This window comes from Corvus hawaiiensis, chromosome 3, assembly GCF_020740725.1.
Source record: "Corvus hawaiiensis isolate bCorHaw1 chromosome 3, bCorHaw1.pri.cur, whole genome shotgun sequence".
NCBI classification, from domain to species: Eukaryota; Metazoa; Chordata; class Aves; order Passeriformes; family Corvidae; genus Corvus; species Corvus hawaiiensis.
The window spans coordinates 52,438,517-52,582,695 of record NC_063215.1 but is presented as its reverse complement, the minus strand read 5'-3'; the positions used below and the strand labels follow the sequence as shown (position 1 = coordinate 52,582,695).

At 36.9% G+C, this 144,179-nt stretch overlaps 2 protein-coding genes across 7 annotated transcripts in view; one reads left to right on the top strand and one right to left on the bottom strand.

Moving 5' to 3' along the window:
• GJA1 (gap junction protein alpha 1) overlaps window positions 1-3,086 on the bottom strand; it is a 9,328-nt gene extending 6,242 nt beyond the window's left edge. For both annotated transcript variants that reach the window (XM_048298264.1, XM_048298265.1), the window contains exon 1: window positions 2,842-3,086. The gene's annotated coding sequence lies outside the window, so the exon portion shown is untranslated. The remainder of the gene's footprint in view (window positions 1-2,841) is intronic.
• A 43,773-nt stretch (window positions 3,087-46,859) lies between these two features.
• Window positions 46,860-118,041, top strand: TBC1D32 (TBC1 domain family member 32). Of its 5 annotated transcripts, none has more exons than XM_048298405.1 (34): window positions 46,860-46,925; window positions 49,112-49,266; window positions 52,519-52,680; window positions 53,829-54,006; window positions 54,648-54,719; window positions 55,864-55,989; window positions 56,895-56,973; window positions 57,115-57,215; window positions 57,296-57,357; window positions 57,858-58,002; window positions 58,745-58,804; window positions 60,658-60,748; window positions 61,019-61,156; window positions 62,548-62,640; window positions 62,897-63,039; window positions 63,736-63,860; window positions 64,984-65,182; window positions 67,013-67,095; window positions 68,727-68,865; window positions 69,363-69,450; window positions 70,904-71,022; window positions 71,608-71,724; window positions 75,091-75,179; window positions 85,394-85,516; window positions 86,550-86,658; window positions 87,502-87,595; window positions 95,782-95,907; window positions 102,722-102,805; window positions 109,411-109,480; window positions 110,291-110,406; window positions 111,409-111,563; window positions 113,001-113,141; window positions 114,917-115,105; window positions 117,340-118,041. In XM_048298405.1, exons 2-34 carry the CDS (start codon window positions 49,112-49,114, stop codon window positions 117,457-117,459), a joined length of 3,891 nt encoding a protein of 1,296 aa, XP_048154362.1. In that variant the 5' UTR covers window positions 46,860-46,925; the 3' UTR covers window positions 117,460-118,041. The 5 variants fall into 5 exon arrangements, with proteins under 5 accessions (XP_048154362.1, XP_048154367.1, XP_048154364.1 ...); XM_048298407.1 differs by lacking the exon at window positions 46,860-46,925 and adding an exon at window positions 47,015-47,278; XM_048298408.1 differs by lacking the exon at window positions 46,860-46,925 and adding an exon at window positions 47,286-47,628.
• The last annotated feature ends 26,138 nt before the right edge of the window (window positions 118,042-144,179 follow it).

The following is a 144,179-nucleotide window of genomic DNA, read 5'->3' as shown; positions in this document are numbered from 1 at the left end:
CTTTCAGGTCCTACTGTGTATGGGTAAAGACAGGAAAAAAATCCATAGACCAGCAGGAGATCTAACAGCATTCATCTGCATGGGTTTAGGATGACCACATATATAAGACATTTGATTTGTAAGCCACAATTAAGAAATTCTAGAACTATTTTTTATGGACGGCATTCATCATGTCATCTGGTTCATATTTTCCAAGAAGGATAATGCAAACTCAGTGCTGTGGTAATGTCCCAGGTCTGACTACAGTGTTAGAAGGTCAGATGCTAGTGGATGGAAGAGCAGTAAGGGTTAGAGTGGGTTCTAAAATGGGATGATGCAGCTGAAGTAATTGGGAAACCAGCCAAAGCTTTGGTTTTCCAACCTTTTCTATCTTTTTATTTGTGCTCACACACACATAGACTACAAAAGAGAAGGCTCTGGACCCTGAACATAAATCAGCTTGAGAATTTCCCAAAAGTAACATGCATCACAGAAAAAGCAGTTGATGTACAACTCATTGGGTTTGGACCTGTTGGAATAGGGAAAGCTAGTTTTTCGAAATCTTACAAAAATAAGTGAATGCCTTGCAGACATTCCCTTGAGAAGGTGTAGTTCATATATAGGTCTGCAGATGAGCTTCAGTTCATTTCATCCACTGGACAAAGGTTACGCACAAAATGGTCGCAGAAACTAGAATTTAAAGTGTCACAAGTGTGGTTTTTCCTTTGTCTGCCAGTACTGCTGATGGTCAGTCACTACCAGATCTACCCCATAACCTCTGGCTCTCCCATGCTGTACCCTCCCCACCTCATTTAACTATAAACAATATTTGCAAAAGCAATTGTAATCATTTTCTTAGACATTCTCTAGTTGTACAAGCCAGGTTTACCCTCTGTGTTAATGCCCAGATTCATCCTTCTCCTGACTCACTTTGGAATTAAGGGAAGGAATGCTGAATTCCCTGAGGGGGCCTCAGGCCCTCTAATGTTCCTGCTTGAGGATCTTGAAATCTGGATGTCTAAACACATAAATGGCACAAACAACAGCCCAGGTGCCTCTACATGAGGCAAATTCAGTGAGTAACATGGGAAGGAGATACCAGAGACTGGGGGAAAGAGAGCAACCTTTCTAGTGAAACAGATGCATTGCTCAATGTCCTCTAACCTTCCCCATACCCACAGGAATCCTTGGCCTTGGTTCATCGCAGAGACAAATAAAAGTAATCTCTTGGGCTTGCATAACATGAGAGCTGAGATAACTTTAGAGGGTTGAATCTGTCTGTGCTCCTGTGTGTATAAGCATTCAGCTTCATGTCGCAAATGAAATTCCTTGTGTCCATCCCTCTCTTCCCTGTCCTGAACCCAGCCTGCTGCTCGCCTTTCTCCCGTTCAAATGCTTGTTAGGTATTGTGGGTCAGCACCAGTGTTTGGCTTTGAAGTTTCTGAAGGAAACACTTCAGTAAACATCCCAGAGACTAGAGGCTTAAATTCTGCCGCGCAGTGTGCTGTCCAGATGTTAAAAATGGCAGGATGAAAGCTTTATGCAAGTCCTCTAACTCGCTCCCTATGCGCACACACACACGGGCGTGCACACGGCCGTCAGGCAAAAGGTGTCCATATCCCATTTTTGTCCTCATTATCAGGGTTTTTTGTCATAAGCATCATGTACAAAAATGAAAAAGAAATCCTCAGAGGAAATATGCTGCTTCATGAGGCTTGCTGGTTATCTCAAGGCAAAATATGAGGACACTTATAAGCACACAATATTGTTGTTCGTGTGTTACTCGATAAGATAGATTCTGTGCTTCGTCTGTCTTTCAGCTGAAGGCTCTTTTTTCTCCTTCCTCGCGCTGCTTTTTAACTACTGGCGAGCAGCAGGCAACAACTGTTACAAGGAATCACTCCAAGTCTCGCAACATAAAAAAGGTTTTTAGTTCTCCAAGAGATGCTGCTCAAGTATTTTTTTCTCTGCATTTTGGCAATTAGGTCTTCCAGGTAACATACAGGGAATGTGTCATATAGGGATTATGTACAGTCCTTCCTAGACAACTTTCGTTTATATCTACCCAAGGCTTTCACAGACATTGCCAACGTGGTAAGGCATATCATGATATCCCACATTCCTTCGCTAAAATCCCTCACTGAGGTTGCTAAAACAGAGTAACTATATACAAACCAGGTTAAAAATCCATAACCCATGTCTGGATTTTATCACATCTATTTTAAAAGAAAAGGAGAAAAAAACCTATCAGGAAGACCACGTGAAAGTCACCACTTCAGAAGCTGCAGCATTTAATAAAGCATCTAATTAAGAACCTTGCTCTGCTCAAGCTATCAGGCATCAATCAGGATTTCCATATGAAAGCAAAACGTGTGGGGAAGGAATGGGACGCATTCAGGGCAAGATCTCCCTGTTACCAACTTCTGATGCAATTTTGGTACAACAGAGGAGAGCGAAGCGCACCTCGGCTTTCTCTTTAAAGGAGCTGTGTTAGTCCGAGAGCAGCGGAGGGGAGCGATCGCTTGCTGCAGCAACAAGTCGGCAGCTCAGTCCGGCACTAACAACTTCGGCGCAGTTCCTCCTTCGGCGGAACAAGGTTACAAGTTGCAAAAGTGTAGCACTTCTGGAAATGTATAGAAATATGACAAAAGGAAGCAAAGAATTCCTCCAAGCTGGAACTTAGCACTTTAAGAGAATGTACGCTGTTCAGTGATGTGTGTTTTTAAACGAGTTCAACCCTCAACGCAATAACACAGAATTCTTAGGGTGGGGGGGGCGGGGGGGGGGGGGCGGGAAAGAAAAAAGAAAAGAAAAGAAAAAGGGATACACAAAATGATAAAAAAAGGAAAACTTTCAACTTACCCTTGCTGATCAGCAGTGAAAATGGATCAGTGTACTTCTTTGGAGGGTTAAACTAAAATGGAAGAGCACGCTCAGGCACTCAGACCTGTCTATTTAAACTTTAAAAGTCTACTGCTGTTTTGTATTTTTCATCCTTCCTTCCCCACTAATGAAAGAAAAGTGCTGATACCTCGTAAAAGTTTTTTCTAACTTGGAACACTGGGAGAGCTTATAACAAGTTTTCAAGCCTGTGACTGTGCGAGAGGAGGGGAGAGGGAGGGGAGGCAGCCCGGGAGGAGGGGCTCTGCGGGCGGAGAGCACGAAGCTGAGGGAGGAGGAGGGGGCGGACTGGAGGAAAGACATGAAAGAGAGCGTGGAAATCCACTCTTGCTGATGTAACAAAAAAAAATGCATGGACAGTAAGCAGCCAGCACCTGGCTGGCACGGTGACCGGATCTGGGCTCGCCTGAGACAGATGAGGCAAGCTGGCTCTCTGGTGTGCACCAGGAGTTTCACTGCAGGGAAAGGGATCAGTGGGTAACCAGTGTGGACCTTCTGGATGCTGGGGCTGCTGTCTCCTAGCCACCACTCAGGAGAGGAAGCCCTCCCAAGCCCTCTCTACTCTTTTTGTTGTGAACACAGCCTTGTTTACTGAGGTCAATTTCCTTTACGTGCACACATGAAAGTACACACCAGGAGCAGCGTGTTTGTTTCCACAGTAGATACACATCACATATTTTTTTACTATTATTTGTGTGTGCATGTGTGCTTGTGTCCATCCCATGGGAGAAATGAAGGAATTATCTCACATTCCAGGAAACTCTTTCCAGGAAACTTCAGAAAATAAAGCATAGTACAGTGAATCAGGCTTCAATAGTGGGAAGAAATGTTCTTGATAATTTTTGAACATATTCTACAGAATAAAAGCATGCTTCAAAACTGATCTATACAATTGAAACAAAACTTGTTTGGCTTTGCTCCTGCCTAGACCCTGGTTAAATTCTCCTTGAAAAATGCCTTGTCTGTAGAACAGAGATTAATTTATTTCTCTGTGTTAAGCTCCTCACATATAGAATTCAAACGCCATCAGGAATTGGTCTTGTCCTTGTTCATGTCCTGGGGTATTAGCTGCTCTGTGGGACTTCTTAAGAGCTTCTCTAGACGTGTTCCTGGTCAGATAGTTCTCCATGAAGTTTCACATTTGGGGTGGTACCAGGCTCATTGGGGTTTCAACTCATGTTATTCTCAAGAGCTATTTCTGGGCTCAATAGCCCAGAATAAGTATTTTTTGCTCTTTGAAGGAGAGAAGTCCAGTAATGGTCATGGAGAGATTCCTAGATAAGGGTCCTCTTTACAGTTTCTTTTTGAAATACTGAAAGTTACATTCCGCAACACAACCTAGATATTACTGCTTATTTTTCACAGCTCTTCCCTACTGCTTTTCACCCAGAACTCTCCAGAGAAGGAAGACAGGATCTTTGTAGAAATATACTCAGCAGGGAGCTTTGAAGCTAGGAACAAAACACACCCATCCTGGTTCTTGCTCGGGAGCAGTTAATAGCAGGCCACACTGCCTCCTGTGTGACAAACAGAGCTAGTACACTACAATGCACACCTTCCATTCCCCTTCTTCCACTTGCAGACAGAGACAATTGCTTTGCTTAGTTTCCTCTCTTTTCTTTGGTAGTGGCTGTTAGTTTTGACTTTTTTTTTTCTGTTGTTTTTACATTTGTCCAAGCCATATGGCAGAAAGAAACTTTGTTTTCTGAAGGTAGTTTTTAGGTTGCCTTTTCTCATCACATTAAGGGAGAAATGGGGCCTTGTGCCTCACAGGCTGTGGGCCTTTCTTCTTGAGAATGGATAAATTGTAATATACAAACGACAGTGCTTCACTGTCTTCATGACTGTGGTATAGACAGTGAGCAGAGTACACACAGGGCTTCTGCTACTGTCTGTAAAACACTGGTTATTTGGAGAAAAGTATAAAACCCTGTCAACGTAACTACGTGTGTCAATGCTGAGACATTGAGGACATTTGGGATGTTGTATATGTTGGTGCTGAAAAAATTGCCCCTTAGAAAGCAGAATTATGCCAGGAATAAACCCTTGAATTATAACATGCAAGAATACAAAGCTATCATTCCCTGTCAAAGCTGGCAAGATCACAGGGTCCAGCTTGCCTGATGTTGCAGTTTCCCATTATCTTCCAGTATAGGCTTTGTGATTTTGCAAACATTATGGTTTTGAAGGAAGGATAAAGTATTTCTCCACTTAAATTAAAAAAAAAACAAAACAACCAAACAAAAAACAGTATTTGTGAGAAACCCAGCAATCTTAAAATCCAGTTTGGGAAACTAAAATGTGTACGTTAGTAACAAGGGAAGAATAGTTTTGCAGCCAGATTAAGCGGAGGACTTAGTTTTGCTATGGCATTATCTACATGAAAAAGGGAAAGTTTTACAAGTCTCCACCACGACACTGTGCAGAATTAGGAAGGATTATTATTTGTCCCAATAAGAATTATTCGGAAAGGTCTCTTAGAGTTTGGAAATGTCTCCATGATCATATTTTGCAGCCTATTACCAGAATATATTCAGCTTCAGGTGATGCAATGATCTACCATTTCACAAGGTTACAAGAAAACCTCACATTCATTTGCCTTGCAATGGAAACCATTGTTTCAGATGGAGCAAATGTCCTCACACACAACCCCTCTTCAGCTGAAACTGTGTTCCACGGGAAAGCATGGGGGTGTCAGATCTGAGGTATTTGCAAATCTGTTCATAATTATGGACTAAGAGATGGGTAAGAAGATCACAGTTAGGTTTGAAGCCTTGCATTGTAGAAGACAGATTCTTTTCACATAAAAGAAATGAACATTTTGGGGCCTTGAACTCTCTGAGAACTCTCTTGCCATCCACTGAAATTTTGCATTTTGGAGCAAACAGCACTGTCTTGGCAGTGCAAGGACTCCAGAACACATTTGCCTTTGTTTTGGCAGGCTGCAGCATAATCTGTAAAGACACAGTTGCACCACAACCCGGGTGCAATGCTGGAGCCCAGACTCTGTCAAGTGTATCTCCGGGGCTGAACCTCAGGATGACTTCCACAGTGCTTCTGTCTACTCTCTGCTGAATCTTCAGCTAAATCAGTGAAATTGTTCAGAGCCCACAGTACTGCTGCTGCTTTTCTATACAGACTTACCAAAGGGAACAAAAATTTGGATTATTTAGTATTTCCATCTTTTGGCACATATTTGTGGTTAATACAGAACTCAGTCCACTGTTTTCTTTGTATTTATTACCTGAACACAAGTGCAGCATTTTATAAAAAACCTTTTTTCCTCATATTTCCTCCAAATAATCTCTCAATAATATTTGAGCAACCAGATTCACTAGAAAAGCTGTAGTGAATGTTTCATTTGGAAGGCTATCCAGTCCTTTGACCATTACCAAATCTTCCATGGATACCAGTGGGGTTCATGGTCTACTTCCAATTAAGCATGTCTGTAGTTTGTGGAGCTCTTAAAACGAATCACATGCTTTCACTTGTTTTCAATTTGCTTGAAAAATTCACTTCCCGGTACTCCCATGCACAACACTGTCCTCATCCTGTGCAATTTGGGAGAAGAATCCACAGACTGAGTAAAATGAGCTGTACATACGGTGAATGGAGATTAACATACACAGGCAGTGCAGATTTTCTTGGGTGCTTTCAAGGCAGCTGTGCAGTCACCCACATCCCTGGATGGCACATAAGCTTCAGCAGGTTTTCACTGATGTCCCTTCTCACACATTTGGCTTTAAAGACAGATTTGTGAATAATGCGTGGCCCTGTTTCATGCCCTATGGAGATAAAGCTTTTCAGAACATCCAAGGAACAATAATGTGGTATTTCATGATTACCTAAGCACATAAATGTGCAGACTAATGCTTTCTTTTAGCACCCAGTGGGTTTTTTTTTTGCTTGTTTAAGGAATTTACATCACATAGAAATACAACTCAGCTTTGAAGTAGCTGACCACAGTGCTTGCACATCCTTTCAGCTGGGGTGACTCTGTTGGAGCCCACTGATGCACCCAGCGCACCCTTGAGTCTGTGAAACACAGCCGTACCCACCCCCTGCCCTGAGTTTCAAAGGGTCATTGCTTGTTCAAAACAGACAATTAAAGGCAATTGTCATCCTTCAGGGCGGTATCTGGTCCCACTTGGGTGGCACAGTGCGCAGCCTATAAGAATATTTTCTGATCATTTTAAGGATTAAAATAATAAAAAGAGGATAATCACAAGACTGTCACTTAGTGAGTTCACTTGCCATTCCTTGTTGAAACTGGTCTCTCAGATTCATTTAATTCACAGCTAGAATTTTCCCCCAGGGGAAAAGGATGCTTAGTCAGCATAAGATAGATTCTACTCTTACTGCCTGAAAAAGAAAATAATTGCTGTTTTAAAAGACACCCTGCTGGAATAAAACATCAAGACTGAAGCACTTAAAATGAAAATGGGAAGTTCTGTATGACAGACGCCATTGCGTCAGAGCCCACCCTAGAGAATGGTCACCATTCTCCAGAAATATATTGCACTGTTGTACGGTCATCTGTCTACAATCTCAGAGTGTTTTATAAATATTATCATAGAAGAAGTTACGTTATAGTAACTTCTTTTACGGACTTGGAAAGTTTGTCATGGAGAATATCAGCAGCTCTTCTGAGTCACAGACAGATAATGGCTCAACCAGAATTAGAAGCAAAATTTCTTGATGTCAGGGTCCATCCTTTAAGACCCAAATTATTCTGATTTTTTCTCTAGTTGCATTTTGGAATATCGGCTAGCAGTGCAAACAACTAAGTGGGAATTTCCTTTTAAAATTTATAAGGATCACAGAGAAGGAAAGTAAAGTGTTCAAAGCTTGGGGTGATTGTTTCCTTTCTGTTCTTTGTGCTGGTCAGTGCTTGCCACTTCGTACCACTAAGGTCTCACCACAACTTCATGGAGATACTCAGGTTGCTCCCTTTCACATGCTACCTTTAGAAATACGAATCCACTCCTGTATCACTGATGGAGAAAGAGAGAAGGATAATACATGAAGGCTCAGATGCTCTTCAGCTGTGCCAAGAAACTTCTAAACCTCATTACAGACAGCTTAACACCAGAAAAGTTGGTCTTAAAATGATTTATCCCAACATTGTAACTGATTCCAATCAATATGTCCTCTGAACAAGTTGCCCCTCAAGAAAGACTCTAGAAAAGTATTCAAAGAAAGATTGAAGTATGAGTTCCCAGATCCTTATGAATTTGGCTCCACCTTCTGTACACAGTGAAAATAAACATGAATTATATTGGATCTTGAATGCCAGGTAATCTTTTTGTTTATTTTTCATTTCATATTCAAAAATCCAACACTGAGATGGTCTTACAGTATTTTGTGAGCTTTTGTTTCTCTATATTGATGGTGGTGGGGCTTCCAAGTCCTTTGGTCCCAAAGGATGGGAGATTTTTAAAACAGGTATGGCCATTTCATGTTTTCAAACCATAGAGTAACATAGAGTGAAAGTAATATTGTCTTTCACAAAACTGTCTTTAATTTCTTCAGGAGGTCTGGAAATGAATGAATATATTAACAGTGGAAGAAAAGAAAATTTCCGAATATGTATTGACATTGTCTGGTACTTAGTCTTATGGGTAATCTCACAGAAGGCAATAAATCTTCACACATGAAGTATTATCCAGCAATACAAATAAAGGCTGTACAACCAAACTACAAAACAGCAATCTCTACAAATGAAAGAAAACCAGAGTAAGTAACTCCCCAAAATTACTACCCAGCTGAAAATACTTTTGTACTTTTATTGATTAAAAAAAATAATTCTTTATTACCAAACAAAAAAAAAAATCAGCTGTGCAATAATCATTGTCCTTTGGGTATTTACAATAAGTGAGCTGTTTTGACATAATTCTAATATTTTTATCCAGGAGTTACAAGCAGCAACTGCCTTTCTGTGGAAGTCTTAGAAATCTTGTAGAGATTGATGAGTTTTCCACATGTGGCTGAACTGAGGGACAGAAAGTTTGGCTACTTTCAGAAGAGCAAAGAGGAAATGGGTGAGTTCTCTTCTCCTCAAGAAACTGTTCCTTTTTAATCCTGTTGTCAGAATTTACTCAAGTTTTGTTTAATTTTGATTTTTGATCTTATTTAAATAATTCCATATTCACTCACCATTTGAGTAAATTTACTAATGTGAGGCACTATGTTTTACTAACAGAACAATATTTTTGCATTTGGCTAGGCAATATCATTGGTTACAGTCAATTAAACTGAGGTGATTCAATATTTAAATAAGCATTGAAGTCTAACTAAAAAGGACTTTTTATCTAGAACATCAAAATGAACATTTTTTTATTGTCAGTCTACACATTGATATTTAGAAAAAAAGTCCCTGTTTTAGATCAATTCCTACATAGAAAGAAACTAGAATAAATTATTTATAAGCTCTCTTATTATGTCATGCATTTGAATAAAATGTGTTTAATCACGTTATAAATGTAACTGTTCGGGGATTTTTTATTCTTCACAAGATTAGAGAATGCTTTTTGGGCAGCCTTTTCCTGTAGATACAATTATTTTTAGATTGACGTGTGGGTTCATTCACATTTCACTGTGTGACTGCTCACTCACCTGCAGACAGCCTATGCTGGTCAGTTTAGTCTTCTCTCCACACGACTACCAAAGAAACCAAGGTTTATCTTTCCTCTCACTTTAAGAGGGGCTTTACCTGCAGAAAAGAGAAATTTAATGTCATCTAAGAGAATGGGCCTGCAGTACACTATTTCAAAAAATTTCTGAAAAACAGAGGCAGAGTCGAGTGAGATGTTCCTGGCTGAAAGGCAGAGGTGCACTCACTGGGGTTCTTGATAGCACCACAGGGGTGTTTGAGGACATGAACATTTCAAGGCTTCCCACTCATTCCCCCTACACCACTCTGTTGCCATTTGCTGTACAGCTGCATATATGTTGGTCAGAATCACTTGACTAGCATAACTGCCTCTTTCTTTTGGCAGCCTGCAGGATTAACAGTGTTGTAGACATGAAAGGGTCTGCAAAGAACTAAACGTCAAGGAATTCTACATAAAAGCAAGTAAAAATTATTAATAGGGTTTACTGCTGGTAAAAACACAAAATGATTTAAAATATACTACTAATTAAGGGGTTCCCATAAGAAAAGCTTTGGGAAAACAACTGGAAAATTAATCTACTGAAATTAGCAGTTTCTGTTATAAGATTTTCCCAGAAGGGGATCTTCTAGTATAATCCATGAGTCATTTTCTTAGGCAGTAAAAAACATCAAGTCCAGAAATCTGCTTTGAATTTAAATGTGTGTACATTCATTTATTTAATTTCCCATAAATTTTTAGATTAACTGAACTGAAAAAAAGAAATGTAGTCAGGTTACACAGTGTATCAGTAATTTAATGACACATACAAATGATGCATAAAGAACATAAGAATCCCTGACTCTACAATTTAGGCTGGGAACTGCTCATTAGTTATTGCCAGCACTGTTCAGCAAACATGAACATAGGTGCATAAGGGAAAACATCACATAATAGATAGCAATAGCTTTCAGCTATAAAATTTTAATACAAAGTACATCGTATCAAAAGCATGCTAAAAGCATGTTCAATAATGTGAGAAAAATGAGTTGTAATGTACTGAGCATTAAACTAAGGGTGATCTTTTACATGTCAAATTTGAATTGTAAAACCCAGCAGCTTTACAACTTTCTGAGGCTGCATTCAAAATAAACAACTCTCAAATACCTGCCCTAAAAACTAACACTGGTGTATAATTCAAAAGCATAGTTCTTGCACACTTGATCACAATAAAACCCCAAATGGGTACTAATAATCTCAGACCTTTCCATATGTACAGGATATTTTTAGAAGATGGAATGTAAGAATTAAATAAGTATTTTCGCAACCAAGGTTATATCTGGCAAATTATTATGTCTAAAATCTAAGTGAAAGTTGGCAGACAATGCCTGTAAGGTGTTATTTCCTATGAAAAAAAATTGTCGTTATATAAATCCATTTTAAGGGTGACTTAGTGTTAGCAGTGAGGATGAGAATGAATACAGAATTTAGATCCTAGTACAGACATGGAGAACTGAGGCACACAATTGCTGGTCCAGCTGCCTTTCTTCAGTGATTACCAAACTCTGGAAAAGCACAGATTCCTGCAGAGCTCAGGAAGCACCTGTGGTGCTCAATACGCTCCACAGCCACCCCACACTGTGCTGCCCAGAGCCCATTCCCATCCTTGCTCTGGCCAGAAACCCCAAAATACTGGAGGTGGTCCCACTGCCCTCCCCAGAGAGGCCCCATTTCACCCCATATTATCTGAAGCAGCCCAGGATGAGCTGCCATGTGGAGTTCCTCACATCATCCTGTTTTCCTGGATGAGGCTACTTGTGATTCTGCTTCTGCTGCTGCTGAGATTTTTGATAATTATTTAGTGATCAGAACACTTGGTCCCAAAGTGGTAAACTTGCTTGCAAGCCTTGCTGAGACTGTAAAGTTCAAAACAATTATCTTTAGCTTTCAAAGGCACTGCTCTAACTATAAAAACTGAGAACAACTGAAGAAAAACCGATGCATCCTTTATTCCTGTTTAGAAAGCTGCATTATTTTGCAAAAATATGGCACCTAGGGCTATGGTTTAGCAGTGGACTTGCCAGTGCTGGATTTATGGTTGGACTCAATAAAGGTCTCTTCCAACCTTAATAATTCTATGGGGTTGGAACTAGATGATTTTTATGGTCCCTCCCAACCCAAACCATTCTATGATTATATGAAAAAGAATTGAAAAGTTCAACAACCTGAGAAATAATTGAGAAAAAATACTTTTTTTTCTTAACATCTTTTTCAAAAATAACCCTAAAGATGGGATAAGTATCCATAACATAGTGTTAAAGAAAGTATATTTATTTCTGTCAATTTCAGACGATCACAGCACAAGTAGATAAAATGTACATGAGTCTGGGAACCCCTTTGGCCACCCACTGCACACTATTCTATGGAAATTGTGAGTGGCTATTACATTTTGGATTAACTTCTTTATTTGGATGAACTTCTTTATTCACTGTTTATACTCCTCTGAGTAAATTATTTTTCTTAAACCTGGAAAGCAGTCATGAGTACGAAGCCAGTTAAGCTGATATCTGTAGAAGATACTGCTGAAAATGTTTACTGATAAAGGAAGATCCTGCTGATCAGCCAACTAAGCCAGAAAATGAGGGCTAATCTTTGGTACAGGACAGGGACACACATACTATAAACTACAAGTTAAAAGCTAAAACAGAAGTAAAATCTCTTTGGATTACTTCATGAATGACTATATAAAACACAGATCCTTTTATGAATTCATGTAGAGTCAAGTGATACTGAAGCACTTGCACATTTTTTTTTTTGCTTTTCCATGGGACATAAGTAGCTCTTCGTTACTTATTCAACTTTTGTTCCCTGCCCTCAATATCATTTGATTTCAAGAAGGAATTCTACATCAAGAACAAATAGGGTCTCTACCAGCCTTTGAAATGGAAATGTAGAAGTCTCAGTGTGAAAAAGTCCTTGATATGCAATCTGCTTGACCCACAGACTGCATCTGAGAAGTGCATGTGTCAGGACCCCTGGTGCTATATATACCGCCACAAAACAGCTCAGTTCTACCACTGGTCTCTGCTGTAACAACACATCGTGAGTTTTAAAATAAGTGTTTTGCTCTGCTGGTGTAGATATGTGCAGATTTATTATAAGACAGGCAACTGAGAATTGAGTATGTATTGCATGCAATTATTCTGAATACTCATGAAATCTAGGGAAACATATTAAGGCAATAATACACACTTAAAAATGTGTGAAATGTCTTTTGGCTCCTTTGTAAACTCCTGAGAGCTGGGAAAAGAATATAGCTTCTTTTGTCCTATAAATTGTCACAAGGAAGGTTTATTCCCATAAAACTATGATTGATTGTATTCAACTCAGGGATGAAAACAAAAGCAACAAAAGTATGAACAAAAATGATAGCATCATTGACTTTTTTTTCCGCTTGAAGAGACTAAAGATATTCAGGAAAGAAGCATAGCGAGGATCTTTGCGGATCAAATCCATAAAAGGGATCCTTACACCACAGGACTGATCAGTGTGGCCACACGGATGATCACCACAAACACAACCTATTCAAATTCCTGTTTCAGCTTAGAAAGATGTTTTCCTTACACAGACTGAGGCACCAAGCAGCTTCATGCCCTCAAGACAAGCATGCCCCTCAGCAGTCACAGCAGGAAGCAATTAATGACTTCTCAGAAAATGAGGTGCCTCCAGACATGGCAGTTGCTGACTTGGAGCTTCCAGGCTATTACAGCGGGACAGAAAGACCTAAAACATAATTCAGCACCAGAAACATTGTGTGTCTTTAAACAAAAAATCTTTGACTTAATTCCAAATGTTATGCTGAGGCATAACCTTTCTTTCTGTCCCTGTTAATTACTGGCTTTACGACAAGCTCATATTTTTAAGCAGCTCTGCAGACCAAGGTTGCAGAGAGATATTAGACACAATTTTCACATTGTGCCAAGAAGAATAACTGCTGCTGGGCAAAAAGCCCGAAGGACTGTTTTGACATCCCAATCCTAACCAGGGTTTGAAGTTTTGGTGTCTAGAAAGAAGTATAATCTGCCAACACAGCACATTAACCTCGAAGACATTGAAGGACATAACATATGAATTTTTGTATTGTCCCTATTCAGATTTGCCCTACATCTAAATACAAAAGAAGCTCTATACTTAGGAAAAAAATACATGAAACCACAATGAAACGATCAAAATAAAGATTTTTTTGAATATTAAAAAGTTTTACTGATGTCTATATTATGATACTAAATAATTTAAAGATGGAAATTTTTATTTTATGCGAAACTAAGATTTCGAACAAGAAGTAGGCAGAAGTTTGGCCGGGGGACCCGGGGCCAGGCAGGAAACGTCCGCGTTTCCCGCTGGTCCCGCCAGGGGGCGGTGCGAGACAGGGGAGACCTCCGGCCCGTCCGCGCCGCTGGAGCGGGGCTGGATCGGGGACAGGGGGCAATGGGGGGGCTGGATCAAGGATGGGCGGGAGCGAGGCAGGTTAGAGGCCAAAGGAAGGCTGTAGACCGGTGGCAACAGTGATTCCCCTCCATGGGATGCCGCTTCCTTATCAGAAAGGCACTCCACAGCCTTTCTGTTCATTGATTCCTGATACCTTCAGCACACTATACGTATCCTGATGTATACACTTTAAAAAATATATATTAAAGAATACACTTTTTTTTCTGTTTGTTCAGTTCAGGAATGCACGGATTGAGTAAATGTTAAAAAAAGTTTCACTCAGATATCAGGAGTCTGTTCACTATAGCCATTCTTCTCTTAGTTCAGGAATAAATATCTGAGAATTAGAAACTACTGAGTTCTGAAGGGTTTCCATCTGAAAGTAATGATTCTTGAAATACATTTCAAAGTCTTTTATATCATGGTCTGTAATATAAACTTGTAACATTTTCAGACTTTGACAAACTGATCAACAATATTTTCTTTCATTCTGTTTTTCCAGTAAAAGAAAAGTTGATGGAATGCTTGCTTCGCTATCTATCAGCTTGGATCATCTACAAAATCAACCAGCTTTCAACAAATATAGTGCATCTCACAAAGTTAGTCCTTGTTTTTAACTCGTGTACCAGGACTTCTGCATGTCACAAATCACAAAATAAGATGAGTTGGAAAGGACCCTCAAGGATCATCAAGTCCAACTCCCAACCCTGAACAGCACCAATCCCAAGAGTCACACCATGTGCCAGAGAGCATTGTCCAAACACTTCTTGAGCTCTGTGATGCTTGGTGTTGTGACCACTTCCCTGGGGAGCCTGTTCCAGTGCCCAACCACCCTCTGGGTGAAGAACCTTTTCCTGATATCCAACCTAAACCTCCCCTGACACAACTCAAATCCATTCTTTTCGGTCCTGCCACTGGTTACCACAGAGAAGAGATCAGTGCCTGCCCTTCCTCTTCCCCTCACAAGGAAGTTGTAACTGCAATGAGGTCTCCCCTCAGTCTCCTCTTCTCCAGGCTGAACAGACCAAGTGACCTCAGCCACTCTTCATATGGCTTCCCCTCAAGGATGCTCTCTAATGGTTTAATCTCTTTTTTGTATTGTGGCACCCAAAACTGCCCCCAGCACTTGAGGTGAGGCCATCCCAGTGCAGAGCAGAGTGGGAGAACCCCTCCCTTGCCTAGCTGGTGTTGCTGTGCCTGATGCACCCCAGGACACATTTACAATTTACATGGTGTAGTGATTTGAGTAGTACCCCAGGGTTTTCAAGGTCTATTAGTACAACTAATTAATTGTCATTAATTGTCTTCTTTGTTCTTTTCTGACATTCATATTACTCTATTAAAATGTTCTGGTTCTTCTGGGAACAATATGTTGCATGCTTTTGTCAATAAACCTACAACACAGACAGTTTTCATTAAAAGTGTCAGTGAGCTGCACATGAAGTGAGTGATTACTTGTAATTTGGTCAATTCCTTCTGGAAAATACGTTAGAGCAATTGTTTTAACAACAATTTCAATTTCAGAGACTGTATGTCAATCCTTAGTGCTTTTCTCTGGAGATTATGTTTACCTGCAGAAACAAAAAGAGTACCTAGATCGCTTGAGATCTAATTATCTCTAGAAGCATTGAAATTCCTTTACAGTAAGTTAATAGAAAAAAGTGTCAACTAGTAATGATACTTGAGGACATGTTCCCATCTGATGCTGATGTTGTTGTTATCACTCACTTCTAGAAAGTCACTGTATGTGCTTGGGAGAAAAAACCAAAACAAGCTCTGCAAGGTAAATAACCTTGGGTAATATGTGGAGTCACTGGTGAATGTAAGCAGCAGGAGTTCAAATGCTTTCTTACTGCTCTTTATAGGATAATCAAAGCACAGGAAGCCCTCCACTTGTACTGTAGATACAAGTTAATGTTGGGGTAAATAAATTAACAAAAAGTCAAGAATTCCACCAAAAAATTAAGACTTCCATTAATCTTAAGTTGTTGTAGAAGTCATGCAATAGTAAATTATAACCATAGTAAACAGAATATCTAATTAATTTAGACATTTGCCATATTTACATGGTATTTCCAGGCACAGTTTGATAATTACAAAAGTATCCATTGCTCAAAACTATCCATTTAAATATTTACGTTAATGTATTTTAGGAATGTCTCAGGAATGCTCCTGTAACACGTAATTCTAACTCTTATTTCCAACATGAGTTATTTGTACACTACAATTGTGGTTGCTATATTGATTGACTTCTTAAACCCACAAAGGACCTTCCAGAACATGTGTACTCCGCTTGTTCACCCCTAAAAAAAAGACATGTACATACCCATATTAATTTGTTTCTAATATTTGACTTTCAGCAAAAATCACTGATAATAAGACTTATCCTGTATGACTGTCCTGAAGGAAATGTAAACTACAGCAGGAGATAGTAGACAGAACAGTGCAATCTAAACTCCAAGCCAGTAATACAAATAGAAATGAAGGATAATGGTAAAGTCTGTGATTCTCTTGTTTGCCTGATTATTTGGTTTGGTGCAGGGAAGGTGAGAAAATACAAAAAATGAAAATAAAAGGAAGAAAGATGCTCTTGAATGAAGGAAAATATTTTCCAACTGCCAGGGAATGGAAACTTCCTTTCGTTCTCAGTCTTTGTATGGCCTGAGTTGTTTATAACTAACTGGGACACAAACCCTCAAAAGACAACAGTTCTGACACAGCAAAACCATAAATGATAGGACATAATGAAAGCTATTTCCAGCTCTAAATCTTCTGATTTTGCATTTCAACAACTGGGGTCTTCTCCGTCATTGTATTGGGGAGAGCTGACGTATAGGAAAATCAAAGATGTCCACTTCTTGTGTCCTCTTTGAAGGCTGTGAAGATCAATCTCAATGAAGTGAACAGTACAAAGAGATATCGCCACAGGCGTGGGTGATTTTTAAACCTCAAATCAAAGAAGATGAAACAATCTGAAAAAGAAACATATCACATAGAAATGAAAACTCCTTATTGAAAGCCATGCGCTGCGTGATGGGTATGCACAAACTTATTCAATCTTGCTACAGACATTTCTAGTAAACTCTCTTTAGAAGATATATTTGATAATTTGCAGTAGCTGGAAGGAACTCTCAACATGGAGTTGCTCTTAACAGTGGTGCATCCTTCACAAGTGTAAGGGTTTTTTACGGAAGAAAAATGCACATGGGTCTGTACAAAATATTAATGGTACAAAAGAGATAGTGATATGATTAATGCTTCAATATGGGTTATGCTTTATATATGTAATCTGATTTGTTCTTGAAACAACCTCATTGTGACATTTGTTTTACCGTGATCATTACACTGACATAGATTTTCAATTTGCCTTTTCAGTTTGGGTGTTTGTCTTTTTACCTTGTTTTATATTTGCTTTCATAATAAGCAGTGTGCCCTGCTCAGTTTTAAGAACTTTTCTGCATTAACAAAGTTCTCAAAATCAGATTTAGTACTGAAATAACTTAGACTTTAAATCACGGCGCAGGGTGGAGCAAACAATGGATAAATGTAGGAAATGGGAATTATCTCAGTTGTAAGGGCTTACTTTGAAAGATAATTTCTAAAAGTCTCATTTATGTGAGATTTAATGTTTGGATATACTCAGTAAGAAGTGTACCTCCATTATGGATTTTGTACAAAGTTGTGGAGTGCACATATGCAATGCTGCACCATTAAAGTTTTGCTAGATCTTATTCTAGCTCATTTGGTTGCCTTTTTTCGAAACTATTCTCTTTTTGTAAACCAGGGTTATATTTGACACATACCACCCCTGGCAATGTATCGAAGAAAGACATGGCTATGAAAGAGGTTGTATTAAAAGACAGATTCAGCTTTTTTAAATGTAAAATTTCTGTGGTACACATGGTATCTACTGTATCTGGGATGGATAGCCTGCCTTAAAAATCCCAGTTAGAAAAACAATTGACATCTTGTAAGAAGGTGCAAACTTTTATTTCAAGGTGAAAGGAGAATAAGATAACCACATAACTAAATATGGAATGATATTCCAGTCTGCAGGTCTCAATGCTTTCTCCCAAAGCTGAAGGTCCTCAAGTCTTCCAGTTATCCCTGATCTAATTTCTTCTGTAGGTTAGCCCTTCCTGTGCTCCATATTGTTAAGCAGTAATTGCTTCCAAGGCTGAGCTTTTGCACAGGTGAGTGCACTAGCGTGATTTGCCAAAACAATCAAGAGGTTCATATCTTATTCCCATATCTTAGTACCACGAGTTCAAAAAAATTTTTTTTTTCACTTTCAGAGATCAAAACCCCCATTAGTGTGGAGACAGGGTTTTTCCTAGCAGTTATTCTCTATGTGATTCTAGGATCTGGTTGCCTTACCCCCAACTTTTCCTCCAGTTGTCAACATAAACACCTCTCAGGTGGTTCTCAAAATAGCTTGGCTATTGAAGGACTAGCATTCAATATCTGTTAGATATTGTTCTTCCATCCAAAGCATAATTTGCCAAAAGACTTGAATTTTCTTTCTATCTTGAATTGGGGCATGAGCAAATAACTGGTTTATGCATGTGCTTCATTTTGGAGTTTAATTACTAAAATTATCAAGATTTAAATTTGCTGAATTATTAAATAATGCTGCAGGGTAATTTAGTTTATCATGGTCTGTCCATTTAAAAATATGATGGCAATTTTATCAACATTTTAAATATGTATTCATATTGAGACCCAAATAGCTACCTATTATTGTGAACAATTCTGTCATACTGAAGCAAGGATGTTGATGGCTATGTATTTATCAGAATGCAGAACAAAATAATATGAAGCCATTTTTATACAAGGCACTTTCCCCTTCAGCAGGATTTTAGTTGAAGTTTTTTTCTATTATTTATTTGAATAATTTAATAATCTGTTGCAGTGCAATTAAAAAGACAGATTGGACTGAACCCATATTTGTAAGAACAGGATATATTACTTTCTCTTGCTGTAAAAATTCTGTTTAATTAGCACTGAAATTTGCAGCATGTACGTTTCTAGCTAAATTCTGGTCGTCAACTAAAATGCAATGTTTTCATATCTGTAAAATGTTCAATATAATCAGGAAGAAGCAAGTTGTGCTTTAGCTCTGGGTTTTCAGACTCTCATATGTATGCAGCTGAATGCACTCACAAATAAGATCTTTGCCAGTATCAAAGTAGTAGATCACGGAACTGGCAGTAGTTTCAGATTTGTTAGAAGACAACACAGCTATTCAATAATTAAGAGTTGAATCCATTACTTTCTTGTTCTGAAAACAAATCTGCTATTTTAAAATTCAGTGTGCTCAGTAGAGGCAGGCTGTGGTCTGTGTGTGTTTATGTAAGAGAAAGCAAGAGGAAGACTCACTAAGCACAGAAACATTAAGGCCCATATGTTCTCAACAGCTGCACAAGCTGGAAAATTGTCAGAAGCTGGGCAATATCAGTCTAGCAATGTCACCTGCCTGAGAGCCCAGGGTGCACAGTTTTAATGTCACAGTCAAATTGCCACATATACTGCTGTCTCGATTGTTGGGAGATGCAGACTGCTCCACAAGCACCCCTCATCTTCTAAATTATTTTAGTGAAATGAATAACATCTTTCTGCCCAGGAACTCCTATAGAGTTTCAGTGGGATGACTTCAAGACAAGAGACTGCTTTGCTGAGAAAGGCTGGCAATCTTTGTTACGGAGAATGAATTAGGAGCAAAAAGGTGAGAAAAACTGAGGGATAAGATAATATTTCTTTACAAATAGTTTCTTTGTCTATATGGTAATTTTCTATCATCAAGAGTATAAATTTCTATCTGGACACCAGGAATTTTAGTAAGGGGGAGCTGCACTGAAGGGGTGTGCCACCAAAGCACTATGATTTCATATCAGAGATATCCATCTGCTCGTCTGACCCTTCCAGCCACCACTAACTCTTCCTGCTAATCCTACCTCTTCTGGCAGCTGCAGGGCATGGATTCATTCTTGTGGAATACCTCTTGTGGACCATCCTTGACACAGCTCAGGGATCTTGACCAAAGCAGTATGGTGCCCAATTATCAAGCACGAGTGGCTCACTGGTCCATAGTAACAATCAAATTTACCTCAGTAAAACACAGAATGAAATCAGTTCTTAATTTTTCACTACAATATTATAAAATTGTTCCTATTGACAAATTCTAAAGCTCTTACTCCATTTGTCTTTGAGAGTCTTGGAACTAAGTTCTGTGTTCCCGCTATGAAACTCATACCCTTTTGATGGGCACTGAACTGGAGCTCCTCCTGGGGCTGGGTAAAGAATTCTTCAAGGTGACTTGAACTGTGCAGCTTTGAAATATGCTTTTGTAGTAGGAACCTGACAAGTATCACATTTCTACCTTGTGCATTTATATTTTAAAATATTACTGCAGTCAGATGCTAATATGCCAAACATCCACACTTCTTTTTCCTGTCACTTATGAAGAAGTATTTTCCTAATATAGGAAACTAGCTTTTTTTTTTTTTTTTTATTCCTGGAAAACAAAAACTATGGGTTCTAATTTGAGTTTACCTGGGAAAATTCAAAATTGATAAGAATAGCAGATTCTAACAGAGATGTAACTTGAAGGAAAAAGCTTGTATGACAGCAGGGGTTTTATTCGTTAAAATAAGACACTGCCAAGGCTAAATTGATCCTCCCATCAGAAATCATAAACCACTGTATTTTATTTAAAAAATAAAGAGTAGAAATTGATTGTCTTTCATTTTCATTTGTTTAATTTCTGTGTTCACCACTCTGATCCCACACCGTAATTAAATACCACGTTAAGTGCCTCAGAGTTAAGAGGGGTGAGTGTATTGGTGAAAAGCAAATAGACTGAACTAACACGGTAGACTTCAGTGACAGGTATGGTTTCATGCACAGGATGTAGGAGCCTAAACAGAAATTAAGTAGATGTTAAGGATAAAATTTAATTGCATGAATTGCACATGGTGAGACTGCCTATACTTACAGGTGACTAGGGCCATTTGGTGCACTTAGGATATTAATGAGACTATGAGAAAGATAGAATAGAAATATAGGAGGTACTCAGCCCTTTGACAAGACTTTCCTTTCAGTTCAACTGAAGTTAGTTCCTAAGTTAGTTGGCTTAAATCCAGCTTCAGTTTGAGCTCACCTGAAAGTAACACAACAGGATTGATGCAGCAGACTAAAACAGACACCTACTGCCATTTGGGATGCCTTAGGGCATTTCAGGCACTCACATGTGTCTGGCAGATGTGACACAGGACAAACACGATGCCTACACTGTTCTGGAACATCTGGATATGACACAGTGTGCCCAAGAATATCTCAGACTAAATGCCATTTATAGATAACTGAATTTGATGCTTATTGTCCCACAAAAGCTTTCAAAACAATTACCCACAATAATGTATTGTAATATAGCAAAAGAAGGCCACACTTAACCCAGGAATTTTCCTGAGAATTGCTCTACGATAAGAATTGGATTTTGTTAACAGATGGATCATTTTCCCATTGTTATTTTTACATTGGTCCAGCTCATGTTCCCTACATCTGCAGGGTACATTACAGTCCTCATTGCCAATGAAAACTCACAAACACCAAGTACGATGGTTTTGCACTGCCCAGTTCTGCACAGCAGGGTGTTTCACATGCCAACAGATCAACATCTGCCCACACACCACTGCTGAGGGCCCAGACAGGGATGGAAGCAACTTTATGAGATTCCTTTGAGTTCACTAAATGGAATGTTTTAATCAATTGTCAATTGTACTTTCATTCTCAACACTGATGATGTGGAAATTAATGACCCATATGTAGACAGAGCTGAAGCAAACGCTGGCAGTTGCTGCAAGAGGCCCTGAACAGTGGAGCACTTCTGTCACTTGCAGTCTGTCAGGGAAAAGAGGTAAGCAGATACATTCCAAAGGAGGCCTGGCAGAAGAGAACTTTAACATGGAGTCTATGACTCCATTTCTTAACATGGTCCTCACCCTAGGCAATTCAGTTTGTGTTTCCTCTGGGCTCCCGTTTAAGTGATTGGTACTTACAAAGATTTTGAATGTCATTTTAGCCAGATTCACCGATCATTTAGAATATTATAAATGGAGCATGAATTTTGATGGACTAACTCAGTGGTGTAAAATAAGCAAAAACAGGGAGAGAAATCAAAAAATTTTGGATTGCCTACATGCCTTCTATCCATTTACCACCATGCTACTAAATCCTTTCTGATTTTGTTTTGTTTATTCTTTTAGCTAGCAGCCACTCAGTTAAAGAATTAGTTTTTGCCTTGTTTGTTATTATTAGGCCCTTGGAATAATCTAAAAGAACTGACTTCACTATTGTATAAACTAGACGGTTTATAATCCAGTTCCACTGAAAAATTTTTGTTAATGCAAATACTGTAAATGAATTGTTTTGCCTTTATCAGGTTTGCGATTTACAGTTCTAAATGACTTCAGATTTACCCAGTAGGATACTTAATAAAAATAAAAGAAGAATGCAAATCAGTGAGTTTTCGGAGTTAAAATAGGTAAATTAAAGAACTTTGAAGGTTGAGAAAGTCATGGGAAAATATTAAATTGAAAAAACCAATACTAACAGTGTGACACTTTTGAAGAGAGGCGCTACGTGTATGCAAAAATTTATAGGGTAAAATGTCTACTATGGAGAAAGCTGATTTATACCAGTCCCAAGCTGAAAAGCACCGGAAAAAGTTTGTGAGAGTATGGAGACAAAGCATTCCTCACTGAAGGAATCTAGTAATGGTGAAAGAAAAAAAATTAGAAAGTATTTTAACCTCACTTTTTTCAGGAAATACAGCAAAACCTTAAACAGAAAAGATTCCTTGTTTCATCTAAGAACCACACTGCTTTGTACTAATAAATATTAATCCATGCCACCCCCAACCTGTATTGCAGGAATCTGAAGAAAAAAAATCAGTAAACCAAATCAAAAGAATCTCAAAAGTTAAAAATCACACAGAAAAGAAAAATGCCAAAGAAAAGAGAATGCCAAGGATTCTGAATTCCTGCAGGAACTTCTTTGCTGTTGTTTTTTAGCTGAAAGATGACCAAATACTGTGATAATGAATTGGAGTATAAAACTATATTGAGAGTTATTTTCAAAATAGCAGCAGTGAGTCTGGCTAAACAAAATGCAAATCTGATTATATGAACTCTCACAAAGGTTGCTGTTTCTGCCATATCAAAAAGAGAACAAGACAAGGCAAGCATGCACTACAAAACTCTCCTGGAATATTTTGTAGGGGAAAATTCCTTGACAGACTTTAGGAGAGAGGGTATGACCTTAAGGGCCAACTTTCAAAGGGCTTTCAGCTTTGACTGTAAATTGAGTATGTTGCCTGCAGGCACAATTAGGATCTATGCTTGCAGATAAGATTTTTCAGTGTTCTCAGAGCACTGCTGTGTCAGTTGCTCACTTGCGTGCAGTAGATCTGCAGCAGACCATCAAGGACTCTTGTAAAGTTGCTGTGATGAGTTGTTTCCTTCTCTAGTTCAAGCATTTCTGCAACAGACCATGCTAATCTATGAAGAGCTTATAGCATTAACATGTTCAGGAATGTTCCACCCTCTACATCCAGCAAGACACTGTTTCCATCAGCAAGAGCAGATGGCATTAAGCACTGAGTTTATTCCATCAGCAGGCTCACAGCTTTGCACTACTGGGAAAATAATGTCATTATATATTTCTAATGCCAACTTTAATTTCATTGTGACTCTGTCTTCAGCTTACCTCTTTCACTGTAGTTTCCCCAACCCTTTTTCTCTTTTTCTCCTGGTCTTTCATGTTGGTCCTTCTCTCTCTTTCTGCCAAAAATCCTAGCTCTTACTCCAGCCAAAGTATCTGCTCTGAGTCTGCAAGAGGCTGCAGGTTTTACTGTGCTTTCTGGCATCCTTATACTGAGAGTTTATTTTCAAAAGTAGTTGAACTGGAAGAATGCGAACTCTTTATTCAGCTTTCTTAAATAGGAATTTCAAATTTCAATTTCCTGGGTTTATTTTCAAAAGTAGTTGAACTGGAAGAATGCAAACTCTTTATTCAGCTTTCTTAAATAGGAATTTCAAATTTCAATTTCCTGCTGTTATGGACAAGCACTACAGGATAAACTGGCACACACAGAACAGATGCATTAGCTGGAGAGGAAGGGTACACAAACAGAAGTTGGAATATTTTATTCACAGAGGATTCTTGTGATGCCAAAGTGGCTCTCTTAATTAGTTTTGGGAGGCTTCTCTCATCATCTAGAACTGATGCAAGAAGGTAGCCTGAGATTTTCAGCAGGGTCTGGCAGTCGAGTGATGTGTGCAAAGGAGACACAAAGGAGCTGCGTGGGGCATGAATACACAGCGTTTCCTAAAAAGCATGTCCCACCAAAGTTTTCTGAAAAATACTTAAGACACCCCAAAAATCAACTATCTTTTCTGAAAACCTACATCTCCACCTTTTAACATTCTCACAGTGTGTCACTCTGAATAACCACTCGGAGGGAGCTCTGAATGGCCCTTCTCTTTCTCCTCCTAGTGGAACTTTCTTCCATATGCTACCTCACTGAAGTTAGTCAAGTCACTTACACAGTGATCAAAATTTACACAAAAAACACAGTGTGTTTTGTTGCATTAAAGGAGCTGCCACTATCACTTTAAATAACCAAATTCAGGTGGTGTTTTGTTTCAAGCCTCCAGCAACCACTGCAAAATCCATGTGGCAGAAATAACCTCTCAATTCAAGCACATATCTAGCCTCCCTGCCTTTCCTTTATCCTTGATGCAACCGCTTCTTTCCTGCCACTCAAGCCATAGATTCTGTTTTCTTTGTATCCAGTCTTGTATTAAAATGCATTGAGAAATCACTGTGTAGCTATAATTCATTTTTTGTTCTCTCTGCCCTCCAAAGACATGCTCAGGGTTCAGCAAGGGCTGAGTGTTCCTCAAGTGTTACAGTAGCACTAAACAATGCCAAAACCTCAGAATTTAAAGGAAATCTTAGCTAGAAGCACAATGCAAAAATGAGGGAAGTGTACAAAAGACCATCAAGGATCTGTGTTGGAGCAGACCAAACCGTAACTACAGTATCTGTACAGTTTTTTTTTAATTAGAAAAGAAAAAGAGTTTTTTCACATCACATTTTATTAAACATAGCATATCTGAATATGCCAGGTTTTTAAAGCAAACACACAGCCCCATCAATTTTTCATGCTTCTAATTTTTTTTTGTATCATTACAATGGAAGTTGTAACATGGGACAGAAATGTATCATCAGTAGACAAAGGAGAAAGAGAGGATGCTGTGACTTTTCATTTAATTACCTATACAGACACAGCACACATAGCAAAGTGTACAGCCAGTGTTTAACAAGTATGCAGCACTGGCCAAACACTGTCCTCGTTGGTGGAAAAGTGGGAACTTTATGGCTCAAATGTTCGGTCTATCTGAGCTGTCAGAGGTTCATATGGCTCACTGGGCCCTGTACAGCTGCCTGCTTGCTTTCTTCAGTGGGCTGTGGGTTTCTGTTCTTTGTAGGAGTCAGACACAAGCTGAATGTTCAGTGGGGCTCAGAATATGAGGCACTATGGTGCTGGGCTGAAGCAAAAGCCTAAAGTAATGGAAACACCTATTTCTTCTTAAGTATTTCTGCCACCATCACATCATTATATTACTAGATAGAACTGCTGTTGCTCTTGCTGGTAATCTCCTACTTGGTACATGAATAATTAGTGTGGGTCCAATGACTTCTATTTGTAGCCAGATCAGTGGCCACAGGCATTGGCATGCAGACTGTATGATGTTCGCTGTACTGTGCACTTTGTTAGGCAGAGCTCGATACCAAAGGACAAACATTCCAGCCCCTGCTGGGTAGGCAGGGATCCTGTTCTGGTTTCTTGGGACCAGCTTCCTATTGCAGAAACCTTGCATCTACAGAGCAGAGAGGATTTAGATTGTGAATGGCTTCATTTATCCTTTGAGTAAATAATGAAGTTCCACAGTTTAAAACTCACATTGCTGACCCTGGGCTTTTCCCCACTGAAAAAGTAGCAAGGAAAGGAATTCACTGTTGATTGTACTGAAATGGCTTACACTGCAGCACCATCTCCTCAGGTCCATTACACTTGTTAAGTGCTATCTGTAAGTCTGCTCAGGAGCACTACTAAGAGAAGCTTTTACAACTATCTGGTCCCACTGTAAATACCAGAAAAATCTTTTGCAGCCTAGGAAAAAAAAAAGGCAGGAATGTGAATGAAATTAACTCCAGCTTGTCTAGTAGTAATTTAGTAATTCTACAGAATAAGAATTTCTCTCAAAATTATTCTCCACTGTCCCCCCAAAACCTGAATCAAACATTCATTAGATAAATAACTGTTTTAGATTTAGTATTTTGTCCTGAAGATCTAAGCAAATTTAGACTTTGTGGTTTTTTGGCCTTTCCAAATTTATACAGCCTAATTCAGTTCAATAATCTTCCAAATGTTTTAAATAACTTTTAATTGATCACACAGAAAGTTATATTTTCATGTTAAGTTAGTTTCATTTTCCTTACTGTTAATAAAACCATTTAAAGCAACCTTCAGTAATGTAACGAAAACAGGTCTATTGATTGACTTCGTGTAACACAAGTTATCAATTGTCACACATGCGGAGAGGGAAAAACAGTACAGTAAAGCAAAATGCCTGATCAGGAGGAACATATCTATGATTCAACAAGCAGAGTATCACGTTTACAAAGCACATCCATCCATAATTCTTCAAATGACTGTAAAGAATTAATAAACTTTTTAAAAATGCAGTTTCAGCTTTTTAAGAAGGAGTTACAGTCAGTGAGGCACCTTGCCACTATGCTGCAGCCCTCTTGCTGCTTGGTGCCTGCAGACACATTTTCCGGTCCGATTTCATGCTTTTCCCTTCTCCCTCACTTCAGCAGACCACCAGACCACAACCACAGGCACAATGGGGAAATGTTCCTATGATGTGGTTTCTGAAATTTGTCTCAGTTTTTCTTTGCTTGGCAAAGGCTTATTCACTTCCATGTTCTGAGCCAATCCTGTTCCAGTAAATGATAGCTGTGTGAATACATCTGAGTGCTGAATTTGGCTTTTTGTGTTCAGCTGGCTTCACAATGATTTTTTCTGATTCAGAGCTCATTCTGGCAAATAAGTTCAAATCCTAGGAAGTAGGGTTGCCACTTAGTAAGTCTCTTTTATTAGTAAATAGATCTATTCCTACTACTTTGATTTTGTTTTCTTTTTCTCTGACCTTTAAAATCAAATCCTCATTTTTAAGAACTCTTTAGATTCTACACCAGATTAAATGTTTAGGTGTAAGTAACATATTGTTCAGCCTCAAGAGAGCTCAGTCATGCCTGGTGCCTACTGTAAGACTGTAAGCAATTTAAAAATTTACTTACATTATTAGAACAGTCTTTTAAAAGGAAAAAAAGTATAATTTCTAAACATATCCTTTACAGAATGCAGACACTGACATTTACACAATGGCTATATGATAATAATGCTCGGGAGGTCCTTGCTGCAGCCCTGCTACAGAAGGCTCAGTGCTGAGGTCAGGCTGGGGTGCTCCTGTGATGTCAAACAACAGGTCCCAGGTCAGAGACACTGGTGGCCTTCCACTGCCACCAGGTAAACACAATCCTCTAATTACTCTCTGTCCTTTGAGCCCAACCATCCAACTGCTTTTTAACCAACTATCTGTCCACCCATTCACAGCGTAATGACTCAACTTAGTTCCAAGAATTTTGTAGGAGACTCTGTTGGAAGCCTTGCTAAAGTCAAGGTAAACAGCATTCACTGCTGTCAGCTTGGTAAGGTATGATTTATCACTACCTGGAAAATCCATGCTGTCTCTTGCCAATCACTTCCTTCTTCACCTGCCCCAAAATGTCCTTCAAGAGGACTTGCTCCATGGTTTTCCCTGGGATCAGCGTTCTGGAGACTACTCTGGTAGAAATCATTCCAAATTCCATGTAAAATAGATGGTTTTGCATTTCCTTCTCTACTTCTAGATGGATTTGAAATCTTCAGAGTGGATACATTTAGTGAACTTCATTTAAAGTTGATATCTTCAAGAGTCCAATTCATTAAATTCTACTTCTTTCCTAAGATCTTTTGTCCATTGCTTAACAGCAGAATTTAAGGCTTGGTTTTTAAAATCCCATCAAAGCTGAAATCTATGAACATAGGTGAGGGAAGTTTTTTTATCCAGAAGACAAATTTATGTCTCGGTTTTGGAGACAAAACTTCAGGAGGAAACACTCCGGAGTGAGTGTCTCCTCTGAAGGGAAAAGGGCCTCCCCTTTTCCTCCGTCAATGTGACAAGTGGGTCACAGCAAGTGAAAGTGGAAAAAACCAAGCTATTTATTAACACCAAACAAAACAGGGTGAACAAAAAAAACCCCTCAAAATACAATAAATTCCCGGAGAGGGAACAGACATGTGGGCTCGGACCAGCCAGGGCTACCCTGTGGGCCCACTGGGGCCATCCCATGGACCAGTGAGGAGGGAAGGGAGGCAGTGAGGCAAGGGCAAGGAAAGGGAAAAGAAGAGCAAGAAAAAACCAACAGAACCTTTTCCCAGCTAGCTGGAACACAAAGGAAACCCACAAAGCAGCACAGCACTCCCGGTACACTCCCTCCCGAGCCCTGCCGAGCCCCCCAGAGCCCCCTTGGGCTGAGCCGTTCAGCCGCCCCCTCGGGTCCCGTGGCCCCGGTCCTGCCCCTGGGTCCATCCTAAAGAAACAGCGTCCTTGGGCATTGAGGGGATGGTTAAGGAATAAAGCGGCTTCATAACATCACCCCAGGACACAAGTGATGACCATAATTAATTCATTTGAATTCAGTATAAAACAATGCCTTTATTTTCATTTATTATTAGAATGATACGTTTATTTGCATACTTTTAACTTTCTGTTGTTAAAGAAACATGAGTTATGGTTTGAAAAGGTTAGAAAATACATTACTATGTGTATTAAAACCTGTGTTTGGGGTATATGCCCAATCCCAGTATATAAGCGCCTACTAAGATGTCTGAAAGCTGGTATTGAAAGAAAAGTTCATTTGACATTTCCAAATTCTGACTCAGAAAATACATATTTTTTTAGCATATTGCTTCTTGCGTTCTCCTATTATTTTTATTCTGTGATTGTAAACTGACAGGGACTGCCCTTTCTGTGTTTAGACAGCACCTGGGCACTGCAGCCCTAGTGAATGACTGAGGCTCCTGGCAATAGTGAAAGGGAAGGATCTGTAACATATATCTAGTTGCTAAGTTCTGAGATACTTCTAGGTTGTGTCACTGCCCAAAATAGTTTTGCCATAACTTTATTTCCTTCTTTCCCTTCTCCATAGCCATGTAGTTTAACATGATGAAATGGGGATTGCAATTGCCTGGTCTGTCTGGGAGACAATTAACAAGAACTCAGATTTTCTTCTCCCCCCCCTTGCTCTCTATATCATACTTCAGGGAAGCACACAAATTTTGGGGGTACTGCAGCAGATTTGGAAATAGAGCTAATTCCAGTCTTAACTGTGTATTTTGGCATTGCATATTGATTCCATTAGAAAGAATAACAGTCTTCTGCATTGGCTTCTGAATCAGCCCAGCCAAAGTTTCATGGTCTGTGAATATTTCAGCTTGCTATTACAGTCTTCCCTTGTGGTCCATGTGTTAAAGAAGGAAAATGGCAGTATCAGGGCATTTACATCTCAGCAGAGGCTTACCAGAATTTAACAGGACAAAGAAGAAATATTTCATAAACTGTAAGTACTCCTCCTTCTCAAAATCCTCCTGCAAACCATATATATATATATATATATATATGTGTGTGTGTGTGTGTGTGTGTAAAGAGTCTTGTAGAAAAAGTTGCAAAAGTACTATTAATGCAAAGTATATAAAAGCCAAGATATAGCTGAGTTTCAAGATAGTAAAAGGAGTGTAACTCTTAATTACATCTCTGAAGGTTATCTGCAGTGGTATTAGCCAACAAACATGAGGATGTGCTTCAAAAACTGTGTCCAGTTTTCAACTCCTTGATTCAAAAAAAGACGTTCAAAGACTAGAGAGAGTCCAAAGGAGAGCCACAAAGATGATTCAATTGCTGAAGAACCTGACTTACAAGGAAAACTGAAGGAATTCGGCCTTTTCTGTCATGAGAAGACTCAACGGTGACCTCATCACAATTTTCTAGTATTTAAAGGGCAGTTACAAAGCAGACAGAAGGTCACTTTGCAAGTGACCACACCCACATGGAGAGGATGAGGGACAATGGGCTCAAGCTCCATAAGGACAGGTTTCATCTTCATATAAGAAATTATTTTTTCACAGTGAATTGGAACAATCTCCCAGTTATTTGATAGTCTCCGTCATTGTAGGTGGACAGGGTGCTAGATAATGTCACTAGGGCTCCCTTTCACACAAAAGTTTTATGCAGATGACCTTCCTATCTTTTCCAACTTAGGCTAGTCTATTATTCTATGACCCAATCTACTACTTTTTGCTAGTATTTGCACGTGCATTTTTAATCAGTCTACTTTTGCTGGGGTTTTTTTGTTTGGTTGTTTTTTGTTTTGTTGAGGGGGGGGGGGCTTGTTGGGGTTTTTGGGTTTTTTCTTTTAATTCAGGAATTCCATCCAAGCCTGAAATTTAGAAGCAGATGGGACAATTTACCATTTGCTTGCCTGAACAAGATAACATCAGAGATCTCTCCAAAATGTTTTATTATCTCCTTTGTCTCATCCTCTTTACAATTCTCTTGGATTCTAAATTAGATATGATAAATTATTTGAGGATTTGGTTTCGACATGAGCAATTGTCTTCTGTTGTCTATGGCTCCAATTCATAGACAACGCTGAACAAATGGTTTATCTGCCTCATACTACCATTCTTTGACTGTCTAAAATAGCAAAATTATCAATGTTGCAGTGATCTCTTTTTCTCCATGATGAAGGATCATGCTGATTTTTTAAAAATAAACTAAATTACTTTGAACATCTAAGTTGGCAGGGATAAGAAATTAGAAAAAGAATTCTGCAGCTGAGAAATCACAGTAAAATGAAAGGAAAGGATTATAAATATCAACCAACAAAACATAATTTGTGGATCAACTTGTGCAGATTTCCTATCTTCATTCCTATCTTCATTTCCTATCATCCTATCTTCATTGACATAACGTTAAAGCACAGATCCAGCATATAAACCCCAAGGATTTAAAAACACACAAAATTCTAATTATCAGAAAAGAATAAAGGACTCCAGAGGATATTCTGATTTTGTCTTAAAGGCTGGAAAAATTGCATCTTGAGGTCAGAAGTAATTGTCAAAAAAAAAAAAATTACAAAGGAAAAATCTTGTGTAACTTAAGCCAAGAACTCATGAATACTCAGGTGTGCATATTATGGCACATGTATTATGTGCCAAGAAGAAAATTAGGAGTTCCAAGATAAGTGAAGTAATTTCTTCAATAGCTCATTAAAAAAATATTAATACATCATGCCCACCTTGTTACACAAATTTACCAGTCAAATATTGAACTTTGAATAGGACTATTTGGCTAATAGGTCGAGAATTTTTAAACTACTTTCAAGGAGTAGAAAAACATTGAATTTAATAAATTTAATAAATTTAAATAAAAAATTAAGAAGTTCAGTGAAGAGTTACAGAAATGGTCGGAATGTTGGGACTAATTATTAGATATAATTAAAATTGTTGAATACCTCAAACTTAGCACGGGGTTGACTGAAGGGCAATGTAACCAGACACAGATACTTCTTTAAAAATGTTAACCTCCATATGATATGGAGAAAGTAAAACTGGAAACAATTGGGTAAGTATCAGTAAAAATTAAGAATAAGCATTTTCTGGTTTTCTTTATTAAAAACTAAGGAAATTGCATACCACAGGAAGATTTGGTACATGAGGCATCATTGTAAAAGTGCAGATGGATTGTATGAATCAGTTGGCCACTTTTTAATTTAAAAAAAGGGGATTTTTGTGGAAAGGGAGCAAAAATTCATAATATGGCAATCATTGAAAAAGTAATACTTCCAATAGCTCAAGAAACAGGTCAAGAAAGAGTTTCTCACTGCTGCTATAGTTACCACTGACTATAACAGTGAGCAAGTGTTTTGGAGAATGAGGGTGAGCCATGGCATTCCCCTGGATTCCTGGATAAGGCTGCTACAGAAAGAAATTCTGACCGAAACAGCCATGGTCTCATGGCCAGTACCGAAACCTCCCTGAAATTATTGGAGTCTTTCCACTGACTTAAATAGACTCTGACATTCTTCCACAGTAAAATGAACTTATGGCTAGCATCCAAATTTCAAGAAAGCCCAGAGGACAAGGTCCTGACCTTTCTATGCCTAACAAGTGGAAAGAAAAAAATAACAACAGTAAGGGAGGAGGACAGGCAGGAGAATGGTGGAGGCATAAAGGAGAATAGCAACTCTGGGCTATGTACCTCATGGAGAAACTGATAGGGAAAGGAAGAGAGATGACCAAAGGAAGCTGGGTCAAGGAAGAGGGAGGAAGAAGAACCTGGGACAGCAGAGAGAAGTGAATAACACTGTTGGCAGCCCCTTCATGGAGCTCTGATTAGAGCTGCAAGGATTCACAAGTACCTCTCCCACTTTCCTATTCCTAGTGCAAATTCAAGCAAAACTGAAAGCAAAAAAGCAAAGGAGACAAAGAGGAAAGCTTTTGCTTTGGTGGCAAGAAGCGGTAAGTACACCAGTTATGAGAAAAAGAAAGAATGTAAATCACAGACCTATAAAATACAGTTTCTTTCATTCATAAGTTAACACTGAAGAGAAGGTTTTAGCTCAGAAAAACACTTTGTGGTTAAAGTGAAAGACACATAATCCAAAAAGATGAAGAGCTATTGGCAAGGTAACAATGGTCCTCTATTACTCAGGATATTCCACGAGCATGCATGAAGAAGAATGGGTGGCCTTAGAACAAGATTATGAGAAGAGATGAGGAGAAACCAGAACACCCACATCAGAAAAACTGATGAAATCCATAATCTTTCATTAAAAATATTTTAACATAAGACTGCACTAAGAGAACCTTAAAATTTTTCTTCCTGGGAGATGGTGAGCAGACCAGCTTTAGCTATTGCTGAAGACACAGTTCCTCACCCAGGCATGTGTCATGGTCCAGAAGGCAGATGCTTCTCAGAACTTTCACCAGTAGTGACTTCAGTGGAAGAGTTTTGCCTCTCTCCCCCTGCCAGCCAGTCCAAGCACTAATATTTATTCAAATGGGATAAACAGTAGAAACAATTTTTGGAAGAAATAGAAATTCAGTTTATTAGGACTATGGAAACTCAATGCCAGATATTTAAGAGTATAATCAAGCCACTTAAGTCCAGCCATAACATTTAGATTCTATTTAATCCTAATGCATTTTTGTAATTGATTTTTGATGAATCGGCCTTTTAAAAATTTTTATGTAAACTGTTCTTTGGATTTATATGCAAATACTATCCTTTGTAAACTGCAATGTTGGCATATATTCCTACCACCATTTACAAGTAGCCTAACTATTTACCCTTCAGATTATTCCTAGATTTTTTGACGGTAAATAGCATCCAAAGAAAGGAAAGTGCTACCTTTTGGTATACCACTACAATAAAGAGCCTTAGACATCACAAAAATTCCCTCTGTTAACATTCTTGCAAGAAGGCTAATCTGAACCTGATGGGTTACCTCAATTTTGTTCCGATTGTTTGCTTAGCATATGCATTAAGAACAGTTTGGGAAATTACCTACATTATACACGATCTACTTCAAAGACTGCTAGAGTTTGTCAAAAGTCATGTCATCTTGTGATGTTCCCAGTTGACCAAAATGGTACTCTTAGCTCCAACTAAAGTGAGACAACTGAACAGCACAAAATTCAGAACAGGCAACAAAACAATCTCTTAAAGACTTGCTGATCTCCTGTACCAGGTCAGGTTCATTCAGGATGAGATAAGACTAGGAAGAGGTCTGTGGGCATCCTTCTGCTTATGAAAGAAGGACTTCCCATTCTCTTCTGTTCTAGAAAAAGGGAAAGAACTTTTCATATTCCTATCTGCCATGTGTGCTACAGCAATGTGTGCTTCTTAAAATTCTTAAGACATTTGCTTCTACCTACTCCTATAGAAGCTTCCACGCTTACATGTTTTCCCTTGTGCTACAGATATTTTCATCCCAGTCCAGTAAACTGGAGTGGTCAAAAAAGTCAGGCAGACTACAGAAAGCAAAAGTCACAGTCTAAGTTAACAGGATAAGCAGTGAGACAATGATTTGGCATAGCTAGACTTAAATAGAGAGAAGGGTCCAAAAATGGCCTGTTAGAGCAAAATGTCTCTAACCTCACCTTTTAAGAGGAGCAGAGATTCAAACTTTATCTTGCATCACCTCAGATTTCTAAGAGATCTTCCCACACTCTACATTGTGGGTGACAGTAAAGCTGTAATTTCACTGAAACGTTGACGATATTCATTCTGTATTTTGGTGCAGTCTACATTTACAAACTCCCACAGAGGCTTTCAGGTCTATTTAACTTCATTTATGTATTTCTCATAGTAAAGAATCACAAAACACTCACTCTGAGTAAAACATCCTGCTTAACATACAGAAATACATAAAACCCCTCCAATAACACATTGCTACAATAGGAACCACACTGCAGGTCTAACATCATGTCACACAATTTTTAGCTAGTACATTCTATATAAACACCCTCAAATATCACATTTGAAATGCAAACATATGGGATAAGGAATAATGAAATAATATACTATATATCTATCTAGCATAATATAACATAAAGACAAAGCAATATTTTATTTTTCTCATCAGCAATTAAATCTTGCTCAAACAGGCACTACAGTTAGGACTTAAGGAGTGAGACATTTTAAAGAGTTCAAACAAAGCTCTATACAATACTAAAATTTAGATAACAAATGCAACAAGGTTTACCTGGGGACACTTTCAGCTCATTGCCATGTACGTTCTTTAAATGTACTTTGTCCCTTGGTGGTGCAGAAGCAAATTAACAACATGGGAAATCTACTAAGGAAAACAGAAGGTGTACATTAATTTCACACCTAATTATTAACTAATTTGCTTAGGCTCTGCCAGAATAATCATCACTTGAACAGCTTCACTTGTTCCCAACGAGGCTCTGGAGTGTCTCTGTTTAAAATTCCAGGGGGGCACAGTTGCAGCAGGATGAATAGAAATGATTGCAGGGAGCCTGAGCCTGGCTTGGGCACTCTTTTCATGGGGCCTGCACTACATTCTTTTATAGTACCAAGAATGACTAGGACACTAATACTAAGGTAGATAGATGTGATTTCTTTCTGATAGCTGTGCTACACTAGCATAAAACTGAAGAGGAGGATGATGCAGGTGAAGTAGCTCCACTGGTCTTGTACTGCTGTAAAATCGTAACAGTGTTAAGACAAAGTCTACGTTATTCATACTGGAAAAATTATTCAGGACAAATGAATCTGTATAACATATTATAAAGCAAGGCTTTGGTGCTCTGATACAAACAATATGTAGTTTTGGGAGTTGACAGGTTCAACTAACATTAAATAAAACACAAATCATCTTAGACAGATGATGTGAAAGGCTGACAGAAATTTTTCTACAGGCTGCCTCTTTCAGATAAAACTTCTAAACATACACCAAATGTAATCAGTTCCTTATATATTTGATCCTGATTGCCTTTCACTTCCTTCTGTACCACATGCAGGTTTTAATTTGCTGTAACATCTGTCTGATAAAAAGTCTTAAATTTATACAAAATAAGTGAAAATTTGTAAAAGAGCATTATGCTTATTTAAAGATACAAACATCTTCTATATTCTATCCTTATAATGTTACCCTGTATAACAGAAATTGATTTAAGAATAGTCATTGACCTAGAAAAAGAGGCATACGTGAAAAATTGAAAACCTTCAGGATCAGATTCAGAATCTGAAACTGAAAATTAGGGTGCAGCCTCCTGTTTGGCTCTGAAGACCCCAAATGCCTGCACAGCTCTTCACACTTCAGTCCTACAGTGCCCACTGACACTATTTAGCTCAGCTCTAGAAACTGTGAATTCAAAACAAACCTGGTCCTAGGAAACTTTTTTAGTGGCTGAGAAGTAGGCTGAGCAGGGCTTTCCTCTTCTGCTGAAGATTTGTGAAGGAGGTCGGGATTCGCCAAAGAGGAAGGGAAAGCCAACAAGTGTGAGCTTGGCTCTGCAGAGAGACGTGGGTAGGAGTGAGGTGTGGGACTGTCTATACTATCAGGACTGATCATCCATTTTATATTAAACAGTAACTGGACTTAATAAAAGCACCAACACTCCTGCACCAGTATTTAACCACAATGCTACAGTCAAGCTTCATCTTTGTGTAAGGTTTTTAAGGAATTTGCAATTCCTTTGGGAAAGGAATGCCTTCCTTCTCTTCCCTTCTCTGTGGAGTTCACAATATGAACAGCTGAGAGAGGAAGGTTAGCTTAAAAAATGCAATTTCAGTTGTTCCTTTTGGCTCTCAGGTCCCATTCTGGAATTAAGTCAACAAAATGAGCCATGCAGTATATTTCTGCAGAGGACAGCTCATGTCACTAAGATTAGGATCATATCAGAATGATAGAAAATTTATTTAGTCTCTTAATTTACTCTCTTAGCTAAGTATTTAGTCTTTGATGGACAGGAATTGGGGTGTCACGGTTAACAAAAAAAAAAAATCTGCGTAAGTGTAAATAACAGAAAGAATAAATGGTTCTGTTCTGCAAAGTGAGATTCTTGGCATCCATTACCTTCAGAAACAATTAAGAATGTGCAATAACACTCAGGAGTGATCTTCAAGTAACCTCTGAGGCAAAGCATTACAAATATAAACTAATTTTAAAAGACAAGTGTAAAACCCATAAAATTCTAGCAGAGCTTATTTACTGTTTTATACCAAGATCTATGCTTCTATAAAATTTTGTGGAATTGCACCTAATTTACCATGGGTTATTTCTTGAATAAAAACTAGGAAGAAAGGGAATAATAATTTCCCTATAATTTTATATTATTTTCATCACAGTAGGTAACCTACCTATAATAAAAATCCAGCAATTCTGTTTTGTAATACTATGTTTATTGTATTGAGTTATATGCAATATAATACACATCAATACCATATGGTGCATAAGCAATAAAGTAAAGAGTATGAAACACAACGGCATTACAATTATTTAGTGCTATAAACACTATAAAGCATCAGAGTAGCTAGCAAAATTATTCTAAAAACTAAGCAGGAATGTATTTTTAAAGTTTTTTGAGAGCTTTGCCGAGAACTACTCATCTGTGATTATATCCTCCTTCCACCTTAAAACTGGGGTTGACTCCTCCACTGGTGTAATTTAAGATAGATCCATCAGCATAAATCAAGTTAATCAACCTACCACAACCTAGAGTCTACATCCACATGGATTCTTCCCTCCTGCATTATTCTTCAGTGCAAGCACAGGAACGTGAGTTAAGCAAAAAAGAGTGCACCAAAAGGGAAACAGACTTTAAAATAATAATTATCACATTATTAGCATACTTTGCATACTACAGGAATGCTCCAGGAATTCGAAGCAGAATAATCAGTCTCCAATCAATCACAACATGTTCACAAAACCCATCTGACAGATGAGGATTACCCTCAGCCTTATCAAAACAGAAAATGTTCTGATTTGCTTTGACTGTAAAGCCAGGTTATGAAGTTCCAACCCCCATCAAGAGTTCCTTTTACTTCAGAATCACAGCTCTTTCTCTCTCAGCAGCACTGACTTGCATACTGCAGGTCTGGTGTAGTAGACAAGACCATTCACAAGTCTGTAAAAAAAGATACCTTCTGAATCAAGAAACCTGAGTCGCATCTTGTGGATTCAAATAAACTTCTAACTCAGGAGAACAGGGACTCTGTGTGTGTTTGTTCTGGCAGTTGCCCCAGACAGGTGCGTAAGTACAATTGCCTGGATGGAGAAGGTGGTTCACCCCCCAAAGAAAAAGGAATTGAAAAGATGAATTTTCTGAACTGAAGAAGAGAGGAGGGATCTGGACAAGCTGGATTGAGGGACCAAGGCCAGTTGTCTGAGGTTCAACAAAGCAGTGTGCCAGGTTGTGCCCTTGGGTCACAACAACTACAGGCTGTATCATAAAATATGCATTACAAAATTTGTAACAGTGAGCTGGTGTATCAAGATACCGAAGTATTTGTCTTATTCCTCAGTGAAAGGACTTTGACTGACAAAGTCATGTCTCTGTTGGAATTTTACTCACATCATGAGGGCACTAAAAAATACCAGTGAAAATATTAAATATTCTTCTTGTTACTTAGAGATTATTTTTCATGTCAGAGAAATGTATTTGCAGATTTACTGAATCAAAATCATCTTTAACACTAAAATTCGCTGGAATTATATTGAGATGAGGTTAGCATATTGACTTCAATAATGCAAAACTGTAACTTTTTTAAAATTTTTTTGAAGAAATTAGATTCATTATCTTAAGGAATATGTGCTACTAATAAGATTCCCTTGCACCACAGATTCTGTTACACAACAACCTTAAAGTAAGTTTTTATTAAAAGACCATATTTTGTGTATGAAGACATTCAGGACTGGTGTTTTTCTTCATGCATCTTTCTTTATTTCAGACACAGGATTTGCTCAGAGAAGCTCCAAATCCTTTTCTTGGATATAAAATTCTCTTAGGATCACAGACATTTATCTAAGTGAAATAAAAGAAAAAGTAAAAACAAGTGTTTTCTGTAATTTAAATAAACAGTGTTGTTACCAAGCAATGCTTTTACTATTTCTTTAAAACATCAGTTTTAGGAGGAGGTCACAGTTTGCTAGGTGTAGCGGGTTGAGTTTGAAACCGGGCGGAAACACCAATTAAATGTAGTGGTTTTGATTCAAAATATTCATTATTTACTTATTTTCCTTCTGTGAGATAAGAATTAGGAGAAAAGCAAAGCAGGCACAAACCTTAAACAGTTGCAGTACAATGAAAGAGCTTTATTACTAACAGAATTAAAAGTAAAGAGAAAACAACAAAACAAAATTAAAGTAAATTCCCCCCCCCTCCCTCTTTCCAGCACTTCTCTCCTTTTATCCAGCTCACACAAGGGATAACAGAACATGGGATGTTAGTCAGTGTTGCAGTTCTTGAAAAGTCTCTCTCTTATGCTTAAGGAAAAAAGGGTTTTCCTTCAGTTGCACGTGGTTCCCAAACTGCCACCAATAGCAGACCCGCCCGGAAACAAACAGTCTGCTGTGTGTAGAACATCTCTCCCATGAAGAATTTCACAGTTCTTTCACACTACAGAACATGGGCCATCACATGGGGTGATTCATCTTTTTAAGGATAAGTTATTTTGGCCTGCACACAGAGGCTTTTCTTCGCCACAAGTCTCTAACAGCCTCTTACTACTTCTATATAGCCTGGCATAGGCACTCTTCACAAACTTCATAGGCACACGTTGATTCTCCACCCCCCCCCCCCCCATGTTCTTCAAATGGATTAAAGAGACAAACAGTTTGTGGTATTACAGTTTCTTACCACGGCATGCAAGAAGGTTTCTTTTAAGCTGCGCGCCAGAATCGCGGCACCGCCCTCTTTTCTCCTGTCGCCATGCTCAGCTCCGTCCCACGGGACTCACTTCTCTTTCTCTCTGACTCTGAAGCCGCCATGTTGAAGGGTGTTCTTGTTCAGGCTTTACGGTGGGGAAAGCCTCGCTCCCTCTGTGCTGCTGGCTGCGTGGTGTCCTCTTCAGTTCAGCACGGAGTGTGCTGGCTGCAGACAGGAGGCTCTGCCGGCTCCCGCTGGCTCCGCCGGCTCCGCATGGAGAGGAGAGGGACCCGCCTGTCCCCAGAAGCCGCGCTGGATGGGTTTAGCTGTGAGCAGTCCATGGCTGGTTTTAGCTGCCTGCGGCTCTGGGACAGTCCCCCTCAGTGACCCAGGGTCCGTGCCGCAGCGATGGGAAAGGGGGAAAGGGGCAGTGGCCCCGGCCCGGCCCAGCGGGGCCGGGAGGCTCGGAGCCCCCCCACCTTCCAGCAGGCGAGCTCCGACCCAAAGGGGAAGTCCCGCCTTTCCGTGCGGTTTAAATATGTAAATTGTGAGAAGCGTAATTGGTCTTAAAGACTGTCCATCAACTCAGGGTCAACCCAACACACTAGGACACAAAATATTTGAAAAACAAAGCACACAGTTCATGTTGCTGAAAGTACACAAAGGAATAAAGCATGGCAAAGGATGGGCCAAATTCTCTCTTCCTGAGCCTGTCTTACAAAGACTACAGCTTCAAACGAGCAGCAAAGAGCACGACTTGCTTACTTTTCAAGCATTTTACAACATTCCAAAAATGAACAGAACAAAGTTATCTGTGCGTCACATCTGGCTAGATTAATCTGTACTTGTAGAAGAGACTGTTACAAGAAGACCATAACTTATACTAACAAGAGAATATAAGCCAACAGCTTACATAACAAATGTCTCTAGTATTTGACTCCTGCAAATATTAAGATTACAGACAGCACTTGGTTGATGATGCAGGAAGGAAACCGTATTGTGTTTGAGGCCGGGATTCAGAACTATAGCAGGATAAGCCATTGGGTAAGGAGAGCAGTAGTTTATCTGGATGGGTACAATTTTCAGAAGACAAATGGGAAACAGGAAAGAGAAGGTGTAGTGGCTCAACACTTAAATCACAAGTGATAAAATCACTTATGCAGGCTTTGTAGTAATAATGGTGTAATAAAGGAAGTGATAGCAATGACACATTTTAGGGAAATCTAAGACGGAGCAGAAATGCAAAAAGGAATAACAGTCAATGTCTGCAAAAGTATACCACATCAGCAGCTCAGACGAGCTGATAAATTAATTCTGAAATGTCAACATGGTAAGTGCAGAAATTAATGCTGATCTTGAGAGGAAATGTGAAGGAAGTTACTTTAGCAATACTTTACTAAGGATGAACATAAATTGAGCAATTATAAAAATATTCAATTTCAGGATATCAAAGTACTGGTTTGAGAGGTAGCACAAACAGTCATTGGTAAGGACAAGAAGAAAGATGGAAAATTTCAAGGCACAGGAATATTCACATACACCTGCTAAAAAGGCCACCAGGTTTGCTGAGCAAACTCCTTCAGAAGCACAGAGTAATAAATTCTGCCAGTGTAATTTAAAATTGTAGCATTTGTGTTCCATGCATATTTAGGACAGGAGATTACCTTTGTAATAATACCTGCGATTTTTTCCTTACTTTTCTCTCAGGATGAAACATTCAAGTCTGAAGGCATGAAAGGATTTAGGGAGTCCATTTGCACCAGTGAAGACTCACAAGGAAGCCTCTGTCTATGTTTTGCACTTCCTTTGGCAGCACAGCCATTGGCAGCTATGCATTTGCCAGAATCGCAGAACAGGTAAGGATAGAAGGGACCACGGGAAGTCATCTGCTCCAAGCTTCCTGCTCAAGTCAGGTCATCCTAGAGCACCTGGCACAGGACTGTGGCCAGATGTTCTTGAACATCTCTGGTGGGGGAGACTCCACAACCTCTCTGGGCAACCTATCCCAGTGCATGGCCACGTGCACAGTAAAGTTCTTCCTCATATTCAGGTGGAACTTCCTGTGTATCCGTTTCTTCTCATTGCCTCTTGTCCTACTGCTTGGCACCACTGAGCAGAGCCTGGAAATATTGTCTTGACACCCCCTTCAGGTACTAAGAGACATTGATGAAGTCCCCTCTCAGCTGTCTCTTCTCGAGGATGAACAGGCCCAGCTCCCTCAGCTTCTCCTCACAAGAGAGATGCTCCAGTCCCCTCATCATCTTCATAGCCCTCTGCTGGACCCACTACAGGAGCTCCACAACTCTCTTGTACTGAGGAGCTCTGCATCAAAGTGGCATTTCTGGGATAGCAGTTCCAGAACTTGGGCCCTTGTCCTGGATGCATTGTGAGAGCAGCCCTGGAGCTGACAGAAGACTTGCAGGCAGGAGAATCACCTGGCAAAATGCAGTTCTATTAGCAAAAGAGATAGGGGAGGAGAGCCCTGTTGCAGAGATGTCTTTGTGGGCTTCCATGATCCTCCATTTAGAGGATCAGTTGCAGTGGGATCTGCAACTCCCTGACCAGGCAACTGCTAGCAAAATGAAAGGAGAGAAAAGTTCTCTAATTATTTCCTATTTCTAATGTCGATGCAATAGCCTTGCCTCAGTAGCAAAAGCATTTCACAATAATGCAGTGTACCACATCCAGGGCAAAAGGAGAAGATCTAAAGTTTCTTTTTTCATAAAACCCTCAAATGCTGTGAGATAGTTGGCCTGAGTGGCTCTAGAAGTGATTTTAAACGATTAAGATCAAATGGAGGAATGGAACTGAAAGGAACCCTATAGAGAGGCTCTAACCTTCCTTCAGTGATCTCACACAACATTTGTAGTGTTTTGAACTGCTAATGTAGTGCCCAAAAATGAGCTTACAGATTACTTCAGAAAATGCATACGATACAGGCTTCACTGAAGACAATGAAATGGGTAACTTTAACTGTAAGCAACAGAACATTGTTAAAAATATTTAATACTTTAGGAATACTCCTTTAGCTTCCAAATTTTTATCATATGAAAGAATAAGCAATTCTAATGCTCCAGGCCAACATAGTTTATTCCTATGTTCTAGTGATATTGTACATCCTGTGTCTACAACAGAAATATCTATGTAATCAAATTTTGATTTTAGCATATGATTAATATCCATAAATACAAATACATTTACATTGAAAGAAATGCTGTATTACAGGTCAATAGGTTCAAAAGTCAGACATTCACACAACTCCTGAATATTGCTGCCACCTTCAGGAAACACAGGATAAAAAAAGACCAAAATATTAATTAGATAAAAAATGGAAAATAAAGTCAAGATTTATGATGTCACTTGGTTGTTATGTTGTAGTTCTGTGAGATTAATTTTCACAGTGGCATATAATTTTATTATTCTCAATTTCTAATGAAGACCTAAGTCTGATGCTAAGAGAGCTGCCTAAGGCCAGTCAGAGCTAGTGACACATGTCCTTGGCTCCTTGAAGTTTCACCAAAAGAAAGTTGTGGATCGAAAAATTATTTTATTGGCATTTGGATATTTGTATTGTCATTGAAGCTTATTTTGTCTTTGACTCTTTGAGGTAGTTACTTAGCATTGCAGTATGGATTTTATCACTTCAGTTCCAGTAGTTACTTTTACAACCTCAAGCAGAGCATCTATTGAAAAATGCGTCATAAAATACAGACGGAAAAATCAGTACGTATATATTCACTAAGTTACATTTTTAATCAATAACATTCCTGATTGCTATTGGACAGGCTGGTTCCAAGTTGGTGCTTTACAATGTTATGCAAGAGTCCTATTGATTTCCTGCCAGTTTCTCACTTTTCAGAAAAAAGAGATCAGGAACAGCAAAGTAAGATCTTCAGTCTATTTGAAATGTCAGCATAACTGAAGTTTAATTACCAAATAAGCAAACTGACCCAATTATTTTTTTGATTCCTGTAATCGCTTACATGCATCTCATACCAGCTTAGCTCTCAACAGGAATGTACAAAGTCATCTGATGTAACTTTAGACCTGTCAGGACACTTTACATCTTACCTGTTATGGAACTGATATAAATTCTGTTTGCATGTGTTTTAACACAAGACTTCCAAGTGCAGCTGACAGCATAAGTGCTCCAGCCTGCAACCCTCGGGACCATTTACCCACCAGTTCCTTAGTGTTTGTTTTAACGGAAACATCTAGCCATGGGTTAGTATTTCCCTAGAGTGTACAGGGAGGAAAGGACAGATGGTCTCCAAAATAGAAAATTTCCTTTGGAAATTATTTAAAAAGACTTTCCCATCAACAGTAATATTTTAAGCAGTTTCCTTTTTGATATTTATGATTAGATTATGATCTAATGATGTCTCAAAACATGCTCATTGTTCCTCCAAATTTGGGAAACTGCCATAAATGTGATATGAGAGGGCAACAAATGCCACAGCGTTCATACAAGGCTTGATGAAGTGTCTTCATCTTTTATTTGGAGGCTCAAGAACTGGTAAAGAGATGTCAGAGTGTGCAGAAAGGTGGTACAGACTTCTTGCGCTACCACCAGAACCAGAACTCACACTTATTTCTGCTTTCCTAACTTATTTCTTCCTTTTCCTATCTTAGTCCCAGTTTGGGAAACTCTAAAGTGAGTTACAGAAGCCAACACCTTGGCTCCTTCTGGTCTTGATTTAGCTCTGAAATGGGAGTATAGAAAGTTGCTTTTGGTTTGGTTGAGTTTGTTTTGGTCAAGTGGACTTTGCCTTCCCTTTTAGTTCTTTGGTATATACTCCTTTGAAAACTGTATCAGTCAAGGAAAGGCTGATAAACTGGAATTTCAATAAATACTGGCTATGTTAAATTTTTCAATCAGACAGTAAATGCCAATTCCTTTAGTAGGTCCTATATACAGAGCTGGTGAAAGTCTTAGCTAAACAGTCTTGGAGAAACTAACAGCTGTACATCACCTACATAAAATCAAAATCTCTCCAGACCTTTGTGAGTCATCCAGAAAAAGAGTTGTCTTCTGGGAAGTTACAATGAAGGAAAAGAGAAAAGTCAGAAAGAGCAGAAAGAGGGGAGAGAAATTATGTCCCTGGTGTAATGACATGAGCACCAAGACAAGCTATTTCCACTGCTACCATCAGTTGTAAAGAAGATTCCTTTGTTTTCCACAGTTTCCTTCTTTCTGGTCTGCCACACTGAAGACACTGCAGAAACATAAATTTACAGAAATTTGGCATAAACTGGTAATTCAAATTTTGGGATGTGTTCAAGGTATGGGGAGACAACTGTATCAATTAAATTAAACTTCTCTATAATACTTAAATTATTCACATTCCTATGTTTCAGAGTTTGAAACTCTGCTTACCTTATATGCTACACACTCTAAGAATTTGTGTATTTGTCGTTTCCTTTAAGTTTCTAAAATTATAGAAGCCAGCACTGTGACTTTCTAACAATGATGGGATCTTATGAAGGGTTATTTGTATTTCATGCCTTCCTGAACTGGGGTTAGGAGCCAGGCTTTCCTGTTTGTGCAACCAAGAGAGAACATCTGGAATATTTTTACCAAGGAGAAGGAATTCCTAGTATAAGAGAGAGTGGAATTTCACCACTGTGAAATCCACATGAACAATTCCACAGTGATTGCAACCTCTCTCATGTGACAGACATCCATCCATGTAAATTCACTGTATTTCAGAACAGTGTTGTTCACTCTGGAGTATCACCCTCAGAGGGTGTCTGCCTGGAGGCATCCTAATAATCACGGCCAATGGCATCTGAGCTCTGCCACCTTTGCTCATGAGAAAGGGCTCCAGGTTCCAATGGCTGCAAAATGTGGCTAAAGAAGCTGGATGAAATACAGAAGGTGGGAGAGGGTAGAAAGGAATGGAAGGATTTCAGAAACACCACAGGCATCATGAGGACATCTTTCTGTGATGTCACTACAAGTGCAACTTTTCTTATAAGGTGTTTTATAAGATAGGGAAGGCTTGTTAAAGTGGGGACTCTTTCAGTAAGGAAATGCTGAACACTATGTACATTGAGTTTTTTCTACTCCTTATCAGCTATTAAATTGAGATGCTGTCACTTGAATCAGTGCTTGTGAAGTGATAAAGGAATTAGAAGTATTGCACCACAGCACCTCTCAGTTGGTATGGGGAAAGAAAAGAAGCAAACCACTTGGTTACCTGTGAAGGAAGAGCCTGGCATGGATGAGGAATAAACTGCTGTCACTTGTAGCCTATTCCAAAAGGTGCACTTAGACGATGGGGAGAGTGCATGGCCAAGTTAACAGGACTCTGGTTAATTTACTGGAGACCCTTTGCAAGTAGCAGTTAGCAGACAATTTTCCCATCAAGGAAAGGGGCAAGGACGGGCCCCTTCAAAGGACTGAGGAGCTCAGTGCTAAAGATTTCACAGAAATTCTGTTGCAACTGATCAAAATCTGGTTTCTGAGAACTGGCAGTAAGATAGGTTTATGTTTCAATTCCTGAATTAACCCTTTTCGATAGAAATACTGCAGTTTACATTCCTAGTTCTACTGTGCAAATAGATACCCACGCTTAGGTAGAGCTCTATTAACTGAAGGGGCTACAAGTCCAGTTAAAGGAACAAGTCCTTACGGAAGATTAGCGTTACATGGAAGATTAGCATTAAAGGACACGTCATCATGGAAGATTAGCTTCCCCCACCATCAGAATCACTAGAAAAATGTAGGAGGGAAGGATAATAATGAACTATGTAACACCCTGCATGCAAGCACTGACAAACATTGTTATGAGTACTTACGGTAACTAGATTCTGGTTTATTATAGCTAAACTAATAGAAATTATTTCAAATCAAACTGCTTCTGCTGGTTTTTTGTGTTATGCATTTATTTGTTGGAGAGAAAAAAATACTACTTGATGTTTTTGTAATGTTTCCTTCATCACAGGAGGGAATGGAGAGTTAAAAATAGGACTGAAAAATTCCTTGCCGTTCACTATTTTACTTATTGAGACAATCTGCTCCCCTGCTGATGTAAATTGGGCATAGCGGCATGACTGTATTCCTCTGATTTCAGTGGGAAAGCTGGGGGCCACCACCCCGGGCTGAGCAGAGAGGAGCCTGAAGTGAGAGCGGAGTGTCCGCTGAGCGCGGCTCCGCGACCCGCACCGCACGCGCGCCCCCGCCGCCGCCCGGCGCGCTCACAGCGCCGCCGCCGCAGCGCCACCCCGCGCGGGCGGGGCGGGGGCGGCCGCTGCGGCCTCTCGCGACGTTTCCAGGGCCCGGCGAGACTCGGCGGCGGCGCCGCGGTTGCCAAGGGCCGCGGCCGCCCAAGGTGAATGGCGGCGGGCCGGGCAGCGGCGCGGGGGCCGGCCGGGGCTGCCCTAGGGCTGGGCTGAGCGGGACTGGGAATGCGGGGCTCTCGGGGCGCGCGGAGTGTGGTGGAGCTGAGTGGGTGCGTGGGGAGAGCGCATCTGAGGTGCTCGGGGCGAGCGCATCCGAGGTGCCCGGGCTGAGCCCGCCCGCGCTGTCAGCGATAGCTGAGGGAAGCACCTGGGCAGGTTTAGCCTCTCCCAACGCTTGGGAAGAGACCGACTGCTCTCCTCGTGCGTGGGTTGTCCCAGGAATCCCGGGTGCCGCCCAGCACTGGTGCGCGGCCGAAGGACAGGCGGTACAGCGCGAGAAGCGGTAGGAATTCTCGCCCTGCTCGCATTCTGGCAGCTGCTCTCCTTGGTTTGTTGCTAAAACTGCCTGCCTGCTCAGGCGAAGGCTTGTGTAAAGATAAATGCTGGCAACAACAGGCCGCTTCTGAATCCTCCCCTGGATTGTGGGGCAGGATTTGCATTCTAGGACAGTGCCGGGACCTTGAAAGGACTGCCCTAACTGGGCTTTGGGTAAAGGTGTATTTTAGGGAGAAAACGACCATTTAAATGTTGCTTGGAAGCTGAGTGGGGGATAAGCCTGCTGGGAAATAACCCCCAAACCAACAACTACCAAAAAACCAAGCACAACAAACCACAAACCTTTACGAATGAAATGTAAGATATGTATCTTTGTTAGTGGTTACATAAGTCAGGTATGACTTTCCAAGGAAAACTGGAGATGAAGCTGCAATGTTCTCATGACTTCTCTCTGAATAATTTGAGCAGAGCTTTGTACTGCCAGCCAGTATCTGGATACCTTGGGCTTTTGAAAATCCCTAGTTATACCAAAACGCTAGGTGATTTTTTTTTTTTTTTTTTTGGTGATTAGGGTATTATCTGATGTTTATATAGACCTAAAAATGCATTGACTTTAATTAAGTATCTTGAGATTCTGTAAGAAAGAAGGCTGCAAATTTAAGATTATTACAAGGAATTTGGGGTGTTTTGTTTGTTTGCTCTGAATTTACTTTAATCAAATTTCTGGTAAGATGACTGAATTAGTATTGAATTATGTTGGATCAAAATAAAATGTTCGGTAACTCTGCTATTTACAACAGAGAAGTGCTAACTTGATGAACTGTTACCTTTCAAAAAAGATACCTCCAGCTAGTGCTGTATGGCTTTTCATTTTTTTAATTTTTTTTTTTGCTTGTTGATGCTGTTTGATTCTTAAACAATAATTTACTATATTGTCTCTTCCAAGTGTGTGTGTATTTATTCACAGGTGCTTAAAGAGTCCTTAATTTTTTTGACAAAAACGTCAAATATCTCTGAGTAATTTTTCCTTAAATAGGCTATAAATATATAAGCTAGAACTGCCACTGAGGTTTGAAAGTATTCCATGGCATATAAAGATTTTTAAGCCATTAATTAATTAAGATCAGAATTGAGCTTTTGTCTTGTTTCACAGCCCTTGAAAATTTAATTGATAGTCTGTCCTCTGGACTTGACAGATGTTTCCAGTTTCTCACTGCTTCTGCTCCTCCCAGTTTTTCCCAGCAGTTTCAGTTTAATTTGACAGGACTCTGTCTAGTCACTGCAGTTGATTAGCACAGGGAAATTAAGCAGTTCTGATAATTCCACCTGGTGCTTCCAAAAGCTCACAGCACTTTCAGTCATGGGTACAGCAGTAGCACTGAGTAGAGGGATCCTAAAGTCAGAACTGGGTAGTAACAGTGGATGAGAAGCAGGTGAGAGACTTATAAAATTTTCTTATCAAGATACAGTCATTATATCTGTAAAACGGTTCCTCCTTTTTATTTTTTTAGCTTACAGTGTGGTCTTGTGCCTATATGATGGGCAAGTTCTCAAGCAAGTACAAATAGGAGTATTCAGGCTTTTCTTAATGTAATATCTCCTTTAAGAATATTATGCTACAGTATCAGGAGTTTTATTGAAACTGATTTGATTGTTTTGTTTCCGGTTTATCTGAAGATAAGCTGTATCAAATATTTCCTGTCTGTGATTGTGTCTTTTGATAGAAAATCCTATTCATAACAGTAAAAAAGTGGCAATGTAAGGGATTTGTGCTTTTCTTAGCATCTTGAGGAAAAACAAAACTATGAGAGTTTCTTATTCTTCTGTTTGTTTTCTACAGATGTCTCACTTTACAAGTAAAGATGAAGCTCTGCTACAGTCTATGCTTAGACAGTTGCTGCAGAGTGTGAAGGAAAAAATCACTGGAGCCCCATCAGTAGAATGTGCAGAAGAAATTCTCTTGCATTTGGAGGAAACGGATGAGAATTTTCACAAGTAAAAATATTTTTGCTATTTTTAGTCTTTTAAAGAAATTGGTATGTGTTAAACTGTATTAACAGTTGGGAAAAGTCTACACTTTATATTGCTTTGTAAATATGTGTGTATTTATACATATATAGATATTCCTGTCACTAATCAACTCTCAGGTGATGCTAATTTAAAGAATAAAATTAATGTTGCCATTTTCTTGGTCTGTTTTTTTTTTTCCCTCCACTCTTCCTAATATATTTTTACTGTAGTAGTAATTCATGAGCTGTTTGTGAGAGAGGAATTTACAAAGCTCTGATGCATGTGCACATGCAATGTACTAAATGCACACATGAAAAGGAGCTAGAAGAAGTAGTCACTGAAGGCTCTCAGTATAGTTGACACCTGCTAGACAAGATAATCTTGTTTTTCAAAATGGAGTACTTTTTCAGAGTGCTATTTGGCTTCCATATTTGATTGTTCTCTCTGGCCTGTATTACTGAACATGTCTATCTTATCAGGTAGTCATTCTTTTAATTTATGTTTAAGTAAACCAGAAATGTATCCCAGTCACACTTCTGTAAAATCAGACTTGACAATGTGACCTCACTTACATGCAGTCTAGATTTCCAAATCCCATGCTTCTCTTTCCTTTCCATGATGTTATAACTTGATTATATTTTTACTACATGGGAGATTTTTAGTACACATTTTATGACAAGCCAAGAGAATATCAAGCTGAAATGACCTGAAGACATTTTAATAAGGAACGGAGCTCTGTGACCTGACTTCTTCTGAGAAAGCTGGTTCCCTGTCAGTTTTTTCAGAAGTCTCTTAGTCTCTTAAATTTACCTAGGTATTGGCATTGCTTTGTCAGTGGTATGAGTTAGGTGAAAGTAAATAAGTGAAATAAAACTTAAGGTTTATCTAAAATTTCACTGTAATTTTAAAACTTTGAAACTTCCATGTGTTCTGAAGATTCTTTAAAAGGTATTTTAGCTCAGTTTTAGTTTTTGTTACGAATTATATTGGATTACACTGTTGCTTGTACTCTTGTGAATTTTGAGTAGTAGGCTGCTGAGTGACAAGCATGAGGGTAAAAGAATTTGGTTGTAAACATATGAAAGTTGAAAGATACATGTAATTCTGAAAGAAAAAAAATAGAGAAGATTTATACAATAAAGCTCAAAAAAAAATTGAAAATATTTCTGTCATTTTTTCTGAGAACTTAATAGAATACCCAGGGTGAGGGAGTAAAGTCTGTAAGGAGTTGAAGCAATGCCTATGTAGCTTTTCCTTTTACAACAGTGAAACCTTGTCATCCATTACTCTTGTATGTTAGAAAATTGGTGATCCTAAAGATACTTTCTTTTCATGAGAACAGTTTTAATTTACATTTAATGGGAAATCAAGTGATCTTTAAATGCAGAACATGAGGATTACTCTCTGGTGCTGTAATATTTCTGGAGGTATTCTTGTCTTGTTTGTGACCCATGGCAGTACAGACTGGTTTTCGTGGGAAGTCAGAGAGGTCATATGGTCATTTATAAGTGAATCCATTTAAGAAAGTTTCTTCTTAACCCATCCATCCAGATTGCAGGCTCCGTTATTAGTAGTGTATGCTTTTGGACTGTCCAATGCTCTAGTTCAGCTCAGCATTTTGAGCAGTACTGTTTCTGTAATTTTACCAGATTTTGAGACCTTACTTTATCCTTTGTTCCCACTTCGATGTAGAAAAGACAAATGCAGGTTCCTCAGAAAGCTAATGAAAAGGAAAATTGAATCAAGTACAAAACTTCTGTGCAGTAGTAGACATCAGAATTTTAAACTACATAAGTAGGATGTTTCTGTTACATTAGAGGTGTTTTTAACACCACCCCAAGCATGAATCCTTTGTAAGCCCTGCCAGATCAGTCTGAATTGATTCAGCTTGTGAAGTAGTACTGTCATTGCTGAAACACATAATTGTTACAAAACATTTCTAAGGTGGAGGAATAATGCAGAAGATAAAGACTAGAACATTAGACATAAAAGTAGTGGTCTGAATAGCGATGTGGCTGCTGTATATTTCAGAGTGAAGGAGTCACTGCAAAAATATATATATGCTGGAAATGTTGCCCTTTTAAAACAAAGGGGAAAAAGTTTCATTAAAGCTTTCATGCAGTGGAGAGTTGTGTGCAATTTCACAAATGAAAACAGAAATAAACATGTTTTGCATCTTTCTTGAGGTGTATTTCTGTTACTTTCACTGAGAACAAGAATGGAAAGGTAGGAGAAAAGAAAAATACTGACACACCTGATGGAATCCAGTGAGGAAGTAACTATCATGATACAATTTTGTGTGCTTTGTTGTTTGGTTTTTGGGGTTTTTTACCCAAGTTAACGTGAAGTAGTTGCACATTTGATACAATGAAAATAAAATGATACATCTATTGAATATATGATTACTTTTTTTTTGTATGTTTCTGTTTGCCTTGCCCTTTATACAAATCAGAAAACTAGCCAAAAAGAAAAGTTGATTTATTCTGAGCAGTACTCTTCAGCAATTTCTATAGCTAATACAAAGTTGGAGGACCCAGGGAGAGTCTTTAGCTTGAAATCTCCCTCTGATTATTCTATTCTTTTAGCAAGGATCTGTGGGTATCTGATCATTAGACTGCAAAGTGCTAAATCCTTGACTTTAATGTGTTTGTGTAATCACAGACAGCTGTTTTGTCACTTTGACTGATATCTGTGTACTGTCATGACACATAGAATTTTATAAGCCATAGGTATTCTCACATGCTCTAATTTATAAACTGTATTTTCTGTGTACCTTCTCATTTTGTATGTATGCATAAATAATAATACCAGACAGTTTATACTCTACGACAGTGCTATATTCAGAGTGCTACAAGGAACGTTTCTTTCGGAATTTGAAATTTCTTGATACTCTTTGGTTTCTACATAGAAAACCTTAACCTTTTTTCTGAGTGGATTTTTACTTCTAGAAGAAGCACAAAGTGAAATTGTGCTATTTGGTAAACTAGCTATTGGTTTTGTTTCTTCTACTTGGTATTGTTTCCTCCTACAATATGCTGATAATGACCATATTGAAGAAAATCAAACTGTAACATGTTATTTCACACTCCTAAAGTTTATTCTATGCAAGTCATAAACTCTTACCTCAGGTAGCAGGTCTCCTGGGAGAGAAGGTAGTGGTTGTTGATACATCATGTTGAAAATGTTTCATGGTGAATCAATGAGATGTTACATTTTAATTTTGCTTGTTTCTCGCAGCTATGAGTTTGTGAAATACCTTAGACAATATGTAAAAAATACTGTGGGACCTGTGATTGAGGAAGAAACAGAAAAATGTACCTCTGCTCAAAATCAGGGTGAAATATCTGGCTATGACACACTTGTCCAACATCTTACTAAGAAGACCTGTGAATCGAAAGAGTGAGTATATACATGCAATTCACATCTGTTTCTTCTTTGTCTAAATCTTCTTTTCTCTTTTCCATAATGCGTTTTGAAAAAGTAAGATCCGAACCAATAACAATTCTGAACCTGTAACCAAAGACAGTGCTAAGCAGTTCAGACAATGCCAGCCGACACTGCAATTTGTCATGCTTTCTCTCACCTTGGAATTAAGGTTGTGAGCTATTACATAAAATGATTGGTAGCAAATATGTGACATTTTTGAGGTATTTAGGATTTTAGCATCAGTGGTCATTTTTATATGCTGCAAAATAAGAAAACAGGAAAACAGATGTTAGGATGACCATTTTTCAGATTATGCTTGTATAATTTTGTTTCAAGGATCAGGACCTTAGGGTTCTTGTGCTCATTAAAATTGGTAGAAGAAACTTCAATGAACTAAATATGTGTCTTATATTTTTAATTTGACATGTAGGAGGATATAAAAGCACAATATGATAATTTGTATCTTTGATGACTGTAAAATAAATAATTGTATCACTGAGGTAAAAAATAATTTGAAATAAAACATCAACATTTTACAACAGAATGCTTTTCTGAAGCATTTTTTAATCTTGAATTGCTTCCCCGTGGATATTATTTTTCTATTAATGGAAAATAGAAAAACCCTGGTTTTGTTGAAAGAAAATTATTTTGTGTGCTTGACCTGTACTCAAGATCTTGAATTGGGATAATGTGTTCACTTCTACTGGTTCTGCTTGAGTTTTATAACAGAAGAAAAATTGGATGTTGAGCTACAAGAAACAAACAGTAATAAGGATGAGAACTGGCTTGTTTTCTCAGGGACAGATCCTCCTTTTTGGTGGACTCATGTTGTTCTTTCTTAAGAAAATCCCAAAACAGAATTATGCTAGTGGTAATTGAATGGTTCTGGAAGGAAAAAAAAGGAGTTTTATTGTAATTTAAAATATCGTTAACTGAAACATGTAAGGTTTCATTGCTCAATTTGGATTTGGATTTCATATGCATTCATTTCTGTAAGTTCAGTGAGTTCAATTTCAATTAGCATTATGTCATATTCAGTTATTCATGATGTAGCGATTTTTTCATTTTTCTACATAGTGATTTATATGTTCTTTAATATTAAAATCATATTAACTTTGAAGATACAGAGAAATGATGCATGCCTTGAAGAATGTCATGATGATTGTGGTAGAATCTTTGATTAACAAGTTTGAAGAAGATCGGATGCATGATAAGGAGCTGGATAGTAAAGCAAAGAAAGAACGTCAGAGTGGCTATTACACAGACAACTGTTCTGACAGTGACTCCTCCTTCAACCAAGTACGATGGGTTTTCTCTCTGTGTTATGAAATAAGCATGATACTGCAAAATTGTTAAGTTTCTGTCAGTGGAGACTGAGAATGGCCCTAGAGAATGATTAATTTTTCCCTTCTTTTTTTGTATCCTAAACACAAATTATTTACTTTTCTTTCGGTTTTAAGTACTAAGCTTATACTAGCTACTTTAGGCATCATATGCTGGATGAGATTAGTATGATGCCCATATGCTTCAAAGTACCTATCCAAGTGTGATATAGAAAAAGATAAGATAATGATAAAAGCAGAGCATCATCTAACTTTTGTAATTTTACTGTAGAAGCCAAATAACGTGCAGTTCATTTCCAGACCACTGTAATTTGCTAGATTGCTTGTTGAATAAATTATTTTAAAGATTTTTTGAAGGTATGGAAGACTTTGAAGTAAAGCAAACAAAATATGTCGTGGTAATTTCATTATCTTAAGTTTAACTTCGGGCAAACAGCAGAAAACATTTGGAATGTTGACTTTATCGTTAAATTAGTATAAATGTTGGAGTCCTAATTATTAAAAATAAATTAGGTATCAGAAAGACTGATGATTTTAATGTTCTGCTGTTCAGTTTAATAAAATATACTAATGATCATTTTATAATGTGTATTACAGAGTTATGCATTCATGAGTCAAGAACAATTGCAGCTGCTCACAGAAAGGCTTGACCCTATTCAGCCCAAGGAAGTAAGTTTAAAAGCAGAAATGAAATGTTAATACAAATGAATGTTTATGGCATATTGGAGAGCAGCCTGTATGTTCTTAAGAGTTCCTATGTACCTAAGTGGAAACTTGTCTTTGTTGGTTCATATATGTTGGCTTCAGTGCAGAAATTCCTCTGCAGTGCAATATTTCATTGTTTGTAACCAATCTGGTTCAAAAACTAGTGTTGCAGCAACTATCTATTTTTTTTAGAAGTCTATGTGCTATAGATCATCATTCTTAGTTTAAAAAAAGTTGGTTTATGATAAATAAAGTAACTGAACATTATTTGCCCTGCATACATGTCCCTTGTCCTGTTTGATAGCTTCTGTATCGCCCTTCGAGTTTTCCCTGTCGGGAGAGATAGATGTGTGCTGATTTGCCAACAACCTCCTGCCAAATGGAAAATACAAAGTCCAAGTTAGGTTTGCTGTCATATCAGTGGCAGTACTAATTTGTGCCTCTAACCAGCAATCAGCACCAGCTGCTGATATTTTTGAGGCTTGGAGAAATACCAGTTTCAGTGTGCTGTTTTGATAAGACTTGTTGGGGGTTGTCTGGCAGTTGAAAAAGCCATGGTAGGTAGGAACTGGTACAAACATTGTGATGGACTTTTATTAGAAAACCAGATAAAAAGTCTGATGCTATTAAATGTTATTAAAATGTCCTACAGTTTCTTTCAGTAAGATGAAATAAATTGCTAGAGATTGCAGTTGTCTATGAATAGAAAAAAAAATTGCTTGAAATTATTTAGAATGCTGATGAAAATTTCAGCAGTATAACACAATATCTAATATCTGTGTCTACTTTTCCTAGCTGAGAGCTTTAGAGAGCTATATTCCCCAATAACAAAATATTTGATTACAGGCAGAAAGTAGAACATAAACCTTGCATCCAGTATTGAAAACCTATTTAAAATGGTTTTATTGCTTCTTTGAATGCACACATTTTCCCCACTCAGTGATGTAGTGTTTTCTTATCTGTTTCTTATCTGTTCTGCAGCCAGGTTCTGTTCCTTCCTTCCTGCCTCCCTCTTGCCTACCCTCCCTCACTCCCTCTGACTTGTAAATTATGGATTTCAGAGGTTGCTATGAATGGATTTTTGATGTTTATTTTTTGACTGCTTCAGATTCGCCAAGAAGCTTTGCAGACGCTGTGCTTGGTCCCTGCCTCTGATATCCTGAGCTCTGAGAGTTGGCCAAGTCTGCGTAAGCATCTGACGATCTCTCTGGCAGATCCTGATGCAACCTTCAGTGTAAGGGAATGTTTTGTATCTAATTATCAGATGTGTATCCAAAGAAAGGAGTACTGAAGAGATGTAAGAAGTTACGTACATATTATAAGTAGTCCAGCAAGGTTCCAAGACATTTTATTATTTGCGTATGAATCACATAAACAATTTTTTGAAGTAAAAAAAATACAGGATTCCAGTAAATTTTGGTTTAAAGGACTGCAACAGGCTTTCAATAGGATTGTTAGATACCAAAGTACTCATTTGCATTTCTTTTAATGGCAGTGAAGATGTCTGAATTTCTTTTAGCAAAAGCACACGTAAAAAAATGGACATAACTGTTCTGTAAAATAGGTCCTGTTAATATTTCCTACTCAAGTCAGGTTTATGCTCCATGATGATGAGAAAGTGATACATAGTAATATCATACAGGCAGTGATGAGGAAAAAAAAAAGACAGCTGCTTAAATGGCTTTTAGATTATTTATTATGTCAATTAAACTTCTTTTCTTCTTCTTCAAATTTTAAAGTGATTACCAAATAAATAGGAAAGTTGCTTCAGCTGCTGTCATATATTTCTCTTTCACCTGAGTTCTACAATTTCTTTTAAAACAGTGATAATTGCAATTATAATATATTATATATAATATATATATATTACAATACGTAATGGAAAAGTAATGGTCTGCTTCGTAACTCAGTGAGGCTTTGCATTGGTGCTGTAGTTCAAGTATTTGAATAAAATTTCCTTTGAACTGTAGATTTCTGTAATCAGAAACGATATTTTTATAAAACATGCTTAACATCTGCACAGATCTCTAGATGAATAATATGTAATATTGAGAATAATGCCTCTACATATTGATTATTTTGCAATTATAATACACAGTTAATGACTATTTAATACATTGCTTGCTTTTTCACCCTTAGGAGAAAATCCTTAGATTCTATGCAAAAACCTTTTCTTCTTCTCCATTTAATATGACAAAAGAAGTCTATACAAGTTTAGGTATGTGCATTTAATTACATTTCAGACTTCATGAGTCACGTACTTTTTGAAAAGTTTTATAATGAAGACTGTATAAGAGTCTGTTTTGTCGTTGTCATGGAGGTGAATTGTATTTTGTTGTTGGGTTTCTTTTTTTTTTAGCAAGACACTTGGAGTTGTACTTTCTTTCTGGAGGATATTCTCTTCATATTTCAGCTGGTCTGGATGTAACTAACTCAGATATAAATCGTTTACTTAAAAAGGTATGAATGAACTTTCTGTACCTTTTCTATCATTACTGAAACATCATGCATTAATTATTTTTTAATAATTATGTTTTCAGGTTCGCCTTTTAAATGAGTATCAAAAGGAAGCACCATCTTCCTGGATTCGACATCCAGAAAAGTATGTAATCTTCAAAACCCTGTAACTGTTTCTTAATTTAATAGTTATTGACATAAAATAGGATGCATGTAATTTTAGCAAAGGCTTGATTATAGGACGCACAGTGGCTCGTCAGTGACAACAGGGGAAATAAAAGTAGAGGGTGAGAAAAGTCAAATATGGAAGTTGCATAGGAGTAGTCATATTAAGCTGCTAACAGCTTTTGGAGTGTTCTAAGTACTTTTGAACAAAATAATAGTTTGGATTCAAGTGTAGCAAGTGTAATATTTAGCACTTAACAAAAGATGTAATAACTTAGGAGAATATAGATGCATATTAGTTTTATTTGTGGTATTACAAAGAATTAATACCTATACTAGATCAAAATAAAGATAATGCTGTTGATATTTATGATCTATCTGAACAAGGTTTTATGAGAAGTTTGTTCCTGAATATTACTGGTGGAAAGACTTCAGTGATATTTTTGTCTTCTGTCCATTTTTTCCTATTTGTGTCATAAGGTACATGGAAGAAGTAGTGGAGAGTACCTTGTCACTTTTGTCAGTAAAACACAAGCCTAATCATGCTGCCTCTCCAGATTTCTTGAGTCCAATGCACTTCTTGGCTCTGGTAGATACCAAAGCAGTGTGGTTTAAGAAGTGGACGGTAAGCAAAAACCTGCAACCCAACAACGCATAATTTATTCATGTCCGACATGTATTTTGGAAAGTTTGGGTTGTGACATCACAGACTTATTGTGTCCTATAACAACCTATACTGAGAATTGTAATTAAGGAAGTGCAAGGTCGTTTTAGACTTTTATGTCCACTGCTTTTCAATACTACTCTCCACTTCAATTTCTGTTCAATTACTAGTTTTCATGAAATTTCTGAGTATTTTCTGTGCTTTGTGACTTCAGTCCCTTTCATAGAATTGACTGACAGCCATCAAAAGATGCAAGTAATTTTTTTGGAAGAAGTGATGAGCATGAAAGAACAGTTATTATTGCACATCATTATATTATATTATATTACATGTTACACACAACTTGCTAACTTCCAGTGGACATTAGAGCTTCTTCCAGCCTACCATTTATAAACTTATGATGTAGAATTTACATAGCAATGTCAAAACACTACATTTAGTATTTCAGTGTACTTACTGGTTTTCTGTTTTTACTGCATGTTCTACTACACTTTTTTCTAATGATGTAGGGTTTTTTTGTCATAAATGTACAAAAGTCTCAGCTGAGTGTTATACTGGTTTACTTGAGCTGGAGTTCAGTACATTGAATATGTACAGTACACAGGATGCCTAATAGAACAGAATCAGGGATAATTTCTACTTTTTTAGTTAAAAAACAGAACATATCTTTGCAGCTGATATTACATCTTCTTTGTCATTTAAGCATGCATATTACAGCAGAAGAGTGGTATTTAGGCTTCTGGAAAGGAAATATAAATCCTTGGTAAGTACTTCTATTAACATGTTTTATTGATTATATATTCAACAGTAGTCTGTAAATAAAATTTATTGAGAGAACGAGGGCTAATGCCTTCAAACTGAACGAGGGTAGATTTAGATTAGATATTAGGAGGAACTTCTTTGCTATGGGAGTGGTGGAACATTGGAAAAGGTTGCCCAGAAAAGTTGTGGATACCTCATCCACAGAAGCGTTCAAGGCCAGGTTGGATGGGGCCCTGAGGAACCTGGTCTAGTGCAAGGTGTCCTTGCCCATGGCAACTAGATGATCATTAAGGTCCCTTCCAGACAAGGCCATTCTGTGAATTACCAAGACAAGTTTACTTGCAACTTTTTTTTGCACATTGTGATTTGGACTATTTTTTTCCTCTTTTTTTCTTGTTGGAGCTATTCCATGTTGTTCAGCTGGATAAGCCTTTTGGATTTAACTTTTTTTTTTTAATTTTTCTTTGCTTAAATGGATCATTGATAAATGCAAAGAAGTGTATGGCCAGCTGTGAGTAAGGGGAATTTGGATATTTTATTGCAGGTGTTTACTTGGGATTATAATTTATTGGTTATGTTGCATTCATATTTAGAATTATTTCCACAAATGCATAGAAATGGAAAATGGTGCATGAAGAAATATCATAAATACTCTGTGCTATATTTTGATTTTTGACAAAAAGAGGCTAAAAAACTGCCATTGTATTCTTTGAAGCATTAAGGGTTCAGAGTCAGCAAGATAAATCAAACTGGGAAAATATAATTATAGAAAATAGTTATAGAAAATAGTTATAGAAAATAGTTATAGAAAATAGTTATATAAAATATAGCTGTTAATCCTATCATATATTTTGTACGGGCAGATCTCTTTACTGGGGTGGAGGTTTCATTGTTTTCAATAAGACCAATGTAGATGTGGGATCTATTCATATAAACAGAACTTGGCTATGTTTTATAAAATCTTGAAATACAAATGATATCAAATGTAAAATATATGGGACTGATAAAACCTTAAGATGGAGAAAAGGACACAGACAACTATAAGAGACCTTTATCTTTTTTTATCTGTGTGCACAGAACAGAGCATAGAATAAAGCATGATCCATGCAACAAAGAGTTTATAGTAGAAAGTCCATGAGCAGGGTAGTCTAATCTAATTTATAAGCACAGGGTAAACATCCGATTAAGGCTGGGGTTTTTTTATTGTATATGTCTGTATATTTACACTTGCGAATAAATCTTGGCAGCTCCAAGCTCTAATAAATCTAGCTATTCTTCTCAGATCATAAGAAAATAGAAAAAATTAACTCTATCCCAGCTGAAACCAGGACAATGTGCTTTGTGTTTCCTTGCTACAACCATGCTTATAATTTTTAAACTTTTATAAATCTTAATTAGATTATGATGCTATGACAGTGATACACCACCAAGAAATGTAATAGCACTGACAGCACCTGGCAACCAAACTTATAGTTTAGTAAGTGTATTCAAGACAAAGTTTTTCACATGTGTAAACTTAAAAATCCTCCACACTAATGATGATGGGGCATTCGCAGATTGCTGCTGACTTCTCAAAACACTTGCATGTTATGTTCTCTCTACTCTTCTTCATAGATTATCTTTATGTGTATAGAGCTGGCTGTGTGATAATGTAATAATAATGGTGATATATTTTAGTAGCCCTGTTAAATTTTGCCTTCTGTTGGTTTATTCATCCAAAGCACTGAAAAATTAAGTCATGGAAGTGAAGTGGGTATTTAAGTTCTTGTGTTAAAGGACAATACTTGAATACAAGAGAGAATGAGTTTATTGTGAAATATCAGGTACTTTCTTATTTTGTGCTTTATTCCACAGATTAATGCAGCTGTCCAGCAATGTCTTGATTATTTTGAATTTTGCAAAGCAGCAGTTAATAAAAATTCCAACTTTTCCCAGCAGCACTGTTGTGAGTATCTTTGCATGTCTTGCATTATATGCATATACATCCACATTCTTTAGGTTTTTGAGCATGCTACCTCAAGAGGAAGACATTCTATCTATTCTATTTCTTCCCCAAATGTTGTATGACTGTCTTTCAAGAGAAAAAGAATAGTGGTGGTTAATTACTTAAGCTGTCTTTATATACAAAATGATCCGCTTGTGTTGCAGGTAGTAGCTAGGTACTGCAAAGTAAACTACAAGAGAAAAGTTCTAATTTCTTGCTTTATTGTTACAGGTGATATGCAGAGTTTTTCTTACACTGGGCCAGAATTGCAGTACATCTATTTTGTTCATTCACTGTGCCTCTTAGGAAGATTGTTGATCTATAAGCAAGGCCAGAGTCTCTTTCCAGTACAGCTGAAAAATAAAAAAGGTAAGGGAAGAGTTGAGGAAAATGGAACCTGTTGAGAAACACTGTATCCATACTTGGTATATATTTATATATTTGCACTGCAATATTGTGGATGTTGAAGAACAACACTTTGTTCACCAATTCTGGGCCTGGAAACTTTCATAAAGGTGGTGTGTGTATATACCTATATATATCTATATATGAGCATCTACACAGTTTTTTATTCTTTGATGGATGTGGTTAAATGGATCGCTTATGAATTTTACTTTTAGTATAATTATTTCATGTTGAAGGACAGTTGGATCAGTCCTTCAAGTGATTCAGTTTTTCTAGGTGTGAGTAATAGCTTCTGTCAAACCAACTGATGTAATTGGTTGGAAGAGAGACATGTCCAGGGACCAAAACTGGTTTTCAGGTGTGAAAGAAAAATCAGTATTTCAAGCTAATTGCAAATTGAAAACAAGTGCTGTGAGTTTAACTTATTAATTACGATAAAATAAAAGTAGAAGAGAAGTTCTGTACCTGTGGAACAGAGGTGTTAATAGGGATACAAGATCTAAGATGGAAAAGCTCTTGGACATCCAAAGAAATCTACATTGTGCAGGGTTGGCAGATGGAAGTGTGTGAGGGCAATTGTAGCATTCCATTGCTTTAGTGTCTCTATTAATTCAATGTAGAATTCAAAGCATTACTGGATACTAGTTCTGTGACTTGTCTTTTATCCCTATGGTTAGAGGATCAAGATTTGATAGATCCAGTGTAGGGCAGTTGTGAGTTAGAAACATCTACTAACAAAGTGCTTTTGTCGTTTATGCATTACCTGTGTAACACCATTCCAGCAGAGATCCAGGAGTGGTGGTTGCTTTGTTCTTTTCCTTACAAATGTAACAATCTTGCCATTTCTCTTCTTAATAGTGTCCTTCTCAGCTTCATAGATGGCAACTTTTTTCTCACAAATTGTCTGATTTATTAAGATAATTACATTAAACTTGGAGCAATTGTTCCCATCTTGCTGCATTTCTTGGTTTTGTTTCAGACCTGAGAAAGAGTTGTCTGACAGCCTCTCCCTTTTCCAGTAGTCTCACTTAATCTAATAGTAAGGCGATGCTTTTTTTCTATAGCCATGTATATTCAGTATTTTCAAATGTTAGCTGCCATTTGTTACAGTGAAAGACATTGTACAATTTCAATTGGCTAAATGTATAGCAAGATCAAGTCTTAGAAGTTGATCCTGAAATACCTTAATAGAGTCCCAAGGACATGCATGTCCTTTGCTTTATCATTTGTATGTGATTGGTCTCCTCTATTCAGCAAAGCATTCTTTACATATATTTACAAAATCCATTTTTTATTTAGAAAATTAAAGTTGTACTTTAATTTGAAAAGTACTTTCCTTTTTTTTTTTTTAATAGATAACATATCCATAACTGATGTGTTGGTATTATTTACTCAGCTTATTTATTACTCTCCAAGTTACCCAAAGACACCTTTGGCAGCACATTCAGGTAAATGCTCTTTTTTTTCCTTATATGCTAATATATTTAGCTATAATGAGGCATATGATAACTTCTTTTACAATCTTTAATTTGTGTCTGTTATTTGTGCAGTTTTTCTCTTCCCTTCCGCCCTTACCCTTTCTTCCTCCCTCCGTGTTAAATCAGCACTTAACAAAATTAATAATAATTTAGAAGCAACTACATAAATTATATAGATATATTTGTGTAAGTTAAAATATAAATACACATTTCTTGTGTTCACCAGACAATTATTCTCCAGAAAGTCTTGTTATGGAGATCCTGCAAGTTTTTTGTGATCAAACAGGATGTGCTACTGAATGTTTGTATACAGATGCAGTGATAGATGCCCTACTTCATCCTGTTCAAAGTTTGCTGAGTGGCACAGAGGTTTGTAATAATCTTCCAAATGATTTTTACATGTATAGAATATTGTAATTTTTATGTATTTTCTATGTAGAAGGTTTATTTACTTACATAATGTGGTAGCTTCTGTGGTATTTTATACATTAGCTATCATATTGTGCATTGAGTAGTTTAGTCTGTTACTATGATTGGTCTGACATTGAAGTCTTGTGAATAGTAGCAAAAATTGTGTTGTAGTGAGATTGTTTCCTTAGGGAAAAAACACACCACTTAATTTTTTTGATTGGTTTTGCCTTTTTTCTGATGTCATTGGGATATTTCTTGGATGAATATTTGCTCTACCTTTTATTTGAAAGGCAACCTACTTTTATTTTTAAATTCAGTTGGCAACTTGGAAACTAGGTCTTCTCAATAACGAGTATAATAAAATACATAATTCTCCATAGGAAGCTACTATTTTCTGAATTGATAAAAGAAAAAGGGCTGGTGGCTTTTTAAAATTTTATTTTTATATTTTAAACATTTCTATAAAGATTATGAAAATATTGGGAATTAGTGCCCTCTGTGATGAAGATTTCTGTGTGATGACATTTGAACATAGGCTATTAAGCTATTTAAGAAATTATCAGAAAGGTGAGCTTCAGGTTCTGCATACCTAAGCCAGACTTGAAAAAACAGCTTTCACAAAAGCAATGGTTTTTTTTTTCCTCTTCCAAATAGGTGTATATAAACTGTCTTGAAACTGCTTTACTTGATGTAGCTGATATTTTGGCAAGGATTGCTGCTTCAGAAGATGGTCTTTCTCTTCTTCTGTATGGAGAAAATGAAAAAAATGCCAAAGGCAGGTAATAGTGCATTAATGAATGGCATTAGTGAGCACTTCAATGAATTACATTGTTCTTACAAGACTCATTTTCTCTTCTTTCATTTATCTATAATGTGATACATTTTGGTTTTGTTTGGAGTAAAATATCTGATTATAAATTAAAATAGTAAGTGTTTTAGAGAATGTATTAGGGAGATATTTATGTGTAGAATGAGGTGAAATGACAGTGGAAAGAAATAATTAGGGAGGTTTTTGTGTTTTATTTCTTTTTCTAATTCGTGTGAGAGCTTTCCTTTCTCTGAAGGTAGTTCCATTATATTCGTAGTGTTACTGTTCAGACCAAAGGCCTCTCTTCTTCATTTTTCTTTGTTTTTAGAATAAATAGTAAAATCAACCAAATTTATTGAAAGAATAGATTTAATGTAGTATTCACATTTCAATACATCTAGTAGAAACAGATCTTGTACAAGAAGCTGTCATGTGTAACACTGTACCTAATTTAGAATCTGTGTGTTCCTATGGGTAGAATGTAGTTAGCTGATGCTAACACTTGAAACAGCAGTAAAACTGAGATGAGCCTTTGAAAACAGCTAAGCTGCAGGTCATGAAAATGTTTGGAATGTATGTCTTCTAAGTGGATAAATCTCAGAATTGCCTATGTTTTTAAGGGGGGTGGAAGTAAAAGTTACTTTTTTGGAGAAAGAGTTGTCCTTGTCATTACGAATCTGCAATATTTCAGAAGGATATCTTGGATAGGGAAAAGAACAAGGACAAATTTTACCTTATACTGATATCCTTAACAGTGATAAAGCAGAAGCGAAAATGATTGTCTGGTTACTCTTCCCAACTGGACTCCTATTAAATATAGAGTCTGTGTAGTTCATGGTCACGTGGGCTGCGTGGAAAGCAACGGATATACTTTTGCATTGCATAGATATATTTGCCAAAGTAAAATCACTTGTACATTTCTTTTCTTCTGACTGTTATTACAATATAGTTTGTCCCTCCATAGTGGGTCATAGTCTCTTTCTGTAGTTTCTTTTCCCCTAAAAAAAAAATTAAGTAAGTTTAGTCAGAGGATCTGCTTTAAGGTTTACTGTTTACTACAGAACAACATTTAAAAAGTGTTATTTTATTTCTAGTCTTACAGCCGCTCGTGTAATTGTTCAGTTCACAAAGAAACTTCTTCATGACGACATTTCTCTCTTATCTGGATCTGATCTTATGTCAGTTAAAGGAGCTTTCATTTTTGTATGCCGTCAAATGTACAGAACTTGTGAAGGCCTACAGATGCTAATTCCTTATGCCTTGCATGAATGTATTGCAGAGGCCTGGAGAAAGGTAAATCTTGCTTTTGGATGGGGAAAAACCTTACTGTGAGACGTTCAGCTTGTGTAATAGTTGTTCTTACAGGTTGATCATATTTACATAGTGAAGTAGCGCTTGAAAATGTTGTAAAGGTGAAGTCCTGCTTGAAAATTTTACTTCTGAATGTGAACCTTGCAGAAGTTTAATTTGAGTCTTCCATGCCAAAGATTAAAACAGGAACTCTTGATGCATTGGTAGACCTATCATTCATTGTCCTTGATGATAGAAGCCACTTCATGTCATGTTAACTGCTATCCACCACAGATCTTTCCTTCACTCTTGGTTTGGGATATTTTGAAAGAAAAGACTTCTGAGATGTCCTTTAGTAATTTTTAGTTAAACTGGTTTTCTCAGTGGAAGATACAGAGGGAAAAAAAAAGAAGATGCCAAACATTTGTTAAATAATGAGGTGACATTGAAATATTCTCGGGAGACCATAATGAGAAGTGCCAGGCAGGAGTTTTTATCACAGGCAGACTGTTTAAAGCTTTTGATCGGCATTTCCAGTTACTTCCTCTAAAACACCACAGCATTTACACATATACAAAAGACTTCTTTTCACATTAAAATCTCTTATTATGGTATAAAACATAATTTAGACAAATTGTCTTAACATGTACAAGATATGTAGACTGAATGTGTTGAATAAAAGCAAAGTTTAACTAACAAGAAGTTTCTTCACATCACTTTAGTAGTGAGATGTAAACTGAAGTAGAATCAATATATTCTTGACTTCAAGAATCAACAAGTTACTACAGGAAAGTCAACTCCATCATCTTATTACTTTTTAAATTTTTTTTCTGTCATTGTTCAGTTTTAAGACACCTGAAGTTTATAAAATAATCTACCATTAATAGTGTAGCAAAAATGGTGGAGTATGGTGGACTCTTTGCAAGCCGTAGTGTCAATTTTTTAGTGGATGGACTGATTATTTGTATCCATTTCTTTTACATGTCTCCTGGAGTTTTAAGACCAATGGAGAAAGAAGTTCTTTCTTTTTCTTGGCAGGTTCTGATGAAATTCTGAGACAGAATTTATAGACATGATAATAAAAGGGGAACACCAGATCCAATACAACTGACTAATTTAATAGAAGATTCTTTTGTTGATTTAGTACATCACATGTATAAGGCAGTAAAGTAATAACTGCTTACTTTTATTTCAATGGGGTAATTTGCTTTTTATCCCATAAACATAAAAAAACCCTTAAATGATTAATTTTAAATATGCAGTCTTTCATACCAGTTATTTTCAAATATAATTTAAATTATAAACTAAATCAGATATGAGAACATGTATATATATTTGTTTGTAGCTCTAATCACATCCATACCAATACAGAGAAATTTATATAATTTATAAATAAATAAAATAAAAAGTGGCAGAATTAATAAACAGTATTGTGTTGTTTACTCCAGAGGCTGTTATTTCCATTGCCTGTGACAGAAATTGAGTTCAGAACTGTGTTACAATTTTTCCTTTTTTTTCCTTTTTTTCTTTTAAATGCCAGTTTTTGATTTGGGAGTCTCCAGTTGGAAAACAAAGAGGTTTATTTAAGAATTCTAATTAAAAAAATTAAATGTAATAGCTTTAAAATTATTTATACCCAAACAAGTAAAAAATAAGTTTTTCTGAAATAAAAAAAAATGTAGTGGAATAGTGCATTCTGTGCTAAAGACTAGACTACAGCCTGATCACTGTGGTTTTTTCTTTTGTATATAACAAGAGAATGAACAAAATCTGAAGTTTTAAAATGGTGTATATAAACAGTAGGGAGCTTTTTATTTATTTTTCATTTTACAGACAAGTTGGCTTTCAGAAAGAGTACCTACTCCTGTAACTGATGCAGACTCCATTTCATCAATAAGTCAAGAATCAAAAAACAGGTAACTTGGTACTTAATTTATGCATGTGTATAAGTGTGAACACTGCTACTTCAACCACAATTGAGACATCTTGTAACCCTATGACTTTGTTGTAGTTTGGTTCCAGCTGGCAAGTAAATACCACACAGTCCCTTGCATCCCAATGGGGTGGGGAGAAGAATCAGGAAAATTATGGGTTGAGATATGAACAGTCTAATAATTGAAACAAAGTAAAATATAGTAATACTAATAACAGTAATACTACTAATGGTAATAATAACATTAGCTGTAATGAAAAGGAGAGAGAGAAGTAACACACAAGAGAAACTAGTAAGACACAACTCAATTGCTCATCACCCTCTGACCGATGCCCAGCTCATCCCTCAACAGTGATTGGCCCTTTCTGGCCAACTCCCTGCAGTTTATATACTGAGTATGACTTCCCATAGTATGGAATATCCCTTTAGCTGGTTTGTTTCAGCTGTCCTGGCTGTGCTCTCTCATGGCTTCTTGTGCACCTGCTCACTTGCAGAGCGTGGGAAACTGGAAAGTTCTTGACTTGGATAAGCACTACTTGGCAACAGCTAAAGCATCAGTGTGTTACCAACATTATTCTCATCCTAAACCCAAAACATAGCACACTATACCAGCTACTTAGAGGAAAACGCACTCTATCCCAGCCAAACCCAGGACTTTTTGCCAAAAGGATAGTGGTAGGTAGAGAAGCCATCCTAGCAAAGGTCTCAGTAGAGCTACAAAATTCTTCCTCACCTTTGAGAACTTTCATGGCTTAGAGAGTGGTGTCTAATCTATGTAAAATTGACTTATAGTTTATTCTCTCTGACTAAAGAATTGGGTTTGAGGAAAATGTGAATTGGAAAGCACAGAACAAAATAGCTGTCTGTTTATCTTAGGCCTTTGATGTGGTGCTAATTTAAAATGCTGTTCTGCTGAATCATATTTACACCTTCAAAATATTGTGTAGCAAGATTGGCAGCATTTTGACTGAAAGCCTAATACATACCAAGTGAAAGGTGTCCTTCCTTTTGTACTGAAACTTAAGGTCCTGTTATAGAAGTTTGTATGCATTAAGATGAGAAATACACAATTATTTGTGAGTCTGAAAATTCAGGGCAATGTTGATTTTCCATTTACTTCTCTTAGTATATGAAGCTATTGTGTAAATATAGCACCTTTCTTCATAATTCTGTACTAATTTTTTGCAGGAACCTTTAGCTCCTCAAATATGAGTTCCTCATAGTGTTTTTACATTGTGGAGAAATTCGGTGCCTGTTTTGCCAACATGTAAATGCCATGTTAATATCTTAAGACTGTATAGAGTCAGATTGTAAGTCATACGTATGTTAAAGGATAGCAAAGGTCTTTTGGGTTGCCCATTACATCATCTTTCTCTTCTGTGTTCCTACCTAACCTTAGTTTTGCCATGCTGAGTTTGAATGTTCACACAAAATACGGTCTAGTATGTTATCTTTTTCCCTAATCCTTTTTTCAAGCTGACATAAACTTATAAATTCAGCATAGAGTCCAGTGAGTAAAGTACTGTTGTTTTTCAAAGTTAGAAATTGTACTTTTTCTTTTTTCCCATGCTTTTTTACATATTATTTTTAATTACTATTTTGTTATTCTTGCAGTTTGTTATGGGAAGAGACTTTGTTAGATGCCTTGCTAATTTTTTCTACTACACCCAAAGGACTATTTCTGCTTCATAGTACAGGTGCCATGAATGACTCTGTGAACTTTATGGTAAACAGTTTATCAAAAAAAATCCAGGTAAGCATTGCAGTCTGTACAGTTTACTTTTTACTGTAAGGTTTGAAAAGTTAAGAAAAATACTGTTTTTCTTTTCTTCTAAGTGCAATTTTTTTTAGACAATGGTGGTAGGTCATGTTGAAATCTAAAAGTGCTTGAAATATAACCAAAAAATCAGATAATATGCGTTTTTAGGACAAGAAAAGTAATGCCACAGGCATCCTACTGAATGTGTACAAAAACATTATAACACTAATGGTTTTATTTGCTCATATAGCATGTCTCAACCACAGTATTTTGTGTTTAAATTTTTATAAGATACTTGATAAAGATGTTTGGTTTGGAATCTGACCCTGGTAAGTCTTTAGAGGGTAATATCTATGAACTGTTCAAGTCTAAACATAAAGTGGATTAAATTCTGTAAACAAGTGTAAGAAAGATCAATATTTAAGAGATCATTTGAGAGTTTCATGCCTTCTGAATAACTAACACTGCACTTTTATACTTCTTATCAACAGACAAATGAATATGAAGACTTTGGTAATAGAATCATTGTTACACAAATGGCAACAACACCAATGGCTGCAGTAGCTCTGCAGAATTCAGGTAAATTGAAGAATAATGTTTTTATGAATAATAACATGCTGTAGTCTTGTATTTTAGAAAAAGAGAGAAAGATGTTAAAAAAAGATCAACTGTGTAAAATAATTACGCAGTATTAACAAAGACTCTTAAGTGTCTGTTAATTTCTTCTTGATGGAAATTAATTCTCTCCAGCTTTCAAGTCATTCGTTAATCTTGATGCAGAATTTTAGGGTTTGTTTTATTTTTTCTTCTGATATTATGCAAAATCTTTACTTCACTGGTTTGGATTTCCAGAAATTTCTTGTATGTGTATGAAGACATTTGTACTGTTTAAAAATAAGTTTTCGGGTGTTTCTTATTGATCTGAAGCTCAGAATTAATAACTGTTGATGTCTGTAATTTGTCTGTACATTTCCATGGTTACTGAGTACTCAAAGGGTGAGGAACTGCAAAGGCCCCAGTGTCATTGGTGCAGTTATACATTAGTGAGATGTAGATGAGATTGCGCTACAAGAATTGTCAATTCAGACAAAGTCCCTGCAGAGTCAATCTCAGATAACGCAACTGTTACCATATTATCAACAATCTGGGTACTCATTAATATCTTAAGTTGCCAAGGAAGTCCATGAGGTGCAAAAGTTGCAAATCATCTCTCTGAGTATCTAGAGGTGGCTGGCGTTGACTGAAAGACTGTCAAAAAGGCAGGCAAATTCTGCCAGTCAAGGAAACTGATTGTTAGTTACTATTTATGCCTCCGGGATTTTTTCAGAAAGCAGGGAACAGATCTACTGAGGAGTTACCCATCTGTCCTATTGTAAGGTTTTCAGCCAAATTGCGTCTTATGGCCCTTTTATGCCCTGTGGCATCAGAGATAAATGATATATCAAAAATAATCAGCATTGATTTTCAACCCTCACAGCTTGTGTAATGTATGTAAAGTTTCTATTAAGCCTGTAACTTACATTTGAAGATTCAGAGTTAGATGGCTTTTTCCTCTTCTATTTAAATATTTAACATTTTAAATTTTAACAATTTAAATTCAGCTAGTAGTGCTTCTCTTAAAGGTTTTTTTTTAGTCCTTTTCATCGTGGTATGTTTTAATTTATTAATGAGTTATAGTGAATCTGTATTTTTAGAACCACAGAGACAATACTGGCTAAGCCTTGATCTGTTACAATTAACTTTTTAAAGAAGGTCAGAAGCTCGTTTACTTAGAAGAGATCTAAATATAATCCTACTCTAGTGTAATAGTCTTTGGAAACCATTGCTGCAGACTGTAGATGGAACATAACTAGACTGCTCTAGAAAGGTAATTTTTACTAAAGGGTTGAGAATAACAGGGATAGTAACCCTCAGGCAATCTGCGATGTGAAATTTCAGCCTTCAATATAGAGAATTTTGAGAATCTTGGTTAGAATTCTGGTGTGACATATTTTAACATGAAACTCATGATTAGAACAAACATTTGTTTTAGGCTTTATAAAGGCACTTGTAACTGAATTATGGGCTCTTTTGGAGTGTGGAAAAGATGATTTGAGAATAACCCAACCCAAATCTACTCCAGTTGACCCTATTGACCAAAGTTGTCAGAAGGTGAGAAATTATTTAATCTTATGTTTTTGCCTGGAAATAAACAGTGCCGTGGTTCAGACAGGATGATTTTTATTGCAACTATACTTGCTTCTTGGCACATGTGTCAAAATTTGTATAATACACTAGTTAAATTATGTCTGATAAAGGATTCTTGTGTTGCATGGCAGTTCACAATGCAAAGGATTAACTATGAAATAATGAGTAACAATCATGATAAAACTAAGTCTTAAATGCTGGCCATCAGTTTATGTCCAGATTACTGTAATAAGACCAGGAAGAAGGATGTATTTTAGAGTATTCTGTGTCTATAAATTTTAGAATTATGTGGTAATGAATACTGTAATTTTCAAAATTGCTTGTACAGTTTGATAGATAATAGATATTTCAGACACTGCTGCCCTTTTAGATTATATAGATGCTTACCAGGATATGCAGTTTTATTTTGGGCCGGTCTATTTATGTCAAGTTCAGCCTGTAAAGGATAAGAACAAAGTTACTGTAAATGGCAAATAATTTCTAAAACTTACTTGGTTGCACTTAAGTGATTAATGTTCCCTGTTGTCCCTCTTTTTTTTCTTTCTCTAGTCTTTTTTGTTTCTGGTAAACTTGCTCACTTATCCAGCAGTTTTTGAGCTCCTGAGTAAACGAGATATACCAAATAAACCCATGTATTCATTCCGTGAAGTACCCACAGATATAATTGTAAGTATTTTGAAAGGAAAATACTTCTGTTAAGATGTTTCTTCCTGAGAAAATGTTATTGCTATAAAAGACGTTTTTTTCTTATTGAAAGATTTTGAATTTTTCTGCATTTTGTATTATATACAGCATGAGGGCAGTATATGCACATATGACTTCATATTAACCTAAATTTTCATTTTGAAATCTTAAAGATAATATAAAATTTGATGCCTAATCTAAAGATCGTCTTTCCTGACTTGTGTTAGAATCGTGTTTTTTCATGGAAAAAAGTAACATACAGAAACACATTTGTATGTGCATGCAGTTACATACTGGAAAATGTTAGTAAGTACATATACTTGTGTTTTATACAGCATTGCTCTATCACACTATCTGTGGATTTAAACAGAATAAAAGAAAAAAAAAAACAAACCAACAAAATGAAAACACAAAATCCCCATACCTCAGGCAATTTTTTTAATAGGACACATGATTCACACAAAAGAAAAAATCAGTAATGGGAAAGCTACTGATTAAGACATACTTCAGAAAAATAGCTTCACCATTTCTGTATTTAGTATTATTTTGTATTCAATCATCCAACTTAGTCAATTACGGCTTTTTTCTCATCTACAAAGCACAGACAAGTAATTTGTGACCTTGTGTGGCAGTTAAAATCAAATTTTTTTTCTAATGAGTTAGCACTTTAATTGCTGTTATGTTGAAGTGTTTGTTTAGCACAGGCTCTGGATTGGTAATAGTTTAAGTTGTTTAGACAGAGTTTATCATAATAGTGTATGTTATGTTTGGAAGGGATTTTTGAGTTCTTTTTTGCAATACTGTTTTGATGATTTCAGGAGGAAATGACATGATAAATTTCATTTTTCCAATCTACTCAATGTTAGTGTGTTCACTGATGGATAGCTTTGTTCAGTTACCAAGTTTTTTAAGGCATTGGGAGCAAGGAAGATAGATGTATGCTGAAGATGATAAATATTTGAGAGCATTCAAATTGTGGTAGATTTCAAGAATGATTTTTGTAACTTTTGAAAGCCAGTGTTGTTTTAGTTTTTGAGGCACTTCAGTATTTTTATGAAATTCTCTAGTTTCTAGAAATGCCAATACTGGTACAATTGTGCAAAGTTCCCTGAGGAGATAAAGAGGTTTTGGATGAGGCTTGTCTCACTTAACTACTGTGCAGCCGTGGGTTTTGTAAGCCTAGACATCCAAGATTGGATAGAGATATGTCTAGCTATATAAGACAGGCATCCAAGGTTATGTAGTTAACAGAAAGGAAATAGTCAGATCCTCTAATGTTAATTTAACATATAATGGCTGAGTCTAAGTACTCAGAAAACTTCTGAAGTTAAGCAGAGATACAGATTTGTTATAACCACGTCTTTGGGCAGTGATTGCAGAAAGCAAAAGATAAAAGATTTTGGCCAGATGTAACTATAGAAAGCAAAGTAAAAGCAATTTCAATGCCACTAGAAGATTTGATTGTGTTCCTTATTTTTTCTCTGTTTCTGAATTGTGTCACATTGCCACAGAATCTGACTTGTTTATGCTAGACTATATTTGCTAATGCACAGAACTTACTCATTTTTGTATATTTATTTCTTGACTACCCAGGATTTAACCATTTTTACCTCCTTTGTATTTTTGTCTGACTAGCTGCATCATTGACTGAACAGATTGTCAGCTGAGCTTTTACTACTTCAAACTGTAGACTAATCAGGTTTTTATTTTGTGCCCTTTGGAAAGTTTTCCTTAATACATTCAAGATTTCTTTTTCCTGTGTTTGGCATGTAAAGTTACTTTAGAAAATGGAACATATAAATGAGGGTTCTTCTCCCTGCCTTCACTCTTTGAGGGTTTCTGCAGTACATATATTCAGGGGAATCTAGTTTGGATAGTACCCTCTAGATCTGTAGCTTTGCAAGACGTTAAAACAGGTAATTTTCTTCAGTGATTCTGGAGAGTCTTAGATGGTTTGTCTTAGGTATTCAAAGTAGATGGCATCTGACCATAATATTTAAGCTGTGCTCTGTAGCTGAGCAGTGCAGATCTATCTGCACATTTTTTGGATGTAATCTTGTGTTAAACCTCGTTAATTGTCTTCCTTCCTAAAATCCCAAATCCGAGCTTGGTCTCCTTTCTCAGTAGTCCTCTCACTGTGCCTGCTCTTTGTATACTTTTGCAGCTCCAAGCTTTGATTTATAAATGAGAGGAGGTTGTTACCAGAGAAATATCCCTTAGCATTTGAATGTACAAATATACCAAAAAAATCTTAAATCCCATACAAATCAATTGCTTGCATTATCAATTTTATGAACAGCTTTGAGGTACAAGTTGAGTTTTTTAATTGAGAATTTGATTGTGAATGTACTATGTGGAAAAAGCTGTCTCCCCCACAGCCCCAAAAATCTAGTAGGAAAAATATGCTTTCATTTTAAATAAGAATGCATTTTATGAAGACAGTTTACTTTGAAAAGTTATAGACTTTTTTTTGCTACTGTGAGTTTTACTCAGGAATTTTACTTTTCTCTGTTAAAAAACAGATCTTTTGTTGATTTCATGAAAGTATGGGTCTTAACTTTCCCCTCAAATCTTATCGAAATGACTCATTGATCTAATTAGGTGAATAATAACTCCCTCTGCTGTCTCTGAAACTGTACTTCTTAAATGTGAAAATAAAACTATTGTATTTAATAGAGATTAAATAAAGCTGATAACGATTTTGTAATGTTTCCTCTGACCATAGCACAGCAATCTGTCTCTGAGATGATAACATCACTGAATGTTTTTGTTCTTTCCTATTTTTTAAATGAAATTATTCCTTCAGAAGCAGTTTGCATATGCAGTGAACCAGGGGAAGATAATTAGATTAGATATGTGGAAGAAGTGTAACAGGTCATTGTCTGTTACATGAGATGCTCTAAGATAAAAGGTGTAAGCCTCAACATCTGAGCCAAGCCTTGCTAAACTGGGAATAAATGGCTGTGACTTGAAGCATGTACTACTAACCAGTGTGAAAAAGGGTTATTATACTAAAGGATTTGCTCTTCTCTTCATTGAAATAGACATGTACACATTCAAACATACAAAAAAGAGTTTAACTTTTTTTTTGTGGTTTAATACTGAAGAAGAACTAAGATAGTTGATATGCAAGGATCTTTTTGTATGTTTATATTTTTTAACAGGTTTTTTTTTCCTAACCTTCTACATGGTTTCTTTTTGCCATTGACTTTTGTGTGGAAAACACCTCTTGTTACAGAAATAATTTTGGTGTGTGTTTTAATAATAGCTTTCATTCAATAGTAAATATCCATATGAAACTATGATGTGCATAAATTACAAAAGCATACATTTCTCTTCCTTTGGCAGGATATCATTGACAGGCTTATAATTTTGAACTCAGAAGCTAAAATTCATTCCTTATTCAATTACGAACAATCCCATATATTTGGTCTGAGGTAAGATGCATGTTTTTTATTCTCTGGTCACGTTAACTAAATAGGATATAACATGCTTGGATGTGTTACTTCTGACAAGATAACATTGTTTGGGTTTTATGATGTATGAAGGTGAAATTTCCCCCCTTTTTAGCATAAGGAGATTAAATGAAAAATGGCCTACAAAATGAGAACAGTTTGAATCTAATCTTATTATCTGTAAATGGATATATTGTAATATGAGAAGCAATGATAGAAATTGCATGTGATTTTGCCTATTTGACTGTAAAAAACAAGTTGTACATCCACTGTACACCAAAATACTGAAATAAATTATTTTTACTATGTTTATGTCAGTTTGGCTTATGTAGTCTCCCTGTACTTAAAATTGTTCTCTTAAGTATTTGTTTAATTATCACCAATTTCACAAAAACTTAGTTTGAGAAGAGTAGCATTTGATTCCAAATATTTCTAGAACCTGAAGGTAAACTTAAAAGATGCTCACACGGTTATGCTCATGTTTTGTAATATTCAGTGCCTTATAATTTTAACGTAGACATTAGTTTCTGCATTTTTATTCTGTTTTCCAAGGCTGAATATATAAATCCTTGAATTCACATTTTTGTTATGAACTTATTTTATGCAGTTGAAATAAAAGATCTATTGTATTGTACTTCATAATATGGAAAACTTTGATAACCTTGTTTGAGCACAATATAGCCCAACTGATTAAGTTTTGAAACACTAGCTTTTTGCAGCCATATTTGTACTTTGATATCACTGTAAAATTATTTCATACTATGTATGAATAACCGTAAGATATCAATTTGTTGATAAGGATGAGCATGGAGGAGATGAACAACGGCAGAGATTGGAATTGGGAGATACATGATTTTGACATAGAAGTTATAAATGCTGCTTTGGAGAAAATCACTAGTTTATATAGGAATGAGAAGTCTTAAGATGAAATTTGAAAAATAAATTATTTTCTTCATTTACGATTAGGTAGACTCCACAGAAAACTTGACAGACCTTCCATTGATTTAATTAGGATCAAGAGAAAATGAGATGGTTTACAGCTTAAAATAAAGGGTGGTTGGGCACTGGAACAGGCTCCCTGGAAGGTGGTCACAGCACCAAGCCTGACAGAGTTCAAGAAAGCATTTGGACAATGCTCTCAGCCTGTGGTGCAATTCTTGGGGTGTCCTGTGCAGGAATAGGAGTTGGACTTGATCCTGATGGGGCCCTTCTAAATCAGGATTTACAGTGTTAAGACTTATTTAGATTATTAAGACTTGCAAGAAACTGTAGCCTATATTATCTGAACGTGGGAGGCATACAGTTAAAGTTCCGTGATTTTTCCTGTAAATGCTACTGACTGCAGACATCCATGTTCTGTAAAATGAACCTTGCCTTGTGTAGTTGGTTTGCTCCGTGACCAAATTCCATCAAGAGTTCTAAGTTCAGCAGCAGTTAGATCAAATAATATTAGATGCTTAACAGATCTGAAAATATGGAAATTGGAGCAAAAGATCTACATTTCTCTTTGCTGTTATGTAGAAATAAAATATTTAGGTGTTTGTGGTAATTGCAGCATTGAAAAGCAGTATGATTTTGTGAAGATTTTGTCTAGAAACATTTTTGCTAGACTCAATACCAGCAGTACAGCCAAACCCACTTTATTTTAATTGTTCACAGATCTATACGGCCATACACTTTATATTTGTACATGTGGCTCACCCAGAGCTGAGTGCTGAACTTCAGATCTGTTTAACTTACAGGTTATACTGTAAGGTCCTGTTTTTATTGTTCAAAACAGTTACACATTTACTTACTTGAATGTTAAACAACTTCTGCAATTTAGAACTAAATTTTCCTTCAGGTGTATACTGAGCTTCAGTGTCTTAAATTATTTTGGTTATTAGCTGTATCATTGCATATAAAAACTTTTAATACATTGGTATTTCCACTGTCTGTTTAATCTAAAATGCACAGATGTATATATTTATGTTTGTAATGTTATTATTGCATTCTCTGGTGGATAGTTTTCTTCATTTTGAATAAGTATGAATTCTGAATTATAATTTTGAAGGACAGACTGGTAGAGGCTCTTCTGTCAACTTTCCTTTTCAAGCTTAAGCACTCTGTAAAGTGGTGTGCATGCAGTAGAAATCAAAGGGAAAACACAGGGAAGCTAGATATGGTGTGCATAGCCAATATCTATTAAAGAATACTCCCTATGGTGCATTCCTATAGATGAGGACCTGTGTGGTCAAGGGTGAAATAGTTCCACAGTAAGCTGTAGCTAAGTTCAAATCTGTGCTATCTTTGATTTTCTTCTTTTGTTTTTTTCTTTCTTTTTTTTTTTAATTTGCTTGTTTGTTTTTAGTTTTGTTTGTTTGTTTTTTGTTTTTAGGTTATTGGGAGTGTCTTGGCCTAGGATGGTTCTTCAGTAATTTCACAGGCAGTGAACTGGTATTCCATTAATTGCACTATTGTGTGTTTCTGTGATGAGATTTATTCATTTGAAGGTCCTTTTAAGCTAATTGGGGAAAAAAAAAGGTATTATTATCATTATTACTTATTTATTAAAGGAAAACCTTAGGCAAGAAGTGGGAGATAGGAATAGATATGTGCAAGTATATAGACAGTTCCTAATTTGTGTATAGAAAGATTTTCAAACTGTCAGTTCAGCTTTCAGCTTCAAAGCAGATTTACACTTATTTAGAATCGAGAAGTCTCCCAGTTGGCCAATATCAGTTGATAAAAGAACACTGAAGGCTGTCTCAGACACTCTTTTCTACAGGCTGAAAATCTGGATGCACAGGAGCTAATGCAGGAATTTTCAGTGGTCTTTCTGTTTTAGAAGGTTCTGAACTTGCCATCAGAGCACAAATCCTAGAGAAGGGAAATTCAAAACAGTAATTAAAGCAATATTTTTTTAACATACTAAACACAGAGTATTTTCTTAATTTATCAGCTTTATTTCTCTGATACAAGTGTACCCATCGATCTGGTTTGAAAAGGTACTGCATATGAGAAATAGCAGTTTTCCTAAAATGTAGCACTAGAAGTTTTCACCAGCTTCCTTTTAAGGCCAAGCTCTTTGAATCTCTGTAACTTATATTAATAAAGGAATCTTTCAGATTGATGGCTTTATACATTATCAAGGCAACTTGTCTAGTATTTCAGTATAGTAAATACATTCATGACTTTTGAGTTTTTACAGCCTGCCAAGAAAATATATGCATAATATATATATTTTCAAAGTCTTTGCCTAGAGCATTGTTCAGGCATTTACATATTGCTGTACCCTCTATTCAGAAAATTAGTTTTCTGTGAATGTTAGTGATACCATTTTGTTAGCTGGATTAGAGTGTGGCAGAGTCAAAATTTGTACCTTTGATAATCAGGTTCCTGTCTCTAAACAGTATCAATACCCCAAAATAAATTCAAAGATACTCCATTAGTGTTGGCTTGAGTAAAAAAACAGGAGAAACAACATTACTGGAATATGCATAGACTGTGGGCAGTGGGAGGGTATAAGAGTTGGTTTACAGGCAGCTTTGCAAAAACTCCCTTTACTTAATAGAGTACTTCTATAACACTGTTCCTGGAATCTTTTTTTTTTTGTGGATATATGGTAATATGATAGTAGGGGCATTTGAATACTTTAAAGAGGAAAACGAGACCCTTTCTTTCTTTGGCTATCTTATTTTTTCCCCAGTGGCTTATTTCGACCATAGATCAATAGAACTCCTAAATACTGTGAAGTCAAAAGATCTTTTGTATGTACATTCTGAATCAGAAGAACCTTTGTTAGCTCCACACTTGTTCACTGAGATGCCTCCTGCTAGTGGGCATCAGGCGACAAGGAAAGCAGCCTGTTCAAGAGTTTGGCTTTCTGCAGAGAAATACCTGGAAAATTCTGAGGGTACATCCTTTTCCTTCAGACATGCTAATTGTGACTGCTTAATTGTAAAGACACAATGTGCTTTAACTAGCATTAGAGATATATGAAGATAACCTATTTTGTAGAAGTATAATTTGAACTGCAATGAAAAATAGATTTAGTTTAGGTTTAGACAAGGCAAGGCTGAAAACACAGTATTTATTACAATGCTCAGTGTGAATAAATGCATTTCTGTTTCTGTGGAATTATAGAAAATTGTAAATATTAGTCTAAGTCATATGCTCATCTGTATCAGCTTCAGGATTGTAAAGCTACTGTCTGCTGCAAGTAGGAAAAGAATATTGGCTTGTTATTTTCAGGTTTGTGTAATAAATATTTTGACATTGTTAGGTCACATTTTCTTTGTCATATAAAATATCATGGCAAATATGTTTTTTTATTTATTATCCTAGTTTTGTTGCTTACCAAATGGGTGCAGAAAATTATAAAAATGCATTGTATCTATTTTTGTTGCCCCAAAAACTAGCAGAGAAAATTTAAATGGCTCATACTATACTAACATCAAAATCAATCAGCATCTTGAAATTTGCCTTAAAGCAGTACGTAGTAGTCAAAATTTCATCTAAAGCACTCCAGTGAAATCCAGATGAATGAATTAAATGAAAAAAAAAGTGATAGGCAAAAGATAACTTTGTGAGTTTAGGAAATACACATAACAAACACCCCTGCATTCTTCTCCATTACTTTTGTCAACTGCATTGTTAAAAAGCCCCCTTATATAATTGCATTTTAATAGTGAGGTAGCCTCAGCATATAAAGTAGATTGTTCCTTAGTTGTTCTTGCATTATGTGTATTGTTAATTAAGAGAATGTGTGATTTTAATGATTGCAACATAATGCTATTTATATTTAGTGGCTCTTTTTCTTTCTCTTTATTAAAAAACATTATGATTAGCAGAACCCAAAGGTGAAAGGGGACAGGGTCTGGGTTAGCAGTGACTACTAGTGATGAGGATTTGCAACAGGATTATGTGAGAATGCGTCTACATTATCTGTGGTCATGTAGTTACACAATTTATTCAATTTTTTGCTAATTTATATATTAATAAAAGTTTTTTTAGGTTTATTAATTTAAAACAAATCATTATTAATAAAATAGGAACAGTAGATTCTGTGATCAGATGTCACTTGTTTGTTGACTTTTTTTCTTTACTTAGCTGAGAGAAGATTAAAGCACTTCACTTCTCAGTCCTCTAGGCTGGCAAGTGATGCTCATGGAAAGCATTTTTGTTTAGCTAGGGAAACTTTTTACCATTAGCAATCAGATTACATGTCATTTGTAGGTACATTGGGTAGCTGAAGTGGCGTAGGTGCTCTTTTGAAAATCTCTTCATGTGGCAAACATTGTAAGGAATACATTAGTCACTGAGTTTTCTGGGAGAAACATGACTGCCCTAAGGTAGTAGCTTCCAGTGCCCCAGGCACCAAAGGTGTAACTTCTGTATCCAGAAACTCATATTTTTTTTCAAAACCATGCATTGCCCTCAGTGGAACAACTAGAAGCCTCAATCCTTTAGCTAGACCAAGTGCAGAGGCATCCTCTATCTGCTCATTGCTAATGCCTTTTGTTCAGTGTGCAAAGGCAGTGTGCAAAGCTTTGCTTGGCTGAAGCTTCCAAATGCCCTTTGTGTTCCAACACTGACTGAGTGGCTTTTGACTTCTTTGGGGGTTTTTTGTTAGCCATAGCCTTTGTCTACTGGTCTGGCACTTGATAGTCATTGCCACTCACTGTTTGGATCCACGTTCTCATTGAAGTTTGGGCTCTTATTCAAAGCATAATAAAGAATAAATCAAATTGTTAATGTAAGCTCTGATGTTAAATGTTTTGAGGCTGCCCCTGATGATGATGACACTGAAATTGTTTAATGAAAGTTTTGCTTTGGATTTCACTGTTGTTGTACATACTCATTTAGTGACAAGGAGGTCCTGCTACTGCAAAGAAGTTCCAGTCCTTGTTTTATTGCTCTTCAGTTTTTAATATTTATTCCTGAGAGATAAAAGCACCTTACCTTGTCGCAACTGAGCTCTCTACAAATACCATGCTGTGTATTTTGCACTGACCTGATTCAGCCGTGCTTATAGCTGTAGAAGGCAGTAACTGCAAGCCAAAAGAAAACCTTTTACTAGAGACCAGTTTAGTCCTCTATTTCATCCTCATGTCACTGTCTATAGCATAGATATAAGCATTTTGTGTTTAGTTAGCCATTTTATGCTGCATGCACACATCTATTACTGAGATTGTAGTATAGTTTATTTTGAGCTGCTTTCTTTTTTCTAGATGGTGGAAATTTCATGCTGCTTATAGCAAGGAATTTTATCTTGTTTCACTGGACTGTGTATGGACTGGGGTTAAATTTTTTATAGAACCCCACATGGATGCTGTGTTTTGAATTTGTGAGTAAAAGAGTATTGATAACAAAGCATGTTCCCACTGAAATTGTGCAAGCAACTGCTCAGCTACAGGGCTTTCTTTTTTATCCCCACTCCCCAGAAAGTAGGCTAGGAATGTGCAAGAGGCTGGGAATGAGCACAGCTGGGACAACTGACTGGAACTGACCAGAGGAATGTTTTATACCGTGTAACATCCCACTCAGTAATAAAAACTGAGGGGCTTGGAGGTTGGTCTTGCAGGTCTCATTGTCTGTAGACTGGCCAGGCACTGTGGCAAGGGAGTGAGCAGCAGGGTGGGTGCTTAGTTGCTGACTGGTGTCAACCCACCACCGACTGTTACAGCTGCTGTGTTCAAGAACAGTATCTTGCATCTTTCACCACCAGCTGAGCATTAGCAGATATCCCTGAAGTGAGGACAGAACATCAGAGTGGCTTTGGAAAGAACATATATTACGACAGTAAGGAAGAACAGTATATGGTAGGGTAGTGGGAACTGCAGGAAAATAGAATTGGATTTACCATAATAAAGGTCCTGTTGAGAGAAACATAGTTTGACGTTGGGAAAAAGAACAAAGGATATATTGCTTTGTGTTCTTAAAAGGAACTCATTCATAGAAAAAATATTGAGAAGTATGTTAATAAGCTATCCTCATCATATGCGTTTTTAGCAACTCAGAGTAAATCATGGGCAGTTTAATTATATTATTTTCAGGCAAAAAAATTTAGAGAGGCAACATAAAAATTAGCAAGGTTTATTTACTAGCTGATTTATATCCCAAGAAGGACCTTTTTTTCTGTCATAATTAAAGAAGTCATTATGATTCCACATACCAAAAGCAGGGGAGATAGTTTGTGGAACAAAATACTAGTTAGAATGCCTTTTTTTTAGATTAGGGATTTCTGCAGTGAAGTATTAGTTGTGAAATTGTAGTTGAAGGGATAGAATCCAGGGACCACCTTCCAAGAAAGATAGGGCAGGAAGTGCAGAATTCAGAACAAAATTACTTATTCCTGGCATACTTTCACAGCTATGATATGTATTTTGATATTTCTGAATATCTTTAAAATTATTCTTCTATAAAGGACTGCCTTCAGATAATCTTGTATTTTATATGCATTGCAGTTTGTTCCTGGGTGTATGGTATATCTTATTAGTAGTGATCACAGAATTATATAATCAGAATTGAAAGGGAGGTGGAAGATTGTGTAGTACGACTGCTCTGCTCAAAGTGGGTTCAACTACAGAGCATTACTCAAGGCTGTGTCCAGTCTGGTTTAGAATATTGTCATGGCTGGTGATCCTGCAGCGTTTCTGGGCAATTTGTTCCACTGTTTTACCACCGTCACAATATATTAAAATGGAATTTCCTGTCTTTCAATTCATGCCCATTGCGTCTAGTCCTTTCACTGGGTATCACTGAGAAGAGGCTGACTCAATTTTCAAACCTTCCTGTTCAATATTTATACACATTGACAGGATCTCCCCTGAGGATCCTCTTCTGTAGGCTGAGCACTCACAGCTCTCTCTGCTTTTCTCTATGCCAAATGGCCCAAGCCTTAATCATCCTCTCGGCCTTTTGCTGGACCTCCTCCAGTGCATCCCTGTCATGCTGTTACTGGGGAGCCCAGAACTAGACTCAGCACTCCAGTATGACTTTACCAGTGCCAACAGAGGGGCAGGGTCACCTCCCTCAAAGTGACTTTTGGCAGCACTCTTCATTACTCAGCCCAGGATGGCGCTGGCCTTCAAGGGCATGTTTCTGGCTCATGTTCAACCTATTGACCATTAGGACTCCCAGGTCCTTGTCTGCAAAGCTGCTTTCTGACTGACTGGCCCCCAGCCTGTGCTGTTGCATTGGGTTCTCCCCAGATACAAGAACTTCATCAAAGCCTGTCTTCCAATTTTCAGCAGTATTCAGATTGGGAATTCTGTCTTCCGGTTTCCAAAGAAAATTTTAAAATATGTCTCAAAAAGATATGTTTTTTCTTGTTGTATTATATCTGTAAAGGTTTTATACATTCTCACAAGCATGTGCTTCTTATAGATGAGATATTGAGTTGGGGAGTTTGATACAATTCTTATGTTCCAAATGCAATTAAAAGCAAACAAAAAAGAAAAATCTCCATAGCTGTATTCAAGCATGGTTACAAATATACATACTATAAAATGTGATTTTTTAAAAAAAATTACAAACCTTAGTCTATACATTTATGACATTGGAAGGTAATTAATGGAATATTACATTTAACTAAATACACCTGTACTTCAATAATAGCATTTTAAATGTATTTTTCTATATAGGTGAAAATTTCATTTGGATGCCCAAGCAGCAGCTGCTCATATTAGATCTTGTATATTTTTTCATTTATTTTACGACTATTCCATCTACCTAATTTTATTTGCTTATGGTTGTTTTTTGCCCTGCCTTGCCTACCAGAGGAGATGTTATAAAGCATTCTCAGCTACCAGTCTTCTCCCAAGTGGTTTTTAACTGCTGTAAATAGGTTTTTGCCATTTATTGTACTTAACAGAAGAAATTGTCCATCTTCATGATGGTTTCAGTGCTCTTTTCTGTTTTTTTTTTCTTCTAAATAATAGTAATAATAAAAGTTATAGTTGAACTGTCATTGCTTCTTCTGTGATTTTGAAAAGTACTGAGAACAAATTGATGTCACAAAATAGATAATGTAAAAGAAATAAAACCTGAAGAATACTGAAACTGAACAGATCAAGTTGTATTAAAAAACAACAGGAAAAAAACCTAAAGAGACATATTCTCATCTTGACTGTTTAATCCTTGGCCACAACTGTATGAATTTGCAGGTGTTAAATTATTGGGAGAATGGCTTATGAATTTTTGCTATTGTCAGTAGAAGCATATTGGGAATTACAGGGAAGAAAATAAGCTTTGACTAACAAACAATTTAAAACAGTGTATTTTCTAGTTCATATCAAATCTTACGTGAATACAAAATAAAATGCTGATCAGATGTAATTTATGTTTCATTTTATGACTGTGTTAAAACAGGAAATAAAACCAGTAACAAGAATGTTTAGTTACATTTACAGTTTTCCTTGAACTGGAAGCCCTCAATAAAATTATTCTGTTGCGGTCTTAGAATGAATAGATTAGTTAAAAGAAAAAGTAGTATGATTTGGATTACTTTACTTCAGATTTATATGAAAATATATTGGAGTACTTACCCTGTTAATTTGCCCCAAATTTATGAAAGAAAATTGTATATAAGGCACTGTCTTGGGCACTTGTTATTACTAATTTCATTTACCATTCATGTTTCTCTGAAAAAACCCCAACCCAGCAGATTTTTTGGTTATGTTACACATTAAATCTTTTATTGCTTTTGAACTGTGTTAAATTTGATTATACAGAAGGGCTTAAAAGCCTACTTTCTAAAGGAAAGATATTTTTTTACCTCCCTGCCTTCCTCCCCCTTCAGACAACCTGACTCTGAGTTGCCTTACCAGCCTATTATTGTATAATTTCCTTACATTTCACATGGAGTGTCTTACTAAGCCTGCGTCATTTCTGTCATTCTGTGATGCAAACTCAAAAGCAGACTGAGCTGACCAGTGGGGTATTTTCTCTGGTTGTTCAGTGCACACAAAAAAATCTGTTGGGACCCTGTTTGATTAAGGTTGTGCCACTTGAGTGGCTAAAAATGATATAAAGGAGTGTTCCTGACCTAGTAATGCCTGGGTTTTTGTCAGACACTTCAAGTGGGTTTTTTTGTTGTGTATTTCTCCCCTTGCTTTCCATTGCAAGATCTCATAAACACGTTCACTCTTGTCTTACTGTGCGTTACTGGAGTCCTGACTGATGTCGTATCATTTCAATGTGTCCTTCTGCAGGCTGTTGAATGTGCTGTGCTGTGAGCTCAATACCCTTTTACTCTTGGAGACTCAGTATAAAGTGTCACAAGTTTTACTAACTGCTCAAGAGGAAAATGTCACAGAAACGTCAGAAGGACATGGGTAAGAAGTGACTGATGTAAATGTTATTTTAGCCATCAAATTCTTCTTCTGAGCAAACACATGAATGCCTTAGTGGCTTTAAACATACAAATGCTTTCACTTAAGGTGGCTTCTAATGTCCATAAGTTTCCTTACATGCAGGTTTGTCAGAAGTTTTAAATTATGAAAAATAAAATAGACTTCTCTTTCTCCCATGTTCACCCCAAAAATAAAAGAAATAAAAAAGCAATTATTTTACTACTTTTTATTTGTATTACTTTTAAGTTGTTCCTTAAACAAAAAGTGTTCAAAAATTGTGGATGTAAATATGCCTTTTAATTTATACTGGTTTTTAATGTTATGTATTTAATATAAAATCAGGGTATTGTTTTAATGTTCATGAATTAAAGGCATCATCAGCACTTGGGGATTTTTGTGGGAGAGTGTTTTTGTTGTTGTCACTGTTTGGTTTGTAGCTTTGTCAACTCTCCAACAGTTTGACTAAGATACAACTCTCCAGCTTCTATGACTTTCCACTGCTGTCTTCTAAATAAAATTGCACAGCACATCCTTTCAAAAGGAAAAAAGTATTTTTGGGAGAGAAGCAGAAAGTCATTTAGTTACAGACATTTTCTATGTTTCAAATAATGAATAACTCAGCTTATTTGTGACAGCAGAAGTATACTGGTAGGCCAAATAAGGAGGAAATTTTGATGGTCCATTAACTGTCACTGCCCTAATTATATAATTTTTATGTGAAATAACAAAACTTGTGGTATTTTCTACTCAAAATTTTGAGTCTAGCAATTGCTCAGATGTTTCTAATCAGTAGTAGGTAGGGAAGCACAAAGTTAGAACAATGCTTGGAGACATCTCAAAATACTTCATGTTTCTGTTTATTTATGCCTATGTGTATTCCAGCTTGTGCTTTAATTCAAGTATGTTTCTTAAAATATTCTTGCTTATTAAAGTTTTCTGAATTAAACAGTCAGTAAATCAAAGCAGTTCTAATTTTTGGAGGTTTTTTGTGTTTTGTTTGGATTTTTTTCCACAGAGTTTTTATAATTGATGGTCTGTCAGTGGAGAGAAACCATGTTCTTGTAAGAATAAATCTGATTGGAGGACCACAGGAAAGGATTTTGCCTTTGAGAGAATTAGATAAGGTTAGAACCTAAACTGTACCAGTTTCTTTTTCTGTAACTTCTGCCTTCATTAACTGAACATTTTTTGCTGATAATTTTGCATGTGCAAAATTATTTAACATTAAGAAATACCAGACCACCTTTAGCTTTATAAAGTGTTAACATTTTAAAGAAGTGATACACTGAGAAAACACATTGTTCCCACTATCTGGGGATTGTCATGTACCTATGTTGTTCAGATGACATGTTTATTTTGTTGCATTTTAATGTTACTTTTAAGAGAATACAGGGGGTTTTTTTCACTTTTATATTTCTGTGTTTTCTTTACTAGCTTTCCATTTATCTTCATTTTATTTGATATTTTTTCCATGCTTGGGTTTTCATGTCCAGTATCTAAAACCTGGAGCTTTCATCGATGTTCTAACAATGGACAGTTTGTTAAGCAACTTCTTTAAATGTTCTTCTTCTCACTGGCTGTCAGTCTCATAAAGATGAAATGCAGATTACTGTCAGCAACCAACAAAGACACCTAGATCAATGTACAAAATTGGAAATACAGTTCAGTAGGTTGTTGGGGTTTTTTTTCATAACTTCTTTTAAAACCTGCAATTTTCTTTGTGGTTGAAAAAAGGAACCATAAAATCAAACATCAGTGGTATATACACCATAAAAAATTATATTCTCAAATGCTTTTTGGATTCTCATTCCTTTTTTTTGGTTATGGCACATCTCATTGAAAATTGTAGTATCAAGCATAATTTTGATTCATAGGCAGTAATTCTGGGAACTGTACCCTTGTGTATTAATTGAGAAAAAGCTGTTATTTTTTCTGCTAAATTAATTTATTTCTGGTCCTGTTTCTAGGGCAGTGGTCTATATCCTTGGCCAATGTTTTCATCATTCCCTGTGCCAAAGTGTTATCTCTCAGAAATTCCTAGGAAAGCTGAATTCAGACAAGGTACATAGAAAGCATGCAAGCAGTGTAGATTTCATGCAAGCATCTCAGTCAATTTTAAAATTTTCTTTTTCCTTCCTCCCTGCACCCTGCTTCCTACCCTCACATCCCACAGATTATAATCTCATTAAGTACTTAAGGTTATTTCAGTGTTAGCTACAATCGTAGCTAAATAAGTTGGTTTGGTTTTGCTTGTCTGGCTTTGTGCAACTGTCAATCTGCAAAGCTCTGTTTGGTAATCTAATTCTTATACAAACTTCAAGATTAACCTCCTGGCTTGTCTCGGGTGGGTGACTCACAAAGTGCATTTATATCATCTCTCTAGTAACTGAAGCAAGACAGTTTGCTTAAACTGCAGAGTTTTTTGTACACTACTTTCGTGATTCACATCCCTGTGTTTACAGAGCTTGGTGGTGTGTGAAATAGGTAGCGTTTAGGATAGTTGGTTTCCACATTGAACATCAATTTGGAATGTGAGCAGACTGAAGAATCCTTTGAAGAACTACCTAGGCACAGCAGTTTAATTCACACAGAGAAACTATTTTAAGGTTTTAGTTTGCACAGACAATGCAAATGAATGATTTGGTAAATAAATCATTCATTGTATTTGTTCGCGTTTACTATATCCCTGAGATGAACTTAATGGAAATTATTTGTGAATTTCCTTAGCAGAGACAGATTTACAGAAGTGATAAAAATTCTTCATTAACTGTGGACTATAAAATAGTCTGTTTGTAAATATCTGGGGAAAAAAATTTTAAAAGGTGATTCCGTGCTCTGACCAGAGGAAAGGCCATATAGTTATAAAAGAAGGGAGTTTTCTGTATCTTAGCTTTTGTACTACTGTTCCAGGCTTCCCAAGGCAAGTTTCATAAGACAACAATCAGATAATGGTAAAGTGGGTGTCTTCAAGAAGGCAATAGTATTGCTCTTGGGTTGGAAAAGTACATTGCATTGTTATTATTATTCTCAGAACATGTTCAAAGGATCCCTCTGTTCTCTTGTTCAGAATAATTCTGTTGCTCATCATTACCCAGTGGGTTAATGAAAGAGATATTACAGTTGTCACTTTTGTGGATGAGAGCCAACTAGGAAAACTTGGGTAAAACTTTGGCTAACAGTAAGTTTGCTGAAATGAAGTTTCAAAGGTTTGCGAATGAGTTTGATGAAGAATTGAAATAATGGTATCAAAGAAATATTTTAATTTGGAATGGCATTTTTAATGTTAAAGGTAACTGAAGTAAAAGATTATATAGCTGCAAAATTAACAGAACATTTGTTAGTGGAGTCAAAATATTTTGTGTTTGTTGTTTAAAAATAAAAGTGAAACAAAACACTGAAAGTGTTCTATTTCAGTACTCAGGTTAAAAAAACAAAACAAAACAAACCACCAAATTGTGAACATATGATTTGCCAGACTGAGGCCTTCAGGATGTGTAAGTTATTTTGAAAGAAAGTATTAGAATAAATTGATCAAAAATTAAAAGAATGAAATTCATAAATTGCTATTCTAGCGCTTGCAAAAAAAGAAATCAGGAGCATGAATAGTAAATGGAGAATATCTGAACTGTATTCTTAAGCACTATGATATGGCAGTGATAGAAGTCTTCTTTCATAAGAGAGGTTAAAAATATGATTATGAGATCAATCTATGAGTTACATTTATACAAGATCTTACAACTTCTTTGTTGTGAATATTCAGAATTCATGCTGTGTGTTACTCAGATTGCTTGAAGTTTAGAAAAATACTTGTTAAATTTTCATTCTGCTTTAGTGCAAGGAGATGTACAGGGCTCACACAGATTTTTGACTGGCAAGAGTTCTGGAGCCCTGGTATGAGTGGGAATGCATGACTGGATCGAAGGCCAGCACAATGTCTCTGGTTCCCTGAACGTGTCTTGTATTCAAATTTCATGCTGTGGTGTTTCATTATGTAACCTGTGAGGTATCATTCCTGTCCTCTTATTTTGGGTGTTTCTATGACATGAATAATTAAGACTAGTAGATTCTTAATACTGTTAAAGAATGCATAGTTTCTTTCGAAAAAGCTGTGACTGTAGGTTTTATTCTATCTGTCCTGACCTCTTATTTGTGTCCCCTTTTACTGCTCAAGAGATATGGACACCTCAAGAGAAGCTTACCTTTTCTTTGTACTTTGAAAATGTGTCCTGTATCCATCACATTATTGTGATGTCATGTGTAAAAACATAACCTGAGTTGATTTTTTAATATATTTATAAAACAGATATTGGAGATGGATGGTGAGAGTTTAAAAAAAAAAAAAAAAGGTTTACAGATGTGCTTTTGAGCCTGATACTGCTGTTTCTAACCCTCCCTTCAGATGGAGTTGAATGATAGATGCTATAACAACATTTTGGATTTAGTGTGGCCAAACTGAGGTCAGAGAACAGGAAGCTTCATTTCCACATCCCTGGACTCCATTTAGCCTATGACTCTATCTGGTATAATGGAAACCATGGATAAAACTAAAAGTAGTTTATAAGGGGTGATTACTTAAAAGTACTTATTTGCACGGAGTTTTCTAGCATAAAAACCCAAAAAATGGGTGGGGTTTTTATTCTGTAAGTTCTTTTGAAGGACAGTACTAAACATGCAACACTGACATCTTTTTGGTTCAGTTTGGGGTGCAAAGGGAGGAGAGCTAATGATCTGTAAGAAAAAGTAGAGCAGTGGTAACTGACAACATATGGAACGTGTTTCCCAGTACCAAGGCCTGAAGGCTGCATCTAAAATAACTCCTTTTTAGCACTCTTGCTTTTATTCTGTGCTGCTACAGTGATCACAGAAACCAGCACTGACTCACTGAATAAAAAAGGACTCCATTGTAATTTATGCTGGTAAATTTGGTAACTGCACTGGAGTAGTGGAGTATCTCTTCCATTTCATGAGGACACTTTGAGTAAGCGGACTCGCCCAAAAAATGTATTTGTATTTGAGGAAAATTTGTAGTGTGTCAGTATTTACAAATATCTGTCCTGGTTTTGCAGATGTTAGATATTTGTCTGTGTGGTATATGTGTCTGTAGGAAAGAATTTATGGAAAAATAAATTTGGTTGATTGTATATTAATATGCACTCATCATTTCAGCTAGTAATTAGAGTTTGAAAACTATTGGATAGCAGTATATTAGTGATTCACTTCTGTCGAAGATAATTTATAGTGAAACTTCAAATGATATATGTAGATCATTATTTACATGTGAAAATTAATTATTCCATTTCCTCCTATTTACACTGCAGCAAGATACCATGTTGCTTTTCTAGTTTTAATTGTTCAATTATTATTTCATTAAGGTAATTTGAGGAAGAACAATTAAGTGGTTTTCCAATAGTAATATAGTCCTTTTATATTCAGGATACAACTGTGAATTTTTTTTTTTCTTTTTTTTTTTTTACTTGTAATGTTAACTATAGTGTAGATTATTAAAAGTTAAGCTCTTTAGAAGTCTATTAAACTGTAATATTCACTCTTCTATTTGCACAGAATATGTTTTCCTTTCCTACTCCTAGCTCTGCAGTTATGACAGTTGGTAGTGAGTGTGGCTGAAAAATATTGTCCATAAATGTCCTGCAATGACTAATTTCCCTAAAGTTGGGTACTCCACCATTCATTAATCTTATTTTCTTCTGGACTTATACAGTCCAGAATTGGTACCGAAAATCTGTGGTTACTTCTTATCAAAAGTATTTTGATAATTTATCTCAGCCACTGTTCTCTGAGTTCTTTGCTTTATACTTGTAATTTGAATGGAAACTTGCTGCCATGTTTCTGGTTTGGTTTTGTTGAGGGTTTCTTGTCTGTTTGCATGTTTGTTCTGTTTTATTTTCTAAATCTGATTTCAGCCTTTTTTTCTAATACCTGTTACTAGCAATCTCTAATTTTTTTCCTAAACTTTCTCTGTCCAAGAATCAGCTGTATTATCTTTCCTGTTATCCCTTATAATGTCACATAAATGTCTTTATCACCTACGCTTCTTTGACTCTTCCTTCATTTTATATTTGTCTTGGTATTCATGTATGAGTCTGTTGCCTTGTGCTTTTAACTCCACTCAAAAAAGGATGAAAGAGTAGTAAGGTGTCTGAGAAATGCACATGAGGTTTCCTAAATTTATATCTCTATATGGATTTGTTTCTATGTACTAGTCAAATAAATTGTAGTCAGGTTGTTAATCTCTCAGTTTAGATTTTGAATAAGATACACATGGATTTACAGATCTTAGTTATTAATACAGAAGAACACTTCTACCACAAAGCACTGTCAAATGAGAAAGGGCTTGCTGCATTTCTTATGTTTTCTAAAACACTGATGAATTTTTTCAGGTCTTACCTGCTTTAGAAGACCTAAACAAGCTAGCTGAAGAATTATTTGAAGAATTATGAAGCAGCATCTTTTAGAAAAGGGAGATCAATTTAAACTTGCAGTTTTGATGTAGTGGTTCAGATTTCATACACGCATGTAATGGTAGCTTATTTATAGTGCAATTTCATAGCTTCATAAACTAATAAATGTGGGGTTTTGGTTTTTTTCATGGGATTACACAGAACAACCAATACTAGCACAAAATAAGTACGAGTAAGAGATAGGATAGCAAAATATAGCCACGTATGAAGAAGGGAGCAGGAGTACAGCAGATTAATTAAATTTACATTAGCTTCTTTTCAATCATGACCATATTTAAAAGCTTACTAGCATCAGTAGATGAAGGTCTTAGTAATTTTCTTTCTCATCGTTTCTCTTCTTCCTATTTTTTTTTCTCCTCCCCCTGTTCCCTCACCTTCAATCCTTCATGTCACTTAGCGGGTCTGGTATTTTTTCCAGAAAAAAAATAAAATTCAGATCATTAATTTAGGATAACTAGTGAACTCATTTAGTGACATACCAGAAAAGAGAAGAAATAAAACCAGAACTTCTGTTTTTTGGTGTTGATGTGTGTTTAGAACACCTGTAGTGGTAGTGTGATAGCCTGCCCTCAGTAACATGTAATATGTATAGCCCAGAATTGTGTGGTTGCTTAAGTTTCATCTATGTGGTAATACTGTTGGGTGGGTTATAGTTGAGTATATATATATACTAAACTGTGAAAGTGAGCTGGCAATTTTCAGTATCATGAGTTTTTGTAAGCAATTTTCATTCAAAAAACTCCCCAAGGTTATTTTTTTTTTTTTTTTTTGTACTGTGATGACCGTCTGGCAGAAGTGATAATCCACATTTAATGACAAGTTAAGGCAAGCAAGTGGTTTACCTGGAAGAAAATAAGCTGGAGTAAGTTTCCATAATATGATACCAGTTGCAGTTTGTAATGGATATATTAAATATCTGCAGTACAGTATCTTGGTTGCATGGGATTCTGGTAAGCTGACTGATTAAATCTCAGCTTGTAGTCTCTGATCCTTTTCTGCCAAACTGAACTACTGCAATCCTTGAGGAAGTAAAATAACTGTTTAACTTGTACTACAAGGAGTGTTCCTTTGCAGTTTCAGGATTTTCTTCAATACTCACCTGTTATAGAAATAACAAGGGCAGAGAAAGAACTAGAAATCCTTCTGATAATATTGTAAGAGTTAAATCCTTCTTCACATTAAATTTTCATAAGTAAGCTGTTCTAAGCATCACTGCATGTTATTTGGGAAGATACTGAGGACTTATTTATTTGAGGATAACAAAGAAATTTCAGGTTAATTAATTTGGTGTCATTATTAATGATAATAATTAAGTTACTATAATAAGCTTGTTTTGAAATATTATATATTGTATAATAAATTCCAATGACAGGGATACAATTGCTAATTATAAATCATTAAGGTCTTTAGATGAGCTTAAAATAAATTACATGCAAAATCATAATTCTGTTGAAAATATGCTAATCACTTAAAAGAGTAAGATCGTTTGAAAATAGTGTTTTGAAATACAAATGCTATAATGAAGTAAAAGTAACAGCAAATATTCTAGATAGCCATAGACTGGCTCAAACAATTGTTGACACTTTAATGAGAAGTCACCTTTCATGGCAGCATTCATTTCTATAGTGTCCAAAATGTAGAAACAGAACAAAGGAGATCTTGCAAGGTATGAAAAATGTTCATTGCCTTAGTGACTACTTAGTAGTACTGTAGGTTGCAATCCTTTCATATGATGGGAACTGCATGGTCCAACAGCAGAAGGGTTGTACACAGCTGGAGAGAATGCATGTGCATTTGCCTTCTCTCAGGTACCATCTTTATTTTTCCCCTCAAGATGGCCAGAAAGTATTTCATAGCAGCATCAAGTACTCTGGGAACCAAGTTACCTGGTAGTTGCCAAGTGCCTTGGCAGCCAGGAGGGCCAGCTGTGTCCTGGGGGGCATCAGGCACAGCATTGTCAGCTGGGCACAGATGGGATTGTCCTGCTCTGCTCTGCACTGGGGTGGCCTCGCCTCAAGTCCTCGGGGCAGTTTTGGGCACCACAACATAAAAAAGACATTAAGCTATTAGAGAGTGTCCAAAGGAGGGCAGCAAGAATGGTGAAAGTCTGAAGGGGAAGCCTTATGTGGGGTGGATGAGGTCACTTGGTTTGTTCAGCCTGGAGAAGGGGAGACTGAGGGGAGACCTCACTGTGGTCTTCAACATCCTCACGAGTGGAAGTGGAGGGGCAGGCACCAATCTTCACTCTCGTGACCAGTGACAGAGGACTTGAGGAAATGGTAAGCAGCTGAGTCAGGGGAGGTTTAGATTAGATATCAGGAAAATACTATTCATCTAGAGGGTGGTTGGGTACTGGTACAGGCTTCCCAGGGAAGTGGTCATAGCAACAAGCCTTTATGAGTTCGAGAAGCATTTGGACAACACTCTCAGGCACATGGTGTGACTCTTGGGGTGCCCTGCGTAGGGCCAGGAGTTGGACTCGATGATCCTTATGGGTCCCTTCCAACTCCACATGATTCTGTGATAGAAAAGCAAAAGCCATGCACACAGACAATGCAAAACAAGGAATTAATTCACTGCATCCTGGTGGCAGGCAGGTGTTCAGCCATCTGCAGGAGAGCAGGGCCCCATCACCTGTAATGGTTACTTAGAGAGACAAATGCAATCAGAAAATCAATAAGGTTTGAAAAGACCTTAGATATCATTGTGATGCCTTGTTGGGACTACCTAAAAACAGAGGCTAGACAAAGTTGAGAGAATAAAAAGCAGTTATATTTATTGGAGGGCCTTCAGGTACAGTAGGGCAGACGAAGCCCACCTAGGCTGGACAACACACAAAATGGATGACAGAGTCATGGGTTTTCATACTTTTATGAGTTTGGTCCATTTGTATATCGGAGGTTAATCTTCCAATTACAGCTTCAGGTAATGAAGTCATTTACCCCAAGTCTGCTCTCCCCCAACTCACTATTGTTTACATTTCTTGGGGCCTGCGACAGTAAGGTGTCCTTGAGTTTCAGGCCTAGAGAGGAATTGTTTTGTCTGACTAAAATGGGAGAACAGTAGCTAACACTATATTTGGATTTTATAGTTATACACTAAAGAATTTCAGAATTCCAAATATATGAAAAATGTAAAAGCTAAAATCCTAAGGTCCAACCTTTGACTGAACACCACAATGTCAACTCATCATGTCAACATCACTCAGAATGTTCCTCCCTTTCCTCTTTCTTCTCCACTTTATATACTGAGCATATCATATGGTGTAAAATATCCCTTTGGTCAGTTTGGGTCACCTGTCCCAGCTGTATCTTCTCCCAATTTCCCTTGTACCCTCAGCCTCCTTGCCAGGGTAGCAGTATGAAAGCAGAAAATGCCAGATCTGTATAAGCACTACTCAGCAGTAACAAGAACATCTCTAGATCATCAACTCTCGTGTTCAGCACAAATCCAAAACATAGCCCCATACCAGCCACTATGAAGAAAATTAATTCTACCCCAGCCAAAATAAGCACGAAACCCCATCAGTAAGTAGAATGAATATTTCTGTTTTGTATAAAGCAGAATGTCATCAGCTTTAGGACTGCTTCTCCAGTTTAATTGTCTTGGGAAAAGGCATATTTATGTAGTCTTTTCTTATGAGGTCTGCCAAAAATACATGTTGCAATGGGGTTGGAACTAGGTGATCTTTAAAGTCCCTTTCAACTCAAAACTATTCTGTCATTGTATGATCATTACAGAATAACACTAATTTTTCATTTCTTCTAGATAAAGATCTTGACAAGCTCTTAACACTCTTAAAAAGTCCAGACAAACCAACTGGGTGGGCAGAAATTTGTAGAAAAGAGTTCTGCAAAGTCATGAAAACCAGTCCAGATAGTCTCAGTGGATCAAGTGAGTATGACTTAATAAGTTTAACAAAGAAAGCGGGCAAAAGACCACTAGTAAGCAAGTCTTCTTCCTTTCATTGAGAAGTACATTATCTGTACAAGTAGTCAGTAATTTTGTGTTGATTATGAAAACTATTTCAATGGGATTTTCCTAAGAAAACAAGGTTATGCTTCTATCTCCTGTGTTTCTCTTTATGACTGTTATCCCTCTATGTTGTCAGTGAAATTTGACAGAGCAAGAGGGCTCAAATACAAGTCTTTGTTCCAGATCTCTAAAGGGTCCATTATTGAGATACTGAGAAAATGTAAAAGAAAGCCTGAAAGAAAACAGATGTTTCTCAGTGATTGGCGAATGAGTTAATATGGGTTGGGAAATTGTACTAATGGGCAATTTCAGTAAGAAATATCAGAATTAAGCCGTACTAAACATCAATGAACCCGCTCATTCAGGTTCTTCCTCATTTTCATATGCATTTTCTAATGAACAGTGTGATCATGCAGGAGCATTGCTATAGTTAAAAAACAAAAGCAGCCAAAGCAAAAACACTTATCATCCATATGACATAAATCATCAGAAGTCAGACATAATAATTCCCTTGTGACATCATATAAGTTTGTGGAGCCATAAAGAAGGGAGGTGTTCTCAGAAATTGGCTTCCATTCCCATAGGAATTCTGATTGTGGTCAGATGGTCAGTATGTAGTCTAATTTGTTGCTTACAGGTGCCCAAGGTTTCCCTTTATATTATTTAAATAAGCACTTAATACAACTGGCAGTTGCAAAGCTCTTCAGATGTTCTGTATCTGCTTGGAGATATTTCAGAAGCAGCAAAATATCTGCACCTCTGTGGTTTGAGACAACATCGTGTTCATTGAATCTGCTTTATGAGAAACAGCTATGCTGCTGTGTATCTTTTGCAGCATGCAAAACTCTCCCAGATTTCAGAGGAGAGGCTTCAGTCCAGGTGCCCAGAAATCAAAGGTTTCTCTGTAGTTACAGCTGGAGCAGTCTCCAAGGTTTACGGAACAAAGATGCACACTTGTGCTTTCTGTACTGGGCCCATTCTAAGGGGGACTGACATTAACAGGAGTTGAACCAGAACATAATGAGCAAAGACAACATTAGATTAAAGGACTGTATAGTGTAATGTGTATTGATTTGTTAAAAATATTCTGTGATGTGGTGTCAGGATTACCAGATGCTGAATCTATAGAACCTGCCTGAACTCCGTCAAAAAATTATTGAGCAAAATGAACGGTATCAATATCTCTAATTCACCCTTCCCATGTTGATTACTCTCACATCAACTTGGTCAATACTTTTGTGCTAAATGCTCTGGTAATGCATTGCTTTTGGGATTGTCCTTAGACTGGTGTTTTCTCTGCTAAAGCATCACCTCTGACTGTAGCTTTTAAGTAATTTCTGTGCTCAAACATCAAGATCCAGTTTTGAAAGGCTTTATTGAACTGCTAAAAGGACATAAAACCTTCCTTAGCCTTGCATGTCTTTTAATGCATCAGGACTGAAAGTTTGGGATTTTATCTTGTTGCCTAAAAACGAAACATATTGTAGACAACCAGCTTCTACAGTCTGTTGTTCTAGGCACAATAAGCTATGACAAAGACATTCTTGCAGTCATTCCTTCCGTACAGGTGCCATGGATTTGTGGGTGTTTAGGTGTATAGCTGGTTGTTGTCTTTGGGTCACTTATCAGCTAGAGAACCATAGGGAGAGCCTTTGGTCAGGTTAAGTCTTGGCTTCTTTTGGATTACTCGTTACAGTACTTGTGGTCTCCCTGAAGTGTCTTTAGTACATCTAGGTAAGAGCTTTCTGTGTATTGGCATCTAGGCTTTGTCAGGAAAAGAAGCAGGCGAGTCCAGTCTGCTGAGCAATAGCTTAGATTTATGTAAAAAATTATTAGTCTGTGTGAATCTAGGCTTAGTATAGTGCATGTTCAAATAATTCACATGACTGAGAGATGGCTTTTGGTCTTGGGTTTTTTTTTCTCTTGAACCAGAATCTCATCTTGATTATTTTAGCCATGCCTTTTTCAATTATCTCCTCCTTTTGTCCTTCAGGTATGGAAGAAGGTATTTCTGTTGTTTTCCATTCCATAAACTTCCTTTTTCATCTGTTTGCAGTTAATGTTGTATCAGCAGCTGACTTCTGGGCAGATTCAGTACCCTTCTTCCTCTCCCCTTTTAGGAGACTTTAAACCCAAAGTAAAATAAATTAAGGGTGTTGCAGAGATCATATCAGTTATATGCTCACATTCTTCCTTTCATAATGAGATATTCAGTCCCCAAATCCTGTTAGTTCTTCTCAAGCTTTATATCCATATGTGATGTGGGTAGGGATAACAAACAATTATTTGTTCCATAGGGTCTTTCAGATTTTCCATCACCTTTCTCCCTGAGGATCTGGATTTAGATCGCCAGTATTCTTTAGGGCTTATTAATTTACCTCTAATTTGTTTTTTCTTTATAAAAACCAATCAACCAAGAAAAGAAAAGATAGCAGCTCTTGAAATGGCATGTGAGACCTTACCATAAAACATAGGAATTTTCTTCAGTTTTTACGAGTGAAATGTTTGATGGAAGCAGAATGGTTACAGTCAATACAGTGTTTTGGAATCCTTTAATATTTTGTGAGCTCTGCATCATCTGACATAGCTCTATCAAAACATGTTGACAAAAAACACAATGAGCCTTTGAAGCAGTGTCATTGTTTGTGATGTATGTGTGCTGCAGCCTTTAGTAATTGCTTCAAAAATTTGAAATTAACTGCAGAACTTTTCCCATAGGATAAAGATCCCATGACTGTTGTGTGCTGTAGTAGTGTTTTCAGTTCAGGATAACAAAATGCTGATACTGTATTTGCAAAAGTAGTTTTAGAATAATTCAAAATAGATGTTTACCTTTTCATGTCCTTGATTTTCCAAGGAAGCTTGTGTCAGAATTCGAGTGGAACAGTGGGTCTTTATGTTATGCAGAAAGAACAATTGCAGATCAGAAACTCTTTCTTCTGTCCCCAAACCAGTTTGGAGCCACTGTAAGCAGTGTGAGTGCACAGGAATGTGTGTGCAAGTGTGTAAAGATTAGGACATTTGGTTTGGATTTGAAGGGCTGTTTTTTGAAGAAAATACTTGTATATTGATATAAGATATGCAATGTTCTTCTCTAATGGAAGCACTGTCAGAATTTTTATCTTGTTTTCCTCTTTTCAGAGAAAATGTAGGTTGTTCACTTGTCATTTTAATGTACAATAATTGAAAGTCCTCCTTGTTGTTGCCATCAAGAATAGAATTGCTAACTCTGTTTTTCATATACTTATTAAACTGAAGTATGGTTGATGGAGTTGAAAATTTCTGACACTACTCTTACAAAAAACTAATTTGTCCAAGATTTTCACTCTTGAATTTCTGACCTCTAACAGAAGTCACAGAATCACAGAATCAGCTGAGTTGGAAGGAAGCATCAAGGATCATTGAGTCCAACTCCTGGCCCTGCACAGCACCATCTCCAAGAGTCACACCTTGTGCCTGAGAGCAGAACTGCTGTTAAAAGAGTTCTTTGTATTTTCTTTTAAACTCCTCTGAAACATCTGGATCATAGAATATGATCCAGTAGCACTAGTTATGTTAGAGGATCTAAAAAAATCTGATGCTTTTTACATTTTTTGACCTTTTTGGCTTAAAAATTTCAGAGTAGCAATTAGGTTAGTGCTCGTGGTTGTTACCTATTAAAACGTTTTAACCACATGCTTTTTTTCAAGCAATGTTCTTATGCAGTTTTGAAGCTATTTCAGTTACCTTCCTTTTGTAAACTACTGCTTCAAAGAAAAAGAAAATCCTGCAGGAATGTAGGTGTTCTGCGAGCATACTGCAGTAATTTAAGAAATTTAAAAATGCTTCCATTTATTTTGTATATAATTACACACACCTAAATAAAAAGTCTATTTATTTTGTGTGTATGAGTTAAATTTGCATGAGATGATTGCCAGACTCTTAAAAACTTCAGTGCTAATACAGCCAAGCTACCATAATTTAAGAAAATCAACATTTTCACTGTGTTGGTAGGCCACAACAACTTTACCTGAAAATTTGCGCTTTTACAGCAATACTGACTGTACTGCACAATGAACCTGCCTAAATGTCTTTTGTCTAGTTTTCCAGTTAAATCACTGAACCAGTAGTGTCCAAATGGCAGCTAAATGATTTAGTATTAAAAGACAAAAACTTTCTACTTGTCATTTCACATGGACATTCCTTTGGAAAGGACCATCCTGTGAAAACCCTCTATTTATGAATTAACCACATGTGTTTTGATAAATTCTTGTTTGTCTTCCTCCCTCAAACTTCATTAAAATCTTTTCAAAGATCCTGATAGGTACTTAGATAAATACCTTCAAATGGTTGAAATCAATTTAGTGTTTGAGTTTCAAAATATTGCTTAGCAGTTGAGCTGTCATTCTATTAACTCAAGCACTGAACAGAAGTATTCACCTGCTAGGTCAAGCATGTGGATGTCTTATGACAAAAAGGGAAGAAATGTACAATGTCCAACTTAGTTTCAAATTTTCTGAATTATGGAATATTTTAATCTTAACATAGTTCCCATTTATTATTCTAGTATGGCGTATTTCAGTAATCGCCATACTAATAGACATACAGTAAATATATAGCTATTTAAAAATTTTAAGTCTAATTTCTGCTTTTTGCAATCTACAATTTCAAGAATATACACATTTGCTCATTTTACACAAATATTTGTTATATTGTTTGTGGGCAAAATTCCACTAAACATATTAGTGAAGATAGTGAGTATTTTTATTCTTCAAAATAGAATAAATTGTCACTCCTCTGTACAGTAAATTGCTTTTTCTAGCCCCATGTGTTTTATTAACCATGTTTAAAGGTAGCTATGTTATATTTAATTAGCAGTCTCTTTTTACTATGAGTGCATCAGATTATAAATTACACATATAGGTTTTTAGTTTTAATTTAATAGTCCTTTGCAACTCAAAATTAATTTTGTTACTGTTGGAGCTGGAACTCTACCTGTAAATTCATGTTTAGCTATTGTAGTGAAACTTCTTTAGCATTACCAAAAATCAACTTTTTAAAAACTTTTTTGGACTTATTCAGTGTAAATTAATTTCTGTAAATGTTTTAGACAAGTAATCAAGACAAAAACCCCCATGATTTAATGTCAGTATGTTAGCTTAAAATAATTAGAAGAAGAGTTAATTGTCTTTATTATATCTTTTTCTTCATTGTTTTTCTGGCATAACAAGCATCAGTCTGTGGTTTTCTCTTTCTCCTCCTCCTCATTCCTGAAAGAGCTTGCTCAGCTCTTCAACTGCTTGTGTTAGTTTTCCTGTCAGCATGGCTAGCTCAAGAGTTTTCTGGCTTTCTCCATTGCTACCTCCAGGATGCGTTGCTGCTCCGCCTCACCTGTGCTGCTGCAGCTGCTCCTGCCACTGTCCACTTAAACAGTGTAGTGGGACTGGGTATTCCTTATGGTCCCTTACAAGCCAGGCCATTCTATGATTCTGTGAACTATTCAGTTTAAAACCAGCAAACCCACCTGCACAGTGGATGCATGGAGTTATATGCAAGAATGGGGGAGCAGGAGCTGAAGCTTCATTGCTATTAAATGGAGGTGCTGCCAAGAAAATGGTAACATGGTCTTTAAACAGGAAATCTTATGGGTAGCAGCAGTTGTTACTCTCTAAATACGCTCCCTTGCTTTGCCTTCTTATGAAAAGAAGTATCAGTATGCACATCTGTATGCTTTATATCCTGTTTATCAAGACAACAGCGGCTGTTTTAGGATAGCATTTACTTATAAAAATATGTTCATTGTTGCTATCTTAAATTCTTAATATGGCTTACCTCATACAGGCCTCCTCCATGCAGTTTGTGTAAAGGCTTCTTTGTAAGCTTTGTTTAAACTTGTATGGTGTCATGTGTTCAGTTGCCATAGCCTCAAACTTGCAGAATTGAAGAATCAAGGACAGTTTGGATAATAATTTGTCACTGAGAGTTCTTGCTAACTTCCTGACTAAATCCTATCAAGAAGGGAGATAAGCTTTTCTCCGTAGTAAACAGATGTCAGCATCGGACTTATCTATGCAGGATCTGCAGGCTCAAAGTTCCACAGCAGGAAGAAAAACTGAAGAAGAACATTATGGTCATCATTAAATACAGAATTTCCCAAATAAAATACTCTTATTGCATAAATATAAATGAATAATTTTTATCCTGTGATGGCAGAGGTGGTTTTATATTGAGTTTTTTTGAAAACAGTCCTTAAACTTCATGTGCTTTTGTTAGCATAATTTTGGGATGGTGTCAGTTTTTTGTTCTGTGTTGGTTGTTGGATTTATTTGGGGTTGGTGGTTGATTGGTTGGTTGGTTTTGTGGCTTGTGGGTTTTTTTTCCTTTCCTCTCTCCATACACAGACAAATGTGGTAAGATATTATAGTTTAATTATAGTTAATTTTAATTTCTTATTGAAGCCATGCAACAAATCCTGAAGTAATCCTTGGAAGATATAAAGATAATATGAGATTCTCTTTCCGTTTACACTGAATATATTCTCAATAAAGCTATTAAAATTTAATTTAAGTTAGGAATGGTGTTAGGAATGTAAAAGTGCAGTGCAGGTTTTGAGTTGTTCCTTCATAAAAACATGAATAAATATGCAGGAATTTAAATAGCTTTACTTTCCCATATATTGTCATTTAGTTAGGTGACGTAGTTCCACATTTTGTTCATTGTCTCTAATGTTTTAATGGATTTTTACTTCTTGCAGTCTTGGCAGAATTAATTGAAAAGTTCGTGTCACATCTTTCTGAAAGCCGAATGGATTGTTATTTCAGCACAGGAAGCTATAAAGGTCAGTCTCCTAATAACTTATTGCCATGCAGCCTCTTCATATTTAAATTGTTTTTCTTCTAAATGTATCTGTATAATTTTGGAGGTTGTTTAAAATGTTCTTTAAGAGCTCAGAAATTCAGTACTTCACTGGTGGGAAATACCTGACTTGGGAGCAGAAGGTGATGTGCTCGAGTGAACAGAACAGATAATTGTTAGTGATGGGCTTTCACATTTCTATGTGTATAATGGAAAGATGGAGATGCAGAACAGGTGAGGGTACGATTCAGAGTATTAGTTGACACCTATTATAATATGATTTGCAAAGCTGATGGCATAAATATTTAAGATGGTGTAAGCAATCATTGCTCCCCTTTTGAAAGCCCCACAAAGGTATACATTTTATATTGTATTAAAGGATATGTATTAAAAACTGTTATTGCTGTCAGAGTAATCTGAGTGTTAGTTTTGTACAGATGTCGTGCTTACAGCCAAGAATAAAGGATGAATGATAAAGTTGATTTATTCTGAGTGTAAAGTAATCTGTTTTAATACTTTGAAACACTGATAAAATTAGAAAATTTAGAAGCCATGTTAATATCTGCTGGAAATGGCACTTCCATTCTTCGCTGTTTATCCAGGACTCTTCTCTCAGGCTGTAGTTCAGCCATTTAGAGTACTTATTCTGTTACTAACTGTGGAGAATCAAGCCTACGTTGGGAAGAGTCTGTTATTTATACTGATATTTTACTCTCCCATTCATAGGATGCAAATATAGTATCCTTGGAGACTTGGGGCTTGCCTTTGAAGCTTCAAAGCATAAAACCCCTTTAGTAATTTTAGAGGCTGTCTTTCTTTTTATGTAGTGGCATTTAGCTTCCAAAAGCTTGCAAACAGAATATCCTTAACTTCATTTGAGTATCTGTCTCTTTGCTTTATGAAGAGAGTTGCTGATGGGAGAGTTACTTCTATCACAATTTTATTTTTTTTAAAAGATACTGAAAGCGTTTTGTGTTGTCCTGCATTACTTTTCAACTTCTCATGAGGCCTAATAAGCAATAAAATAATTCCATGTATTTATAAGGCTTGCTAATTACATATTTCTGAGACTTCCTAATTCAAATAATAATTATGATAGTTCCTTTAAAAGCTCAAAAGGCAAAAACTAACTAGAGGAAGAACAAATATCTGACCGTGCATCCTCCAAATGGACGCCTTGCCCAGCAAAGACAGCAATCCTGCTCTTCCTTAATCATGATAGCTAAGTGCTTCCATCTAATGTGAAAGATCTCTAAAGAGAAGCAGTATTCAATGTTCACTTAGTCATCAGGTACATTCATTTTAATCCACTCTTCTCAACCTTTTGGTCAAAGCTGGGATTTAAAACATATTCAGGAAGGTTGAACCTAGATCTTCTATTTAATTGATTTCATCATGAACCACTGATTAGATGGAGGTGGCAACAACACTGCATTACTTATCTAAAATTTATTGTCAACTTTGAAGAAAGACCAAGTTTGAAAATTCTGTGACATTTGCATACATTCAATTAATTATTTAGAATGAAAAATCCCAAAGAATAGATACAGAAACAAAGATAACATAGTAAAAACCTCAGTTCTTGGTTTTCTTCAGCATTACAGATTTTCTTTTAATGATAAACCAACTCAGTCTGCCTGATATTTCTTTTTGTATTTTCTGAATGAGGGGGGTTTTTTTGGTCTTATAAAGGCACTATTGGAAATTAATTCTGGGTAGGTTTGCCTGTTCAGTTATTGGATAAAGGCTCCTACATTTAAAGGGTTGTCTGATGAACAGTTCTCATGTGCAAATGCTTTTGATATTTTATGTGCTTTAATGAAGACAAGCTTGGAAATGGGAGAGTAAGAAGTTTTCTCAGGGATAATCAGTAATCTGGTGGTAAGAGGTAGGCAAAGGACTGGTGGTGTCTTACTGAATTCTTTCCCTGTCAGCAACACCATTATCAAAGACTTTTTTTGAAGAGGTCTCCAGCCCAGGAAAGTGTTGCTCAGGCAAACAGCACGTGTCATCAAAGGTTTCTTTTAACTTTTATAGGAAAATAGTTATTAAAACTTCATAGCACCTTTTTCAGACGGATGTAGCAATAAGGGTTTACCAGGGAAGTTAGTTTAGGCCAATAAATTCATGCTGATTGACATGAAGCAAAAGTCTGGCTCTAAAATTGAATCTGTGATCATCTTCTACACTGAAACAGTAAAAGGGCGTGATTAAGAATTGGTCATATAGCTAAATTCATGCTCATTTCAGGTTCTTTAAATAAACAGTGTGGCCTTCCTATGTTTGTACCAAAGGGACAACAAAACACACTCAAATCTTTGTCAGACCATCTTTGTTTAAAATTCGATTTCTCACTGATTGAATAATGATTGGTCAGGTTTCTGTACATTTCCCACGGTTTTCTGGTAGTCTTTATGAAGCATTGCAATTTCTTCAAGGAGAATTATTGAATGCCGTTATTTCACAGTATCTTTTTCATATACTCCTGTTAGAGCCATCTAACCTAAATCCTAAAACTAGTTACTGTGGAGACATTTTTCTGTATGAGATAAAGCTAATGAGTTGTTAGAAGGTAACATCTTTCTAGCTCCACATCTAAGTAAACCAAACATGAACTTGGCAGTTGCGTGTGTCCACAATTCTCTTAAATTTGGGTCTGAGGAACTGAAAACCAGTTTCCAATAGTTGTTTAATTTCAATGAAGAAAAGTCACATTTTTCATGAAAGTGGATTCAGTACAGCACATAGACATTCAGCATTTATCATGTTTCTTGAAATGAGAATTTGATTATCTTAAAAAAATGACAGTTTTGTAAACCTGTAGCTAGTTGTAATTAGAATAACAAAGTCATCCATCTGCTGTGGAACCCCTCAGGATTTCAGTCTCTTATAAAACTTGCCAATATGGAAAAATTAAATTAGATTGTGTTGTTACCATTTTCAAGATAAGAGAGAAGGAAAAAATATCTGATAAAACACTATGCAGTTACAATGTTCAATTATAAACAGTAACACAAATCTTACATGAAGTTTACTTTCTGCCAGCAGCAATGATACTGCTGTGATGTGTATTCAGATGACTGAATCTGTGTATTATATGTTAATGATCTCTGTCTGTCCCCTTTCCTAGAATTAATACTTTCTAGTTTGCTTTTATTTTTTCTTTCTCTTTTATAAACCCCAAAACATTGAAAACCAAATCATTGGTACCTAGCTGTAATAGGTAATAAAATGGCAAGAAACTGAAATTTGCTGTAGTAGTAAAATACCGTGCATTATATATTAGAGATATGAAGTTCCTAAAATAGCCTCTTGCTCTTTCTGTTAGCAAATTCCAGTTCAGTGCAACAGAAACACTTTGTGGAACTCTCTTAGTTTTCTCAAGGTTTCGACAAACCCATTTATCAGAGAAATTCTACATGTAAAGTTCTCTAATATATTAGTGTCTGTGCTTCTTGATCTCCACCATGAGTTGCAGACTCCCAAAACTTGGGAATGCTGCAATATTTTGTGATCAGCAAGTTTTTTTGGTAGTTCTGCTTTTTCAGATGACCTTGCAGTCAAATCCTTGGTTTCCACTGGACTTTGTCTCTGAAACAGCTCTGCTGTTTACTGCCAAAGGGACAGAACCTCAGGGATTTCAGGTCTTGGCCATAAAACTCAAATGTCATGGTGCATTCCTTCTCCTAGATGAAGCTTAGTTCTCTGACTGAACAAAATCTCATAGGAGCTTTCTACCATTTAATGAGCTCTTAATCTTTTGAAGCGTCAGGTGGGTTGGGTAACAGACTGAGAAATTTTAAAAACCCAGTGGGAAGGTATCAGTATACCTTCAGAAGGAGCAGCAAACGAGAAATACAGGATTGCAACCTCAAATTGGGCTGAAAGGGAAGGAGAAGGAAGGGCATTCTTCCATTCTTTCTGCATCATTTGATAAATGCATTTCTTCCAACTGTCCTGCATTTTAAATAAGCTGTTAGCAGGAAGCATTTTACCCATTGCCAGTTTAGGTAACTGGACTGAAAATGTAGTTCATTCTTAATGAAGCTGTTGCCAGAAATTACTTGAGTATTTGTGATGACCATTACATAACAAAGATCTAGATATGAATATTTTAGTCTTGTACTGTTATGACAAGAGTACTGATGACAGATACTTTGAAGAGTCAAGGTGGAATTGCAAATGAGATTACCTAGCTTTGAGAAGCCAGCATCATTCTCCAGCAATTACTCTTGGATCTTGTTTACATTGTCTCCATTTCCTGTTCAAATCCAGCAAAAGTAATACCTTTCTTTGAAAAAAGATTTTTTTATAGACAATTCTAACAATGAATATGAGGTTCAGACTGTCAGAAGTACTCTAAATGAGTAGCCTGGTGAAGGAGGTGACATCATCAAGAAATAGTAGCAAAATGACAGAACAGAATCTGGAGAGAAACTCGTAATTTTTGCTCTGCCCCAAGTCCAAGTAATATTTAAAATAGAAAATTTTTGTAAGAACATCAGAATGAGTAAGGATAGTTACTGGCAAAATGTAAAAATTAATATTGACTGCTTGGGTATCTGCCAATGGACAGTGTCAGTGTTTAGGTACCTGTTGAAGAGTAAGTGAAAACCTGCTGTTTTGTTAAGAAAAATAATAAATCATAGGCAAAAAATTATGAGTTCCACAATTTCAGTTTATATGGACAAAGCCATGGACTAGAAATCTGATAGCAAAAATACCTATCTACTTTTAAGTATTTTGAAGCCTCTGTGGGAATTATGCAGGTGGCTCTGGCTGTCATGGGATTTTCAGCAGTTTGCAGAATTTTTACTTACATATTTTCTTTGAATCAAAAACCTTTTTCATCCATAGAAAGAAACCTAAAATTTCTTACCATCACTGAAGTTAAAATTTAGCATCTGTTAGCATATTCCAAAGATTATTTATATAGACATAAAAACATTTGGCCTGGGCACCAGGAAGAGCTAAACCAATAATGTGAGTTGACAGCTTTAGTAATCTTCTTCACTTAAGACAAAAGGGAAGCCAGTGGTTTCTTTGCCGTAGCAGCACTTTAAACAGGGAAATAAATTATATATTATCCAAAGACCATACAAGTTGCATGAAATATGCTGTAAAGCTGTTTCAGCTTGTCATCCTGTCATTTCGGATGTGGCCCATTTTCTGACTTAAACACATAAATGCTTTGTCATGGTAAGAGGAAAAATGAGTAAGAAAGCAATCTTTCATATAAATTGCAAAGTTGATTGAAGTCTAGGCTGATCAGAAAGAATACCACAGGACTGTGCATGGCAGTTAACTTACTCTGGAGTGTTCACAGCTATGGACTGAGTTTAATAATAATACATAGTTGCCTTTGGAAATCATGCCTTATGCGAGTCTCTTTTTGTGCTCCTGAATGCTACAGAACATTTTGAAAAACGCTGCCCATTGAGGTGCTAAGAATTTTTTAAAATTGTAAATCAGTTCCTAGAGAATTCTGATATCCTTCAGGTCACTAGTTTAATTTTTTTTTTCCCTTTGAGGCCTTTCCTCCCTGAACTTGTAACTATTTCATCTTTAATACCTTAGTCCCTACTTTTGTGCCAGGAACATAGAGTGTTTACCTACATGAATCACTAGGGAATCCTTCGGTTTGATTTCTCTGTCCATCTGAGGATATAGAAAAAATACATACAAAGTTACTGTGTGATCTGCTTAATTAGATTTTTACATTTATCATTTACATGAATATACTTTAACTTCTGCTGCCAGATCTATTACTTACATTTTTAACAAATACTGTCAGTTATTAGGGGTTTTCATTTGTTTCATTTCTTGCTGGTTTTTAAGTAGCACTTTCGAAGAAGTAGATTAAAGGTTTATTCCCTCAGCTTTGTAACTCATAATATTATTAGACTGAATTTTTTTTCTGCGGTATAGTTATCTTAGGTGATACATGTACCTGATAGGGAACATGCCCATTTAAAATATAATTTAGAATTTAAAATTTTAAGGAAATGCTGCAGCAGTGGTTGCTTTAAAATATTGTTTATTAATTTTTCGATCTTGGATTTTTACTTCAAACAACTGCAGAAAATGGAGTATATTTTACTGTGTGAAAAAAATGCATAGAAGTACAGGATTTTTTAAATCCATCAGTTATAAAATTTTCTGTGATTCATATCAAAATAGAATTTTTGTTTAAAAAGTTAGAATTACTGCTAGGAGAGTTTAAGGCTTCTGGAATGGAAAAAGGTGCATCAGAATATGCTGCCTTGTCTGATTTCTAGGCCAGAAAGGATAAAGTTCTGCTAAGATATGGGGCTGAAATAGATATAACTTGCTGTAAATGTAATGATAACCATCATGATAACCATACTAACCATAAAGATTTCCTTATAAAGAGGGTGATTTTCATTTAAAAAATATATGAAGAATGCAGGTTCTTTATGTATCCTTTCCAAACACTATCAAACTAATTTTGAATAGGAAACAATTCTCCAAAATTGGTATGCATACACAGAAGGAGCTTTACATTAGTATTCAGTTCAAATCATATTTCTTGTGATACTTTATTTAATTTATTTTCTTTTGTTTTAGCCATGGATGCAGATGTGAAGAAAGAAAACCTTTCATCTGTGCAGAAGCTTGGTGTTGAAATGACAGTCAGGTACGTGGTATTAAAATATTTCCCTAGAGCATTTCTAGGATTTGTTTGATTTTCATGGAATGACTTTAATGATACTTAATCCATCGACTCATTGCTTTATACCATTTAAATCTAAGATAAACTTTAGGAAAATGAATTCTAATTGGAATTGAAAAAGGTATTAGTACATAATTTAATTATCTTTACAGTTTATGTATGTTATTATCCTCTATTTTTGTAAAGACTAATTGTAACATGCTAGTAAGATTTACCATAAAATGGTATTATCCTGAATTATGTGAGGTTTTTTCCCTCGCATTACTTCTCTAAATGGTTCTGTTTAGCTAAGCTTAGTTATGTGCCATTTAAACATTTCATTTGGCTGGTAATTTGCAGAGCTGTGACGAAGGAAAAGCTAAGATGTCTGTACTTCCACAGATTGCTATCTTTAGCATTAATGTTTGAATTCTGATTATAATAATTACACATACAATATACTTATGTCACATTCTAAATATTGTATGTGAAGAAACTGAGTCGTGTGTTAGAGTATTTGCTCCTCCCCACCACAGTCTCTAAAACTGAACTAAAGGGAATTTGGGTGAGGATTTGTAGCAATGAGCAGCAGATGTTTGCTGTGTATCCTTTCTAGGTAGAGCATAGAAGGTTTTATTTAATCATTTATGGGTATACCTACAGCGTAGTTTTAGTGATGAAGAATGTTATGACAGCTTAACTTCTGTGGGCTTATTAAATATGAGTTCTTCCTTTTTAGGAATTAAAAAAATATTTAATCTTTGAACAGTTTTGGTTTTTAACTTTTTGAAATAGATATGGAAAATATTTAAACTTGCTAAAAGAAGATGCTGAAAATGGGCTGTGCTTTGTGTTAATGAATTGTGAGGAGTTTCTGAAACAACAGCAAAGAACTGTGGTATCTTCACTTTGTATCCTTTCCTGATCTTATAAATTATATAGCCTAAAAATTTCAGTGGAATTTGAACTCTTGGTTTTCACTTTTAATAGAGGTGTAGGTGCATAATACTTACAGAAAGAAAAAGGTTTTTAAAAGCAGCACTTTTACTTTGAAATTTTATTAAGTTCAATGCATACTCCATGCACTCAAGAAAATGTTCACCCTTTTGTTCCTATACTTTCTTAGAAATGCAAATCTCATTAATTTTTGTCATCAACTGTTTTGGAGTGGGATCACATCTTTGAATGTGAGAAAGAGCCTGCAGCAATGTACCTTTGAACATTAATGAGTATTTGTGGTACTCCCACAATACCAGCACTGCTAATGATACTGCCCATGTAGTGGTAAGAGTGATAAGTGGATGTAGTCTGATCAACAGGAGTGCTCAGACTCTTGACTCTTTTAGATCTACTGTGGAACTTCTTGTAAAGAAAAAACTAAAGCAGATAATAGCTTTCCAACAAGCTTTGCTATGTTTGTTTCTGTTACATTTGCATACCACTATTAAATTATACTACAGGTCTATTAGTCAGAATGTGCTTAATCTCATTTTTAAGGCTTTTACTTTTTTTTTACTCATTTCTTTTACTTTGTTTTTTTCCAATAATTTTAACAACTGTTTTCTTCCCCACAATTCTCCTTTCTTGCACTTTATAAGCACACTTGTTTTGGTGCAGGTTTTGTTTTTTTGCATTTACTTGCTGTTTGTTTTCTTTTATTGGTTTAGTTTGAGTACTTACAGACTGAAAAAAATTAGTATATGGGGAAAACAGCTTAAATTGTTTCTCTTAGTTCCGTTTGAGAGACAGCTGTGCCTTGATGCTGCCTTCTGTGCAGCTGTGTTCCCCTAGGCCATGTCTAACAACCCAGCACCTGGCTCTGTCTGCATGGGCCTGGGAAGGAGGAAAGTTGTGGTTGCTGCAGGAGAGTGAGGAGGAGATCTCTGTCCAAGTTCCTTAACTTTCCCATTCAGGCTGCTTGCAGGAGCACTATGCTGGCTATGACTGGTTTGCATCTTCCATCTTCCTTATGATGTCAGGGGACCGGGAGAAGACAGTGATGTTTCTTCAGCAATTTTCACGTCTTCTTGTTTCAGCATTTCTCTGGCTACCAAGACTGCATTTATCTGTAAGAATTTATAACCTGATTCTTTCTGAAAGGCTACTTTGAAAGTTTACAAATGAGACTTTATTAATTTCCTTAGTTTTGTTTTTTCTTTTTTTTTTCTATTGCATTAAATTTTCCTTAAGGCCCCCTAACTAAATACATGGCTCTGAAAAACTCACTTGGAAAAATGTAGATATGACATTTGCTCAAATTTTTGTTTAAAAGGAGAGAAGTAGCAGATGGACTGATAGTGAAGATTATGGTAATGAATTTTAAAGCTGGCAGTAAAACAAGCTTTGTTAGTGGAATTAAATTCTGTGTGAAGGCTGTGATACTCCTGAATGACCTTTTTTTTAATTATTAGAGTCCAGTAGAGAGCAAGTTCATCCATTTGATTTTTTTTTTTGTAAAAGCTTTGAAATTTACTTAATACATTAGAGTGTATTTAGTAAATTTTAAAAATATTACTGCACAAATACTTTATGATTGACAATTTTAAATTGTAAGTATTCTGCATTGAGGTTGTAATATAGGAAATATCATTTCTATCTTTCATTGTGGGTGTTTAAAATAAAACCCTTTGTACATTGTCATGTTGTCTTGAGTGTTTTGAACATAAACCCTAAACTGTAGTCTCTACCAGAGAACTCTGGGGTATAGGAAGCACAGATTAGATTCTGTACTTCTGCATGCAGGCTTCTGTAGTAATTACCAAGTGATCTGTTTTGTCACCAGAAGTGATGATGGTATCGGTCCATTCAGCACTGAGTCTGGCCTGAGGTTGTTACAGCATAGTGAAATTTGTGCTGAAATTTGCTCCATTGTGCGAGTGCTGAAAAACTACTGGTGCCAAGGATTCATTAACTGGCATTGATATCTAGAACGTTCCGTAGTGATAAAACCTCTGCTCCTTTTGCTGCACAAAGTAGAATTTCACTCACGCGTTCCACACATACTACAAAGATACCTGCACACAGAAAACAACTTCAAATGTGATGGAAGTTCCACGCCACCACTAAATGGGGAAAAAAAATCCAACAGAAATCAGTCTTTTCAGTCTTTTTTTCTCTTCTCTTCTCTTCTCTTCTCTTCTCTTCTCTTCTCTTCTCTTCTCTTCTCTTCTCTTCTCTTTAATACATAGCAACAGTTTCTCCATCCCTGCTTTGACAGTTAAAGCCTATATGCAATAAGAAGCTAGACTGCTCATGCACAGAAACAAACAGGATATATTTATTAAAACTTTTCTTTAGTTACCTACATGTTTTTCTTCATGGAAGTACAACCTATTTTGTTTATCCTGTTTCCTGTCTCTAAAATAATCAGAATGACTTACCTTACATGCAAAAGTGTGTATTTTTATATATTGCTCTCAGCAAGGCATTACTAAATAGCACATTTCTGTAGTCTGTAATCATGTTCCTCAATTTTGTTGTTGATGATGATATTGTCGTTAACCAGATGCACCTGCCTGTTACAACACTGGAATACGGCATCCATCCAGTCTATTTTTGCAGTGCTCACCATGTTGAAATGTTGCTGAAAGCTGAGTTGCCCCTTGTCTGTTCAGCTTTCCACATGTCTGGTTTCACTCCATCCCAGGTAACTGATCAAAGTGTATTAAAGTATCATCAACCTGTTGACTTAAATCTACAAAATCAAGAACACTGAGGAACTACTGGGCGCTTTTTCTAAACAGCACTTGTGTGGTGGTTTTAAAACTGAGGGTAACAGATATGAACACATAGTGACTTAGAGCATCTGAAAATAGAAAGCAGCTGACTCACAGAATAACACCAGTGTACTGGAGCTGATTTATTACATGTTCATGCAGAAAATTTGCTAAAAATAATATATACTAAATCCTCAGATTTAGCATTAAAACTAAACAGAGTATTTTATTCCCTGGAATAATTATCTAAGAAATGGAGGGAAATAGGAGGGAAATTAGTAATTTGCAGTAGTTATATAATAGAAAGCTGTTCCTGTGATATTAGAGTGAAATTAATTTTATATGAGCTACCATAACTATTACAATCAGGTATTCTTTCATATTAAATAGGTGTTACTACAGAAGAATAATTATCTATAATTCCAGCTTTCATTTTGCCTACTTAAAACAATTCTTTGGTCGTATGGAAAGCTATGGATGAAGCGTTGTTTGTAAAGATTGCTATCATGAAGAAGGGTAAAGAGCTCCATGCAGTGAATTAGATTGCCAATGCAAAGGGCATCTCGCCAGAGTGAGAAAGCATATTGCTGGGCCAAGACAAGAAAAATATTTTTCATCTTTTGCCTTCAAAATTCCTTTTTGCTGTGAGATTTGCAGCTGAAGTGACTTCTTAATGGGGGCTGATGTCAATGTGGTATTGCTTAAAGTAGTCAGCTTCGGGTTTGGTCTTTGAGGAGAGAAGAGTGGGAGATGAAGGAAATTATCTCAGCATAGGAATAAGGTACTTACAGTAAGATTCCTGTTTGGGAATGGGGAAAACACATGGGGACACTCATTCCTTCAGCTATTCTTGTACAAGTTGCACTATATGCTTTTTTAAATTGTGTGCACTCAGTAATAGACTAGATACTGTTCCAAACTGCTAACAAGGATTTTTTCATTTATTTAACAAGTTACTGAAATGCCACTCATGGTGCCACTGTATCTTCTGTGTGATTTTGCAGTTCTACGGCAGCATTAAAAACAAACTCTGAACTGTGGAAACAGTTCTGATGTATTTGATTGTGTGCATCAATAAATACCTCAAAACAGATTTACTGCCAGACTACGGTTGTTGTCATCTAATTAGAATCTTGGTAATTCTGCTGCATATTTTTGAACACTTCAAGGACTGATTAGCTGAAGATTTGTGGTCTAGAACCAAATGAAATGTGCATTATACATCTTAATACATTGTAATTTAGAACAGAGAAGAGGAGTCACTGTGTTCATACTCACTTCATTAAATGGAAACGTGTCTTAGGGAAGGGCCTGACATTCATTTATAATGCAGAGAACTACTTTAATTGAAAGGAAAACCCACACTGAATATGCCTTCATCACTGTCATTACCCTTTAGGCCACATTTAAAACAAAATCTTGAAAAAAATCACCTTTGCTTTCATTGGACTTTTGAGTCTCAATGTCAGGAGGTGCTGGAACATACTCATATAAGTGAGATGCACGGATACAGGGTGTTATGTTTAGTCAAACTCACTAGGATTCTATTCAAAGGCTGTGCTTTTAAAAATGGTGTGCTTTATAGCTTTTATTTTCACAGCTAGGGTAATGTTACAGGGAAAAGGCTCTGTAGTATAGAAAAGCTGATCAATTGTGACGGAATGTATAGAATGATTTAATTATATATAATTTCATTCTCATCTAGATCTGTCTGCAATGGATAACTCAGTGTTTCTGGAATTACATGGACTGGAGTGAGATCTGTCACTACATTGCCATATGCATTTTCCTTGGTCCCGATTATCAAATATATATGTGTATTTCTGTGTTCAGACACCTACAGCAAGACATCCTGAAGCACACAGAAGCCCGAGACCTTCAGGTTTTTCTTAAAGTAAGGGTTGCTTTCTTATTTTTTCAGCTGCTGGGGAGAAGCAAAGCTCTGAATACTGAGGATATATACGTTACTTAATCTGACACTCTGACTGAATTTCACTTATTGATTTCAAGTGAGTGAAATAATACTTTAATTTTACTTGCGTCCTGGCAGGAAATTGTGTGTAGTATTTTCCAGAGAATAGCTTTCCTGCATTTTGCACTGAGCAATTCCCTTCATGAGCAAAGAAAATAGCTACATTAAGTCATGAGAGCATTAGATTCAGTTCTCTATATGTGGGCTCAGTCTCATTGAATGAGGTGCTCTCCAGAAAGGTGGGTTTGCACAGTGGTCTCTTGCAGAAGCTTGTAGAGATGTGGCACAAAGCTGAGTGAGCTGGTATTTTGAAGAGATGCCAGTTACTATACAACCAGCCTCGCGATTTCATATTCTTTCCCTATTAGAAATTATGTTTGGGTTTGGGGTTTTTGCAGGGTAGTGCTTAGCTATAGCTGCATTCATAAATAGATACAGTATCTTACTCTTCTTCAAAGAGACATTTTTGTCTTTTTCTCTAATCTTTTTTCACCTGTCAAAATTCTTTTGAGAACTAGATATCTGCATCTTAGTCTGTCCTAAGAATAATAGTTTTCTGACTGGTTTGCATCCAACTTACATATTCTTAAATAGGAAAAATATCTCAGCCCACTCAGTTTGCTTGAAAATGTTTGGTACACAGTCTAATGCATGTATTGTTTTGTTTTGGACAAGGTGGCTTAAAAACTGCATCTTGATGGCAGTATTGGATGGTATATGTAAATTACAGGAGAGAGAATTTTGTTGTTGCCACATGCAGTATAAACAGACTAAAGGTTTGGTATGGTACTGTTAAATTAATGAGAAAAAAATGTAAATTAATGCAGTACTGGAATGTCTGCAATTTATTGAGTGACAACTGCAGAAGAAAAAGGAGCATACTTAACTTGTACTTCTGCTTTTGATAACCTTAATTAATGGAAATTAAAAAAAAAAAAATTGAATTGTAGAATGGTTTGGATTGGAAGGAACCTTAAACATCATCTATTTCCGATCCATCTTCCACTGCACCAGGTTGCTCATAGTCCCACCAAATCTGGCCTTGAACACTTCCAGGGATGGGGCATCCACAACTTCTTTTCAGTACCTCACCATCCTCACAGTAAAGTTCTTCCTCATACCTCACCTAAACCTACCCTCTTTGAGTTTGAAGCCATTCCCCCTTGTCCTGTCACTACATGCCATTCAATTCCAGATGTATATATTATATTCCACCATAGCCTTCTCACAGTGCATGAGGAGCAACATGGAAGGTAAAATCTTACTTTTGCTTTGCTTCTACATAGAGGAGAAGAAATATAAAGACTATTTTGAATTCCTGTTCAGATGCCAAAGTGCTGTTTTCCAAGCCTGGGTAGACATTCTCAGGAGAATTCTTTTTAGCAGAGATTCATAGTTAATACACCAGAGGTACAACTTGTGTCCACAGAGACTGTCTGGCTCCAGAGAGTTTTTTGCAGCACATCCTCCCAGCAGTGCTAATACTGATTAGTAGATGATGAGGACACAACAGCAACAAATTAACCCTTTTTACCTAACTGTTCTTCAGGATCCTGTGTTCTGTGCTGCATCCTCCTTATCCCTCTAATATAGTAGCCATGAGAAGGAACATTATCTGTTAGTTTCTTTTTCCTGAAGGCACTTTCTTTTACTCTGTGTTTTGGAATTAGTAAGAATTATTTGCTTGCAATGGTGCAGAACAGTTTATTCTGGTTTTGTTTAAGCACGTCATGAAGATCTTCCTCTATCATTGAGGATATACATCTACTGGTTTCCGTCACACTAATAAACTTATGTCATGTGCTGGTGTAGAAATCTTCTTTCAAAAAAATATTTTAGTACCTGGCTTTCCCTTCTCAAAAATTTCTTTATTTTTCTTAAAAATCTTCAATGAAATATTCTCCAAAAATGAGGTAAACAATGTTCCCATGAAATAAAATTCTCTGATACCAAGTGTGTAATTAGAAAAAAAACTGTCTGGAAGCAGATATTGCCAAATCTGTATTTCTAATAAAACATAATAAAATCTATTTTAAACAGCCAGGCAGTGACAATCAGAACAAAATGAGCCATCTTTAGAAGCTTGGAATTCATACATTTGAGTTGTACATTTTTTTGGTCTAGCTATTAAGTGCTTTCTATGTGTATTTGTGCAGGAGGAAGCACTCCATGGATTTCGAGTGAGTGATTATTTAGACTACATGGAAACCTTGGAGGAGATCTACAGACCGATGCTGCTGAAAGACATGAGGACCATAAGAGCACAGAATACATAGATGAAGCAAACAAGCACTTTATTTTACAGTTTTGGTTATGTCCTTTAAAAGGATGCTGATTGATTGATTGATCAATCTCACCTAAAATCAGCCAGGCTGTTGAAATGTACATACTGTAAAACAAATAAGAAGGGATTTCAGAATATAGTTTTTCAAAAAGACATAACCTAATTTTGATAACCAAATTTTCCCAGATAGGTTATGTGCACAGCCTCATTTTCAGTTAGCACAAGGCAGCTTCAGAAGCCACCTGTAGGATGCTGAAATGTCTTCCTTATAAAGCCTTGAACCTGTTCTCAATTCATTGTCTCTTTGTCATCTCCTTGTAGCACCATCCTAAAGCCTTCCTATTTTGCTCAGGTCTGACAAAGGGATTATTTTTTATATTTAGAAACAACTGCTAGTGTGTATTCATGTGCAAGGAAAGTCAACAAATGAAAACCAAATTCTCTGTTCTGACTTTGTGGATAATGTTGAGAAAATGGGATGTTCGAATACATGTAATGAAAAAAGACTTGATATTCCTGTCTTTTTTTTAAATAAGATAAATCATTTTAGATAATAAAGCATTATTATCTTTCATGTCTGAATGAAATTAGAATCTTTAAAAACTATTATTTAGTTAAAAAAGAAGAGAAAATATTATGTTTTGTCAACACCTGTAATAACATTTTCTTTACAGAATGTCTGAAATCTCAAATCTTTTGAATAGAAATTCATGATATAATAAATGTTTTGGAAGTCCAACAGAAACCACAAATGTTGAATTTGGATTTATCCAATATTGTTACCACATCCTTGGGAGACAAACTAAACACTGCTGCAAAGTTCCTGGAAAACAACTTTGCTAGATAAAATGAATATATATACATGAATTCAACACATATTCAAATTATAAAACACATTAGAACCTGCAGTGAAATTTCTGAAATTATATGCAACCTAAGAGTGAACACTGACAAAGGTTTTGCCACTAATTTCTACTTTTCTGACTCTGCATTTCATAAGTTCACAAGTTTAGCTTTTTTCCCTGTCTAGCAAAGACATGTTTTAAATATTTTTGCACTTTTGTGAACTGTGTTAGCTCACCTACATGAATAAAAGAGACTGGCAAGTATGAGGAAGGAATTATGACAAGAACTGATAGAACCAAGTGTTTGCCTGTCACTGAGGCCAGTGAGTATTATGACTCCCATAATATCTGTTCTTTTAACCTTAATAGCAGTCTCTAATTTTTAAATAACCTTATTTTGGCATATATTTATTGTTTCTTGGTTTGAGATAACAAACATCCAGGTGGTGAATAACACTAGAACGCTAATTTATACACGTTTCTAGACAGACCATGGTTGATTAAATATCCATTATGAAGTAAGTCATCAGTTCTTTTAGCAGCACCAGAAATTTTTCAGAAAAATAGGCTCTTGTGATAGGCATATGAGTTACCCAAGGACTCTTGCCATATAAATAGCTGTCCTTTTTTATTCCTTGTCCCCCAACAAAGAAGAGAGAGGTACTGCTGAGCTGACCCTTAATATTAACAACTTTCATCACTATTGCATCAAATTAATCCAAAGAGGTACACTACCCAATAACCAGAAAGAAAACTCAAATACATATAGTAGAAAGCAAACAGCCTGACTACCAAGCATTGCTACTGCTGAAAGCAATTTTTGCATTGCTTCCAGCAATTCAGTCAACTGCAGTTTCCCCATCTGCAAAACAGCTACATTTTCATACAGTCCATATATGCTGAGATGATTAATTAGAGAACATCCATAAAACATTTAGTGCATGAAAATTTTATGTAAATGCAAAATCTTAAAACCTGGTAATAATTTAAATTCCATTGTGCCCTATGACAGAAACAGGACGTTGACACATATTACAAGTAGACTGAAATAAAGCTTGAAGGGATGGGGAAACCAGTGGCATCTTCTTTAGATCAGTGACAGTCTGAAAACAAATGACCATTTTAGCAACAGATACCTGAAGACATGCTCACATGCTGTATTACCTCCAGTCTGAAGACTCCCTTATCCAGCTTTGCTGGTTTGTATATAAATTTCTCCATTGAGCTCCCTTTTTTCTTTCAGGGAGCTATTCTACTGAGATGTAGACAGTTTCTGTCTCTAAATCTATTTGTATTTTTCTCATTGCCTTTTCCAGCTGCTTCTTCCTTGCCTTCCATCATGATCGTATTTACCTCTCTCAGACTTTTTCTCTCTGTTATTTTCAGCTGTCTCATTGTTCCCAATCCCCAGGGACAGCCCAAGCACTAAAGGATAAGAAGTATTTCCTTGCTCGTACCTAACGTGTGACTAAACTTGATTTAAAATAAACGTAATAGTGCAAAACCCCCTAAGCAAGACACTAAATAAATCCCCAACTTGGAAAAACTGAGAAGCTGGTTGTAGGAAGATATGACCCTCCCAAATATGCTGTCAGCAGTCCTGACCCAGGTTCCTACAGGGGGCAATTGAGTGCTGCTGCCTCTGCCTGTCTGTCATATCCCCTGACCATCAGCTGGGATACCATGCTGGATAGAAACATCTGTGTTGTTTCTAAAAGATAATGCAGTTTCCAAACTACCTCCTTCACCTAGTCTATGCAGCATGAGTCAGCCTTTTGGGATAAAAATCAGTAATATCCAAAAATATTTTTCACATCTTCATGTGTGCCCAGTTTCCTTTTGCCAAATTATTTTATTTCTGGAAACTCTGAGTACTTTTCTAAAAAAATACAATAATGCTTACCTTTTTTTTTGTACAAAATGACAGTTCTGCAGGTGGAAACACTTTCTTCATTACTATATATAGTGTTCATGCAACAAGAGAAATACTGGCAGTGGAAGCAACTAGAAACTTTAAAACAAAATAGTTTAGATGTGGTAGGGAAAAAAAATAGATCAACGGTAAATAGTTGCACTGTAAATTCTGGGTTTGGCTGTTTTAATATGTCCAGCTCAATCACTAGGACAACAGATAAAAAGTCTCAGCTTTTTTAAACCATTTTGTGTTGTCTTAAAATACTTTTTAGTAATCCATAGCAATTGTCCATAGATTTAAGAATAGATGGTAATGACAGCATACATTTTCCCTTTCAAATTATATCTACCTATATATCACACTGGACTAGAACTGAAGATATAGTTCAAACAAGTTTTGAATTTTTATCTGCTCAAACTAGCTAAACTTGTAACCGTATTTGTGCCAGGAGAAGTAACTATCATTTATTTCCCATGAGGAAGTCATTTGGAGAGCTGCAGTGTTTGTACTGTTTCTGCAGATCAATGGACTATATTTATGACACTTCTGGCATTTTGTTTATTAACTGATCATTCATAAGTAGACAAAGATACAACTCTTCCAAGCTAGATTACTCAAGCTAGTTTCCAGTAATTTAAATGACATTTCCATATACACAGATCCTGTCCTTTCAGAGTTCATTTTTGTCCAACATCTAAGCTAAAGGAGAACAATTCTTTACATTTCAGATCGTGAATGAGGTACCAGTTATATTACTTCACCTAGCAAGAACTGATTCAAAAAGTTTTGTATACTCAGCAGTATATCAGGGAAAAAACATCTTCCCTGTTCCTTCCCTGTTTACCAAAACACCAGTAAATTAACAAATCCCCACAGCTCCAGAGCATAATGTTGTTTGATTCTGTTTCGTCAGAAGAAACAAAAGGTCTTAAAGCATAATATACAGAGCAGTGGTGCATAGGGAGGTATCAACATGGTTTGAAAAATTAGTTTAGATTGTGTTAAATCAGGAACTGACACCTGACTAATATTTCATAAGGTCAGTTTCCTGTTCAGAAATAGAACAAGACAAAGACAATATATGAAATTCACTTAAAATGATGAATGAGGAAAGCAGGCTTTTTTGGAGTAGGTTTTTAAGGAAACAAACACCACAGGAATACAAACACCAAGGGAAATTAACCTTTTTAAAGAAATCAGTGTTTAGTCTCTCAAAAGATTTCATCTGTTCCTGGTATTTGTTCCACTCTAACTCAAAGCCTGTCATGGCATGAGATTCATCGATGTTGCGGAAATTAACTCATTTAAAATTTGACTCAGCTTTTAAAATGCTGCTTTAGTTTTAATACAGACATTCACAAGCACAACAATACATTTGAACTTCCCTCTCCTCAAAATTTTTGATAGTTTAGATATGGTTAATCTTTTGGAGTTATCCAGGCTACCTGCTGCCACATAATTTTCACTTAGAAGGCAAATAACAAGTGGTTTTTTTCTGATCAACCTTTTCTTGATTTGTAAAACCCACTGTTGTGAACAATGCCATGATGTGTATACTGTCACAATTTCTGTCATGGATTTCTAGGTAAAGATTTCTGCTCCAAAAGAACTTACTCCCCATGTTGATTTGGGATGGTGTTTGCTTATAATGCCCTTTTTCCTCTAGCTCTAAATCAACAGAGAAAAGCCTCCTGTTAGAAAATAGGAAACCAAAGTTTGGAACAAATACAGTTTTGGCAAGGAATTCCTTCTGAGGGAAATTATAGACCCATGAAGCCAGTTAGACCATCTGTCTAAATCACTCTGGAGTCATTCAGATATTTGTAGGAAATTAATTTTGTACAGAACCTGGAAGTGAGAGGAAACCGTGGTCTCTAGATATCCCAACCTTTTCAGACTCCCATGAAAATTAAATTGGATGAATTTTCAGCCAAGTCACTTGGAGCCGTGCAGCTTTCTCCCTTAGAGAAACTAATTTTATATCCTGAATAATTGCCTTGACCTTCAACATGCAGTAGACTTGAATCTTCCAAAACATCCTGAACTGAAGGAGTGGGAGAATCCCAGTGTAGTGTTTAACAACCATTGTTCTGTTTTTAGCCTGCAACACTGCTGCAGCTACCACTCTGGCTATTCTTAGTGCCAGCTGTTTCACACAGCTATGGACAACATCACGCAATACTGACATGCTGTGCTGAGGAGAACAATGGTATCTTCCATCCTGAATCAACTAGCTCATCCTCTGTGGTGAATAATAATGGGACTGTTTGTCTCAACAAAATCTTGACAACAGATTTTATCAAATATTTTCCAAAAGCACAGTGATTCTTTTCAGAATGGCAAATCGCTTTAAATCTCTCCCATAAAAAAAGTCCCCCTCTCTATCAGCACTGCCCCCCAAAATTACAAGGAATTATTTAAAATATGATACTCATTACAGAAAGAGGGTAATAAATCCTGGAACATGATGTTTTGGGCAGCTAAAACAACAAGCTGCTACCTTCTGTAATCCCTGCCTCTGTGATAAATACTCTCACTGGTTGCACCACTCTGATTCTTACCAGATCCTTCCCCTAGCTGGTTTATATAATTTAAAAGCAGAAGGACATCATCTTATTTTGTGAGGGTTGTTTTCTAGATGCTCAGGTGGAGTGTGGGAGCCCCATCATGGTTGCTACGTTGTTGCAGTGATTGAATCCACTGCAGGAATAACCCAGAAGCCACAAAGCCCCAAAACAGTGGAGGTCCGCTGGTGGGCAGGCTCAGAGGTCTAATACCACCCCCTTTTACCCTTTTTAAGTTCATGTTCTAGATAGTTCTCCCTTCCTTGATACCCCACTGGTTCCCGGGTACCTCGTTCCACCCCTCGCCTTTCCCACTGGTCACTGCCCTGTCACCCCATGCCCTCTCCACCCTCTGGCCCCCGAAGGATAGGCTCTGATGTTCTGCCCTCCCCGGTGCCGATCCGGATAAAACCCCGGATCGTTCAGCGTTCTGTCCTTTGTTCTTGGATCCCTTCTGGCAGGGAGCTCAATGAACCCCTCGGAACTCCGTGTAAAGGACCCCTCCCGCCTCTCTGTCCTCGGCGACGCTGCAGGAGCTGTCCGGCTCTGTGTGTGTGAGTGGCTGTGGGTATCCCCCAGCTGCGGTGTGTCAGAGTGTGTCTGAGCACGTTCGCACTGCACTCCCGGAGCGGCTCCGGCGGGACGCGATCGGGACGGACGCGCCGCTCTTGCGACCCCCCCACAGCCAGCGCGTCACTAGGTGAACCTGTAACATGACTAATAGTGTCCACATGGAAAAATGTCTCCTCCACTTGTGTCACAAGCACTTAAACTGCCATTTGTTACAGTAGAGAAGATGAAAGTGCCAAAATCCCAAAGTAAGAATAGTTTGTTTCCCCGAACATGAACTTATTTCTACTATAAATTTCAGCCACTGAAGAAGTTTGAAAGATTTAAAGAAATGCATTAACATTCTTTACGGTATAACATGGTCTGGATTGTTAGCAGCCAGTTTGACTTGACTTCAAAGAGCAGAGGAGGTAAATGTCAGAACTGGTCTTCCAAATGACCCTTTCAGAAGATAGAAATGGGCAATAAACTAGAAAAAAACCCCAAATGTTACCTCTGATTCTAACTAAGAAAACAAGCTCAGCACCTACGACAAAACAAATGTTTTCCTTTGGGAAAATCTCAGCTGAGACACCCAGCAAATTTTCTTTGGCACATAGCTTTTATTTCAGCTTCCTGACTGAACTGTCCTTTTCCTCCACTGTCTACCACAGCTGCCAGTGTCTATCCCTAAGGTCCTTACACCATGTCACTTACACCTTTTTAAAAAACAGCAGCAAAGTTACACAGCAATTGCAATAGTAGAAGATCACAAACTCAACGTTTATTATCTTCAAGCAGAAGGGTGCACTCAAATCAGTAACTCTAAAGGGCTACTTGAACCATTACTTGCATATTCCAGGTTGATGGCATTACAGTCAACTCAGGTGGATTTTGGAGTCTTACCAGGTGGTTTTGGATAAGCCAGCTTTAGCTTTTCTCTAGCCTCTCTGACACTAGCCACAGGCTCTTTGCACAAGAGTTTGTTTAGCCTGCTACTCTTTAAAGTATGAACAGTATGGAGAACTCTACATATATATCTTCAAATGTCTTTTGCCAGGAAAGAGTTGTGCTTAGTTCCTCATTCCACATCCCTCCTCATGGGCAATGGCATGCAAATCAAGTTCTCTGTGCTGCAAATCCACAACAGGACAACATGGAGAAGAATGTTTGGTCCCCCTCCACCTTAGCTCATGCAAGATCTTCAGGAAACAGCCTTCTCCTTAGTATTTGTACCGGCAGTTTCTGTTGCCACTTCAAAAAATTTCAGGACATGGGACAGAATGTATGAAGAATTCCTTGAAATACAGTAACAATCTCATGGTTTGTGTTTATGAAAAAGTCAGTCACAAAAAGAATGTGCTGCTTACAAAGACCAAGGGACTTAGCTGTACTTTATCACTGTAGCAAAACATTTGACTCTGCCATGTAGTAAAGGCCAATGTTGGCACGTTTTTGTTTTATTTAATCCCAATGACAATTTCACTAAGATTATATTATTTGCAAATCCTACCTCAAAGTTTCATCTGCGAATAGAGAAAGCAATGCTAAGACTTACTAAATCTTTTTCACAAAAAAAAGGTAAATTGATGAATTTAGGCTAGATGTGATGGATAAGTTAATATGTAGCTTTAGAGTTATTTAATGTGCCTGAAGAAATTAAAGCTTTATGTGTTCTGCTTGCAGAGAAAATTTTAGTATTATAAGCTCAGTGCACAAGGCAAGGCACTCAATTTAAAACTATAGCTTGGAAAAGTACATGCTTTTCTCTGTTGGCCTCAAACTAACATTATATTAAGATACATCATTACCTATACAAAGAACAGGCTTGGGAATTTTTTAGAAATATCTTGCTTTTATTAATTCCAGAGCAACTGACCTAATAAGATCCCAGTTTTTCTTCTGATGGAGCTGAATGTTAGGTAAAGTTTTGAGCTGAGTTTCAATATGGAGAGGGAGAGCTCATAAAATTCAGCAGAACTTTGAGCAAACATACTTTGATCATTTGTGAGGTGACTGTGCAGTTTGATAGATTGCAATTATTATCAGATACAAGTTCAATTCTTTCCACAAAGTAATCAGCCAACAAAGATTAGCTCATTATGCAAATACAGACTGTGAACACTGTGTGCACAGTGGTGTAGCAAAGATGCTGCACTGGCAGCGAGCTACTTAAGGTACAGAGTGAAACCAGAACTTAAACCAGTAAATGTAATAATAAAAAACAATTAGAATGAGTGTAAAGATTAGGTCTGAGACTAAGAAATTAGAAAAGAAATAACTATCAAATTAGTATGCCAGCATGGAGCTGGAAAGCAAGGCCCTTCATAAAATAATCAGAGTACAACAGAGACCATCTGAATTTAAAATTGCAGTTTCAATGGATATGAAGGCATCATCTGCCTGCAACAACAATCAGCCCTAGGGGTACATGAGCTCCTACCTTACTGTAGAATTATGTTTTCTGTGCAATGCCTTGCTATGTTTACACAGCCAAAAATTTCTTGACAGAACCCCTTTTTTTAAAAGTACCAGTGTATTGACCTGAGACAGCTCTTTTGAAACATTTTACAGTGAAGAGTTCTCTATAAACACATGGCCGGCATTTTGAAAACCCTACTTGCCTTTCCAAAGATCAAGCTCTTTCCTCCCTGCCTCCCAGTCTGGCTATTCTGAAAGTGGTTGTAACTATACCAAGAGCAATCTTTCAGGGAAGAGTGATCAACTTTGAACTAGCACGTCTTTTCCCATCTCCATGTCAGCCTAGCCAGTTCAAATCTCACTGAAAAACTGCAAACCCTGAACACCTTCTTATAAAATGGAAGTGCTCAAATACTTCCAAGCTTTTCAATCAGACAAAAAAAAAAAAAAAAAGTCTGCTGGAAGTCCCAACTTTACACATTTGCTTAGATATATTTATTCCAAGAGCACTACAACAGATAGTAATTCTTGGAAACTAGCTCAAAGAAACATACTTGTTTCCAAGTTTGGCTCACCACTCAACACCTGGCATCCAATTCCTTGTGTAGGCATTCAAATTTCCATATGTACTCAGATCCTTCTGAAGATATTGTTCGTATCTTTAGAAGGATCAAAGCCTTTAAAGATGTTGTTTGGGTGTTTCACTGCCAACCATGGATATGTGCCGAAAGAATTTGCTCAGTTTCTTTACAATATTTTGGTCATTCAGTCAGTGCAGATATACGTCACTGATACATTCCATTCACTATCTAGCTGCAAATTGTTCACTGGTTTACAATGTGATTTTCTTCAGGCTTTATCCACAAGCCACTAATAATCCATATCTCAACTGCTTTTTGCAAAGAAGGAAGCAGTAATGGATTTTAATTAGCCACATACAGTAGGCAAGCATTCATTCAGGAGACTGCTTTCTTTCTCACTCTCTTCAAACTGTGACTAAACCCATCTCATTCTGCAAGAGCTGTTTATTTCTTTGTGAAGAGAGAATGCACTTAAAGAAAATCTGTTCAGAAATGCAGCAATGCAGCACTCCACCTGGTCTAGAGATGAAAGGTACAAAAGCTCTTAAGGAGGAAAGGCTGTTCATCAAAGAGAAGGAATTCAGACTGGAAAAAAATTAACACCCTTCACTAACAAAAATGCAGGGATTAAACAGATGCACGGTTTGATAGACAACATATTCCTTGCTGTGTGTTAGACTGAAAGTGAAACACAAGTCTTAGAACCTGATATCGATGAGAAGTTTGCAAAAGAGAAATTATAGAGAAATTAATTACAAAATATTTTGGTTTCTCAAATTTCCAAGTAAACACCAAAAGTTAATAGGAGAAGGAAAGAGTGAAAGAAAAAAAAATCCTCAAACCACCACAAATAAATAAAAATGAGGATAGACAGTGATCTTTTGCTGATTGTCTTCTAATACGACTTAAAATTTCAGTTCCACACATCTGTCTAATGCCAAGGAGAAATCTATTTATAATTTATGATATTGATGAAATTATAATACAGGCCACTTCCCATAACACCAAAAGAATTGAGACCCAACTACTTAAGAATATTTTGACTAATCTGCCTTTGATATTGTAAAATCCACTGCTGTTCTCTGATCTAACTCTGTAAACATTTCAGCCTATGAAACTTCAGGCAGGGAGATCTCCAAACCAAACCCAAGCTCTAAAATTTACACCTGGCTCTTCTATAATCCCTAGAGCTATACGATATAATACCTAAATCTTCGGTATAATCTCAGCCTGCCTGCCTGTGCACAAAAGAGGTCAGGAAAAGAAATTTATACCAGCTACTACTGCTACACGTATAACATTTCCAAAGAAACTGTCAGTATCTGTTATTTCACAACCTAAGGCCTCTGTGTTTACTAGGAACACTTTTTCAACTTCACCTCTTTTTCTGTAGTGTTTGTGCACATGGCAGTGATCCTTATTAGTACTGCTTCAGTTCCCCTCCAGTCCAGTTTGCCCATGACACCAGAGCTGCAGCAGGCTCATAAATACCTGTGGATTAAAGCAGTAGAGATTAATGAATTATTGGCTAAAGTTCTCCAACATAAAGCTTATAAGTAATGACCCACTCCAAATTATATTAGCTTTTTGACAAACACTTGAGTAGCATTTTTCCTCATTCTCTTTCTGCTTTATCTCCAGGAGTCAGGCAGGAGCATGCAGAGCCACAGGCTGTGTGAGGCCCAGTTTGTCCATGGCTCCATGATGACATATACTACTTCCAACATGAGTTCCCAGCAGATCATTTGAAACACAGAACTCTTCAGGTTTTTTGATGTAATGTCTGTCTGGACCTTCGTCAAAAAGTGAGCTTGGTATTTTGCATCCAAAGCTAATATTTTAAAAATCAAAGAGCAGCAAAGCAGGTACTCCAGCAGCCTAGTGTGGGAACCACACCAAGAACAAAGCTGTAAGAATATTTTGGTCATCCTTTCTAGGTGTCTGGATAAATGAACACTACAGTTTCTTTCTGCCTCCCTTCTTACTCCCCTCTTCTACAGCGTATGCTAAAAATTCTTATTTCTTTTTCATTTTTGTGTTCCTCCCACCATCCCTTTTGTGCCAGAGTGAAACTGGCAACTTGATGGTCTGGCAGCTGGCCAATGTCAACCCAACACAATCTGGTTTCTTCTGATATTGCTAATCACCTGCTTCCTGTTCTTTAAGGGGAAATCAAATATATTGTCTCTAATTCTTACAGTTTCTTTGCTTTTCTTACACACAGAAATTGAACATTATGGTATTTTCCACATTTTTGTAACACAGGAGTAAATAATTTAACTCTTTGGGTTTTGTTGCCCCCCCTTTTTTTTTTTTTTAACAGATAGCATTTACCTCATTCCTATCCTTTCAGGTGTTAATTTCCCAGTATACTGAGGAATGGTGTCATGCATTTCCACAGCATCATCACCATTTCCACAGCATCATCAATGGCCAAGTTGAGCTTAAGGCAATTTAAGAATTCTGCTGTGGAAAATCTCCTTTATTCTAACCCACTTGAAAGGATAAAACAAATTGTAATGCATGATCGGCTGAACAGAGAGCATGATTTGCTACAGTGGTTGCATTAAGAGGGCATTATTTCCAAATGTAGAGAGAAAAATATGTCTATGACAGTGAGTACAGACTGAAATTTTGAAGCTCTTCCCAAAGTCCTGTTGCATTCATGCTGGATCCCCAGTTTTCAAAGGCATATAACCAAAGTAATTGATCAAAACGTAATCAACCAAACCTTAACCGAATACCTGGGTAGAATTTTCTTTAGTGATGATACTTGTGTGTATAGCAGTCAGCAGAGAATATCACACTGATCCATTCTGCATTTCCATTTCTGAAGTATAGAAACAGTGAACTCAGAGATTTGTCTTGCAGACTTGCAAAAACAATCCAAAGACACCTGTGTAATGAGTTATAGTCAATTTTCACAAGCTGATGCACAATTCTATTTATGATTGAGCTACCTGAACCCTGCATACAGTACTTGGCAAAAGAATTAACAGACATTTGCTGTTTTCCTTACCATTTTTTACAATATACAGACTCTTCTAGCAGGAGATGCCTGTTTTCAACACTCTTCAGGATACACACCTTGGTTCCACTACTGCCTCTTCAGTCAGCACAGGTAAGCCAAACAACATTTCTTATTATGCCCTAAAACAAGTTTCTCTCCAGATTGCATTCAGACTGATCAATAAGTACTCATTTGTGCTTATGGTCTTAGGGATCCTCATGGTCCTATATTTTCAATAGGCTTTTGTTACCATCCCAGGATTGTCATTTGACTTCCTTGATGGTTCTAAATTATCTTTGCCCTGAGGTGCAAACTCAGCAGACTTTATTTCTGACTGGTATGCACATTTATTACAGGGCAGCTGAAAATTTCTTCTTTATAGCTGTGATTCACTAAGAGAATCTATCAGTACAAAGCATGCATTTATTATCTTTTATTTTTTCATGGAAAAATATAGATTCCCAAAGATAAAAACTTTCCCAGCCCATGAGCAGTTAATGACTGCTACATATTAACTTATCCGTCACATCTAGCCTAAATTCATCAACTGGCCTTTTTTTTGTGAGAAAGATTTAGTAAGTCTTAGCATTGCTTTCTCTATTCACAGATGAAACTTTTGAGGTAGGATTTGCAAATAATATAATCTTAGTGAAATTGTCATTGGGATTAAATAAAACAAAAATGTGCCAACATTGGCCTTTACTACATGGCAGAGTCGAATGTTTTGCTACAGTGATAAAGTACAGCTAAGTCCCTTGGTCTTTGTAAGCAGCACATTCTTTTTGTGACTGACTTTTTCATAAACACAAACCATGAGATTGTTACTGTATTTCAAGGAATTCTTCATACATTCTGTCCCATGTCCTGAAATTTTTTGAAGTGGCAACAGAAACTGCTGGTACAAATACTAAGGAGAAGGCTTAACAGGCTACCATAAATGGCTTTCAGCAACATTTGATGTTCCTGACCAAAAAAGTACCTGGAAAGGAGATGTGCCATTGGTATTTCTGTTTTGCAAAACACTCAGCAAAGCATCCTGTCCTTTTATTGACCCAAAAGGTTTTCGTTATATTTCCTCTCCCCTGTCCAGCTGAGGGGAGGAGTTTTAAAGAAGTTTTGCTGGTCACTTGGTATCCAGCTGGGGTCAACCCAACCACACTGGTCTGGAAAAAAGAGAAGTATCTTAAAAATGTTGTCTCATTGGACACCAATTATTCTGTTTTAAAGGTATTTTACTGGTGCAAACTCTTCTCTCTTAAGTAAAGCATTACTGGGTTCACCACAGCAGACCTGAATGCTGTCTACAAACAGCCCCAGGGGAGCCATTACCACCATCCATTGCCATAGGCCAATGATTGCAGTTCAGGAGGATTCTTTCCCAGTTGATGCATCATGTCAGGTATTGAAATAAGACTGAGTTTAAGCAAATTGAGCTATATACCAGCATGGTGGGAATTTTAATGAGAACAGAACTCCTTTTGCCTCAGCAATATTCCCACCAAATTTTCTCTTTTTCCATGGATATCAGAGCAGTAGATAAACTTCCCCAGTTATATTATGTAATAGAAACAGACAGGCTTGTCTTTTAGACCTCATAAGGAGTCTACCATCATCCATTAAACACTACATTTCTTCTTCCCCCTTAGAAAAAGAAAATTCAGAAGGTTTAGATTCCTTCCTTTTTAATTCTGCTTTCCCCACTGTTCCCATGCAAGTAGCAAATGAGTGGGATGTACATCCTCTGGAGCAGCCCGTGCCCAAGCTCATTACCCTTTTATCACCATTACCTGAGCTGTGACTGCAAGTTACAGGCAAGTGAATGGGCACTGGTGAGAGGCTGAGGTGTATCAGCCAGCCAGCCATACTTTCAGTACCTACTGCCAGAACTGAACTTTCAGCCACTTACAGTTCATTCTAAGGTCACACTGGCCTCTGATGAATTCAGGGTAATTTTCTCATCTACTTCAACAGCATCGATAACACACTTATTGTTCTTCCACCTTTATATTTATGTAAAAGGGAAGATTTGGTGGCATATCTTTCACATGCTCAGCAGTACTTGCTATGGGGAAAGCACTGAGAAAATTACAAAAAAGAACAATCATCTTACTGTTATCTCCTTGCTGTTTTAGCAGCATGCTAAGAGGTACACATGTAAAAAGATTACAGAGTGCACAGCAAAGCTCAAACATTTAATTTTGCTTCAGAATGTCCAAGCAACCTTTACTAATTGCATTGATGGTTACAAAAATGATATCCCTAAATTAACAATGGATTATTACCAACATTTTTCACCCTTCCAAGAAAAGAAAAGCAGCAGTTCCAAAAGATTTAATTAAAGGTGCATTAAGATGGAAGCATCAGAAAGAAATACTTATGCTATTAACATTCCAGTTCCACTTTAATGGTACTGGCTTTAGCAGCAGGTCAGTAACAAACTCAAATTTTTCATTACAAGGTAATAATAAAGAAACCCAGCCAGTCATCCATTCCTTCCTTACATAGCACAATTCTCTTTTATTCTATTTGTATGTCACTTTTTGTTCTCTCTATACTGCAAAGCTGTCTGCAATGATTAGCTCTAATTCAGTCCTAAGCTCTGAACCAGACATTAACATGCCATACCTGCACCTGGGACAAGGTCATCTCTGCCAGCAGTTGGATTTCTGAAGGTCCCAGATGATTAATTCATTCCAAGCTTTTAAATGCCATCCTACCTAAGTTTTCTAACACGCCACAATATGGCATCAAATAGTCCATTTTTCCTTGAGGATGGCTGGTAATCTAATAGCAGCTGTGAGAAAGAAGGGAGACTTTGTGGGCAGGTGTCAATTTTGTGTGTGTTCAGTGCATCAGGGAGAACTGACATTTGATTCTTGTTGATCAAGAATTGATCGCTCTTCAACTCATAGAGAGTGACTTGGTGTCTGAGCTCTTTGAGGTATGTAGGATCATCCTCTGGGCTCCCAGAAATATCAGAAACATAATCCCTTTTAAGAAAGTACCAGCCACCATCAGAAGTTCATACTTTTGATGCCTTAGGTTTTAACCTTTATATTTTTCAAATTCTGTGCTGCTTGGTGTGTGACTGAAGTTTCTTGTAGCCTGTTGATTTCTGCTCTCTCATGCTGGGTAGGCACAACAAAGCCTCTCCAGCCCTGCTTTCCAACGACACCAAGACTGTCCTAGGCCAGAAGTATAAACCAAAGAGCCTCTTGGGGGGGGCAAGCTAAGGGGAAAACTGAAGCTTTAACTGGAGAATTAACCCTGCTATGCAAATGAACCAAACCTATAAAAGGGTGAAGAACTCGTGACCTGGGGTCCATCTTGGGGTCCATTTTGAGAATAGCTTCAGAGTCCCCAGGGTGTGCCTTTGAAGGCCTTTCAAATAAATACCTACTTTTATTCCCTTACTCCTGTCTAGTCTCTGTTTCTAGGAGGCCTCTCAAGGCATCACTTTGAGAAAGGAGGGAAATAGAATATGTCCACTTTGCCTGGCACTGTGGTCTTGAGCAATAGCTTTCTTTGATAGGCAGTGAGACACTTCTTACAGAATGCCATTGCTGATGAATTGATGCAAAACTAACGCAGACAACTAAAAAGGCAGATGAGGAAAACAAGGAACTCTTCATATTTCTTTCCCTGTCCCTGTAGGAACTGATGTCATGCTTTGGGGACCGTTCATTTACAAGTTGTCCCTTATTTGCTGTCAACATAACTGACACTCATTTTCTCAGCCCTCCTTATCCTCATCCAGAATCAAATTGTTCTTTACCAAATATGTAGAAAGATTACATTTCTGTGAATAGAAGTAATGATTCGTGATCAGTGCATGCAGAAACCATTACAATTCATGGATAAAGGTATCAAAAATCTAAAAATTTTCCACCCTCCTCAATTCTAACAGAAGTTGCAAGACAAAGTTCCTCTACATTTTTTGTATTTTAGGTAGAATGAGAAATCATACCCTTTTCCACTATTGTTAAGTTCTGATTTATTTTTTAATAACAATGAAGCTTAATTATGGCTTCATGTTTATCTCATTACAAGAGCTGATTCTATGCAAAACTTTAAAAGACTCCCAGACACTTCAAAAATTTATGAATCACCATTTAAGGATCCAAATCTCATAGCTGAGACATTTCCCAACTTTTCAGCAATTCTCACATCAACTTATGCAAAAGTGGTATTTCACAATAACACAGCATTTAGAGGTGACTGTGGGTTTCAAATGTTAGATTATCATACTCTTAAAACCTTACCAGAAGTATAAATGGACCTAATGAAAAAGGCCCCAGCCAATGCTTCTTCCAAGAAACAGTGCAGATTTCTACATACCTCATGTGATTCTGTAACTTTTGTCATCCTCTAACTAAAGTATATAAAACTGTTTCTCTTCCACATTTTGTTTTTTATTTATTTCTGCATGCATCCCGACTGACAGTATTGATCCCCTCACTATCCATTCAGTAGAGACTGGAGAGTGAGACATATATAAGGTCCTCTCGAAGACCTATACTAGGAAAGTATTTCCTTTAAATTTTTACTTTCCTTTCTTTAGCTTCAGTAAAATCAAGAGAAACCCTCAAAACAGAGCCTACTGGGTATCCTGGAGTCCATTTAAAAGCCTTTCCTGAGGCTATTTAAGTTGTTGTGTCCTGCTGCAGGCATTAGAGTATGAGGACACGTTCAAGAGCTCCTTTTAGCAAATATTGCTATACTAAAATTTCTACTTCCTCAGGTAAGTACAAAAAATTAAAAAAGAAAGAAGAGAAACTTTTGGTTCACTGATCTCCAAGTATCAAAATTTTTCATAAAGCACAAAGCACAAAGTTCTATTTCAACAGAGCCTTTTGGGACAATGTAATTTCTATTCTACAGCAGCACACAAGGAATGATGTGTCTATGCTGTCTCCTGGCAGTGCTGATTATACTACATCTTTTAAACCTGTTATCAGCTCAGGCTGAATACTGATGCCTTTCTGTACAGGTTGGCACAATTTGATGAGAAAATCACCCTTTCTTGACTTTAATTCAACTCACTGGCCTTTTCTAATGCATTGAGCTCTCACTGTGCCCTCAGAGGCACATTTGTGGGCAGAATTTAGGTGGCAAATAGGTCTAAGTGCAACTCCTGCCACAGTTTCCTCACCCACTGCAGTACCTGCAGGCTGGACATGTACAAACCCTTACAGATGCCACCTTTGCATGAGAAAGATCTTTCCTGAAAGAAGCAATATATGGGACTGCACTGCAAAGAATTCCCATTTTGTCTGCTTTTTATGGCCAAATGTCTTACCTCTAATATTCTTATACCATTGTCTCCCCATCTCCTCCTCCCTCCAAAATCAATCCTACAATGATTTACAGTTGCAGAGGATATTGTCTCTTTCCTATAACTCCATTTTTCCTTCAAGAAGAGATGAGAAAACTCCCAGCAGGATGAATGGAATATTAAACCTGAGCAGAGACAATGCTCTCTTGACAAAGTGGTCAGTGCTTCATCAAAATATCTGGCAATTAAAAAAATTAACCCATATGTGGCTCTGCTACTAAGACTGAAAAATCAGGATTAAATTTGAACAGTGGTTTTAGCAATAAGAAATGTGAAGATACACAAACAAGTAAATGCCATGGTACTCTAACAAAAAATGTAAAGCCTTAGGTAAAAAGAAAAAAAAGCAAAACAGATTTTTCATCTACCTTTCCTTGAAACACAGATATATAGTCTCTGGCTATCACAATGGAGGAGTGGAGTAAAAGCAGAAGTGCTCGATAAAAGCTGAAAGAGGCTGCAACTTGAAAAACACCCAAAACAGGTATTTTAAAAGCCCATTAAGAAGAATAGACTATTCAAAAAATCCTGAAGTGCTGTTCTGCACCTTTGTAAAAGTTCAGACTTCACATTTCAGTCCCAAAAATGAGTAGCAAAAAGAGCAAAGGGCTTATCTTTTCTGTTCTTAGCTTCACTACAAGCTTTGTTAGTAGAAGCCTAGCCTCCATTCTAGAATCACAAAGTGAATTCAGCTGAAAAGATGTAATGCATTTGGCCTCTAGTTCCCTTGCACTCACTAAACAGACACTTTATGGGCTATGAAAGTTATTTTAGGCCACATCTAGAAAGCACAGCCCACACCACAAATTATATTTCATTACAAAAGCAAGTGATTTTCTCCAGTTTTTAGGGGAAATAATGTCATGAATTCAGACTTACGTGGCATTTCTGATTTAGCTAACAAGGGCACCATAAACCCAAATGTTGCTAACATTGCAAGGAAGTGAAGCTGATTTACTCATTGCTTCTGGTTTCCTTTGGAACTGATATTCCACCTCGGGATGTGTAACGTACAGATCTGCAAGAAATTAATCTTACTAGGGTGAGTAAAGATGGCACAGACTGTTTTGTTCTCACCACTTCAAAAATCATTCTCCCCTGATGGATTTTCTGTCAGAAACAAAGTGAGCAACTTTCTTCTGCTTGAAATGTAGTTAAAAGATTTTCACCTTGGAATGAAAACTAGCCAAATCTCCTCATTTGGAAGCTAAATTAAATGATGATAGAGACCATGCTAGATGAAATTAAATGATAATAGACTTTTGACTGTCACTACATCTGTGACCTACCAGGCCCACTATGACTCCATCAATGGCCAGATGCACACCGTGTACAAAAATGTCCTTGCTAAGTTGAAACCCTCAATACCAGGTATAAAAAAAACCCACTTCCACAGAAAACTTTGTCTGCAATCACCTTTTTTATTGTTACAATTGAGTAATAAATACATCAATCAAAGCATATGGTTTTGTCCTGTTTAGTCACTGGCAAACAGACTTTATCATCCATAAGGACAAAATGTGGCACATGAGGAAAAATCTCCTGTGTTAGCATTGCTTGTCAGTCCATGTGCTCTGCTTAGTGATTACCTATGGATCACCATCCACAAAGCTGCCATTCTATTCCACGTTGCTAGCAAAAAGATGGACTCGTGGCCAACAAGCAGGTATAGTGAGAAAAGATCTACTTACTGCTACCTGAGGTCCAAATAGCAGATATGACATCACACACCTTGACAGCAAGCATTTTCTAAGGGAAAATGCACTGGTTCTGGACATCCAGGAAACTCTTTACTTGTCTCCTTACCGGTCTCTGAGGTCTGTTCCTTGTTTCTGCCCCAAAACCCAAACCACCCCATAGTCAAAGAGCCAAGCAACTTGATCCCAAACCCATCCCAACTTCATCTAGCAATACACAGAATACACTCTTACCTTCAAAGCTGCCAATGAGATAGATGGATGATTTTGAAGGAATTCGAATGTAAGTATTCAGGCATTCCTAAAAGGACAACATAAATTCTCTGAACAAACCTAGCTGTAGGTAAATTGAGGATTAAGGGACAATGGCAGTACAGATTGAAGCACCAGTAGGAAAACAGCTTTTACAGAAAAGCCACAAATCTTCAGGCTAAACAAGTGATTTGTGATCAAGTACTTGACCAAAATGCAGGCCACACACCTCGCTCAACTATCCAACCTTGCTCTATTTGATCTATAAATCCTAACATAAGGCTGAAGCATTAAAGGGTTGTCATGCTTCTTGATGGCCATATCTAATTGCCTGCCTTAAGAAAACTGAAAAGCAGCAGTGTATTCCTTGTTATGGAAATACTTCTGTTTGGACTCTGCCTTTCTTTAGTAGTTTACATTTTTCTGCTACTTTAATAAGCTACTTACTTTCAGAAATCCCAATTGCTAAGTACCTCTGTATGGGAATTGATTTACCTTTTAAGTTGTTTCAAATTAGAATAAACACTGAGTTGACCGGGTTTCTTAGATCTCTCACTAAAGTGGAAAACTTTAGGGATTTTTTTCTCTTATTGCTGAGTTTCTCTTATCCCCCCCCTCCCCCCGCCTCTTTCTCTAAGAGCTAAAATTTTCAGATTTCTTTTTTAAACCGAATTTTCAGTGTGATCCATTGTGGACATTTAACTTCTTCATTGACAGATCCCTGCTCTTGCACCCACAGGCCATGTCTGTTCTAGCACAGGAGAGAACCAATAGTTCACAGTAGACTGATAACCTACCACGACTCATCCTCAGATGCATTTTGCAGAAGTAACCTGGTTTTGTTTTTTTTGATTTTTTTTTATAAATACATGAGCTTATAAGATGAGACTTTCAGCATGAAATTGTTAAGCATAATAGCATAAAATTGTAATCATCGTCCAAACTGAAATCCTTTTTTTAATCCAAACACTAACAGAATTGCTCTTTAAAAGAGCACTTATTTTACACACCTCTTATTCCTACTCAGGCATCAGAAAGGTTGGACTATGCTCCTAGCTTTGTTCTTTTTCTTTTCATTTTTCAAAATTGTCTTTCTTTCACGAAAAGAAAACTTCTACATAAATGATCACTGGTTTTAGTCATAGGATTCCTGATATGCCAAACATCTTGTTTGGTTGTTCTAAAGGATAAAAATATCATCTTCTTCCTTTCCACCTTCAGAGTGAAGCAAAATGCCCCACTGATACATATTTTTCAAAATTTCATCTGCCACTTATGAGATGAAAAACCTTCCCACTGATACATCGATCTCTGTGATCCCTGAGGACAATATGGTCTGTATTTGAGAACAGGCACAACAGATGAAAATAAAAGAATATATTCATCAATCTTGCATCATGGTGACACTGCAGTGACTCAATTTATAGAAGTTACTGACACTTAATAGCTACACTGTAGCCCACTTCTCCTGCCCAGGACAGAAGGCTAACACTTCTGCCTTATAAGAGAGTTACGGTGCTAAAGTAACGTCAACATCTTTCAGGTAAGTGCAAAGGTATAGTTTCCAGGAAAAATAAAAGAGGTATTTGAAAGTTTTGAGGGAAAAAAACAAAAAAACAAACCATACTTGTTATGTGACATGGTAGATGACAGTATGTATTTTTGTAAAAAAAAATAAATATTTCCCAACATCTTACCAGAAAGAGGCATTTTATGTAGTGCAGTTAAAGGACTTTTCTTTTGACAGAAATTTCTGCAATAAACATTCCTCGCTAAGATTTTGGTCTGTTAAAATACATACTGAAATTCTCCTTAGAACATTTCTTGCACCAAAGAAGAGTAATAGCTAATATTTTACTTCTCTGGGTAAAAATGATCTGAGATTGTCCCCCAAATTTGCAAGAGGTGGAAAACAGATGAATGGCTAGCTGGACTGAAGAAATAAAACATGAGCAGATGAGTATTTTCTAATATTTACCTACTACGGGCTTGGTTTTTCTGTGCGGTAGTTCTGAAGTTATATTCCACTTTAAGAGGTAAGTCCAAGGCTTTAGCACAAAACATACTACCTACAATCAAATGAAATATAAATGACTGTGTCCTAATTCATTCTGCATTCTTGCACAGTTATTGAGAAAGGCCTGAAAGAGAAGATAAAAGGAAAGTCACAACCTTTCTTTTGTATTCAAATGGTATCCCATTTATACCCATAGATTACAGGTACTCTACTTCTAATGTTCATGACTTTCCAACCTACAACACTGAATTAGATCAGAGATTCTTTGAAGGCACATCAAGGTTTCTGCAGGACCCAATCAGATTATTTCCCATCATTATTATATGAACTCACTCTGTCATGTTTTCTTAGTAGTATTTTAATTAATTCCCATTTCTTTCATCCCTAAGATCCTTAATAAAACCTTCTTACTAAAACTCAATACTCCTGAACTTCAGGACATAGGAATCATTTATACAGCACCTGCCTTATTTTAAAGGCTGTCTCATGTCATTTAAATGAACACATTGTGTACTAAAAGAGTTTTTGCTTTTCCAGCCCAAGAAGGCCCACAACTTCATGCATGTTCAGCCAGTTTCTGTGAGTGCAAGATGAGTTTTAAAGTTCTGCATCCTTTTCACTTGTTTAATTAAAATACGTAGAGGGGAGGAAAGAAACAAAAACATCTTCAGCAAAAACCCAAACAAATGAACAACAAAAAGCCACAGAAGAGGCCAACAATATTTCACCTATAATACTAATACCTTCTGAAAAACAAGTACATCATCCATACCCAAATTTAAAAACCTTAGGGATTTAAGGAGGTAGATCTTTTTTTTCCTTGTGAGATTTGTTCTCAAGTGCTGCAGTGGGGAGCTCTAGTGTGGTGCACATGGGTGTTTCCTGATCTAGGGGAACCTCGGGGGAAAAGAGACACCTGCCAGGAGACCACAGCTTGTGCCACAGTGGCAAATGAGGCCTGGGGGAGGCCAGAAACCATGTCAACCAAGCACCCCAACCCTAGAAAAGAAGTCCTTGGGGAGTGCCCATAGACACGGTCTGGTGTGTCAGCAAGGGCATGGAATGACAGCTTGAGCAGAAAGGGGCACAGGAAGGGCACTGAAGCCTAGACAGCTCAATCAGTGAGCAATAGCATCCACTCAGCAGAAAGCCACTGCCTCTCCAAGCTCTGCACCCACCATGACTGATCCAGTTGTCCAGACAGAGCTCCAGTGGGAACACCGAGGTTTAGGTTGGATATTAAGAAAAATTTCTACACCAAAAGGGTTATCAAGCTACCCGGGGAAGTGGTGGAGTCACCATCCCTTGATGTATTTAAAAAATGTGTAGATGTGGCACTTAGGGACATGGTTTAGTGGTAGACTTGGGAGTGCTGGGTTAACAGCTGGACCCAATCTTAAAGGTCTTTTCCAACCTAAATGATTCTATTCTTTGTAACCTATTGAAGTGCATAGTTTCTTAGCAGCTAACAATTTTTTTTTTTTTTCATATCATCTTATGCCCTCAGATTTTGCTGGTTAGGGTGTAAATCTTTAGGGATGAGGATAGAGTAGTTCCATGTATCAGTTGAAATCTGCATAGCCTATACTGAAATGACATCTCTTCCATGGACCTGTAAAAACGCAGTTCATTGTAGCATCCAAGCATTTTTCACAGTCTCTGAATTTATAAACCTTTGGCTGCATAAACAGTGTCCAATCTTTCACTCACTTTCCAGAGGAATGGCTACAGAATGTTTTATTTTAGTGGGCCCCAGATTTGGGTTTTCCTCAGTGAGTGGTGCATGAACTTTAAGCCCTGCTCATGACCAGTTCAGAATATTCCTGAACTGCACTGGGCCAGAGACAGGGAGCTCTCTCTTCCTCCTCTGCTTTCCTGTAGAAATCCCTGTTTTACCTGAGCCAACGTTTGGGACAAGGTTTTCACCTTGAAACTCCAGGTATCGAGGAATGAAAACACAGTCTGGACAGTGCTGAATCCCCAGCTTTGTCTTGACATTCTGTGTGAAGCCAATAAACACATAAAAAAGCTGGTCTGATGTGCACTTTGAGGACTAACTCCTTCACAAACATAAAAGCTATTACCTCAGCTGGTATTCCTCTGGATGGGAAGAGGTGGGGGCCGCTTGCAAGAGACTCAAGACAGAAAACATTAAGTGCTATTTTACAACATCTGCAAAGCCACAAATGTGTCTGCTACCAGATTCCATTACAGTAATCATCCTGAAACATCCCATACTGGAAGAAACAAAACACACCATCTCTCCTGTTTGAACGAGGCAGGGAGGAGAGATATGCTGCTGTCACTGTGCCTGTTGTCTATCCAGCCTTTTCATAAGTAATTTATCAAGAGCATTTTATGTGTGCTAGGATAAGGGCCAAGCACTATGAACAGCAGTGTCTACTGACAAGGTAGATAATGCAATACCTTTTATTGGGCCAACAAATAAAATATTATGCTTTAGCTTTCAGGTCAAAAAAGCTCTGTCTTTTGGATGTCAGTATTTCCAGAGTATGGCATTTAAATGAGGCAGATGATTTAAGGCATTTCAGCTAACCAACATCAATCACATCTTAGGACTACATCAAAAAGAAAAGCCTTCTAGGAGAAAAAGACAAGTAAGATGTCAGCAAGCCTTATTTCCTGTCCTGGAGAACCTGTCCTGATATTTCCAACCTAAAATTGTTCTATGCTTTTATTCAAAGGTATTACACAGCCCATGTAAAAATTTCAAAATAAGAATCAGGTGTTGAGATACACAAGAAGAAATTACACTGCCCAATTAATTTGAAAGTGGCTCAGGAAACCTGAAAAAGATGCAGAAGATTCTTAGAACATCATCTGATGAAACTGATGAACATTGAGAGAAACAAAGTAGAGACAGAAAGAAGCATAAGAGCCCCACTTAATTTGATATAAACTAAGCTAGCAAGAGGAAAACTAAGAAATTTCAGCAGGAAAAACAAAAACACAAGCCACAGACAAAAATTCCTTCAGGCCAACTGCCCTGATCTAAGCAATTAGTTATCTGAGTAACAGGACAAATTTCTTATGCATAACTAGCTTTTTAGGTGAAGGTGTGTTAAAGACCAAATCACATTTTCGGTAAAGATGCAAGGATGGGAAATGCAAGAGTAAAATTTTAAAATTTCCACAATAGTACTAAAAGTATCCTGCTTGTTGCCTTTGGTTGAAACTTTGAAAACTATAATCATCAAAAGTGAATTAAGTTTTTAGCTGTCTTATTCAGGAGAGTAATATAAAACATTAAATTACCTCCTGAAATGGTATCTAAGAACTGCAAAACCTGAGAATAGAGACCTTCTCAGCTCTAAGCCTCTGTCAAGGAGCAGAACTGGATAAAGAAGTCTAGACAAAATGCTGACAAGGGCCCCTCTGCAACCTCTCAGCAAAGCTGTAGCTGGCCAGGGAAACTAGTGCAAGGACATACATTCCTCCTTTGTCTGAAATCCCTCAGCTAGCAAATAAACAGCTTTCCCTAGGAAAGGATTTGTCTTAGGCCTTCAGCTAGTAAAATGTCTCAGGCTGTTTTTTTAAGACAATTTCTTTCACTGATGCATCTTTGGGGAGATAAGACACCATTTCATTATTAATAACTCCTGATGCTACATGTGAAAATAACAGATTATCCTCATCCTACTTTATAGTGACCGGTAAGTCTCATATATAACTTCCACCGTGGATTGCTTTAGGTTCCATTTAATGCTCTTACATGTCTTCCAAAGTTATCCCCAAATCCCTTTCTCTTCTCACAAAACTTAATTTAACTGCAAACCCCAAGATGGTGACAAATCACTGTAGTTTTTAATCTTTTTTTTCCAATGGCAAATTAGTATTCTCTGTGGTAAAAGATAGCAGTAAGCATTCTTTAAACAAGCTTCTTTAGTTCCCAGTGTAATGGAAAGATTACAGCTAGCAATAGGCAGTAGCTTTAAAACAATCATGTAAGGACACTGGCTCACCAGTACCTTGGTTTAAATGATTTATGGAAACCTCAAAACCAGAAAACTGCTTAACCTATGCGATACAAACGGCAAATTTATACCTTGTATGCATGAGAACATTCTGTTTCTTTACAATGAAAACAGGAGATGTAGTTGTCTAACATCTGAGACTCAAAAATCTGTCATTAAATCAGAACAAATTAAGAAATGTAATGAACCAATAGTCAGTATCTTGGTTTTTGTAATTTGTAGATTAAACTTTTCTATTATTTGATGTAAGTTACAAAGTCCTTTCCAACTAGTGAACTAGCAGACATTTTTTCTTGTTTTCTTATAATATTCCCTTTGGTATTACCTAAACATTTTCTAATATATTACTCATGTTGTCAAAGTGTTGATGACAATCAGCAAAGCAGCACTGTAAACAGTATCGAGTTACTTGATTTGGTGTTTGGTTGGTTTTTTCCCCAAAGGTTCTCAATCATTTAAAAGATATGACAGGAAAAAATCATAATCTGATAAAAATGGAAGTCTGAAAAGAAGAAAATACCCAACATCTTCAGGTTAGACACTCAGTCAGATTTTCAAATCAAACAGCTAATTCTTTGGGAGATCAGACAGTCCCAATAATTTTGGTAAGGTTGCCCTTGATCCAACTGAGAATCTGCCCCAGTTTTTTAGTACTGGGTAAAACATCAGGACATGCAATATCCTGTTATAACTAGGGGCAAAATATTTCTTAGTCCTCCTGAAAAAGATGTATCTACATTAAAAGAAAAAGCATTTCCAATGTGGTCTCTTCTAAAGACGGCATAAAAACATTTCTAAACTTCCTCATAAAACAACATGATTATGTACTTGCACAGGGGTTCAGTGCCAGAATCTAGGATCAAGCTTTTATGCTCTGTAAAGATACTCTACACCTGTGCAGACCCAGCTCTCAAAATTTCCCATCCTCATCAAAATATCCGACTCTCTTTTTTCTGGGGATGACTTTTAGAAAGATCATCCTTTATTTCCTCAGCACTTTGAGCATTCAGTGTTGATGTAGTCTTGAAGAACATACCAAAGTATTCCAATTTAAAAGTAAGCATCTTTTAAATCAGACATTGGTAGGACTTGAAACAAGCTAACCAAATATGTGGCAAATTCTGATTTCTTAACATTTTCACATCAATATTTTATGCCTTCTTGATCAGACATGTCTATTAAGTACTGATTAAGGAGCTCAGTGAATTGCTGTCAATCAGTGACCTGTGAAATATGAATGAACAGACAGAATCCTGTCATTTGATGTAATACACCATGAATCTCATTATCAATTATGTTTCTAGTCCTTGTTTAGATGTCTACAAAAGTGAGTTTAAGGCTTAACTTCACGATCTGTGTTTGAACCTTTTTCTGTATACATGAAAATATCAAATTTATTCAGTTGTCCTTCCTGAAAGTCTGACTTTTTTTTATTGTTAACAGTGAAGTGCTGAAGTTTTGAAAAGAGCAGAGACAAAGCCAGTGTGAAAATCTTCAAGGAACAATAGAGTTTTGCACCAAATGATGTACT

What these genes read in the sequence shown, in the direction of transcription:
- TBC1D32 (XM_048298405.1), top strand. Translation starts at nt 49,112, where the DNA reads ATGTCTCACTTTACAAGTAAAGATGAAGCTCTGCTACAGTCTATGCTT. An exon ending in AGTCAAGAATCAAAAAACAG is followed by an intron (nt 67,096 to 68,726) that starts GTAACTTGGTAC and finishes TTATTCTTGCAG; the next exon opens with TTTGTTATGGGAAGAGACTT. An exon ending in GAAACGTCAGAAGGACATGG is followed by an intron (nt 85,517 to 86,549) that starts GTAAGAAGTGAC and finishes TTTTTTCCACAG; the next exon opens with AGTTTTTATAATTGATGGTC.